The sequence below is a fragment of the Cygnus atratus genome, chromosome 6, assembly GCF_013377495.2.
Source record: "Cygnus atratus isolate AKBS03 ecotype Queensland, Australia chromosome 6, CAtr_DNAZoo_HiC_assembly, whole genome shotgun sequence".
Taxonomy (NCBI): domain Eukaryota; kingdom Metazoa; phylum Chordata; class Aves; order Anseriformes; family Anatidae; genus Cygnus; species Cygnus atratus.
The window spans coordinates 11,853,765-11,961,110 of NC_066367.1; the positions used below are offsets into that span (position 1 = coordinate 11,853,765).

Here is a 107,346-nt window from a genome sequence, read left to right on the forward strand (position 1 = left end):
CGGCTGCATGTGTTCAGGGAGAGCTCAGGGTGGAGGTGAACCCATCTGCAAAAGCATCAGCTCCATGCCCAGAAGCTGCCCAGAAGCGAAGTGAGAGCTGGCAGACTTGAGGAAGGAAGGAGCAGCACTGCAGCACTGTGTACATGCACTTCTAGGACATCCAGGAGGCAAAGCTGTCCTTGTCACAGTAAAAAGGTAATAGCTGTTCTGCATGCCAGTATTTCTGGTGAAAAGAGCCACATGTTAAGTGTAAATACAGTGAAATGCAGCATATCTGCTGGAAATGTATTCAGAAGACGGTTCCGCCAGGGGAGCAGTGGGACACATGTCTATCATGTGCACCAGCACCAGGACTCTCTGAAAGGCGTCAGAGCAGATCAAAGCCACGGAAAGTACCAGACATACCAAGGGGAGAGGGCAGCTGGAGAGCTTTCCACAGACTGCCTGCTCTCCAAAGCAGAGCCATCCTTGTGAAACACAGCCACCACAGACGCTGTGCTAACCACAGGAAATAGTTTTCCTCACCCAACGCAAATCTGAATGTAGAGCTCAAAGACCCAGGCTGCTGTTCATGTCAAGACACAAGCAAAACCCAGGAGCCACAGACTGTTGCAGAGAAGAGAGGAATAACCAGAAATGCAATAGCCAGTGCCTGAACCCAAAATGCTGTGAAGTGAGGGTGAAATCTTGCCCAGGGCCCCTCCTGGAAGACCACCACACAGCTTGTGTGGTGGTTTTACTCGGGTGGGCAGCTGAGTTCCAACACGGCTGCTCTCTCTCTCCCCCTCCTCAAAGGGAAAGGGGGAGAAAATACGATGCAAAGGGCTCAAGGGTTGAGATAAAGACGGGGAGATCGCTCAACAATTATCATGACGGGTGAAACAGATTCAGAGTAGGGAGATAGTAAGATTTATTGCCTATTACTAACAAGCTAGAGAAGTGAGGAAAAAAAAGGAAAGAAAACAAAAACGCCTTCCCCCCATCCACCTTCTTCCACCTCCTCCCCTCGAGCAGCGCAGGGGACCGGGGAATGGGGGTTGTGGCCAGTCTATAGCGCTTCTTCTCCGCCGCTCCTTCTCAGTCACTCTCTTCCCCTGCTCCACGTGGGGTCCCTCCCACAGGATGCCATCCTTCCCGAACTGATTCTGCATGGGCTTCCCACAGGCAGCAGCTCTTCAAGAACTGCTTCAGATATGGGTCCGTACCATGGGGTCCATCCATCTGGAGCACTCTGCTCCAACTTGGGTCCCCCACGGACAGCAGCTTCCCCCAGACCCCCTGCTCCTGCGTGGTCTCCTCTCCACAGGCTGCAGCTCCGGCCCGGGGCCTGCTCCGGCAGGGGTCCTCCGCAGGCCGCAGCCTCCATCAGTGCAGGTCCACCTGCTCCACCGAGGTCTCCTCCATGGGCTGCAGCATGGAACCCTGCTCCACCGTGGTACTCCATGGGCTGCAGGGGGACAGCCTGCTTCACCACGGTCCTCACCACAGGCCGCACGGGACTTCTGCTCCAGCGCCTGGAGCATCTCCTGCCCTCTTTCTTCACTGACCTTGGCGCCTGCAGGGCTGTTCCTCACTCCTCTCACTCTCCCAGCTGCTGTTGCCCAGAAGTTTTTTTCCCTTTCTTAAATAGGCTCTCACAGAGGCACAGATAGTATCGCTTACTGGCTCGGCTCTGGCCAGCAGCGGGGCCCTTATCTAACATGGGGTAGCTTCTAGATTCTTCTCACAGAAGCCACCCCTATGGCCCCCTGCTAGCAAAACCTTGCCACATAAACCCACGACAGCTTTCCAGCCAACAAAAAAAGAAACTGTTCATTAAAGCAGTTAGGATCGAAAAGGAGGGAACGTATAGCCAGAATGTGATTATACTGTATGCCTTTGAACTCTGGCTTTGTAAGTCTTTTCAGCCCTGTGCAAGCTGGTTGTTCTGTGCGTTGCCCACCTACCTGACAAGCTGGGCAAGCACTCACATAAGGAATGGGAAAGCAAAGCTGCCAGCAGCCTTACTGCAACACCTGGGTCACTGGCAATGTGCCCTGTCTCAGGGTGAAGTGTGCCCAGCTATCAGAGGAGTGTCATACAGATACCAATCAGATAAAAATGGTAAGTATTGCTGTATCAAACACCTCAATATTATTAAAACCTCTCACTAATAGCTTACTGTGCTTTCTCATCCACTTCCCTAGAGTGCTTAGGTGGCAGCACATGTATTACTGCGTTACACTGAGCAACCTTCCAGTTGCTTCACGCACATACACAGCACCAACAGCTGCTCTGCTTGTACTTGGTTTGTTCCCTGACCCCATTTGCTCATGGCAGGGTGGGGATTCATGCACGCACTCGTGGGGAGGATGAAGTGGACCAGCACAAAAGACTGTGCTGGAAACAACCTATTTTTATACTTCCTCCCTTGGAGAGAGTCCTCTGCCCTGCCTGTAAGCAGCATCGCCTGCGAGCTGCAGGCAAGCAGCTCTTGGCTGGGGAAACCTTCACATCCAGGAAACCTTCACCTCCTGTGTGCATTTCCTTATCATATTTTATTTTCAGCTCAAGGAATTTAATACTAGCTCCTATTTGAGGATTTTTTTTATTATTATTTTTTTTAAGATCATCAATGAAACTGCATTCTTCAAGTCCACCTCTGTGTCATGGGCCAGAGCAGTCTGTCCTGCCAGGAAAACAGGACCACTGCCCACCTGGAGAACTTGCACTGGGGAAACCATTACCAGGGCAGAAGCACGAGGACAAGACTGAGCATTTAGCGTCTTGTCTGGTAACACTGACAACGATGAGGATCACAGCACTCAGAAAGCAGAGTGACCATGCCCACTGATGGGCTGAAAGGGGTTGAAAAGGTGCTGGCCCTTGGCCCTCCTCCCAAAGCCAGGGACTGCCTGTAATATGTGCGCCTGTATTCCTACTGCCTTGTTTGTGTGTGATTGATTTTACACACTTACAGATGTCAATACACAATAACTCTGCTTTCCACACAATCTGTAGCATGAATTTCCGAGGCCAGTGCATGAATCAATCCAGCTTAGCAGCGCCATGCTTGTACCAAATCTTGAATGGCAGCAACACGCATATGTGATGCCCTGCACTCTATCTGCAGGTGGGATGGTGACACCGGACTGGACATGGCCACAAGCACCCAAACTGGGCGCTGGCTTCTGGCTTACATGGGTTGCCATGCCTGGCATGGCTGATTACTCCTGAAGGCAGGAGATGCATTTTGCAAGCCCAGGCACTCCCAAAACAGTGAGCTGCTCTCTTGTAGGTGCCTCTGCCTCCACCTAGCAGCGTAGCCACAGGGACGGGCGGGAAGTGGCAGGGGACACGTCAGCAGTAAACACCAAGCCCCTGCTGTGCATGGAGTGTAGCCACAGGCAGCTGCCAGGGTACAGGGACCCATTGGTACGAGGGGAGTGCTGTCAGCAGGATCACCCCCAGACAGAGGGGCTGGGAGCGGGCCTGTGGGGGGCAGAGGCAGAGCAGAGCTCACTGGGCTTGCCTCCCGGCTCACAGCCAAAGGAAAGGGGATGCAGGACTAAGGTGACTTCATACCAGCAGCAATGCTACCATCTCCTCACCCCACTGGCCAAGACGCCAAAGTGCAGAACATCCGTTGGTGGTAGTCTTAGAAGTGTCTGTCCTCAGTACTAGGCATGTGGCTGGTGGGATCACTTGAAACCAAGTCAGTTTCCTCCATGGTGAAACAGCTGAAGAGTGAAGCGTGTTGACTCAGATTTTGCTGAAACCACCCTGGTGACCATTGCAAAGCCATTTTTTAAATCATTAGAATTTAGGGAAGACCAGGCCAAGCACGCTGTCCACACCAGGCAGATCTGCACAAATCAATCTAAAGAGCAGAAACCACAAATTCAGGATTAAACATGGCACCTGGGAAGGGACACAGCTACTGGAACTCTACACATGGATAAGGGAGATCAACTGACAGAGGCTGCTTGGACTTCTATAGGTGTTCAACAGGCTTACCCACCAACACACCCAGGGGTGCCAGGCTGTAGTGGGACAAGGGGGAAAGGTCTTTGCAGGTGTAAATTGTTCATTACAAAGATAGGAAATGCAGGGTGCAAGCAACAGACAGTTTTCACAGAGGAGACCCACAAGAATCTGAGACAGCAAACCATGTTCTTCAGCACTGTCATAAATGACCTGGAGAAGGAGACAGCAGCAGGGTGACAGGGTTTATTGCCGGTACACACGTCAAGGTCATAAAGAGAAGACCAAACACAGAGAACTGCAGGAGGACTTCACAAGGCTGGCTGAGGAGGCCAGAAGAAAGCAGCAGAGGAAACGCAGTGTAGATAACTGCAGAGCAACGCACTGGACAGTGGCTCCCACAGCCCTGGGATGGCTGCTACTGCTCGGCAGCAAGGCCTTGGTGTGTGGCAGACCAAGCTGATGTTTCATGGAGCTGTGCCAGAAGGAGTGCAAAAAGGAAAATAAACACAACAACAACAAAATAAATGTTGCAAAATACAAGGAGGAAAAACTGGAAGACTAATCCAGCAAGGGTTATTAAAAACATCATCTCTGGCTTAGAAATCCCAAGACACAGGCTGCAGGAGGCTGAAAAATGTGTGAGGCCGCATTGCTTGAACTGGTTTGCCACTGCCCTTAGGCTGGCCACTGTGAGCATTACAACAGCATGCAGGAATAGCAGAACTCAGGGCTGATTCCGCATCTGCCTGTTGTGTGAAGCAGCCCGTGTTGCACGCTGAGCCATGCAGAGCCCCCAGCATTTGCCCCACGCTAATGCCTTCAGGGCAGACAAGGCACCCTTCAAAGCAGTCCTTGCTGTGCTTCTAGGCAGAAGACCTTACCAACAGGCAGGTATGTACATCATCAGAGAACAACAGCAGCTGTTTAAGAGTTAACCTCTTCTTCCATAGTAATACCTCCCAGCTCCCAAACCGCCAACAGATGAGTTCATGAGATAGGCAGTAGTTGTTTAACTGAGTGAAGTGGAAGGTGTTTAGATTACCTTTGCATTGGCGAGCAGTGATTAAATGTACCCAGCACAGCTGTAAACACACTCAGATTAAACATATCCAAAATAGCTGTAAACACAGGCACATCGTCTTGTCCCGGTGTACCGACACCTCTTCCAGAGCCAAGCTGCTGGCCACATCTCTGGGCCATGGCTCCACTGTCAGTGCAAGAGCTGAGTCTCCACGTGACCAACCAACAGAAAAAAAGCTGCATTGCTTTTGAGTCAGATTAACCCACAGGGTGGTCATTTAGCTACTCAGCAGTGTCAGAGCACTGCTCCTCCCCTTTCAGCTATGGCATTGTGGAGTTTGGCACATGCATTCACAAGGTTTTTTGCCAAAAACATGAAGTCTTCCTCCCTAAGGAGGATGCCAAACCATCAATCAGCAAATCAAGCACACAGTCTCTGTGGTTCAAGGAAGTGGCAACGTCATGGCCTCCCCTGGACATCACAAATCAGCAATAAAATAGGAGGAGCTGAGGCCAGGAGCTTCAGAGAGGGCAGACGCTGTTGGGATGTGCTGGAGCCTGGGTTTGACCAGCCAACCACCTGGGAAAGCCTGTGGAGAGCCAAGGGCTGGGAACAGCAATATCCCCCAAGTAAGCAGCTCTCTTTCTTGCCTCCCCCTTGCACTTGCTGATTCCTGCCCCTCAATACCTCAAACAGAGGTAACGTTGGACAAATGACATGTTTAAATATGGAACAAGTTTTCAGCTGCGAGAACAGTCTGTCCTCTCTTCCGCCATTCATCCATCTGTCCTGCCAGGCTGGCTGAGCATGGGAAAAAGGGGTGCGTGTGCTGGAGTTCTTATCTCTTCTTATATCTTCTTCCCCTAGGAGGATGTTCCAGCATCATCTGCTTCACCTACACAGGCCCTGACATTTGTTCCCTTTGCAGTGGCTTCCTGTTTTGGATATTTCTTTGTCTCAGCTTCCTCTTCTACTTGTGCCACTGAAATCAAGATAACTATCCCAGGAAGATCAAGTGAATGATGTGTCACACGCCACATTTCAAGCTGTCAACATCCTATGCAGTAAACTGCAGGCCGAGCATCATCAAGTGTCCCAGCGCCTTACTAGCACCGAACAAACCAGCGCTGCCTCTGGCAGCCTCTTGAACGCCACTGACCTTCCCCGCCCCGCCTGCCCCACCACACAGCTGAGTTTCCCAGCAGCCACGACAGCCTTCAGACATCTTGGCTGTATTCCTGTCTCCCAGCTGTGCCTCACTTGGTTGCAAAGAGAGCCTGTACTAGACTAAAACATCGAAATCCTCACTTGACTAAAGCTGATGGCAGCTGGCTGCACAAGGGGTCTGGACCTCCCTGCCACATCCTCACTGCCCCATGGCAGCAGAGCAAACTGAACCCGTAGGTGGCATCAGGGGATAGACGGAGCTCTACCATAGGCACAGGGACAACAAGCCACACGGAGCTGACACAAATGGACCTGTACAGCAACAGGAGTGTTTCGTGTACAAATCACAGCAAGTTCAAACAGGGTAACTGACACCATCCCAGAGCAGAGGCACACCCCTTCTGGCATGAAACACTGATCGTTAAAGCAGAGAGAAATCCTTAGATTATATTTTTATGTATCCTACTTGAAACCAGTGATCTGGAAAATCCCAGAGCATTTGGATGCAAAGGTCTAAATCTTAATGGTGCTTCTGGCAAAGCCCTGTTTTGTTTGTGCTATTTAACAACATCTTCATAGGGAAACAATTGACTTTGTTAAGAAAAAAAAGCCACCACAGAAATTCTCATGCCACTGTTCATCCAATAAACCTCCAACAGGAGAGTTGATCTTGACACCAGTCCCGGTATGAGCTGCTGGAACTCCCCCACCCACCCACCAAGGCTTATGGACCGGGCTGAGAATTAACAAGCCGTGACTCTTGCTCCTCGGGCGCCAACAAAGGACCAGCTTCAGGGAGCTGAAGACGACCATTTATTCTGCGTGTTTTTGGAAATGTTTTTTTCAGCATATAATGCATTTTACTTTCATCTGTGCATCTTATCACCTTCAAATATTTAGTGTTTTTTATTGTTGTTGTTGTTGATTTTAATCACAACTCTAACTTTGATACATAAATTTGCACTTAGGAAGTGCAACCCATTTCAAAACCTTTTTTTTTTTCTTTTTTCTTTTTTTTTCCCAAGAAACCAAAGGCGTTGGGGTTTACAGACCAGAAATTCATCTCTGTCTACCACTGGGCTCCTGGCAGCAGCATGCCAAGCCAGATACCCCTCATGCAGTGCTCCCCAGGTCTTATCCAGCCGCTGCTCTGCTTCCACCCTGAAATGCAGCTCACTAGCTGCTGGGAGGCAACACTGTCTTTTGCAGAGAAAATGTCTGAACTGGACTCTTTGTCAAAATAAAAACACAAAGCCAGCTACCAGATAAATGCCTCGCACTGAAGCAAACTGCAAGAGCAGAATCAGCAGATGCCCAAACAGTTATCATGTTGGGGAAGATTTACCATCACAGGGTATGATTTTCCCTTGCAAGGAAACAGTAAGTACAGAGATAAAGGAGATCCAATTAACAAAGCTTTACAAAGACTTCCAAATGGCACGTGGCAATGCTCTTAAGCTCTTAAAGAATGCTCAAAAGCTTTTAAAGAAACTGAGCTGCTGCAGGATAAGAGGTAGAGACCTCCTGGGATTAGAAACTGGTTAAAGGTCAGGAAGTGAAGAGCAGGAGCAGGACTTCATCCCTCAGAGAAGGAATCCCTGTGAATCTGGCTTGTTCTACCTCTCCTTGGGCACTCCGGAAAAAGGCAGGACGAGGCAAGGTGATGACATGTCTCAGCAGGACAGCCATCAAGGGCAGAAAAAGCAATGGACAAAGGATGCTGCAAAAAACTATGGTGAAACTCATGCTTCAGGGCAGGGACAAGCCACTAGCAAAGCTGTGGTCAGATGATTCACCTCCCTCCTCTCTCATGCAATGTGTGGATGAAAGGAAGATGTGCTGGTGCCAATCTTGTCTGCTTCCAAAACACTGAGCAGCTCAGTATTGCATGCAACTGTATTTCCTCAGGCTCCCTCTTGCTGCTCTTGCTACATCTGCAAGGAACCCATCTTGGGTTGGTTTCAGAAGTATTTGCACTGTAGATAATGAGCAAAATAAACACCTCCACGTGCCCAAGAGGCTTCATAAAATCTGGGAAATGTAAGGATCAGCTAGGGAAAAGGGCATCTGGAGGGAAAAATAATGCCTTGCAGAGAAAGGGTTTGCTGCACTTGCTGGAGCGTGCAAGAGGGAAGGTCACTAATGCTGGGTCTCTGCTCTGCCAGGCATACTCAGATTTTACCCCATTCTTTCTTCGCTGGAAGGGGAAAGAATCCCTGTAGCTTGAACCTCTCAGATCCTCCTGAACGCTGGGCTGGCCACACGCCCTGCAGCATGACTGGCCAGAGGCAGCTTGCTGACCGGAGCAGTCCCCGTGCTGTGCAGGCAGAGCATGCAGGGACAGGGATGGAAGAAGGAAGTTCAGCGCTACTTACTATTCAGAGGAAAAATATGTCTTTCTAGTGCCCCAAGATCTCCATTTCTGCAAGCCACTGTGCTCCCTGGGGAACTGACTTGTGGAGCTGGATGGGCGACAAGGCCCAGCCCAGGCTGCAGCACGGAAAACAACAGCTGGGCTGAGTCACAGCCTGCTTGGGTCCCAGACAGCAGAGAAGAGCAACCATGCTGAAGCAGAGGCCCAATGTTCCCATCACCAGTGCTCTGCACTGGTTGCCACTGGCACCCCAAGCACTGGGTGAGGAATGCAGCCAAGGGCCTGGAGTTGCACCAGACCAAGGCATGAGCCTGCACTGCTGCCAGGCACAGAGGAGGTAGAGAGGGTAGATGGGAAAAAGGTGGTTTTAGTTTGGTTTTAGTTTCTCACTGCTCTAGTCTGCTACTGATAGGCAGTAAATTACATTAATCTCCCTATGCTGAGTCTGTTTTGCCTGTGACGATAACTGTTGAGTGATCTCTCCGTCCTTATCTCAACCCTTGAGCCCTTTCCATCATATTTTCTCCCATTTTTTCTTTAAGGAGGAAGAGTGAGAGAGCCGTTGTGGTGGATTTCAGCTGCACAGCAAGACAAAACCACCACAGAAGGGGACCAGGTGACTCCTTGCATGAAGTGTGCTAGGAAAGCTTTCCAGGGCAGAGAAGCCATCAAGTGGAAGAAAGGAGTTTGCCATACATGCCATAGTGACTTGCTTGTGTTAAATGAATAAGGACCAGGTCCTGTGATTCACCATGCTTTCATGAGATATGCAGCTGGACTGATGCAACCTCTGGCCAGAAGAAACAAAATATGAGGTGCCATTGCTGGTACCAGGGAGAAACATAGGTGTTGCAACAGCTGCTATTAAAAAAAAATGCCTTTGCAATCTGTGAATCAAGGACAACTACCCATGAGCTGCTGGTAAAGGAGAATCTCACTCCACCCACCAACTGGATTCTTTGAGTGTAGCAGAAAATATCCACTGGCACCATCAGATGGGCAGGATACCCAGGTTTCTGCTTTCACATATAGTTTCTGTGAGCAAAATCACCAACAAGAAAGAAAAGCAGCTGCAAAAAAGAAGCCCTATTTTTTTTCCAGCCCTGAGTTTGCAGTACATTCACTGCTTACTCACATCTTGCAAAGCCTAGAGCTGCCAGGTCAGGCCCCCGCCCTTCCCTCCAGCATAACTACCCTTTACAGCTTGGAAGCTATTTTTTTCCACCCTGCTATCTTAAAGAAAACAAAACAAACAAAACCAAATAAAAATCAACCAAACAAATAAACAAACAACAACAAAACCCATCAACCAACCAAACAACCAACTAACCAACCAAAAAGAACACATGAAAGCTTTTATCATCCTGAAAACATGCCAACTGAGAAGACAACTTTGTGTCCCAGATGCCTGTTTCCTGGCAGATTGTAAGTTCTTTGCTCAACTGCAAGGATGGTGTGGGCAGGAGATGCCTGCAGCAGCAGGCTGTGAACTACGCTTTCAAACAGTCATGTTTAACTGCTGCTAAATAGGCAGGGGACCAAAATTTTCAAACACTGGGCTAAGCAATGCAAGAACTAGACAATATTAGCCCATCCAAGGTAAAGAAAAGGCAAGCCATGTGATGCACAGTGATACTGCACATGGAGATGAAAGGCCACCAGCATGAACACAGCCACCATACAGCATGGAGTGGGGTCACTCAGATCAACGCCTTCACTGCTGCTATCACCCACCTCTCCAGTCACCCCTTTGCTTCCCAGGTAATAAGACTTCAGCTGTCTTGGCTCCCAGTGATTTGAAAGGAAAGGATGAGACACAGCAACCACACTGAGTAGGGGAAAAGTGTCATGACTGAGCTGTTGGTGTCCAAATTTACAGTGACAGATCAATTCTACTTACCAGCTTTAGCCACAAACACTGCAGCTGGCAACCTGAAGGCACCAGGCTGAGACATGTGAACAGTCCCTGCTTTGATGCCAGCCTGGAAGAGCAACACAAACTACACAAACCCTTCATCCTGACGGTGCCTTTTGAGGGTCCAGACAAAGTGCTCAGGTCTGGTTTTACACACAGAAATCCCTTTTCCACTCCAGAACCAAACTTCTGGGCTTCTTCCATCACACATTACACCGGATGAAAAAAAGTATGCACTTCTGTTAGAATTTATTTTTCAGAGACAAAACAAGGCGGTCCCTTGGCATGTGACCCACAGCAACATCTACCCCAGAACCTACCTGTACCTAGCTCTTCTGCCAGCTGAGAATCTGCCCTAACACTGCAGTTCAGGCCATCCAAGCAATAATTCAACTTGAAGTTAATTGGAACTGTCTGTGAGAAGGAAACTAATCATCTGGTAAGACAGAAAATGATATCCTTTCAGATTTCTTTTCACCCCAGGGAGAAGTTATTAGGAAGAAACTGGTGTGGAGTAAATGGGCATGGGACCATCCAACTAACCCTTCAGAGGCCTTAAAGGATGGTCTTGTCAGTCAGGCACAATGCCCAGGAAATTAGTGCTTGTTGAACAAAATCACTGCTCCTGCTGGAGCACAGTCAGAATGCACAGCCTGCATCTCCGAGAGGAGGGATATAGGCAGCCAGATCATGCCCACAGCACAAAACCCAGAATGGAATTTCATAAACTTGCCCATGGCTTCTCTCCAACTATCTCACCATTTTATGACAGTGTAGAGTGGCACATTACCAGTGCTGTGAATGGAAGTGCAAGGGCACAGGTCAGCCACTCCATGATCTTGCCCTGCAAGGAGGCCAGGACTCTCTTCATGTGTTATGAAAACATGGTATCTAAAGGTATCTAAAAAAACCCAAGACAAAGAGAGCTGCAAACTCCCACATAGTACAGAAGAAAAGCAATAAAAGTCCTCCAACATGTCATTAAAGCCTTCTTACCTGCCTCCTGCCCTCCAGACATGCTGAGTGCCCTATTCACTTGCTAGTGAACAAGAAGACAAGAACAAGAGGAGCAATCTTTATATTCCTTTGTACTTGGATGTCTTCACCTTCTTCTCTTGCCTTCCCTCCTTTTAAGCACAGGATCCTGTCTTTCTCAGGAGCCAGCTAGCTACAAGACAGAGCAAATGGGTTAACAGTATGCTTATGGACAAAACGAAGCTCAAAACCTCAGCTTGGTCCGTATCTTAGTCACATCTTGTTCTGCTGGGAGCCACAACCAACAATGGCAGCCACAGGCCAGCACTTCAGAGCTGGGGCTGCAGCTCACTGGAAGGAGAGCCATTAGTGCACAGTGTCCCGGTCCCAGGGCCACCTGCTCTTCATTGTGTCCAGCCTGGCTCACAGGAGCATGAGGCACAGAGGGAGCTGCAGGAGACTTCTCTGGCACAAGTCACAGGCACCAGGAATGGAGGGCCTGGAGGGGAGGACTCAGTTTCCTTAGCTCTGCTGCTCTCAGAGCAACTGCTGGGAACAAACCCATGCTGCCTGCACAGAGCACGTACTCAAGGCACACAGGCTCCATCTTCATTTGGGGGTGACCACACATCTGCAGGCTCCTCGTGCCAGTGAACCTCTTCCAGCCCCCCTCCAATTCCCAAATGCTCTCAGGCCTGGAGCAAAGCACAGGCAGAGGGTCGCAGAGGGGAAGCAGCTTGTGTTTCTCTCCTACAGGTTGCTTTGCTTGGGAGGCAGGCAGCCATCAGGCCAAAAAAGCTCAGTGTTCACTGCTCCTGCCTGACGTGAAAATTCCTCTCAACACATTTAATTCACCTCACTTTCCACAGTCACAACCACCTTCACAAGCACATCAGATGGAAAAAAAAAATCCCTGCTCTTCCTTACTCTACAAGTACCTCCTTGGAGAAAATATCCATCAAACCCCTCTGCTCCCCTGGGCATGCACCTTTTCTACAGCTGTGCCAGTTTCTGGAGACGGACACTGAAAGATAAAGCAAGTATGGGGAGAACACTGTACTGGTAAAGTGACCAACTGACCAGTCTGCCTAGACTGTCTTGCTGACTGAGATGGAAATCAGAAGGGGGTAACAGAGAGGAGAGGAGACTGGGGAGGGGAGGGAAGGGAATGAAATGGAGAATGCAGGCAGTGTCTATTGCTAGCTCAGGGATGCAGGGCGAGAGGGCTGAAGGACTTTGGAGAAGGGGCTGCAGGTTCTCATAGTCCTAACCCCAAATTAGAGCAAGGCCTTCTTGTGGTGCCTCCTGCCTAGTGAAGTCTGGCAGCTCCCACCACTCCCACTGGTCCAAAAGCTCACCTCCCACCAGGTCCCACCCGTCCATTTCCCTCACTCCTCCCACCACAGCAAGTCACACTTTTCATTTGCTCCCAAGATTCCCAGACTCCACTCCAAGCGATCTTCTTGGGGCTTTCTCCCTACCCCTGTGTGACCATGGGCTGAAGCAAGCCTTTACTGTGAGTTAAACATAACCTGCAATGATTTCAGGTGTCTTCTGTTGCATGCTGCAGCAGCAGTCTAGTGGTTCACTACATACTTGGAAGAAAAAACATTCTTCTAAGTAATTTTTCCAGTGATGGGAATAAGCTCGTATTTCAATTAGTATTTACCAAAACAAGAGCCAGACAAACTCAGTACTGTGTGAATGCATTTATTCCAAAGCTAAATTCTTCACATAAAACAACGTCTCTGAACAGCAGCATCAGTCCTTACACAGATCTACAACAACCTTCTGGGCCTCAGGGCTTGGGTTCTTAAACAATCACGAAAGAATGGCAGTGAACTTCTTTTCATAGTTGTCAGCAAGGATTGGGAGGGAAGAAAATGCAGATACGTTGCCACTGGCACAAGTTAAGAAATTGTGCCTGCTCACAAGAAGAGAAGAGGTGTTAAGACACTTCACAGGGAGCTTAATGTCTGCACAAAGATCACACAGAACACCCTGCTCTCTGCAGGCTGCTTGCCAAGGAGCAGCCGCCACTGTCAGGAGAGAACTGCATTATTCCTGCAGACAGAAAACAGGACTGTTGGGTTTAAGAATATGCTGGACTCTTTTCTGAGGACTGACATGGCTGAGAGGTCATGTTAGTGATGTGTGCTCGTTTGTGGCCTGGAGCCCTTGCACCAGCTCCAGCTGCACATTTGGTCCCAGCTGATGCCCTAGAGGGGTTTACCTTCCTCTTCCTGCCTCAGCCTCTTGGAGAGATGCTCACTGATGGCCATGAGGGGGTTGGCTTTGTACGTGGGATTTGCAATGACCTCATGAAACCATGCCACTTCCTCCTCTCTGAGGAGAGAAAAAAAAAACACACAATTGGTTCATGCAAAAGGAACTGAGAAGGAAAAAGCTCATAAAGCAGTGGGTTTCTATACAGACAGAATTGCCCTCAGTGTAAACCTCAGAAAGAAATGATGCAAGAAATAGACATAAATTACCCAAGGACAATGCTCAAATTGCTGCTAGCTCTGTGAGAGCCAGCGGCTCAATCTCATGTCACAGTCAGAAACTATCATATTAGTGTCCCTCATCACTCGGAAATTTTTCATAGCTTTTCGCTAGTAAATCAGGAAAAAGAGATTGTGGGTATCTGGTAAATCCACACAGAATGAAAACTACTTCAGAGTGCATGAGCACAGAAGCAGATTCTGCACTTGAGAGCTCATCTACTGACTGTTTATTGCTCAACATAGAGGCTTGGTAATCCTACAAGCAACACTCCTTAGACACCATGACAGAATTACCTTTCTGTAACACTTAATCACAGCTGTTTGCTCTGAAAATGATCTTGTTTTAAAAAGTAAACAAGCAGGGAGGAAAAAGAACAAAGCAGGAGTAGTATAAAATTAAAAAAATATATATTTTCATATAAGTCACATCCATTGCGGCCTCCCCGTCTCCCCCAGACTCCATGGCTCTCCAAACCCCAGCCAGACACATTTCCGTGTTCTTTGTGGTAGTTGCAATCAGCAGAATGCTCTTCAGTTTGCAGCGTGTAGTAACTCATTTCCTCCCTACTACAGCCCCTTCCCCTTCAATGTTGGTCCTACCCCTCAAGGAGGAACACAGAGAGAAGTCAAACCTGAAGCTCGGGTTTTGGCAGCCAGGGCAATGTGGGGAGGCTTCCTCCAGTCCTAACTAAAGTCCTAGATAATAAAGCTCAAGATCTTCCTCCAAACTTTTTCCCTCCCAAGAACCACAGACTTCCCAGACCACCAAGGTAGTATACATGCCAGTACTGACTGCATCTGTCCAGTTTTGTACAGAGGGAAAGACAGAGGCAGGCAGGCAATCTCACATCAGCTTGTTGATAAGAAAGATGGTGGTGGAGTTGCCTATTTGGATCTATTCACAAGTCCCTCCCCCAAGGAGTGTTCTTTACCCATGATCTCCACCACAAAAGGATGCTGGTGGCACTCCAGGCCATGACCCTTCAGCTTCTGCAATAAGCCAATGAAGGACTCATCCAGAAAGGCAGAACTGAGCAAAAAAGGCATTGCGGCACAGATACTAGGGAGTTTCAGGCAGAAAAGGATGTTCACAGAGTGCTGAAGAGTAATGCTGGGATCTGCAGACTGACTGTTCTCAGCCCCAGTGTGAAGTGGAATGGCCCAGAACTGACGGAAACAGCAGAAGAAGGCATCACAGAAAGCAAACACTCTCAGATCACAGGGTCTAGCTCCAGGAGAGCTGCGCTGAGGGACAATGAAGTTCTTGATGCCTGGTGTTGGTATAAAATATCCAATAGATTATACAGAGGAAAAAGGAATTGCTAGACTCTTAGCAAAGTCCAGGAATTACTCAAAAGTAATTGAGTGCTTCATTTCATAAGAAACTGGCAGATGCCAATGCACAGCTGTCCCCGTAAGGGATGTAAGGCTTTTAAGTTGACATTCCAGAGGTGTTCCAGCAGAGCAGCTGTAAGCCGACTGCAGACATTCAAGAGCTCCTCACCTACACGACTGCTCAAGGCTTTCCAGAAGTGTATCAGCTAAAACTACACGGGCCTAGTGTCTTAAGAGACAGAGCCACAGCTGAGTGTTGCAGCCCCAGTTCAGCAAGCTGAGAAAAGGGATGTACCTCCTGGTTGATAACCACATTGTCTGTGCCACACAGAGGGACAGAGCATGTGCATTGTTGCTTGGTACAGCCAAAAATCAAGACAACTGTGGCCAGTAGAAACAGTTGGTGTGGGTTTGTCCTGAAAGCCCAGAGATCTTACACAGAAGGCCCAAACCAGGTCCTTCTTTTCAATACGACAGGAAAAATGAATTCTTTAAGGAGCAAGTGCAGCTTCCTGTGCTCTCTTAGATGTTATATGAAACAGAAGTGCAAATGGACTGAAACCATCCAGAACTGACTGAGTCTGGTAGAACTGAAACGGAAGGACACCTGCAAATAGCCTGCACTATGTAAAGAGGAGATTCAAAGCTGCCACCAGTTCTAGGGCCTTCAGGTGTGTTAAGACTGAAACACTGGAACTGTTTGCACAGAGAGGTTTTGTGATCTTCATCCTTGGAGATACTGAAAACCCAGTGGGACGTGGTCCTCAGCAACTGGCTGTAGGTGACCCTGCTTGAGCAGAGGGGTGGACTAGAGCACCTCCAGAGGTCCCTGCCAAACTCAACCATTCTGCGATGCTGAGCAGGAAGACTGGACATCTGATAACTGAGTACTTACAAAAGCCTGTGTTTCTGAGCTTGTTTCATCAGACAGAAGTCCACTGGTTCTGACTTTGCCTTTACGTGCCTGTGGAGAGAAGCAACACAAGTGAGTAAGTGCTACAGAGGAGAGATAATTTATCAATTGCTGAGGAGCTGGAAGGAATCCAGTGACTCTGCATCTGCCTTCCCAGAAAGTACAGGTAATTGTCCTGTATGGAAATTGTCCTGAAAGGCAATTATTTCCACAGCCAGACAGTAATGGAAATATAGACTCCTTCCGCCACACACTGATGACAGCCCTGGAGTCATGACTGAACATGCAGGAGGTAAACGAACTAAAGAAAAATCGGATTACTTAGTTCTAGAATGGGTCATTAGATGACCATGCCTGGATGCCTGATTTCTGCTTATCTGTAACTTCCAGGTCAAACCAATACTGTTGCTAAGAGAGAAGATCCCACTGAACTTCCCCTCCCCACCAGTCATACGTTACCCCTGCACATCTTGTGTTCCTTGCTAACACTGCAGAGCTCTAGCATTTGCACACGTAGTTTATAGGCAGCGCCATGGTTACTCAGCAAGAATAGGAAGCTGCCAACCTTGCTACTGACCAGTCCTGCAGTGGGACCACTGGTATATAAGGCATCAGTTATATTTTAAGAATAGCAGTCAGTATTCCTTTCTCCCTGCGAACACATACTGGCAAACCTTTGGTGAGGATATAAGTTAGCTGCAAACAGATTAGCTGAAGGGAAAGCACAACAGAGCCTTCTCTTTTGCAATCAAATATAGGCCCTATAAACCCCATAAAATTACTAGACAACCAATTCATTCTCAGGAACACAGGATGATGTGCAGCTGAGGTACAGCGGCAAGCACAGATCTGCACTCTCTGCACCCATTTCCTATTCCTGGGCAAAGTCCAAGGAGACCAGAGGTGTAATCCCATTCTGCACTGGTGCTGAAAGCATGTGATGCCTAATGCCAAGCAGCAATAGAGATTTATAATAAAGACAACTGCTGAGCCCAAGCAAGGGACGCGCAGGAAGGGCAGGGGCTGCTTTTGGGACTTGAAATGCACAAGGAAGGAAAGCTGTGGGAAAACTAGAGAGCAGGAAGAAAAAAAAAGCCACTGAACTAGAACAGCAATGGCATGGTGGCAGCTGATGAGCAGAGCTTCTGCATGCAGGTGCTCCGAGTTCAGAGAAAATCAGGACCTTGAAGGGGAAAGAGGGATCTGACTGAAGATGAGAACTAGTAAGGGACAGCACAAGGCACTGGTTGCTGCAGTATCAGAGCCCACGGCTGCTCCTACCAAAGGATCACATGACATAAAGCCTTGGGCAACACAGTGAAAATAAACCAAAAGGCAGGAGCCTGACCCCACACTAAATCTATGCGCCAGGCTCCCAGCCTGGCCACAGCAGGACTACCTGACTCTCCCTGCTGTCACCTCTGAGAGTGTGTATTGGGGAAAAAAAAAAAGTCCCCTTCTGTTTTCCCCTCTGACCTTCTACCCTCCATTCTTTTATTCTGCTATTTTCCCGTTCTCCCTTTCCTCCTCACCACCTGTCCCATGCCCCTCCATTTCATCATCCCTCCCCATCTGATCAGTTCCTGCTCCTCCTCCTCATCTTTCCCTCTCTCAATCCTGGCTCATTTCATTCTTCCTCATGGGGGATCCTGGTGCACTCAAGCTGATGAGGGCTGCTCTCACCACTGCCCCAATCACATCTGATTTCCCTCCATCCCAGGATGGTGTGCCCCAGTGCCAAACCTCTCTGACAAACCAGACAAACCCAAACATGGTTAATGCACATCAGCCAGCCTCCGCAGCACACAGCCTGCAAAGGAAACGGAAGCCAAGCAGATCAATGTCCACACACTGCTCGCATACCCTGCAGTCCCTCTCAAGGTCACCCTGGCACTGCTGGTGTTACACAACAGACCTGACAGCACATGAGGAACTGCGATCAGCAGGAGCAGACAAACAGCTCTCATCATGCTGCTGCATCCACTGGTATTGCAAGACACAGAAAAAGCAGGAAGCATCTCTGCTCTCCTCACATTCATTAACTACTTGGCACAGGAACAGTTTCCTGGTCACAGTCCCAGTTTGCCTGGCTTGCTCATGGAAGCAGAGAGAAGTCCCTTCAGAAATTGGATGGCAATCCATGGTCACCAGAGCAGGGGCTTGCAGACTCTGTATGCACCACCAATTTGCCATGGCAGGCCCTTCAAAGACGAGCAGCTCTGCAGAAAGTGAGGACGAGTGAATAAAAGCCTTTCTCAAGTACATCACAAGGCCCTTCAAGATCATGTGCCTCAGAGGGACACATGCCTCTGCAGCGTACCAGGAGAGCTGGGCCCGCATTAGGGTGCACCAGCCCACTTTTGCTTTTAGCCACTCCACTATTTTAAAGGGCTCAGTGCTTCTGAAGGCTTTTCGGTGCTGTGCAACAGCTCTGCCCCACTGGTCTGACACGTTTGAAAGGTTGTTGCCTGACCTTCCCCTACCAAACCACCAACATGCTGCCTGCTCACTTGGACTGCGAATGCTAGCCCTGTTTCACTACACTTCCTTGCCTTCATCCATTATAAAACTGAATAAAATCTCACTGTAATGCTCTCTTACCCAGCAGGAGATCAAACTCCTGGAGAATCTAATCTTTTATTAATAACGCTGACAAATCACCAGAGTATTACCCTCCATTTATGTAATGATTCAAATCCTATAAAAGCTTTCTCTGACTATTTCAAACACTTTAGTGCACACATCCTCATGCAGTACTGGAAACCACAAGCCAGCAAACAGACTGCTTCCATGGAAAAAGAGCACCGTAGATCCTTCATGCCTCTACCAAGGGGGACTGCTTTTTGGCTAACACATCACAGGCAATCTGCATGACACCAGTCGAAGCCGAGCTCCCACATCTGCTGTGCCACCTGCGGATAGTGCTGACCAATTCCAAATTCTCAGCCAAAGCAGGACTTCTCTACCCTCCTGTGCCACAGCCCCACTGGGCTTTCTAGGTATCACAGCAGTGTAGCATGAGCTCAGGCTTCCAACAAGAGAGGGGGCTGCCATGCTCACACAATAAGATCTGGGTTTGGAGAGAAACATAACCATCAGTGCTTCTCCGAGGACATCGAGCTACAGATCTGTGCAAGGCAACAGAAATCTTCCATGAGTACCACACATCTTTTGCCACAAAATGTATTACAGAACAGAGGAGTGATTGTAGTGAGTCAGCTGAAAGGACTGTTTTGGCCAGTACTCTGCCTTGAATTCTGCAGCAGATGGCCAGGGAGGGGTAAGAACAGGGAAAGTGTATGGCCACATCCTCACCAGCATTCACAGCTCAGAGACTTTGAGCCAGTTGCTGTGTATATACATGCAGTAACCCTCCACAGCACTCTCTGACTGGATTTGTAGGTTTCACCTGAACCCACAGGTTTCCCATAGTCACAATATCCCTCAGCTAGGAACGGTGCAGCACAAGAGAGCCTCCTTCTGTTTGCACTGAATCTGCAATTTGCTAGCTTTGTTTGATGTCCTTTATTTCTCATAACGGAGAAGACAAACTATTTCCTAACCACATAACACTTGATTTTATAGACTATTACATTCCCAAGCCTTTTTGTCTCCAACTCCTGTCCAGGCTGAGGACTCCCAGCTCACTAAGTGACCCCTTGGTGCAAAAGCTGTGCCAGACCCTTCATAACCATCCTTGTCAGCCTTCTCTGAGCCTTTTTGAGTTCTACTCTATCTTTTGAGATTAAAGTAGTAAATTATATATACAGTAGACTATACATATATATATTTGTAATGGGAAAAGCAATCCTCAGAGGAAGTAACCTACCTGTTTTACTTCCCCTGTACATAGTTTCCGCAAGCCATTTCCCCAGATAGCTGGGACTCAGCCTCCAAGAGGGCTGGGAGGCAATGATGAGGGCGAATAGCTCCTGAACACAACCTGGAGTAAGATGCTACATATGGTTGTGGCACATTATCACAGAAAGAGGGCAAACCCACCTGCTTATGCTCAGATTAAGCCCTGGCCCAGAACTCCACTCAACCAACTCTCAGTGCTTTGAGGTACTGTGTGTGTACTTCTGCTACTTATTCCCACTGAAAGAGAGGACAGACTGACTAAAGGGCTGTTTAAAAAAAAAAAAAAGTTATTCAAACAATTAGGAGCCAAGTTAAGGAAGAAAATATTTTCCCATGCTTAGATGCAAGGTACTTAGTTGCTGTTTGTCTGAGGGGTAACTTTCCAGAAGAACAGAGAACTGCCAACTCAGCCATGCTCTGTAGCTGGGCATCCCATCTGGGTCAGAGTTCATTTCTGGGGAATCCAGCAAATCACACGAGGTTTCATGGTAGTTCCAGCCTTGATCTTCAACCAAATAAGAGGGTGCTCTGCCAGGCAGCTTTATACTTGGCTGTTCTCTAATCCAAATGCTTGCTTATTATGGTCAAAACAAGTCTCTAGTTCCAACCCATAGCGAGCAACTGGAGAAGAGGTGTGAGCAGTTGTGCATCATGTAGAGCTTTTATTCTGCACTGGGGGTTGCAAAAGTAGTTGCAGCACAGACTGAAGAGCCAGGCAGAGCACTGCGTTTCCTTTGAAAAGGAAAAAACACAAGGGCAATCAGAATGTACCCTAAGCCTGGCTGGGATGGTTGAAGTATTATTGTCAGAGGGTCAGAAACAGCTCTTCACTTTCAGTACAGCAAAGGGAAAAGAAAAAACATCTTTCTGCTCTCACCCAAAATCACATTCCAAGCCAACAGGGTGAACAGAGTCTGGCCAGGGAGTAAAGCTCTGCTCAGAGGGCTTGAACTGCTTCAGGAGGAAGCCTGAAGGTCTGAAAGGACAGAATGCCAGGCTGCCACACAGCCAGAGGCTCAGGCAGGAAGGAAGCCAACAAACCTAGCAGGCAGCATTGTGCTTTGAATCCTAACCCTCCAGATCTGCTCTCCTCTGTCACACCACAGCTCTGTGAATTTGGGTAAGCCATCATCCCCATCTTCACCACTTGCAAAACAAGAATTAATCCCCTTTGAACGGTACAGATATAACCTCCTAGATGATGAAGCATCACACACCATTTGCTGAAAGTGATCTTGGGAACAATTTTCATTACAAAAAACACACCTCAAGTGCAAATTCACAGGTGGGCTAAGCAGCATTACATTCTTGACACTTGTGTGTCAGTCCTGCAACTCCCAGAACATCCCACTTCTCCCAGCCTGTCTCACGCCAAGTCTCATCTGAGCAATACAGGTCCTCTCTTAACTGTGGATTTAGAAGTGTAGTGGGTTTACATGGCAAGGTTTTGGTAGTGGGGAGCTATAGGGGGTGGCTTCTGCGAGAAGAATCCAGAAGCTGCGCCATGTCAGATAAAGGCCCCGCCGCTGGCCAGAGCCAGGCCAATAAGCGATGTTGTTTGCACCTCTGTGAGAGCATATTCTTGAAGAGCTGCTGCCTGTGGAAAGCCCATGCAGAATCGGTTCGGGAAGGACGGCATCCTGTGGGAGGGACCCCACATTGGAGCAGGGGAAGTGAGTGACCGAGAAGGAGCAGCAGAGAAGAAGCGCTATAGACTGACCGCAACCCCCATTCCCTGGTCCCCTGCGCCACTCGAGGGGAGGAAGTGGAAGAGGGTGGATGGGGGGAAGGCGTTTTCGGTTTCTTTCCTTTGTTTCTCACTTCTCTAGCTTGTTAGTTAATAGGCAATAAATCTTACTATCTCCCTACTCTGATTCTGTTTTGCCTGTCATGATAATTGTTGAGCGATCTCCCCATCTTTATCTGTACCCTTGAGCCCTTTGCATCATATTTTCTCCCCCTTTCCCTTTGAGGAGGGGGAGAGAGAGAGCGGCCGTGTTGGAACTCAGCTGCCTACCCGAATAAAACCACAGACACATTTAAGCTTCTTGTAGAAAATGATTTCATGGAAAAGGGTGAAACGTAGTTGAGAACGAGCTCCTGTTCTCCTAACTGGACATCAAGCTTGCAGTGCCAATAGCTACAAGCTGAGCTGAAGGCCACTTTATCCTGGAGGAAAAAGAGAAATACACAGCCCATTCCAAGACACATACCTCTTGGGTGGCTTCCTGTCCCTGACACCTGCGGTCAGGTCAGAGAGCTCAGGTAGGGCTTCCATCAATGGCTGCATGTCTCCCACAACAGGTGTTGCCTTCCGTTTTGCTTCAGCTTTTTGCTTCTGCTTGGCTAGCTTCACACTTTCTATTTCTGAATCAGAAATAAGACGTTATTCAGGTAAGCAGAAATGTTTTTCAAACCACGATCTCCTCACACAGGCATACAGTAGACAAGGGAGAAGTATTTAATTTCAGTTGTTCATTTAGGATTGGGCAAGTCAAGGTCTCACCTTCTTGGCTCATGGTAGAGCTTAAGCAGGCATACACTGGATAAACTGGGCCCTTGGAAAAGCATGGTACCCAGGGGTAGGCACAGAGGCAACTGGCTTTTCCTTGTAACCACGCTTACTAATCTCCTTGCAGCAGCTCTGATCAAGGCTGTGTGCACATAAGGATCCAGCATGTTACAGATGTCTCCCTTCTGAACCAAGGGAGCTGGGCACAGAAGGCTGCAGGCTCCTGCCCCAGTCCTTCAGGCTCCCTGGTGTAGAAATTGGTCCTGCAGCTGCACAAGCCTTATGGAACCAGCAGTCCTCCTTGCAAGCCCCAGCAGAACATGTTCTCCTCCAAGAAAGCCCACAGAAGCCCAGCACTGTGACAAACCTCCAGCTGAGCTGCAGGATGTCCCCATCTGTCCCCAACTCCCCTTGGCAGCATCACCAAAACCAGCCAGAGTTCAGCAGGATGCACAACCTCCTTTTCCTCATGCCACTGGAACTGGAAACCCACTGCACTGCCTTGACAACCATGTGGCTGGTGCTGTGGGGGACACAATGGAGAAATCCTACTTCCTTCATGTGCACCCAAGGGAGGCCACACCAGAAGCACAGGCCTCTGCTTATGGCCTTGGACAAACACACACTGCACTGCTCACAGCAAACCATACCCTTCTGACTCAAGGCAGCCAGTTTGTCAGCACTGTTCTTCCTTTACCACATCCATCTTCCTCTGAATCAGACAAACACAACAGGAACATATTGCAAGGATGAGCCTCTACGCTAAGCTGCAAACTCCTCATTTGGACAAGATGGAGTGCAGTAACAGCAGTTACACAGCCAAGCACAGACACAGGAAGGCCAAGGGCTTCGAACACAATGTGGCCACAGAAGCAGGACTAAATCAGCAGAAGTATTTTTGGTGGAAACATGAAAGCAGCCAGTCTACAGAGCACAGGCAAGATGCCACTTAGGATTCTGGGTCTAACCCAGCTGCCTACATTCAAGAAAGATGAACTCAAATTCACTCGCTAGCTGCTTGTTCCTTCAGTATTTTTGTCTCATTTGCCCCCCAGCTAAGCTGTTTCAGTTGAAGAACAACAGTTTTTGATGAACTGCAATTTTTGCTGTACATGGATGTTTGTGACAAATCTGGATTGTAAATGCTTCTCTTCACAGCAATCCCTGCCAAGAACACAGCTTTCTGTTCTGCATCACTTCTTTTTTTGGTCTGGCTTTATGAAGCTGACTACTTCAGTGCTTTCATAAACAGTATGTGCTCAAAATTTTCAGACACCTGATTCTGCACAAACATCCCAAATTCTTTTCCTATGAAATCTTCTGTGTCTGAGGAGCCATACGATATATGTATTCTGAAATGTGCATACTTCTAATCTCTGAAGCATTGCATAATTTTTTTCCCTCTCTAGTCTCTCCTATGATGATTTATTGAAATGAAAAATTTCCAAGTTTTCCATTTGCACTAATGGACTGAAATTTAGTTCTCAGGGTCCTGGCATCCAATGTCAAGAAAGCAGCCCTGGGTTAAGAAGAGACAAACTCTTGGAAAGATTTACGACAGGAATTTAATCATAACAACTTCAACTGTCAAAGCTGTATTCCCTTTTGAGGATAAGGGGAGCAGGCCAAGCAAATATGGCAAAATCAACAATAAGTATTAAGTTATCTGCATCAAATAAAAATCAATGAGTTTCTGTTTCAGTTGATCGAAGCTCCTTAAAGTCAGTTGTGACAATGTTAGAATGCCAAGCTTCATTAAAGAATCACCATCCCTAGAAATATAATTTCATTTTGTTCTGCCAGCTAATAACAACAGTTTTTCTTACTGATGTTTATATAAGCTCTTTCCAGCTGTTCTCAGTTTTTCCTCAATAAAAAGCTGCACACCTGGTACTAAAATTTGCCTTTTTTAAAAAAAAATCTCAGGGATTTCTTACCCTCAGTAAACCATTTGCTAGAGAACACTGGCCACAGATTTAGCGAGGAAGTGAAGTCAGACAACAATTTAGGCACTTCTGTATCTCTGAAGCACTGCTAATAACTAGTATCTTCTTAGACAGAGGTAGTTTGACCTGAAATTTTCTATCTTAGTGTTCTTTGAAAAGCAAAGCCAGCGCATTTCAGTTGTTTTCCCTCAGTTTAGTAATTTTAGAGCCAAGAGAGGAGAAAAGGGGCCATTGCAGGGCCAAAGCATCATACATAATCTTGAGAAAGACTTATGCAAGACAGACATATAAGCAGGAGGGCATGATTAAAAGAATGTAGAAAGTGTGCTTTTAGGCTCTCCTCACCTCCAAAGTGACTGACCTGAACTATGGGAGCAGTGCTGTCACCTAGCTCCAGGAGCATGCCCTCTTTCTTGCAGAAGACATGAGTCCCATGTACCCCCTTCTACTGTTGATTCTGTGTCACAGAAAACTGCTGAGGGCTTACTTTTCTCCACAATATCTGGTACTGGTCACGGTTAGAGACAGGATATCAGGCCAGGAACATCTCAGCTGTGCTCCAGCAGTCCCTTCCAATGTTTCCCCAACAGTATCAGATATACACACAAACAGAGAACTTTAAGAGCACCAAAACAAAGTGGCAGTCCAGCTGTTAGGACTGCCACAGCCATCTATGTTTTTTGCTCAACAGGGACAATGGTGGTTGTAGTTGTGAACGGAATTTGTTGTTTAATGATAGGGAAGAAGCTTCCTTAGCAGTCATGGTGTTAAATTACCATCTTTTAATGTAAGGGGAGACACCTCCACTGTGACTGGTGCAATGACAGGTTGATGGACTCAAGCTCAAAGCACAGTGAGAGCTCAGGAGCAGAGAGCATATGGTGCAGCAGAAAGCCACATTGCTCAACACCAAACACAGTCTGTCAGCAATTCTGTTGGGCAGAAAGGTGTTAAGGGAAAAGCCTGTCCCAGGAACAGCTCCAGGTGGCAAGAGGAATCCCTCTGCTACTCCCCATCCCATCAGCAGTACCTCAGAAGCTGACATGGAGAGGCTGCTTCTGCTGCCAGCAGAGAGATGCCAGTGAGAGAAGAGCTGTGATGTTCCCTGCTCCACCAGGTGAGGAATAGCAAGCCTCTTCCACACCCTCTCAAAAGGTCCCCAAACAAGGCCACCTCCAACTTGCAGGATGAGGTTCCCTGACTCCTGGCTCCCACTGGCACCTGCAAGTGGGTCCCATACACAGCTGCACAGAGAAGGTAAGACCTGACCTTTAAAGATGATTCACCTTGGTGAAGCCATGCTGGCTGTCTTAGATCACCTCTTTGTCTTGTATGTGCCTTGATATTGCTTCCAGGAGGATCTTTTCCATGATCTTGCCAGGCACAGAGGGGAGGCTCACTGGTCTGTAGTTGCCCAGGCCCTCCTTTCTACCCTTTTTTAAAATGGGAGTGATATTTCCCTTTTTCTAGTCACCAGGGATTTTGCCTGACTGCCAGGACTTTTCAAACATGATGGAGAGAGGGCTTTTCAGCTATATCAGACAGTTCCTTCAGGACCCTGGGATGTGTGTCATCAGGCCTTGTAAACTCGTTCAGTTTCATCAGGTGGTCTTGAACATGTTCTTCACTTACAGCAGGAGGGACTTTGCTCCCTCAGCCCTCACCTACAGGTTCAGGGAAACAAGAGTTGTGGAAAGCCTGACTGGCAGTGAAGACTGAGGCAAAGAAGTTGTTGAGTACCTCAGCCTTCTCCATGTCTGTTGTTACCAGTTCTCCCTTCTTGTTTATCAGAGGGGTTACACTCTCCTTGGCCTTTCTTTTCTGAGCAAAGTACTTATAAGAATCTCTTCTTATTTTTTCCATCCCTTGCCAAGCTCAGTTCCATCTGTGCCTTGGCTTTCCTGATCCCATCCCTGCACATCCGGACAGCATCCCTGTACCACATGTTCCCAGGCCACATGTCCCTGCTTCCACTGCCTGTGCATTTCCTTCTTGTCCCTCAGTCTGACCAGCAGGTCCTTGCACACCCATCCTGTTTTTCTGCCCTTCCTGCTTGCTTTCTTACACAGGGGAATTGAGAGTTCTTGTGCTCTATGAAAAACATCCTTAAAGAGTTGCCAGCTCTGTTCAGCTCCTTTGTCCCTAAGGACACTGTTCCAGGGGATCCCATCCACTAAGTCTTCTTTAAATAGCTGAAGGCTTTTAAGTAGTCACATTGCACATGGAGAAAGATCAAAAACAAGGACACAGACTGAATTTCAGTGTAAATGCCCTTTGGAGAGCGGGAAAAACAAAAAAAAGGACTTTTATCCCACATTCTGGGAAGCGGACTTGAAGGTTTCTGAGAAGTGTTCAGACTCCCTGACCCCCAACCCTCGTCTTGCCACAACCCAACACTTTCACCCACACCCCATCTACAGAAAAATACATCAGGGTTACCCAGGATTACCCTGTGAGATGTCCCCGCATACAGCTGTGCTTTGGAGGAGTACTTACTCTGTAGCCATCTTTCCTTCCTCAGCTTCATTTTTTCTTTTTTTGAAAGAATTGGTTTTTCTTCTAAACCTAGAAAAAAAGAGATATGAGATGGAGCTTGGCTTCTGCACACTAATTCTCTGCTGGACACTTCACAAAGACAGTACTGCAGAGTCTGTAATCTTTTGCTCAACCTTTGTCGCCTTTGGATGTGTCAACATGTTGGACAGGCTGCCCACAGACTTACATCACATCTCAACTCAGAGCTGAACAAATCAAAATTGGCTCCCTGTCAATTACGAAACAAGAAGGCAACAAGATCAGAAGCATTGGCCCTGCTTTTTGGTAGCTCAAGGCTTTTCATGAGAATTTTGCACCTCATGTTCTGCATTCCCACAGGAACCTGGCCTGAGTAGCTGGCATCTCCTTCTGAAAGCTAGCCACAACCGTTCATCACTCCACAGGCATCCATGTACCAAGACAAGTTGCCACAGATCTCTGTTAGGTCTGGGTTTATTTCCTTTTTGAGGCTGCATGAGCAACAGATTGCTAAACCAAGATAAATCTAATAAACCAGTGAGGACAGACTCAGAGCGCTTACAGTTTCCAGAAGTGGAAGCAAAAAGCAAGTTTCAGTCTGAAAATATGTATACTGATAAAACTAGGAAGACAAGTAATACAGACTGCAGGCATGCAGGGACAGAAGGAAAGGCCTTCTGACACAGCTGCTGGGCATCCACGTAAGCAATTGGCCCATCCTCAGCTTCTGCCCAGACTGCAAGTGGCAGGCAGACAGAGGTCTGGAAATGGTCTGAAAAATGCAGATCTGTGGAATCCCTAAGTAGCAGCCCGTTATTAATAGCTTAGAAAAAGGCTAACACGTACTACACATTAAATTTGCTATTTGGAAAACGGCAGTTAATTGCTGATATTCAATACCAAGTCCCAAATGTTCTTAATAGAGATGCACTTCAGACACTACAAATTTTTATCTTACCTTCCTATTTTTTTGTTTTGAAGGGAAAAAAAAAAAGGACTTTATTCAACTTTTCTCATGAAACATCCTGTGAATATTGCTACAGGAATGCCAATAGAGGAATAAGCTCCCCAAACACTACTCCTCTCAGCTTAGGCTATTCTTAAGCCTAGAAAAGAAAAAAGTGTCCTTTCTCTCCCCCTTCAAACAGAATTCAAAAAGAATAAAGGAATTTAATACAACTCTGAAAACAATTCACTGAAGACAACAACTCTGAAGTTTCAAATCTTTCAGGATGATTTAAACAAAAGCAGGATCAGAACTTAATAATTTCAATGTGTGAAAATCAGAACAAGCCTGATGAGGTTGGGGGGACTTTTACATAAAGACAGCAACAAAAGCAACAAGTTGAATTTGAGTTTCTAAAGGACACAGAGAATGAAGCTGTTGCTTTCATTGCCTCTTGTCCCAGAAAAATGTTACTGCAATTAATATACCAAAGAAGCAAGAAACAAACCATATCTAGAAGTGATCAGTTATTTAAAAAGCTCATCTAATAATTTTAAGGGTAAATTTCATAAATCCATTTACTGTGGCTTCAAAGCAGATGCTACGACAACTGACTTATGTAAGTTTAAATCACGATTAACTGCCCACCTCTCGTGATTTAGTGGTGTCTGGGACCCCCCTGAGCCTACCCTCCCACTGCATTGTCTGAACTGGGAATGCAGCCCACCAGGCTCCCTATCCAGACAAGGGACAGACAAACGTCAACAATCCCACTGCAGTCTGCTGCTCATCTTCTCGAAAGGACAAGATTCCAGATGATGCCTGAAGCAGCTGTTCTCCTGACTTCTTGCCCCAGCCAGGATCCATGCTGTGCACAGTGGCAGAGATTCAGGCAAATGAGAGCACATGGCACCAGTCTCCTGGCATAATCGCATGTCCCCGGTAACCAACTTCCAGCTGTCATTCCCCCACACCATCACCACAAATTCCTGTGATTTCACTGCCAGGGAAACAATAATGGATCACAAGAAACCAAAATGTAAATAGCAAAACACATCCCAATGATGTCTGAGCGGGTGCTCAGACTGGAAGCCTTCTCCCCGCATTTCTAGCGGATCCCAACTATATGAGCAGTTTCAGATTTCAGAAGCAAAAGCAGGGGGGAGATTTGCCCCCTTGTCTGAAAACATGCTCCTTACTTCATTGGGAAAACAGCGCCCAGTGGGATTTGTTAATGAAAAAAATTCAGCCAGCTGGCCAATTCTAGTAATAACATCAATTCAGATATTTATTTATTTTTTTTTCCCAAACAGCAGCAGAATATTTAAGGAAACACAAAAGCTGTTTTCTTGGCAGGAGCCCAACCTCTACAAGCAGAATGACAAGCACTCAGCACTGGGGCCTTGAGCTGCAGATTTCCAGGGCAGTGCCAGGGAAGGGGAGCATCCCTCCACAGTCCGTGGGATGTGGACTAGGTGAGCAGCCTAATATATCTGCGTTTTGGGGCTAATTTTAAGGGAGTATGGGGGACAAATCTTACGGACCAGTGTTAGTCTTGACAGAATGGTGTTCGGGTGTTTATTACGACAGAGTTTTTGGATGCTGTCTGACACATTAAAAACCACATCAGCCATGACAGCTAGGCCGTATTAACTGTCAGAGAGCAATTAAGGTCCCACAGGCCAAGACAGCTCCACAAATTCAAAGGCCTTACCATTGGTGATTATTCCCAAGGAAGCACACATGTCTAGCAGCTCTCTGGCTGGAAGGCGCTGCTTGTGAACACTTGTCAGGGTTTCAGCCTCCCATATGCCACAAAGGCATCCAGCCCCCACCTGGGGAGGTGACAAGAGTGAGGTGCCACTTCATCAATTCATCCCATGTATCTGCAGAGGTCACCAGCACTACTCCTCCTGCAGCGCATGGAGTGGCCAACCCCTACCCTTCCGCACCAAGCCCACAAAGAATAGCACTGCATATTCCAGATATTTACACTTTGTATATCCCTCCCCACCCATCAAAAAGGGGTTTTTCTGTTGTTGCAAGTTGCCAAGTTGTGTTTGGCAACTTCCAGTTGCAGTGGTGAATGCCAAAGCCGCTGAAAATTTACTGGAGAACTTTTCCGTCAGAAGAGGCAGAATTCAGTTAGTTAACTAACAGCACAGGCTCTCCCCAGGTAGTCTTTATTTTTATTTAGCTTGCAAGCACCTCTGAGATCAAAAGTCAGACTGCAGCTCCATTTTAATTATTTTTCCATGAAATACAAGGGGCTTGGGTTCTCTCCCTCCCACCAGCCCATTCTACATCTAATTTAACAACGCTTGGCTTTGAATTTTTTTTCACAGGAAAAGAAGGTTACCAAAACCATTTACATTAGCTGAGGGTAATTCACGGACTGTAACTTGACAATTATTCCTTTTAGTGAGGATGTGCTTTTCTTCCCTCCCATCTGTACAGTACAAAACATCTTAAATAAAAACAAATTATCAAAATAGCAACATCTTTCTGCCTCCTACATCAAACGTTTGATACTATCCCTGGCAATTCTCAGGATCCTGCTTTCATGGCAGAGAAGCAGGTTATTTCAGCACAACTTCATTTCAGGAACAGTTATGGGTTGTTTTTGTTCGTTTGTTTCCATTTTGTTTCTCAAGGACTGCTGTCAAGGTATTTACACGAAAAATATATACATCTCCTACCTTAAAAACTCCCAGTTTACCATTGCTAGGCATTCAGAAACAAACCTGCAACAAGCACAGACACAAGACTGGGTTTAAGGCATGATACCACAGGTTTCTCTAAGCCATAGGGTCTCACTTTCCAAGTTTCAGTCCACAACAAAGAAGATGAAAACAGGGGCTTCACAGGCATATTGAAACAGTTCCTGGAAATCACATCGGTTCAAGGATTCAGTTGTGAGCAGAAATATCAGACAAAATTGCACCTGTGCTACACCACACTATAACAGAGGGTTCTGCAACACAAGCATCTGCTCCTTCCTCACAAAGCTACAGCAAAGCACCAACTCCCCTTCTGGTAAGTTATTAAAAAATAGCATGTAGTATTAAGCAGTATTCCCAGAACTCTGGTGATATGTAACAGTGAGGCAGCTGCTGCTTGAAACATAATATTTTGGCAAAACAGGGTACAGTATAAATTGAAGTTAAACAACAACAGATGTGTTAATTTCAGCCCCAGTTGTTTAACAGCAGCAAAAATGAGCATATGCCTACAGCTGTTGAATAAATTCACTGAAGAAATTTTGTAAAGAGTACATCCAAAAGCGGAAGACTGGGTGGGTTTTCTGTTGTTGGGTTTTTGATGGGTTGGTTGTTTAAAATTACATAGTGTCACTTGTGAATTGTCTGTTATTCTTTTTCACTGAAAGAGCCTGAGAAACAGCAAAACACTTGCATTTCTCCCAGTTTCCTGGTGGAAAGCAACCGTGGTGTGACCTGACAGAAGTCCAAGCAGAAGCCTGAAGGTGTTCAATTTTTTCCTGCAAGAAAACTGACAGACAGCACAAGCCAGGAAGAAAGTCAGCCAAAATGTTCCCCAGCAGTGAGGCAGCACTCCCTGGGCATCCTCATCCCATTCAGCAGCTCAGCTCCCAACAAGGCGACTTCAAGTTCTGCTTCTCCTCCAGAAAGCACTGCTCCAGAAGCGTCTGAGGAGACCAGGGTACATGGGACTACTGAGACCTAGACGTGAGGTGGTATGGGGACATGGTTTAGTGTGTGACAATGGCAGTAGGAGGATGGTTGGACCAGATGATCTTGGAGGTCTTTTCCAATCTTAATGATTCTGTGAAGGCCAGGGGCAGGGGGCTGATATTCTGGCTATTTGCCCCCTTGCTCTTAGAGAAGCCCCCAGAGACAGCTTAGTAGCCTGCACAAAATGCACAGAGACCATGGCAGGGAGTGCTTGGGTTTTACTGACTCCAAGTCCTGGCACCCTCAGTAGTCTTGGAAAACAATACTGAAAAGCATATGATAGCCCTCAATGGGACAGGACAGGTTTCACCATGGATACAGTGTCTGCTTTTTATATTCCAGAACAAGCTACATTATTTTTGATCATGTTTTATCATTACACCAGCACACAAGCTTTCCTTCTTCCCCCAATGAGAAAGGCATCCTATTTCAAATACTATCTGCATTCCCAATCCTTCCAGAACCCCGTGGTTATTTAAAGAGCCTAGTTCCAAACCCCGCTTCGCACCCCAAGCAAGGGTGACTAATGTCCTCATATTGATGTCACGCCTCCAAAAGGCCTAGTAAACATTCCCAGACTCCAACCAGCTACAGCAAGGACGCCAAACCTCCCTCTGAAAAGATTCATCTCCAGTTAGCAATACAAGTGACGTCACTCTGGTCTTCAAAAAGGGCAAGGAGGACACAGGTAACTATAGACAGGTCAGCCTCACCTCCATCCCTGGTAAGGTGATGGACAACTTATCCTTGGCCTTGTCTCTAGCCACATCAAGGATAAAAGGGTCATTAGGGGCAGTCAACATGGCTTCAGCAATGGGAAGTCGTGCTTGACCAACCTGATTGCCTTTTATGAAGACATAGCCAGGTGGATAGATGATGGAAAGGCAGTGGACGTGGTCTATCTTGATTTCAGTAAAGCATTTGACACCATCTCCCACAGCATCTCCACAGCTAAACTGAGGAAGGGTGGTCTGGACGTTTCGGTAGTGAGGTGGACTGTAAACTGAAGGAAAAGGCTGAAGGAAAGAAGCCAGAGAGTTGTGGATAATGGGACGGAGTCGAGTTGGAGGCCTGTATCTAGTGGAGCCCCCCAAGGGTCTGTCCTGGGACCAGTACTGTTCAATGTATTCATCCACTACTTGGATGAGGGAATGGACTGCACCATCAGCAAGTTTGCTGATGACACACAACTGGGAGGAGTGGCTGACACGCCAGAAGGCTGTGCTGCCATCCAGCGAGACCTCGACAGGTTGGAGAATGGGGTGGGGAGAAACTTAATGGAATATAATGAGGGCAAGTGTAGAGTCCTGCAGCTGGGCAAGAACACCCCCAGACACTAGTATAAGCTGGGGACTGAACTACTGGAGAGCAGTGAAAGGGAGAGGAACCTGGGGGTCCTGGTGGACAGCAGGATGACCATGAGCCAGCACTGTGCCCTTGTGGCCAAGACCAATGGCATCCTGGGGTGTATCAGAAGGGGTGTGCTTAGTAGGCCGAGAGAGGTTCTCCTCCCCCTCTACTCTGCCCTGGTGAGACCACATCTAGAATACTGCGTCCAGTCCTGGGTCCCTCAGTTCAAGAAGGACAGGGAACTGCTTAAGAGAGTCCAGCACAGTGCCTACTACCGATGTCACCCACTAAACCATGTCCCTAAGCACCACGTCCAACCTTTCCTTAAACACCCCCAGGGACAGTGACTCCACCACTTCCCTGGGCAACCCGCTTTCCAGAAGTCCCCGGTCTGCTCCCATTTCAGCAGTCCTTCCCACCACTAAGGCTAGGTCTCAGACCACACACACGAGGAGTCAAAGGTGTGCAGCAGAGCCTCTGCTTTTCTACACTTAGCCAAGAAACCTCCTTCAACCTCCTGCCTGCTACAACAAGCAGAGAAAACTCACCGGCCTGCCTCTGAGGGCAACTTAATGGTCCCAGCCACCACAGAGAGAAGCAGCAGCTGGGCTTTGTTCACTTTCTTTATCACCACTGAAGCTTAAGAGTCAAGTCTTCATGAAGTGCAAGACTGGAGCTGAGGCCAAAGGCTGCTTCAGACAGCACCAGGGGGGCCACCATACATTTCCTTCCCTCTCCTTCAGGAGAGTCTGATCTGCTCAAGATACTCCATAAGAAACAAACCAGCACAACTCTGCCAACTCCAGGTTATAAAGCTGATGAACTTGTACAGCAGTATTGAACATTACGATAGAGGTAAAGCAACTTCCTCTGTTGTAATTCAGACATAGGGGACAATGGAGTTATGCAAAGCCCTTAAGTCCTGACTCTAAGTGGGGAGATGTCACTGAGCGCATGGGCGGTCCTCCCTTCTCAAGGATGCCAGCCTTCTCAGTGTAACTGCACCCAGCCCTAGTGCAAGTTTTGCAAACAAGCTGCACGTATACCCCCTTGGGAGAATACCAATATCCCTGCTTCCTGGTCCTGCTTGGAAAGACACTGGCCTAAGATCTGCGGTGCCTATTCCACTGCCAATTCCCAGCCTTGTCTGTGGAAGCCTATCAAGTTGCTCCTCCTCTCCTCTGGCACACGTTATTTCTGTGAAATAGCACAGGTGCTTGGGGCATGAAACACTACACCAGTGCATGCATTTGTAGCCTGGGTCACACATAGTGGAAACTAGGGCTCATAACTGCCACACTACTATCCTCATCTCTGCCACAGACACTTCTGGCCTATTTCTTTCTCAAGTTTTGTACAAGCTGACATTTCTTCAAATGCAGCAGAAAAATAAAATTCTGTTCCCTTCAGCAAGGCAGCTGGCACTTTTTCTCTGCAGAGATGGTTTCTAAGAACATCCCTAGAGATCCAAGAGTTCAAGCCCTTAGCTCTTATTAGCATGCATTCTCAAATGCCATGCTTCTAGTTGAATAAATTCAAAATATCTGTATCATTTTCCAGATTGCATATAGGGGAACAAAGAAACTTATACTGGGGCCTCTGTTTTTACACTTTCATTGTGCAAAGGTGACTGACAAACATAGTACCTTCAATGTGAAAAGACTACAGAGACAAGGAGGTCAGCCCTAGGAAGAGGTAGTGATGAACACTGCAAGTGTTATGTCATATGTAGAAGGTCTAGGGAAAAGACAGAGAGAATACATCCCCATTTATGAACACTGACCTTTGAGAAAGGCTTGCAGCAAGGGCAGACCACGCAGTGCTACAAGGTACTGGGAATCTCTCTGTTGAACTCTACGTGGAATCATAAAACAGTTAAAAGATTCATGGAAAACTAGTAAGAAAGATCAAAAACAAACCAAGGAGGTTAGACCTGACCACCTCCTTAACACCTGATCATGCAGAGTATCAGGGTTTTGTTTTCCAGTTAGTTTTCCAGACAGAAAGAGCATTAGAAGAACCTAGAGCCAGAGCCTCTCAGCTCTGCTGCAGAACATGACCCTCCTTCCCTGGTCGGTGTGATCTAGACAGGTCCAGTCTCTTGTGAGCCCATCCTCAGTTTGTGTAGGAAGGAAAGAGCACAGATCTGTGGCTCCCTTCTCAGAAAAGACCTGCCCTTGCAAAAATAGTATTTGAAAAGTCACCTTGGCAACAGAATTCCTTCAAGCATGCATACATAAGGCAATGACTCATAGGTTTGCCATCACAACCTGAAAACAAGGTACCAGGAACACAGGGAGGTGTCATTCTCAGCTGCCTACCTCCCGCAGCCAAGTATTTTTAAGATTTGTAAAAAACCATGGGCACCCCCAACATGAACGACCAAAGCAAACTCCAGGGAGTCCACAGTCTGGACAGTCCAACAAGTCCCCATCCACAGAGGACAAAAGCTTATATAACTACAAAGAAAGATATAAAGACATTTGCGTTGGTACTGTACTTTGAATAGGGAGCAGTAGGAGGAACAGCAGGATCAAATAAAATGCATTTTCTATAAAAGCTTAGACAGCAATAAATATCTGGAATGAGGTTTGCTTCAAGACCAAAATTGATTCATGTTTACCAATGGAGAAATTCCATCCTTAGGGCTTACTAAGGAAGACAGAATAGTGAAATATTGCTAAGCTTTTTGACAATGCCTCGCAGGTTGGTATTTTAAAGAGATTTTCCTCAAAAAATCATTTCCATTCCCACTGAAAAGATTATGTTTTACTATATTCTCCTTTGAGGAGTTTGAGAAATTAGTAGTTCAATACCTTCTGCAGTATTAGATCTTGTAAGATCTCAATTTGAAAGCAGTACACTATTTTATTTTACCCAGTGCTTGTAATTTATGCAAAATGTAAGAAAAAAAGTTAATTTACCTTAATTTGCTTGTCTTTTAACAGTATATTAGCTACTAGATAACTAAATGGACATTGTCTAGGGGAGTCTGCAATCAAAAGCAAAGAAGAAAAATCCACATGAAAGTTTGGTGCATTGGAAACACTTGAACCTTCAGCTCACACAGACCTGCTCCATCTTTGCGGCCTACAGCTTCCTCACGAGGGGGAGTGGAGGGGCAGGCGCCGATCCATTCTCTTTAGTGACCAGCGATAGGACCTGAAGGTATGGTGTCAGGCTGCGACAGGGGAGGTTCAGGCTGGATATCAGGAAGAGGTTCTTCACTGAGAGGGTTGTCGTGCACTGGAACAGGCTCCCCAGGGAAGTAGTCATGGCACGTAGCCTGTCAGAGTTTAAGAAGCGTTTGGACTGTGCACAGCTAAATACACAAAACTTGATTCAAGGCTGCACCTTCAATCCTCCCTTTGCATCTATTTCTACATAACTACACATAAAGGTGTACAAAGAGATGCTGTTTCTCCAGTAACATGCAGCTTAAGATTTCCATACAGGCCAAAAGAGCTGCTCTGTCCTTTCCCCACAAGGAATTTACCAGAGGAGTGCACAGCAATCCAAGACTGTCAGAACAAGCCATACATTTAAATGTGGCAAAGAGTAACAGCGACAGCACGGGTATCCCTGGGCTGTGAGAGTTTGCATCCAGTCGGCAGCATTTTCTGTAAAGCACAATGTCCTTTGGCTGGCTGCTGAATGCTGTCTGCTCTCCATGCAGAAGCATACTGCAACTCAGCATGGGTTTTGCAAAAAAACCCATAAAATGATAGGCAGCAAATTCTCTCCATGGCTTGGGAAAACCCATGGATAGAGTACACATTCCAAATTACCACATTCCAAATTCAAACAAACTCAGAACTTAAGGAAACATGAACTGAGATTCCAAAACTGTCTTCATCAAAATCCTTTTGTTTTGATGCTTTCTACTTTAGCTCATTTGTTTTGGAAATGCAATGTTGCAAAACAAAACAATTTCAAGGCTTTTTCCTCATTTTCTTTGACTATTCCTCACAAACAATTCAGGCTTGCAAATGAAGTTTTAGGCATTTTTTTTCCCCAATAGAAATGCAGATCAGGAACAACTCTATTAAGAAAAAAAAAACATCCTTAAGATTCTCCTACAGTAACCGGACATCCTGCAGCACAACTCTGTCAGGCATCTTAAACAGACAGAAGATGCTATATCTACACTACTAGACTAAAAAAAAAAACACATTGTACAAAGTTCTGTGCTCTAACAGACATCAACAGCATTTCTCCAAAGGGGGAAAATTACACAGCAAACCATTGTGTAAATGGTATTTCTAATGACAAACCCTTTCACACTTTTCCATGCAGCATACAAGCTTGGTTTCATGTATGGCTACTTCCAAGCTTTGAATCTAAATGTTCTCCTAACATTCATGCCCTACAAGTCAAGTCACAGGTCAGCCCCCTCCATACAGGGCGGGATATACCATGAGTACAGTGGTTTACAACTCTACAGCCCACCCACTCTATTCTAGGAAAGCTTAACTTAAGTATTTGAAAATACTTCTGGCCGGTTTGTTCAGATGGCCAAGACTGGTTACTCTCTGTACCCAGAGAGGGAGACGGACCAGTTATAATAACTGAATATTCGCAGCTCATCATCAAGCACTTGCTATACCACAACTGTGCTGATTTAAACAGCCACATAATAGGCTAACCTCACATTTAAGCCCCCTAACATTTTAAAACCTTCATAATAAAACTGGGTTGAGCTCATGAGAGATCACAGTAATTAAAAGGGAGGGACACAAAAGGGAAAGCTCTGTACCTCCCACCATGTTCACTAAACTCAGGCTACATGATATTTTTATATGCTGCTTGTAGCACTTGCTAAGCCAGCACAGGGACACAGTTTCACATTAAGCACATGGCTCATATTAAAGAAGTTCTCCGACCAGAGGTTTTGAAAGATTTTTCATGGGCAGAATCCAGTGTGATCTGGTACCAAGACATCAGAGTAGAGAAACTTTTTACCCCCCATTTGTGCTTCTTGAGTCCTGTATCCACAATGTCTGTCTGTAATCTCTCTGTAGGTCTAATGGAGGCACAGGACTCTGAGCAGAGTGGAGGCCACCAGGGGGCAAAGAAGACAAGTTCCATCTATCTGCACACTCTGTAACAAAAGACCTGGCAGAGGAAGATACCTTACAGCAAACAACTGATCAGCTCCCCAGTCAGGTCAGTCCCTGAAAGCTACTCACTCCATCCAAGTAAAGGAGATGTTGGCATTTACCAGGTCTCCAAAAGGTGGGATATTAACTACAAGTATTTCAGCTTGGCTTCCAGCAAATGAGAAGATTTAGCAGTAACCAGTGGGGTGGCATAGGGCTTCTCCTGGAAATTTATGGCCAGGAGAAAACAACAAGCAAGAACATGTCAAGAAATGACAGCACCAGCAAGTTATCAATGCTCAGACCATCACTGACAAAAGGACTCAGAACTGTTAAAGACTAAGATGAAAGCAAACAGAACATGCACACTACTACTTAAATTGTTAGGTACCAAGCATTATTGGAATGGCACATTGTTATACATAATTAATATATTAATTAATTTGTCTGCTGAGTGCACACTGATCAATACTTAATTTCATTCCTAGGCAACACAACAACGTCAGCCAGAAATTGAATTGAGTAGACAATGCAGATACATAACTTCAGGGTAAAAACAAAATCATCACAAGAGCAACAGTAAGTGGGACCTGTACAGAAGTCTCAGCAGTATACGCAGAGTAGAGAGATCGTATCACAGACATCTTTCACAGTGAGGGAGGAAATAGAGCTTAGCTGCAAAGGTCAGAAGAATGTCATAACTGGCTGAAAGTTCAGGTTCAAGTGACAGAAAGATCTTGTGCAGAGGGGAGGAGGAGAAAGGCAAGAACAGATAGGGAAAGGGCAGAAACAGGGACATTAAGTGTAGTGAGACATGCACAAGGCACTATTAAATATACAATGAGGTTTGTCTTCTGACAGATCAGTCCAGGGCTGCCAGGCAATGGATGACCTGGTAAATCCAAAGCACACAGAAAGCCCACCTGGGCAGAAGCAGGGAGCCATGCTTTCAGGAAGGCAGGGGAACCATTCTGTTCTCAGCCTGGCAATTCAAAGAGGTTATCCATTCAGATTACTCCTGCCCACAGGACACATGAGGGGCAGATAAGCCAAATTTTATCCCCTTTCATTAATGGTTAGCGAATATGTATTCAGAGGCAAAACAGATGACAGAGAAGAGCTGGGAGAAAAGTGTTTTTTTGGTTTTTTTTTTTAACCCCTCCATTATTTCCTCAGTTTCCAGTTTGCTCAAGAGGCACCAAATACCTTACCCAAACATCTTCCCTTTCAGAAATAGCTGTGATCGTGTCAATCAGTGCTTTTCGTAAAAATCCAAACCTATTACTTTTCAAACAGGACAGCCGTCCCAGAAGTAACATCCAAGTCTGATCTCTGCATCCCAGCCATTCCCCGTGACAGCCACTGATCCAATGGCAGTGAGGACTACAGATCTGAACTTGCCCAAACTAGGAGAGGGCTACCTAAAATTAATTTCTGCAGTCCTCCCTGTTTCACAAATATCCAGAAATACAAGCTCACAATGAAGATCTCTGTCATTAAGCAAGAAAGAAAGCATGTGTGTGAAACTGCGGGAAATCCTATGATAACTCTTAAAGATCCACACAAGTGTTTGTTTTCCCTCTCTTTTCTTGGGAGATTCATGAAATCAGCACCTGAAGTCTGCACAGGTTTCAGTTGTGAGAACCATAAGCCCTGTCCCAAATGTTGCAATCTTGTCCTAAGAAAAAAGGATTTGCCAGGTGGCCCTGACTGAACATACTCCTTTAATACCATCACCGCAAGTAACCATCTCAGAAAGCCTTTTCAGCAAGGCTGTGCTCTCAGAAGGCAAAAGACAAGTGTCTTGATCTGTAGGAATGACCACCTTGTCTCCATGGTCCTGAGAACTATATGGCCTTTGGCTCAGTATGCCACTAAGCTCCAAGCACAGTGGCAGAGATGTGGCAAGGAAGCTGAAACGAGACCTCTCTTCTTCTCCGCTCCCCCACACCTTCCATTAAACCTCTGTCAAGCTGGGATTCCAACAGCCAACACATTGTTCCAGGAAAACACATCAGGCAAGAGACAAAAAGCCTGCGGTGTAGGCAGCCACACCTAAGGTATGCAGTCCTCAGCCTCTGATAGGCTCGTGCATCAGAGAAGTAGCCTTGATTTAACAAACTCTCCATTCAGTAAATCTCATTTCTTGGCACACTAGCAGCCCCTTCCACTACATGTTTGTACAGGCCATGTTTCCAGCATGCCACTCAGTATGCTAGTGCCCCACCTACCGTTAAAGAGATTGCTCCCTTCAAGCAGCAAATGCTCAAGCACAGCAAGATCAGTTGCTCCTGCACAAAACTCAGGGACCCAACATTCACATTAAAAATCAGAATAACCTACCTGCAACGCAACTGGGAGAGAAGTAATTTATGTCTCCAGCATGGCTTTCTGCCAGGATGCAATTCTAATATAAAAATGGGACTGCCAATACAGGCACACTCCTCAAACTCTGCTGAGAGGTTCAGTGGGAGTCTGGGGAGCAGGGAAGAGGCCTGCAAGGTGCCGACCTGCCCCAGGGGACACAGAATGCCATATTGTATTGCTCATCTCTAATGGAACTAGAGAAAAAAAAAAATCAACTGTGATCGACTGCTCTGTTATTAACAACAGAGAGACAGGGCTCTTTCCTCTGGAAAGATCGACATGGAATGTGCAGCCATATCAATACCAGCGGCATTATCAGCACATGACACTAGGAAACTTGGCATGGAGACAGGAACAGGCAGGCTCCAAGAGAGAGCAGCTTTGGGTGTAGGGAAATGAGAGCTTAGCTTGCCTAAGAGCTTGCTGTAGCACCAGAACAGCAGTCCTGACCCCCTTCCACCATGCCTTCCCCACAGCCTCCTTCCCCAGCTCCGACGTGCATCTGCAATGTGCAGATGTAGCTTACTTCCACCTGGGTTAGTTCTCTGCTAGTTTAGTAGGCTGAACCAAATCAAGTCAGCATCAGGCCAGGAAGACCACATGGTCAGGAGCAAGCCACCTCATTTCAGGAGCAGAAAGTTGTTCTGAGACAGCTGAACTGCTCATTCAGACTTCATCCCAGAGACGTGAAGCATCTTTAATGTGTTATAGACAGAACTTGAAATAGATGAGTAGCAACACATCTCCAGGCCAACTGTTTCCTTTATTCTGGCCTGACATGAAAGAGCACAGGAGCACTCCACATGAACTCACAAGGCAGGACAGAGGGAACTTCTGAAGAAACGCTTGGGGCTGCAGGAACAGAGGGGCTCAAAGGATTTGGCACTGGCAGTATCTACTGCCTTCTGCTTCTTCAAGCTCACAGGTTTGTTTTTCATAATGGTTATTAAGCACTAAAAGATGCAAGTTCCCAGCCGCAATGGAGTATTACACATGATAAATAATTCATTGAAATGTCTTTCAATACATATCTGCTAGGGTTCTTTAAGGAAATATTCCTTGTGACAATTCAGCCACTGTCACCATCCCCAGTGTTACCACTGCACTTCTGAGAAGATGCAGCACACAACCACAGCACCAGGCATTACAACTTGGCAAATGAGGGCGGCATAGGATCAGCATCAGTTTCTCATCATCTCTTCCAATACAAAACTAGGGGAAACCAAATGAATCATTTCCTCCAGGATTTAATTTTGATCTTATCCCCCACTGGTTTCTTCACAGAACGTGGAGTACTGCTGTGGAGCACCTTCTTCACTTCTAGGATATTGTGAATGCCAATTATTTCTATTCTACTTACAGAGGTTCAAGAAAAGCAATTGGACAACTCTGCAAAAGAACAGAAGCAATACTGTACTGAGATGATGTCTTGGTTCACAAAAATCTTAAAACCACAAGTTGCTCAAGAATGAAAAGTATTTTGAGGAAAGTACTGCTTCTGGGAAGTACTGCAACTTTCCACTGCTGATTGCTGCCAAAAGATACGATTACCCAGCTTGGCTATCCTTTTGTTCTGACCCAGCACACCCAGTTGTGTAGGAAGGTGGGTAAGATCTTGTCACAGTCAGAGGTTCAGCAGTGACAGTACGAGGTCCAGCGTTGACCAAGCCCTGATAAACAAGAGAAGCATGGAAATCATTGCTTCGTGTCTCTGGCCTAGAAATCTAGCTTGGTATTACCAGCAATGGGCATGACACTGGAAATTAAGTACAATTTCAGCAGTTTGACTAGTGAGGATCATTATCATTGGTTGTTGTTACAGTTTCTTTCACAGACGTCTCTAGACCAGAAAGCCCTCAATGATCTACTAAAATCATGCTAAAAAATAATGAGGGGATGAACGACTGCAATCTGGGAATACTATTGCCTTACACCTAAATTACTCTAGGAAGATCAGCTGAACTGTCATGGCATGCGATAAATTTATTCTAAGTGCAGAGAGAAGTCCTGCCCTCTGCTTTTTGCATGCCATCAAGAGCCCAGGTGTGAACCTGCTATTTGTATTTTCGGACAGAAGCAGAAAGGCTGACCTGGATCCTGAAACGCATCCTGATTTCAAGGTTCTAGATTCATTCAAATCAAGCCATAAAAATCCACAGCTGTGCTATTTTGATGGCCAAGACCGTGTTTAGGCTCCGCATTGCTGAAAGCAAATGACATAGCCAATTGCCCACAGGCCTGGCTGACCTACCCCATCCCTCGCCTTGTAGACACAGCTTCCCCAAAGCAACCAAAGAAACACCCAATTCTCACCATCAGACAAGGAGCTGAAGAAACTAAGCTCCTAAAACATCCCAGTACTTTCTACTCTGAACAGCAGCCTGAAAGTGCAAAACAGAAGCAGCATCAGAAACAGCTCAGAAGGTCAACATCAAACCAGCAGTTTTTGACCTGCATTAATACCAGCCCATCCAAAGCCTGAAAATAATTTTTCATCCTCCCCCATTTCATATTTTCCTTTAATGTTTCCAGCTACAGATTTCTCAGTTGGGTTCTGCCTCTTCCTGAGGACCTAATTAGAAGAACAGACAGCCAAAAGGCAGCTGCCACTATAGGGAATAAGGCAACATGTGGCATGGGAGAAGGAAGGCAATCAGAGGTATAGAGTTGGTTGGAGCTGACTTGACACCATGGCTTCCTTTCCCAGCCAGACTTGGACTCTTCCATTTTTACTCCACAAGAGCCACGTTGTTAGACCATGGAGAGAGTTAAGGAGGGGGAAACAGCTGGCAGAGGAATCTTAACTGGAAAACTTGAATGCATGCTCTGAACAGACAGCTTTTTGGTATGAGCCCTGAACATATTTCCCAGATACATGTGTTGAAAGAGTTATGATAATAAACACACCCTAAGATCTCTTCCCTCTCTTCTTCCTCACTGCTTACTTGGGAAGCAGCTGAATAGTTTAGTCTCTTGTGGCAGAAATGCCCCTCCTCTTGTCCTACAATCCTGTTAACTGTCCAATGAATGAGCCACCTCCACAGTACTCTCTTGCTTTCCTACTCACTCTCTAGGGGTACTGGAACATCAAGACTTTCCTCTCAATACAAAGAAAGAAGATTTTGGTAAAAGATCAGGCCACCAAGACTAACAAAACACAAACAGAATATCAGCTCAAAATTGTGCCAGGAATCTGGTGGTAAGAGGCTATGCAAACACACCAAGGATACAGGAGCTTTCAGGTACAGATGAAAGGGCACCGAAGAAAGTGTCCAAACGGGCTCTTTCAGTCCAGTTGAAGCAAAGAAAGCCAGAGAGAGTTCTTTCCCTTTGCAAGACTAGGTATACTCTATGCACACTTACTGCATGCTATCTGAGCATCTCAAATGCAAAGGTTTCAAAGGTGCACGCAGAGGTGAAGACCCTCTGCCCTGCAAATGGAGGAGATACATAGGAGAGGACTGAAAGCCTTAGCCTGTTTTAGAAATGGACATAAGGTGAGAAGGATGGTTAGGGAAGGTGGCCACATGATCTAAGACTTTGCAGTGTGCAGAGAATGACCATCAGAACTGCATTTGCCAGAGTCATCGCGTGGACAACAGCTCTGTTAGCTAGGTCAGGCAGCTTCCTATTCATTTCAATCCTCTGTAGGATGGGCTGAAATCTAGTCCTACATAACCTCACAGAAAACAGATAAGATGGAGGTTTGTGATTAATTAAGCTAGCAGAGAATAAGAGTAGAGAAACAGTGAAACTGAAAGGCATATCCTGCCTGCAGCTTGATGGTACAGCAAGACTGAGCTACATGACTAGCTACATGAGTACGTTAAACCATGACAAAATGGACATAACATTTAACCTGAACTGTTGCAGAAATCCTGCCATGTATTATAGGGTAGAAATCTATCATCGCTGCAGCTCCACAGTGCTGCAGACACACCATGGCAGGGCTGGGGAAGAAGGGAGGATGTGGCAAGAGAGCTCTCTTCCTTCAGGTCAAAGCTTGCCACACGACAGCTCACCTCAAAAAAAAGGAAACACCACTTCCTGCAAGTCAGCAGTATATGCAGGCAGGACAAGTTTTATCATATTGACACAGATGTGTAAACACCTTCATCTCTAAAAAACACAAGTTATCATGAGAAATGTTATCTTTATTGAAGATCATTGTGTTTTTTTGTAAACATTTAAGTCTTAATTCAGTGGACCAGTGCCTGCAATTTGTTAATGCTGTTCGTAATCTTTACCTTGAATTACAGATGCCATCTCCTGGGCATTTCAAATCCAGTGTAAGAGTCTGATTTTTTTTCTACCATATATGGCTTTGTAATAATGGAAGCTAGAAATAGCTATTTTGTATTTGTCATGATGAAGCAATCACAGAAATAAAAATTGTCACCCAGCAGAACCAAGAGCATGTGAAGGAAATTACTAACTGCAGAATGAACTACCAAGCTTTTTGACAGGACAAGAGGCATAAAATGAAGCACAGGAAGTTCCATCTGAACATCAGGAAATGCTTTTTTGCCCCCCCCTCCTCTTTTTTTTTTTTTTAAAAAAACTGTGCATGTGACCAAGCACCAGCAGAGGTTGCCCAGAGATGCTGGGGAGTCTCACTCATTGCAGATACTCAAAAGCTGTCTGATCTAAGCATGGCAGTAAGTTCATCTCACCCTAAAGTAATGAACAAGCTACTCCGTCTTCCCTGAGTCACATTCCCAAAGCTCCAGGAAGGGTCATACTCAGACATTTACCAGGCTCGTCCTTTGCTGGGACACAGGGACAGGAAGCATGTGTCTTGGGTTTATGTGGCAAGGTTTTGGAAGCAGAGGGGCTGCAGGGGTGGCCTCTGTTAGAAGAGTCCGGAAGCTGTCCCATGTTAGATAAGGGCCAGTTTCAGCCAGCTCCAAAGGGACTCACCACTGCCTAAAGCCGAGCCAATAAGCAATGTTTTGTGTGCCTCTGTGAGAACAGATCTAAGAAAGGGGAAAAAAAACTGTGGTACAACAGCAGCTGGGAGAGTGAGGAGTGAGAAACAGCCATGCAGACACCATGGGCAGCACAGGAGGAGGGCAGGAGGTGCTCCAGGCGCAGGTTAAAAAACTTACAGGTTTTTCACAGCACACACAACATAAGAGCACCAATGTTGTGACGCATGTGGCTACACACCTCCTACTGCTGCAAGGACAGATATTACTGCAGTGTAAAAATATTAACTCGCAGAAAGGATGAAAACAAGAAGTCTTGTACATCCTCTTGTACACAGCTCTTGGGATCTTTGCGTGTCCTGAACCCAGCATCTAGTTTCACTTCATTTCTTGCATGTATTGCATTGGAAGAAACTAGGAACAAATCTGATTTCTGTACACCTCTGTGACAACCACGTTTTACTAAACTTCATCAGCTCCTCTGTTCTCAGACAGTCATCTTTTGCAGGCAAAAAAGCTCTGATCCTTTTAATCACCACTCATATTCCATGCCTCAGCATCAGTGCTGAAAAACTGAACTACAGATAAACATGGATGCTCTGAAAAGACTGCACTTGACTGCAAATGCTGTTTTTAGTTCAGATCTCCAGGTTGGCTAATAGCTTTTCCCTTTAATGTGAGACACGTGTGCCATTTCTGTCCCTGTGCTAAAGATGTTCAAGTGATCCCTGGCATCACCTTCTACACATTTACAGTCAGGCAATGCCTGTACACCATTGTAAATAAAAGCAGAAGCAGGAGTTACTAGAGATGTTTCCTTAACTGCTCTGATCAGTCTTCATGAAGTAATTGCTCTGAACCTTACTTAGAGCTCATTAAGACCACAGCAAAATTTCCACTAGGTTATTTTAACTCTTGATTAATTCTCATTTCCTGGCAGATTTTCTTAGACTCTTTAACATGTCTGTTCTTAGGTTTCCTGTATTATGGATTCTTTTCCCCACTCCTAACATGCCACACATTGACAGGGAAATGAAAAAAGTAATCACATGTCAGAGCTTGCCCTTGATTTTTAAGTCTTTGTAGTAGATTAGTGTACTGCACTCTTCCCACCCCCATGCTGTCCTATCTATTGCACAACCGCACGTCAAGGAGTTAATCCAGCCATCTGCAGCTGTCAGAGTGCCTGCACACCAAGAACCCAAACACTTAACAGTTTGAGAACAACAAGGGAACAGAAAGGCCAACCGTATCTTCTGTCATTTAACACCCATACGTTAAATGTCATCATATTTACTTCTTCTACCTGACAGCCTGCTCAGTCAACATAAACAAGATGACTTTGACTCCACACATGGAGAAGAGCTCGACAACTCAGCCTGTATAATGCCTGCAGTCTTTCATTATTTATGTAATCTGAGAATTGTTAGCTAGATATTTGTCACATTTTGATCAGCTGGTTCCCACATCACTTGCGCTGTAAGTGGCTTTATAAACTGCCACACACAGAAGAGTGACTGCAACACTGACATAAATGTAAAGTAGGAAGGAGGGTGAAAGCATCTGAGAAAGCTTTCCAAATTGTTTGTGACAGGCACATCTTTGACCTCCAGCTCGCAACTCACTGCTCACCTTTGCCTACATGCAGTTTGGCAACAAGCAACACAGAGCAATGCCCTTGCACAACGTTGCTGGCACCTCATTACCCATTCTTCCCCTCTCCTGTTTATCGAAGCGTGTATAACAGATCTTAAAACTAAAAAGTATTCAAAGAATGGAGCTAAAGAAATAATCACTTGGGGAAGTATGGGGCAAGTAATCCAGGCTGTTCTGATCTGTCATAGGGTGAAGAGGTAACTCAATCCCAAACCTGAGCAGCTACTCTGCAGGCGAGCACCTGCTGCATCCGGGTATCCTTTCCCGGACGACATATGCATGTGGCCATGCATATGTGTAAACTGAAATTCATAATGAAAGCACTCATTCCAGGAGGTACCCAACACCTCAGGTTTCTCTCCCTCCTTATGGGTACAGGCTGCCCCACAAGTGGAACTGGTCCAAATGCTGCTTCACCACCTCTTACAGCCTCCAACATTTCCAATTGCTGCTGTTTTTGTGCTGTCTCAACTGCTCTTCTGCTTCAGCAAACAATTTAGAGCTCCCGAAACCCCTGAGGCACTAATATGATCACCAGCTCTGCCATCTTATGCAACAGACTACAGTCTGACATCTCGCTCTCTGGACAGCCCAATGTTCCCACCCCCACTTCTGCATGGCTCCAGGAGACACACAGACGCAGCCCCACAGCTCAACCAAGCCCCTAGACAGACCTCACTGGACACCTCCTAAAGCATTCCTCACCTCCTGCCAAAGCTAAACTTTATGACCCTGCTGGGTACCCTTATCTTTTCCGTAACAATTTTCATATAAGACAATTTCCTTTTTTCAAACAAATCTTAAATTAGAGCAAGCATCTCTAATCAAGTATGCCCACTTGGCTCACTAAATGAAGATAAAATCTTAAAAAAAAAGAAAAATGAAGATCAGGGCCCTCTAGGAGAGGAGCAACCTATTGTTTTCTCCATACTATTACCTCTCCCCCTTTCCTTTGTTTGAAGCTTGCAAGACAGGATCCATCACCAACTCTGGAATGACATTCTGATGTTAGAATCTATTTCAAAGCAAGGAAGTTTTACAGGATGTCAGGACTCCACTACGTTGTACTTCACGCTGCCAGCAGCATGCACAGACAGTAACAGGCCTCAGCAGATGGCACGCACAACTGCACGGCATTCGTAACATTAGCAGAAATGGGAACTCTCACCACAGCTCCATCTACCCAACACATCGATGAGATCAGCAACCGCCAGAAGCAAGCTGTTGTAAGGACAACCATGTTATGAACGGAAGGCAGGGGCTGAGGAAGAACAGAGTAGGTGTGAAAACAGAGTAGGTACTTACGTGACACACCCTGCTCTGCTCTCAGCTTTCAGGGCTGCCAGACATCTGGCATTCCTTGATCTTAGCACCAAAACAGAGAGCCCCATGTTCCTCAAACAAACAACAATAAAAAAAAGACTACACACACTTTCCCAAATAACAGTCTTTCAGTATTTAAGTTTACTATACTCAAAATACACCTATCCAGAACACAAGCATTCCCATCAAAATACCTGGTTAGTTCTCAGAAGAGAGGGACTTTCACTGGAGGGGGGAGCAGCAAATTCTTCTACACTGCACTGGAGACAGTGCAGGAAGAGCACTTCTTTATGGTGATGAAGACTGCTGGCACAAGCCCTGTGTCTGCTCATTTCCTGATACGTACTAAACAGTCAAACAGGTTTAGACACCATGCACCTACAGTCTCATCACTGGTCTTATCACTGTAGCATAAGGCTGAGTTTAATCTCTTTATCCTACTGACAGGATATTAATTTTTAACTCATATGCCAAGAGCTGCCCAGTGCTATGCCATATTTTTCACATTTTTCTGGCTTTGTTCAGCATCTCTTTCCTGGCAAGGAACTACCCACTAGTCCTACCTTTGCTGAGGTGTCACAATTAAGACATGAAGAAATGCCAGCTTCTTGGTGGATCCCAAACCCAGAATGGAAAGCATAATTTGGACTTCTCCAGGATGTAAGAGCAATCCAAGCTGCTATGCCAGAAATAAAGCTTGCCAGTATCAAGAAGGCTGTTCCACTTGAGAGGTTCGTGAGCTTGAATATTGCCACCCTATAAAATATCATAGGACAAAACAGGGCAGCCAAATGCTGTGCTAGAGCCCCCCACCCATGTGACCTGCGGCTCAAGTCTCAGCAGAACATGTGAAGATGTGTCCCTTAGGGTGATGGAGAGGGAGGGATGGAAATCTGCAAGACCATGTGCAGACACACAATACATTATGGGAAAGACAGAACAGAGTCGTGTCCCCCCAGACAACCCTCACGCACCGGCTACCATTCTAGGCCAAGGAGCTTCAGAAAGATGAAGATTCAGCAAAGGTTCTCAAAACACAAAACCTATTTGTACATCTTCTGAAATATTGATTTTCTTCTAGTTAACATAGTTTGATTCTACTGAGCACCTTGCAAAATCAGAGCCATCTGCTGGAAACCAACAGCCAATGATGCTAAAACTGAAAGTGCTAAAAACTACTAAAACTGCTAAAACTGCTATTCCAGCTGCTTTGAACCAGCTTACATATCCCAGAGAGGTCACCAGTGTGCAAAATATTGCTCATAAACAAAACATGCACTGATGATTTTCACTCCTAGCCAGGATTTCTACACAGCTCTTTCTGAAGGCAGAAATACACTAGCTGCCAAAGCGAAAACAGGGCTATAGCCTTCTTCCATGGATGTTACATAATAAATAAGGCATTTAAGTATGGTGATGTTGGGCTCCAATTCAAATCCTCACTTACCCTTTAAAGACTATGCCATAATTATTTATAGTATTTATATATTATGGAGTATGCGGGGGGGGGGGGGTTACTATCAGATCTCATTTAAAGATTATATTTAGATGAAAAAGCCTGGTTCTTTAAGATTTTCTTCAAGCAGAAAAAGGTAGCAGCAGCAGCTGGGGTACAGCAAACAAATCAATAGATCCATATTGACATATAGGTCATATAAGAATTAGGATGAGCAAAAAACCCGTTAGCTGTGAAACATTCCTTTGAATGCTTTTTCTTATAGGATGTTAGCCGCTTGTGGTTTAATGCTCAGAAGCTCCATCTCCTTAAAGCCTGCAACATTTACAAGCTCCCGAGAAGCAGGTTTTACTATAATTGCTCTATTCAGCTTTATACTGGGTGGCATTTTCATATGAACATCATTGATTTATATACCTATTGCACTAGGAAAAGCTGAAGGAAGAACTGGAAAATTTTGTTTTGCATCCTGTAGAGCAGAAAAATATCATTCAAAAACACAGAGCTGACCTAGAAAAAGGAGGAGTTATTCTACTGCCCTCTAATGAGCACATCTAACATCTAAAAAAGAGCACTCTCAGAGAGACGTTCTGTTCTGCCACTGGCACGTCCTCTCCTGCTACAGAGCTGTTAGCAACGTGGTCACTGCTGAAGCAATACAGCACATCTTACAGACGTGCAGGAGAAATACCTGGATGGATCTAAGACCTATTCTGTTTTTTTGTTTGTTTTGTTTTTGAGCTTTAACTAAAGTATATGACCATGTACTGTTCTGTTCCCCTTTCCTTCTCCAAATACAGGGAAGAGGAGATAAGCTCCTAATTCCAGTCAGGATACAAGCAAATATACCAGCTCACCTCTGCAGCTTCCATGAGGATCATACTCCCACCAAAGTTCTCTCCAAAGTACATTTGCTGTATTCACCTTTTGTGTTCCTTCCTTGGGTCCATCTGGATGCTACTAATACGTTAGATCTCTTCATTCAAATGAGCAAAGAAAATACCATACCTTAAGGTTTGAAGTTAGACTATACATTCCACTTCCAGAGAGAGACAAGATGTTGCTAAGAACAAATGGTCAACAAGAATCAAGAGGAGAAAGGAACAATAACTAATTCTGGAGCGTGTTGATATGACAAGACAGTTGCCTTACAGCTTCAGCTAGCCCCTGAAGAGGTAACGAGTAACTAACTTGGGGGGCAACATCTGCCAGCCCCAAGGTTCTTACTTTCTGTGGTTCTCTCTTGGACTGGAATTAATCAGTCTGCGTGTCTAAGCCAAACAGACCAATGTACCAAGCCTGTACAATGGTTTGTGCACTGGATAGCAAAGGCAATCTGTCCTGTCCTTTCAGTTCCAACCTGCTTTTGAAGGCTGTAATGTGGCACATGAGATGCCAAGGCTTTCAAAGAACACATCACCAAGTAGGTCACAGCTGCAAGCATCTGTAACCTGACAAAATCATTAAGTTCAGGTATAACACAAACATGGAGGAATGACCTTCTTCAACAGCTGTCTGCACTAATGAAAAGTGAGTCACAGGAAAGGAATTCAGTTCTCTCGTGCAAAGGTTTCTCTGAATCTGGCCAATATTCAGAGGACATTCAGTCCTACGATTCTTTAACTTTCAGTTAAAAGAGACGGCAAGGAAGGCAGAGGAACAGCCACAGAGCAACAATTCTACCTGGTAATGAATTTAATCACAACTTTTACAGAGCTACAGTAATGTGGTGGGTTGACCTTGGCCAGCTGTCAGATGGCTACCCAGCTGCTTTTGTACTCCCCCACCTCAACAGGGCAGAGGAAGAAAATAAGATGGAAGAATTCATGAGTTGTGATAAAGACAAGGAGGTCACTTATCAGCCATGAGTAAAACAGACATTGGGAAAAATTAAGTTAATGTATTGCCAATTAAGAACAGCTGGATGGTGAGAAACAAAGACAAACACTTGAACACTTTCTCCCACCCCTCTCCTGGGGAAAGGGTGAAGCGTGGGGAAAAGCAGGTTTGACTTCAGTCCTTCATCCGTGACTCCTCTACCTCCTCTCCCAAAATCCAGTGGCACAGGGGAGTGGGAAATGGGGGTTGCTATCAGTCTGTAACACTTCATCTTTGCTGTTTCTTCCTCCTTCCAAACTTCCCCTACTCTACCATGGTCTCTCCATGGGCTGCAGGGAAACCTCTGCTCTAGCACATGGAGCACCCCCTTCCCTCCTTCTTAGCTGATCTTGGTGTTCACAGGTCTGTTTCTAACTTTTCTTTCCTACGCCTCTGCTTGTCCAGCATTTTACCCTTTCCTCATTATATGTTTTCCAAGAGGCGTCACTGCAGCGGTGCCCTGCAGCGGGTCCGTTGGAGCTGGCTGTGTCCAGCATGGGGCAACCCTGCTATTTTCCCACAGAGGCCCCCTGCAGCCTACAGCTAGCAAAACCTTGCCACCTACCTATCCAACACAGGTAAGTAGGCCAACACCCTCTTTTTTGGGGGAAAAAAAGACATGAAGTTTTCATAATCCCATATAAACAGTATCTACAAATTTGTATGCTATTTCCATAAATAAAAACAATACAGGTATAGGCACTAAAGCATCACATGTACCTGCGGTGGCAGAGAAGTACATGTAAGCCCAGCCTTGGGGTCAAGAACAACAGACAAGGACCAAAGCGATAGCCAGATACTTCACCAAGAACCATCTTAAAGATAAAAGTGCTACTGAATGAAGCAACTTAAACTCAAAATCATGGTTTCTGCCAGCAGATTTCCTGCAGTCTGGAACATCCTTCATATACCTCACTGTAAACAGGCATGCCATGTTATTTCAAATCAAAGCACATTACAACACAGCTCCTATGTGTATAGACACAGCCTGTATTCATAGCAGCTAGCAATGTCTCACCTATGTAAAAGAAGCCCTTTCTCAGTTATATAAGAACACCCAGTGTCCTGAATTTACAAATCATCTTTATTTTGAAAGGAATGATCGGAAAACAGGTGTAATTAAGTAAAAATAAGCCACGTAACTAGGAAATGCACTAGAAACAATTCAGTGCAACGCACACACATACACAGCTATGCAAGGCATGAGTGTCCGCGATATCCTCGGAAGCCAAAATTCTTGACGCAGACCTGTCGATTACCTGTGTGCTTCTCATGCACAATCAAGCAAGAAGCACTAGTGGGCCAGGAAGCAAGTTTGCCTCTCCCATTTTCACTGAGATATCCTGTCAGACCCTCGGAAACAACGTTTCATTGTAGTTCGTTGTCAATATCACGTACTACATATAATGTTTTAAGCTACCTTCATGCTGACAGTCACTCTTTGCCCGAACATCTGCTGGACAGTCTGTTCTTTTGGAGGATCCAGGATGTGTTCTGTGGTTAGCTTCACTGCATATTTATAACACTTAGTTCAATATAAACCTGTCCAAATTACCATTTCCAGCTACCCAGAATATTCCAGAACCCACTGTATTTAATCCTTCTATATTCTCAGTTCCTACATTCAGCAAAGATAAAGTCTGTCAAGATTTACAGTGTAAAAAACTCCCTCTATCAAAAAACAAGCAAAATAAACCTTACTTTCCATAAGCCACTTGACCAAAAAGCTAAACCCAGATTACGTGCCGTTACCAATTATGCCACGTATGAGCATCAGTAATGCTACTTTTGGAACAATTCAGTAGACAAACAGACTTTAAGTTTGTGCACAAAGTTCTACGTAAGTGTAAAGAAAATCTTGTCCACAAGTTGTTCACAAAGACTCTTTTAATACCTCTGTATCTCAAGGATCCCCTGAACAGAATGGATCTCAGCACAGAAAACAGCATTATATACTATTTCTTAAGTATGCATTGTGATTTTGGTGGACTGAGAGAGAAAGATGGCTCCAGGAGAGGACCAAGTTTTCCCGTGATTACAACCTATGGGCCATCCTCACTGTAACTGAAGGATTACAGGTTATCTGCGAGTGAGGGCCCCTATCAACTGATGCTATAATAAAAACAATTAAAGAAAAAAAAAAAAAACCAACCACCCCTCTGGCAAGCTACTATAGTATAGTATAGCTACTACAGTAACTAATACTAGTTACTATTCCATTAAAGGATAAGGATAACTTACATGCAATAATACTGTAAATCCCACTTAGTCTGAATTATAGACATCGACTCTTGAGAGATCTACCATTAAATACACAATCTATAATTCAGATAAAACCCACATTAGCAGGGCAGAGATTTCTCTCTCAGTAGATCAGCAACCTGATTTAATATAGATGGCAATCTTAGTGTAGTTGCCCATTAAAAGAATACCCAGGTAAAATAAGCTTCCTCACATGGACATTTTCCAGTGGTATTATCAGAGGAAAGAAGAAACGGACTTATTCTTGCACCCCAAAAGCATGTTAAGGCAAGCCAGAAGGGGCAACCAGGAAGAGACAGAGACCTTTCTTCTCATCCACTTTTACCAGTCTCCAACAGTATTCTAAATAGAGTATATATTAAATATTAAACTTCCAGGGTGCATATTTTAAAAAATATGTTTGACAGCTTGACATCCGTTCTGGTGAGAAGGGAAAGGCTCTAACTTCCAGAGCTGTCATCCTGGCCCTCTCCACAAGCACTTCTTCATCCCTCATGGGATTCTCTTTTCTCAATTCACTTGGTATTTAACTGTGTTTCCTGGGGCATGGAAGGAAGTTTCATTTCTGAGACTTGGGTGATATCTTTGCCACCAGTGCAGAACTATGCCTCCTCTCTTTTGAAGCATTTGTAATTGTATAACTCAATTATGCCAGAGCTGTAACATTAGAACATCAAAGACATGGATTTTAGTTTATAATGCTCTTTTGTAACACCGCAGCTCCAGTATTCTCCTAAGTAGGGCCGACTTATTTTTGTGTAAGTAAGGATGTCTGAACATATTAAACTGATTTAGCAGGAGAAAATCATGATGGATTAGTATCCTTTTAAAGCTTTGGGAATCACAATCACACAGAGCAAGACACTGCATCACACACAGGCTGCTGTGCCCCATCTGGTCTCAGTGCTGCAGAGCCCTTCAGCAGCACAAGGGACTGCCACATTTGACCTAAAAGCACATGCTTGAGCACTCAAGTCTTACAAAGGCCAGAGGACATGGCATCACAGCAGCACAGAAAAGTGCCCCAGAACACTAGCCTCACCACGGGAGTCCCAAACCCACTGTTCATTGAGCCCTGCCCTCCTCACAGCCCAAGAAGCAGCAGGCAAAGGCTGCTTCCCCAGCAGCACAGCGCTCTGCCCCGTGAGGATGACTCCAGCAGCTAGTCTGGGACTCTCTCACATCCAGGTGAGCGCACACACTTCTCTCCATCAATGGTGGCAAATGTCACGCAGCAGACACAGCCACAGGAATCAAACAAGAATATGAAATAAAAAGGATCTGACACATCTTGCAAACTCCCAAGATTCTTTCCATGCTCTTCCTACTACTGATGGCCTCCTCTCCCTTAAAGCAGGCTGCAAACATTGTGGCAGCTCCAAGCACTCTGGAAAATGTTACTGTTTGTGTAGTGCTGAGTACCATGACCACCAGCTAATTGTAGGTTTCTATTTTAAAACATTAAGAATAAGGACTTAGCCACAGCTAGAGGGAGAGGAAGGAAAAAAAAGTTAATTACTTCCATAAATATTAACACAACTGATTTCTGTGATCTGGCAGAAGGCACTCACAACATGGAAACAGTCTGTCTCCAGAAGAGAAGGCAAAGCACTTGAAGCAGTGCAGATTTCAGGCACTCATTTAGCTCTTTTCATTTAATTGCAGTGACTCTAATTAAGTTGGTGTTTCACACAGCTATTCTCACAGCAGGCACCACACTGCACAGGCAATTAATTGCTAAACCGATTTTAAGCAACATGGATTTTTCTTTTTCTTTTTTCGAGGCGGGGGGGGGGGGGGGGGTGGATAGTGTGTGTAAGACACCAGTGTCTTCAGCTTACAATAGTATTCTCACTCCAAATTCTCCCTGAAATTCTCCCTGAAGGTAACCATCCACAACAGTTCACTGTTTTCCATTTTGAGCAGTCCCCACAGCAGTTTTGGATTTGGACAACTTGATTCTTGAAGTAAGGCTCCACTGATACTCATCCTTTAGACCTAAGCAGCAGAAGAGCCCTCTGGCATTGTGGTGATTTGTTGCAGCCTACAGGCTTCTGTTAGAGGGTTATGCAGACTGAGATTATCTGACCTCACCAGAGAGGCCTCCCATACCATCAACCACTGCCAGAGTTCCTCTCAAACACTATTCAGTTCTATAAAGGCCTGTTTATTAGTCAGACACCAAAATTTCCCTTACAAGGTCATCTAGCTCTGTCAATGTAAGAGCAGCTCCGAAGGACGCAGCTGAAGACCAAAAGAATTTTAGCCAAAAAGCAATGAAGTAGGAAAGTATGGTAAATTGCCACCTTGAGAAATTTACCCACGCATGGTAAATTGCCACATGTTGCCTTACAAAGCTATCCTGGACACAACCTCGTTCTGCCATCCTGATCAGCACAGACTGTTCCCAACTCTGCATACACTCTCTCCATTTTAATTCAAGCTATGGCAGTCTCCTCACAGCTCTCATCCACAGTCAAAAGCAGCTTGCCAGTACTCCTACGGCCTATAATGAAATTATTTTCAGCTACCATCAAGCCTATAAACATATTAATAAGTTGTATACTGGGTATACTGGGTTTAGATATAGATATACATATATTTAGACATAGATACACAGGCAACGTCATTCACAGCCATTTCTAGATAACATGCCATTAGTCTTGGGGCTGGGGGAAGAGATACAGAGTATCATTTTTCCTGCTTAATCCCCATCCAGCACTTCCCCTTTTCAAGGAATTTTTGCTTTCTTGGAATTTTTTTTATTAAGGTTTCTAGCATTTTCACAGAAAATGTCAGAGGAAACATCAGCTTATGTTACACACATGAATGTTGTCAATTGCCAGATGCACGTCTGCACTCTTTTCTGTCCTCCACCCTCTCTCCAGCTCCTGCAAAAGCTGCCAGCCTCTGCATATTTCTTTCCCACTGTAGACTCTGGTCTTGCAAGACAATTCAATTTATCCCTCCCGGAGAAAAAAAAAACAAAAAAACAAAAAAACAGATGCACAGGAACAACTATTTCCTACTGTTTGAGCAAGATTCACATTTGTATGAAAGACAAGAATAGCTGAAGAAGGGGAAGGGAAAGCCAGCAGCCTGAGGGTCTGCCAGTTCTCTGCAGAGGCCCAACCAGCCCACATGCCAGTTTAAGGTCTACGGCTCTACGTGGTACATGTTTATTATATGCATCTTAATTATATGTGTTCAATAGGAAAAAGCTCCTCCATAGTGCTGGCCAGCACTAGGTGAGAAGAAAGGAATGAGGCAGCATGGTCAGGGAAGAGAGCACTGCAATCTGTTCTGACACCTGCACATTGAAGAACACAAACTGAAGTCCTGGGACACATTCTTGACCTGTACTGGCTTCATGAAAAGCACAGACAGCTTACACAAAACACGTGGATGGGAAGGAGAAAGGCATGCAAAGGAGGGGGATGCAGCACATGCCTGTGCGGGGAGACAGCACTCTAGGGCTGAGGGGAGGAAGAAGGGGGCTGTGCTTTGACCATTCCTGTCTGCTGTTTGGCTAAAGGTACGGTAGACAGAAGAATACGAAAAAGAACTGAGGAACTGCCAAATCATTTGCTGGCTGTCCAGAGCCTTTCTTTCCCTAACGTCTCCCAAGCCTGCGCAGGGAAGGGGAGCTGCTCTCTACTACAGGCTGGAAACCCACAGGCATCTGTCACAGTCTTTTAGGGCAGGAGGCGAGGGATACTGCAGAATTCCTCTGCCTGTCCTGAGACCACAACAAACAGCAGCAGCAGCAACAGCCACTCACATCTAGGGCAACAGCTGGCAGCTTCTCCCCCCACGCAGGGGCTGCCTGTGCTGCTGGGAAGCATTGCATAATGCAGCCTTCACAATTCCATGGGAGTGAGTGGCATCCCCTCCCACAAGCCAACCCCCCTGCTCTGCTGAAATGGTAGGTACAATCATAGAATCATAGCATGGTTTGGACTGGAAGGGACCTTAAAGATCACCTAATTCCAGCCCCCCTGCCATGGACAGACACCACCCACCAGACCAGGTTGCCCAAAGCCCCATCCAACCTGGCCTTGGGCACTGCCAGGGATGGGGCATCCACAGCTTCTCTGGGCAGCCTGGGCCAGGGCCTCACCACCCTCAAAGCAAAGAATTTCTTCCTAATATCTAATGTAAATCTACCCTTTTTTTAGTTTAAAGCCATTACCTTTACCTTGTCCTATCACTATACACCGTGACAAAAAGTCCCCCTCCTGCTTTCCAGCAGCCCCCTTTTGGTACTGGAAGGCCACAGTGAGGTCGCCCCAGAGCCTTCTCTTCTCCAAGCTGAGCAACCCCAGCTCCCTCTGCCTGTCCTCATAGGAGAGGTGCTCTGGACCTTTGATCATCTTCACAGCTCTCCTCTGGACTTGTTCTAATAGGTCCATATTCTTTTTGTGCTGGGAGCCTCAGAGTCAAAACGCAGTACTCTAGGTGGGGTCTCACTTTAAGCCCACAAGAAAACCCACAACAAAGCCACGTTTTATTTGTATGGGTTCTGCACAAGTTCTGGCAGTACAGCTTCAAGTGACTGTGGTGGAGCTTTATTCAAACTCCAAGAGTTCCTTTAACTGGAACCAGCTACACTCTGGGTACCCAGTTTCATCTTGATATCCAGTCCGCAACCATAAAAACAAGAAATCCCAGCTCAAATGCTACTCAAATAGCAGTTTCTCATAGGGCAGTGTCCACATGACAAGTAGAGATTTTCAAAGATATTAAAAATCATTTCAGTGCAACACAACCAAAAGCATCGTGAATAAGCTACCTCTGATGCCAGCGTAAGGGAGAGCATCTCAACACCCCCAGATAACACACAGACTAAAACCTGGGCAGTTAATAACAAAGACAGATGGAGCAGGAACATCCTGTCATTTTGGACTATCACAGCACATCACATTTTACACACACGTTGGAGACGCTACATGAACTTCTCATGGGCCACTTGCTGTCATCCTCAATTTGCAGAGCAAACCACTTTCACCTCTTCCCGTCTGCAAAGTGCTACAGTGGGGAACAATTTAGGAAGGTAGCTCCCCACAAAACAAACAGAGGACAGACATGACAGCTACCGGTACAGAATTAAAAGCTGAGGAAAGCTGACAGCAGCAGAATCACGAGATCATAGAACATCTGGATTGGAAAGGATCCACACAGATCACTGAGTCCAATTCCTGGGTTGCCAAAGGAACACCCATAAATAAATAAATAAATAAATCCAGCAGCTTTCTGTGACAAACACCCAAAGCTTGCATTAAGAAAAAGCAGCAAAGGCTTAAAACTGATGTCCACAAAGGATGCGATCATGAAAACAGAACAGGATTAAGATGCTTTTAGTCGTTCAATTCCTAAATACTCCAACATGCCAGGAAAGAAACAACCTGGAAACCCAGCTGCAAAAGGCCAGCACTGTACAATACACAGGAAGGCAGAGCTGCTTCCAGGAGGCTACATGACATGGCAGGCAGCACACTGTACAGAAGTTGAAGAAGCCCAAAAGCTCTGCAGTGGTAATACTGCCAACATCTCTGGCCTGTTCTGACATCATTATCACATCTCCAAAAATCTGCCTAAAGAAGGCACACAGTGCTAGCGTTAGACACAGCAGGAAGGGCAAACTCACACCATGCTCTGCAGGGTAACACAGCAAACACCTTACCAACAGAACAGACCTGCTCCTACTAACAGCACAACTCTGATTCATGCAGAAACATTTCATGCAGAAACATGATCAGAGGTGAGGACAGAAGAGAAAGAACTGCAACATTTAAAGGCCACAAACAACCAGCCAACCCAACGCTTTTCTACTTCTTGCTTGAGGCTACAAAAGGAGAACAGAATTGGACAAGTAGCTGCAGAGCCCATGTAGAAGGAAGCAGTTATCTGATATACACAGCAAATCTGGAATGCCAGAGCAGAAGTTGAGGTGCAAACAGAGGGGGATAGTCAGTAACTTTGCAGAGGCAGGCTCGCTAAGAAAAGGAATTCACAGATTCTCCATGAAAGGGGAAAAGTAAGGCTACGACCCAGTCTGAAGATTTCAGCAACTCCAAGACATCCAAGTCTTGCTTGGCCCAATTTTATTCTCTCCTATTGTCACATTTCTTCAGGGGGAAAGGGACTTCCTTCTTTGTCAGGTGCTCAGTCATCTCACTCCTCTGATCCACTGATGCAGGAACCTATACTGCTGAAGTGCACTGGTCAGCAGAGGACCAAACCTCTCAAGATACAATGAGTATGGCAGAGATACTAGGCAGCAAACATGCCTGAAATGCACCTAGAGCATCATGTTGTGCAGATCCTGGCTTCAACAACAGCACAACCTTTGTTCAGTCTAATGTCAGTCTGTGTCCCCCACCTTAGTAACTCCTGCCATGCTCCCTTACTATCTCCTTAAGGATCCTTAACTGGTGCAGGATGAGACATAACAAACAGTTTCAATTTGTATTTCACATTTCCCTGTCTCACTAGTGGCACAGAAGAAGCTAGCGCAATCTGCAGGAAAAGCTACTCTTGCCACAACCTCAGAAATCAAGGTGACAAACTAAGGTTTTGCAAGCAATTCTAAGCTGACAGTACTTGCTGCCACTGTACTGTTACATTCCCAATAACACATCTTGTCACAATTCTGTTCTGGAGAAGCTGAATACAAAGCAGAAAGCTGCCAGTCCAGTTGTTCAGATCATTCCAGAACTGGTTCATTATCCATTCAAGAAAAAAAAAAAAAAAAAAGACATTCCCATGCCTGTACTCTGCCAGAGTCAGAGTTGAAGAGACCCCGGCTTCAAGGAGTAAATGCTGAGGAAAAGCTAAAGCAACTGATCAAAATAATAAATGTAAGAAAATGTTTTGGGCGGCACAATATAAGAACAACATAAAAGTATTTGAGAGCACCCAACAGAGGGCAACAAAGATGGGGAAGGGTCTAGAGGACAAGACATACGAGGAGCAGCTGAGGTCCCCTGGTTTGTTCAGCCCAGAGCAGGCTGAGGGGAGGCCTCATGGCGGCCTGCAGCTCCCTCACGAGGGGAGCGGAGGGGCAGGCGCTGAGCTCTGCTCTCTGGGGACAGCGACAGCACCCAAGGGAATGGCATGGAGCTGGGACAGGGGAGGGTCAAGCTGGGTGTTAGGGAAAGGTTCTTCTCTGAGAGGGTGGTTGGGTGCTAGAACAGGTTCCCCAGGGCAGTGGTCAAGGCACTGACCTGCCGGAGTTCCAGAAATGTTTGAACAACACTCTCAGACAGATTGTCTGATTTTTGGGTGGTCCTGTGTGGAGCCAGGAGTTGGACTCAAAGATCCTTGTGGGTCCCTTCCCACTCGGGTTATCCTATGGTTCTGTGATCCTACCATTAAGAAGCAACTCCCACTCCACATGACAGGCCATTATTTCTGAGTTAGCTGGAAACATCGAATTCCCACGCTACAGAGGCTTACCCAGATGAGATTTATTCACTCGTACTAGTAACAGAGGTCCTTGCATGGATTAGATTATGGCAAAGCATTTAATTTACATTACGTCAGTGGCTAAGTAAACTACACTGATAGGAAGCAATCATTCAGCAAGCAAGTAACTCATGGACTTAACTCCCAGTGTTCACAGTAATGTTGCTGGCTTTTGTCACCGACAAGCATGTGGAATCCAGTGTTAAGATGAGCCAATGAATGAAGACAAGGAGCGGAGCAGGAAAAGTAGTTGCAGTAGGTCTGCTTCACATCAGGGCATGGGTTAGAGCTCCTTCTATTAAAATACTTTTTGCTTTAGACCACTGGCTTTCTACCATCACAGATGCAAGAGTCATCTCAAATGAATGCCACTTTGGTGACGTTTTTTTATTACAATTCCACCTTCTCCTTCTCATGCTGCATGAACTACTGATTTCCAAACAAATTAAACCAATACCTTTCAGCAAACACAACAGGCATTCTGAATCAGCCTTGTGTCTAAGGAAAGCAACGTGATGATTGCCACAAGAATAACAGACATTCTGAGAGGGAGCCTGGCCTCCACCAGAGGCACCAGAAATCCTCATAAAAACAGGACCTTCAGCCAACGAGAAAGAACACCAGTTTATCCTCCCAAAACAAGAGGAAATACAGTGTAGAAATTCAGTACACAAGAGATTTTTTTTTTGCCACTACCACCTGATTTTACAAATACGCCAGATAATTCAGTGAATTCAAAATGTTATCTCTGCCTCCTGTGCAAGCCGACTGCCCATGTCATAAGGGAAAGAGGAAGGAATCACACAAACATGTCAAATGGACAAAGGATGGACAGAGTGAAAGAGGGGAACCATGAAACACATCCTGTATGTGAAAGGTTAAGACAGAGGTCAAGGAACCTGAGTAAAGTATCCAGCCAAAGATTGTGGACCTGATGGTACCCACCATAGTAACCTGCTCATTTGAGGTAGAGAAGGACAAACAGACAAGAAAGGGAGCTCCACAACTCTCCAAGCCTCCCAAGCAGCCCCACAGAAGCAGGCCTAGCAGCCTCTTCCCCGTATACCCACACTTTAAACTGTCTGAGGAGACCAGGCTTTCCAGGTCTCTTCTGCTGATTCAGCCAGCCACCACCTTCTCTTAAAGAAGTGAAGGTGTGCACTGACAAGTTGCAAGCCAGCATCACCATCTCTTCTTCCTTACTTTTCCAGCAACAAGCAAGATCTCAACCCCACACATCCTTCTGGCCGCTCCCCGTCTTGCACCTTCAGAAGCACAAGAGAACATTCCAGCACACAGAGCCTTTCTACTCAGGCTCTGCCAAGACAACAGCTGGGTCCCATACTTCAAGCCCAGAGACAAAATGTAGAAGTCCAAGCGGAGAAAGGAACAGGGGCAGGACAGAAGTAGGAAGGTTGAATGCATTACCAGGAAACATCTTATGCAGACACCTTTAATAAAGTTGAAGTGCCGTGGAAGCACAGCTTCTCTTGGGCAAATTAAAGTGCTGGTTTTCTGTCAACTGTAACGACTCCCTTGCTGCATTCAAGCCTTGCAGGCCTCTTTAAGCCCACACTGAAGTCTTCCTGGCTGTCCCTAAAAATGTCCCACAGTACAAGGCCAGATTGTAACAAAACACAGATACCAGCAATGTCGAGTAGTGTTAAGCTTCCAGAGGCATGCACACACACATGCAAGGACAAATATACGAGACTTCTCAACTGCCACATTAGCATCTTTGGCAGAGGAAAAAAAATCTTCAGCTCTGAAAAGCACAGAAGATAAAGAGAGTACCTACAGTCTGCCAACTTGACCTTCTCAGAGCTTGAAAAGCGAGTGGGAGAGCAACACTTCTTTGTCTTGCTATTAAATCTTAAAATAACAGTACGTGGGAGAATCCTACCCTCCTGCCCTGTGCAGCAAGCTAAGAGGAAGATAGGAGAAGCTCAAGTTGAATTTTCTGCTGAACAGGCTCACAGTTGACCAGAGACCCCAGGAGACACAATGCATCTGCGTAGAATCTCTTTTCTAAGCCTAGGATGTCTGTCACTGTATGAACAGCCAAATCACAGTTCACTGCATTAACACAAAAAAAATGTATTGATTTCCATAATGGAAAAGCCTCCGTATGCCTCCAGACGATAAGATACAAGAAAAAAAGCACACAGCAGCTTGGAAAGGTTGAAAAAAATAAATCACTTTTTGCCTCACTGAATTACAGTTTTGAGTGTTCAGGCAAACAACTATTTTTAGCTGATTGTTCGGAAAGCATGATGGAGCACAAAGGATTGGGTCAGCATCGCTATCTGCAGGAAGCCAGCGTGCAGCCTCAGGAGAGGGTTAAACATTGCCAGGCATTGCACATCTGCATCATCAGCACTGCACAGGGACCAGCAGCACAGATCTATTTATAAACCAGATGAGTGCAGCTGCAGCTGGCAATGAAAGACTGGGATTGCAGGCTGTCAACCTTCAACAACGTGTTGTCTAATTTAATTAAAAAGATGGCCATGTTCACATGCACATGTCCTTTTCCCGAGAGACTTATGAACAATAACCTCACAGTTTTGAGAGCAATACACTTCATAAGGGTTTCTGTGCAGACAGCAAGCATCCTCACACAATCTTCCCATTCCCTCATTCTGTGACCAAAACGTGACTGACAGGCTATAGCTGCCACAGCTCACCATCACTTGGGTAACCACAGCCCTCGGGTAATTGCTGAGTTTGTTTAGAGCGCCGACTATGTGGTACATGCAAACAAACTCACTGCAGCAGTATTAATCTGCATGGAGACAGAAAATTGATTTAGCTTGTAAATGAGGTATTTGGGAGTCACACACCCTTTCAAGATTTCTGCACCAGGTCAGATCGCAGGTGCTATCAGTTTTCATTTAGGGAGGGAAAAAGTTTCAGATATACAAAGCTCTGCCTGCCACTAAGCAGCTAGAGGGAGCATTTTCTCACCGTGGAACAGGAAACAAAAGCCTCTGTCATCTCCTCGTTACCTCTCTCACTCAAGACACTCCCTGCTGAGCTGGACTCTCCTGCCCAAGAATCCTTGAGCAGGGGACCTAGCAACAGCACAGGACAGGAGAAGAGAACTGGCTGCTCTCAGGTTGCCATGGTTAAAGCACTGCTGAGGAACAACAAGCAAGATTAGCCTGGTCAGGACAAAGAAAGCCCCTGAGATTTGCTGACAAAATATGGGGGCCTGAATTGCACCTGCTGGGGTAGAGGAAGCCTGGAGATCAGATGACAGCCTGGACACTGCTGTCCCTTCAGACCCTGGGGTCCAAGAGCCTTTGGCTGTGTGAGGACAGCCCACACATGGGGGCTCCAGCTGCACAGTTGATCCCAGCAGCAGCCACTTAGCTAGTGGCTCCCCACTCGGAACATTAAGGACAGATGGTGCATGTGCCTTTCTGCCTCCTCCAGCCCCAAGCTGAAGCCACTTTTAAAAGTCCCTAAGGGAACACAGGAAGCTGGGCCAATATTCATCAAGCTACTGCCAGGCCAAATGCTGCAAATGCAGTCCCAAGTGAGCCAAATGGGTGTTTGCTCACAACCTAAACATGGCATTCGAAATACAGCACCTCAGCCCCATGTTAATACAGAACAAAAATATACGTTTTCCACCCTGATGGCCACCAAACAGAAGTACAAAGGCAGGACCAAAACCTGATGGCTTTCTGAGCCATCCCTGGTTATTCTGCTCAGGCACCAGATGGTCCAAGCCAAGCGCACAGCATGGAGGGTACCCCATTACCACAGACTTAATCCTGGCCAAATAACCACAGTACCAGTCCACCCACCCAGCTGGACTTGCACAGCCTCTTTCTTTGGCTAATCAAGCCCTGTGGGTACCTGCAGACCAACATGCTGCTTCTCACCTGTTCTAGATGAAATGATGCTTCTGGAGTCCAAGTCAAGTTTCTTCACCAGTGTATCGGGGTCAATATTCAGCCCAGAAAAGATGTCAGATGAAGAGAAGTCCCAGTCCTTATCCAAAAGGAAATATTAAACAGGAGTCAGTACCAACACCACCAAACAACATTTAAAAGAATAAATTAATTAATTAAACCCAGTACCATCCCACCAGGAACATGTCATATACTCCAGCACTAATGTGCAGGTGCCTCTCCTGAGCATATACTGAGTCACCTTGCTGGCCTGGTACCCCAGGGCTCTGCCACCCAGGAGGAAGTCTCACAAAGTCAAGCACTCCCATTTTCATGTTTTGGAACCTGGCTCTCATTGGCTTCCTAACAGATTTCTACCTCAATCCCATCTCACCTCACTTATTTGAATGCAGGTGTTACTCCTAGGAGAATTATGAACTGCACCCCTAGGAAAAGCCAGATTTAAAACACATATGTAAATAGAGAATGATACAAAAAGGATTTGCCCAGTTGTTGCCTATGTCTGTGGACATTAAGCAGGTTCAGTGACTATTAGCAACTTACCAGATCTTCAGTATCAAGGTCCTTTAAGCATAAAGTACTTCCATAAGTCCTAAGCTTTGCATTAGCCTCTCTGGTTTGCTTAGAAGAACTTACTGTTTTAACCAGGAGCATCTCTCAGTACAGGCACACAATTTTATGGAGGTATAAAAACATATAGACATGGTGCAACCTATTCCTCCCTCCCCAAAGGAGGGCTGTAGATGCATAAAAATCATTTACTGCTGTTCCTGCATTCTTACTGCAAGGGTGGAAAGTATCCAGCTTTAACCTGAACAGCATATTAATAATATAGCTGCTGAAACTTGACATGATGTAAGTCTCCTAAATGCTTATGCATAAAATGACAGCTCCTCTCCACCTGCCACAACCAGAAATCAACAGAGACGCTGCAAAGTGAGCCAGGCGGTGTCTTACTCCTCCGGTCCTGACACTCACTGGTAACAACGCCCGCCGCTGCACTCAAGTTACCTGCTACAAGGCAGTGCAGGCACACAGGTACTCCCACCCTCAAGCAGTAGCATAAAGCCTAGCAGATGTTTGTCACTGCCACCTCCCTCGGCAGCCTCTCCTTTCCACACAGCCTGGTGCTGTAGGTGCACAGACGCTGCATGCCAACTAAGAATATTTTGGAGTGGCTGTAACAACCACCTCATGGCACACATGCCAGCGCCTCTCGTCTCGTCTCCCTGCCTCTTTTGGTAAGCCACTACCCACATCAGCTCACCTATGCTAGTGACGACATGGGCAGGCACCCAGCAAAGGACAGTGCTACAGCAGCTTCAAGGGCATCACACAGCTTTTCTAAGAATGAAATGGAGGCCCACATTTAGGAAATTTTACTCAGTCTTCAGCTGTTCTGACATCCTGCCAGTGGGCACTAGGCCTGTATCGCAGCAGTTCACCACGTCAAGGACCGCTTCCTTTGACATCTCTGCTAAGCCACACCTGGAGCTGCAGAATAGCGCCTCCCAGAGCCTGCCCCTTGCATAAAGAAGCAGGGGAGATATGCCAACCCCAGCAAGACATCACACCGCCGCGGGGACAACCTCCAAAGGTAGCATGGCAACAGCCACTAAATGAGATTTCACAGCTCCCCAGAAACTTCAGAGATCTGCACAGAGACGAAGCAGCACCACCAACAGATACCAAACGTCAATCCTTTGCGTTCACAGCTCGGATAAGAGGAATCACCTCCACGACAGAAGAAGGACTTAGCTACACCCGTCTGGAGAAGCTTTTAAAAGCCAGGCCCATGACCACCAGCAGCAAACTATCTCTTTACTCAGGTTCCTTCCCCAGGCTATGCCTAGACACCAGCACAGCCACCCCCCTCAGGAGGGGGCACACCCCCCTCTCCCATGGTTTATTGAACTGGCCGCAGCCGCGCACGCGCACAGAGCGCCGCATGGCGTGCTGCTGCTGCTGCTGCTGCTGCTGCTGCCGCCGCCCCCGTTCCGCTCCCCTCCCCTCCGCCCCGCTCCGCGCCCCCGCTACCTTCCCGGCGGGCGCGCTCCAGCCGCCGGGGCCGGGGCCGGGGCCCGCCGGGTGTGCCAGGCGGGGCGCGGTGCGGTGCAGCCGCTGGCGCCGGGCTTTCCCCACCATGGCCGAGCGCGGCGCGGGCCGGAAGGGGGCGGTGGCCGAGCCGTGCCGCGCCGACAGCGCTCCCCCGGGGCCGCCGCCCGCCGCGCCGAGGTTAAACGTGGAGCCCGGCTCTGTACCGCAGGGGAAGGGTCGAGGCCTCTCGGCACAGGCGGCGCTGTCCTCTCCGACGTGCCGGAGCGGCTGAAGGCACGATGGGCTTATTGCCCAAGAGCGGGGCCAGCGCCTCTGGCTGCCCCAGGGGCACCGCCTGGCAGCACACCCCGACACATACGCAGGCGTGTGGTCACAGGCGTTACCTGAATGGCCTCTCCTGCCCCAAAAATCCCCAGGCCCTGTGGTGCCCCCCCATGTCTGGCACCCCAGGATGGGTGGGCACATGCTCTGCTTCTGCAGGGCATCAGGTTTTGTTTGTTTGTTCCCACCCTCCCTTTTTTTTTTTTAATCTGCTTTTTCGAAATCGCAGAAAACACCATGACAAATACTGTGCTCATCAGTGATGGGTTTCTCAACGAGAAACCTCTCCCACTGGCAAAGGAGAGGTTCCTGTTTCCTTCTGCGAGATCCTTGCTCAGCCCTGGCAGGCAGGCAGAGGAGCAACGACTTGCTGAGAGGCAGCTTGGAGTACAACAGCAGTTGCTACTTATCACCTACACTTTCCAAAGCAATGTCTACAAGGTTTTGCTCTGCAGGAGAATGAGGAGGAGACTGTGAGCCAGGGAAAGCCAAGACTAGCATCAAGGCATCCGTCTCCCACCACAGTGGCAGGCAAGGATTGATCCACTTGCCGAGGCGACCGGCTCCGGGGCAGACGCGTGCTGCAGCGGAGCGCGGGATCGGGACAGGCAGGGCTATTTTTCGGGCATCGAGCCTACGTGAGGGAGCCGCCAGGCACCGGCAGCCCTCGTGAGGGAGGCTGACGAGGCGTAGGCGGAGCCAGCAGCGTCAGCGACAGCTCCTCCCCCCGGCCGTTCAAAGGCAGCCCTTAGGGAGCGCGAGCGACCAGGAGCGCGGCGACCAGGGCCGGCAAACAGGGAGTGACGCGGCAGTTAGCGAGGCAGTTAGCGCGGGCAGGGCGGGCGGAGCGCTCACACCCGCCCATAGGGACACCTCCTCTAAGGGCACTCTCCCGTCAGCTGGGCTGCAATGGTCTCCACCAGGCACGGTGCTTTCTCTAGGAAGTCAGTACACACCCAGACCGACTGCCCGTCCAAACATGCGGCAGTTCAGGTCTCCGGATGCGGGGAGCGTCTGAGCCTCTTGCTGCCATCGGCGGGAGGCAGAGGGACTGCTTGCGTGAGGTGCGAGCAGGTGGACGACCTGGTCCGCATGGTGGCGGAACTCAAGGAGGAGGTGCAGAGGTTGAGGGATATCAGGGAGTGCGAGCGGGAGATAGACTGGTGGAGCGACTCCCTGCAGGACCGGAGGGAGAGGGACCGGGGTGAGACGCCCCAAAGGGGGGTGGACCCCCTGCCCTGTTGCCATCGGGCAGAGGGAGGGGACCTGCGAGTTGAGGAGGAATGGAGACAGGTCCCTGCTCGACCTCGCAGGAGATGCCCTCCCCTTCCGGCGCTGCCTTCCCAGGTGCCCTTGAACAATAGGTTTGAGGCCCTGGAGCTAGAGAGACCGGTGGGTGAGGACGAGATAGGAAGCCTACCCAGGAGGATGCCTGAGGTGAGGAAGTTGACTCCACGCCTCAGGACTGCCTCCACCAAGAAAGAAAGAAGGGTGATTGTTGTGGGCGACTCCCTCCTCAGGGGAACGGAGGGCCCTATTTGTCGGCCTGACCCCACACATAGGGAAGTCTGCTGCCTCCCTGGGGCCAGGGTCAGAGATGTTACCAGGAAGCTTCCAAACCTGGTTCGCCCCTCTGACTATTACCCGCTTTTGATAGTCCAGGCTGGCAGTGATGATCTTGAAAAGAGAAGCCTGAAGGCTATCAAACAGGACTATAGGGGGCTGGGACGATTGGTGGAGGGAGCGGGAGTGCAGGTGGTGTTTTCGTCTATCCCTACGGGGGAAGGGAGAGGCACGGAGAGGCCATGGAAAGCTCACGTGGTTAATAGGTGGCTCAGAGGCTGGTGCCAGCACAGAAATTTTGGGTTTTTTCACCATGGGGAGCTTTACTCGGCACCCGGCCTGATGGCCCCAGACGGGTCCCTATCTCCAAGGGGAAAACGGATCCTAGGCCAGGAGCTGGCGGGGCTCATAGAGAGAGCTTTAAACTAGGCAAGAAGGGGGACAGGGCTCAAACAAGGCTTGTTGGAGCCATGCCGGGGGAAACAATGGCTAGGCTGGGGAAGAACGCGATGGCCCAGCTGAAGTGCATCTACACTAATGCACGCAGCATGGGTAACAAACAGGAGGAGCTGGAAGCCATCGTGCAGCAGGAAGGCTACGACTTGGTTGCCATCACGGAGACGTGGTGGGACCGCTCCCACGACTGGAGTGCTGCAATGCCTGGCTATCGGCTCCTCAGGAGGGACAGACAGCACAGAGGGGGTGGTGGTGTGGCTCTTTGCATTAGAGAATCTTTTGATGTTGTGGAACTCCAGGCTGGGAATGATAAGGTTGAATCCCTGTGGGTTAGGATCCGCGGGAAGGCCGGCAAGGCTAGCGTCCTGGTCGGGGTCTGTTATAGACCGCCGAACCAGGATGAGGAGACGGATGAGGAGTTTTATAGGCAACTGACAGAAGTTGCAAAATCGTTGGCGCTTGTCCTCGTGGGGGACTTCAACTTCCCGGATATATCCTGGAAACACAACACGGCACGGAGAAAGCAGTCTAGGAGGTTTCTGGAGAGTGTGGGAGATAGCTTCCTGACGCAGCTGGTCAGTGAACCTACCAGGGGTGGTGCCCCGCTAGACCTTCTCTTCACATACAGAGAAGGACTGGTGGGAGATGTGGTGGTCGGAAACTGTCTTGGACAGAGTGACCACGAAATGGTAGAGTTCTCTATTCTTGGCGAGGCCAGGAAGGGGACCAGTAAAACTGCTGTCTTGGACTTCCGGAGGGCTGACTTTGAGCTGCTCAGGACGCTGGTTGGCCGAGTCCCTTGGGAGGCGGTTCTGAAGGGCAGAGGAGTCCAGGAAGGCTGGGCGCTCCTCAAGAAGGAAATCTTAATGGCACAGGAGCGGTCCGTCCCCACGTGCCCAAAGACGAGCCGGCGTGGAAGAAGACCGGCCTGGCTCAACAGAGAGTTGCGGCTTGTGCTTAGCAGAAAAAAGAGGGTTTATAATCTTTGGAAAAAAGGGCGGGCTGCTGAGGAGGACTACAAGGATGTAGCGAGGCTGTGCAGGGAGAAAATTAGAAAGGCCAAAGCTCATCTGGAGCTCAACCTGGCTACTGCCGTTAAAGACAACAAAAAATCCTTTTACAAATATATCAACGCGAAACGGAGGACTAAGGAGAATCTCCATCCTTTACTGGATGCGAGGGGAAACCTAGTTACTAAGGATGAGGAAAAGGCTGAGGTGCTTAATGCCGCCTTTGCCTCAGTCTTTAGCGGCAATACCGGTTGTTCTCTGGATACCCAGTACCCTGAGCTGGCGGAAGGGGATGGGGAGCAGGATGTGGCCTTCGCTATTCATGAGGAAATGGTTGGCGACCTGCTAAGGAGCTTGGATGTGCGCAAGTCGATGGGGCCGGATGGGATGCACCCGAGGGTACTGAAAGAACTGGCGGAGGAGCTGGCCGAGCCGCTTTCCATCATTTATCGGCAGTCCTGGCTATCGGGGGAGGTCCCAGTTGACTGGCGGCTAGCCAATGTGACGCCCATCTATAAGAAGGGCCGGAGGGCAGACCCGGGGAACTATAGGCCTGTCAGTTTGACCTCAGTGCCAGGAAAGCTCATGGAGCAGATTATCTTGAGGGTCATCACGCGGCACTTGCAGGGCAAGCAGGCGATCAGGCCCAGTCAGCATGGGTTTATGAAAGGCAGGTCCTGCTTGACGAACCTGATCTCCTTCTATGACAAAGTGACGCGCTTGGTGGATGAGGGAAGGGCTGTGGATGTGGTTTACCTTGACCTCAGTAAGGCTTTTGACACCGTTCCCCACAACATTCTCCTCAAGAAACTGGCTGCTCGGGGCTTGGACTGGCGTACGCTTCGCTGGGTTAGAAACTGGCTGGATAGCCGGGCCCAGAGAGTCGTGGTGAATGGAGTCAAATCTGGTTGGAGGCTGGTCACAAGTGGTGTCCCCCAGGGCTCGGTACTGGGGCCGGTCCTCTTTAATATCTTTATCGATGATCTGGATGAGGGCGTCCAGTGCACCCTCAGTAAGTTTGCAGATGACACCAAGCTAAGTGCGTGTGTCGATCTGCTCGAGGGCAGGAAGGCTCTGCAGGAGGATCTGGATAGGCTGGAGCGATGGGCTGAGGTCAACTGTATGAAGTTCAACAAGGCCAAGTGCCAGGTCCTGCACCTGGGGCGCAACAACCCCAAGCAGAGCTACAGGCTGGGAGATGAGTGGCTGGAAAGCTGCCTGGCAGAGAAGGACCTGGGAGTATTGGTTGATAGTCGGCTGAATATGAGCCAGCAGTGTGCTCAGGTGGCCAAGAAGGCCAACAGCATCCTGGCCTGTATAAGAAGCAGTGTGGCCAGCAGGTCTAGGGAAGTGATTGTCCCCCTGTACTCGGCTCTGGTGAGGCCGCACCTTGAGTACTGTGTTCAGTTTTGGGCCCCTCGCTACAGGAAGGACATGGACGTGCTCGAGCGAGTCCAGAGAAGGGCGACCAAGCTGGTGAGGGGTCTGGAGAACAAGTCTTACGAGGAGCGGCTGAGGGAGCTGGGCTTGTTCAGCCTGGAGAAGAGGAGGCTCAGGGGTGACCTTATCGCTCTCTACAGTTACCTTAAAGGAGGCTGTAGTGAGGTGGGGGTTGGTCTGTTCTCCCACGTGCCTGGTGACAGGACGAGGGGGAATGGGCGAAAGTTGCGACGGGAGTTTTAGGTTGGATGTTAGGAAGTACTTCTTTACTGAAAGGGTTATTAAGCATTGGAACGGGCTGCCCAGGGAGGTGGCGGAGTCACCATCCCTGGAGGTCTTTAAAAGATGTTTAGATGTAGAGCTTAGCGATATGGTTTAGTGGAGTACTTAGTGTTAGGTCGGAGGTTGGACTCGATGATCTTGAGGTCTCTTCCAACCTAGAAATCTGTGTCTGTGTCTGTCTGTCTGGGGTCTGATCAGTCTGTGGTGGCGGGTACATGAGGTCTGTGTGTGTAGCAAATGATGCACCAAGCCAGTGGGATGCAGCAGGGAGGAGCTGGCAACCTCTTCATGGGGACAAAGGATGTGGGCAGAGCAGGAGGAAGTTCCCAGCAAGGTGATGCTGCTTGGGGTAATGGCAAGTCCAGTGTAGACACATGCTCACAGCCAAGGATTCCCCCACATAAACATGCCAGGGAAGAATTAACATTCATCGGGAGCAGAGAATAACAACAGGAAGAGTTCAGTTGCCCTGCCATAGGCTGGGGAGCACTATTCAGGAGCACAGCAACAGCACTGACACCTCTGATCACCAGAACCAGCAACTTGTGGCAAGTACTGACCAGAGACCACCCGCCAGCCAACTCTTGGTCGAGTCCCCAGCACAGGCTGGCCACAACTGCTCAAGAGACATCCTGCAAGGAGGGAGGAGAAGCAGTTATCCATGCTAGTTCCAAATAGAACTAGTAAAAATAAAGGCAGTTGTTGAAAGAAAATAACAAGAAATAGTTAAAACCTTGAAACAGTCAGTCTGGAGAGCATTCAGTGACCCTGTGGTGACAGACTGTGATCAAACATACAGGCCTCTAAGGGATGCCTACCTGCAGCAGGATTAAACAGCAGCAGCAAGGAAAAATAAAATGTTGAAATAAAAAGACAACCTTTAAAAAGTGGAAGTTGTGCCCAAATCAGGAAGTGTGAGAGATTAAAACTTCAAGCAGATGAAAACTGCAGTGATAGAGCTGCCTTCTTCAGCCCTGGCCCAATCCTGCTTGTGTCTCTTTTCCCCATCAGCATAAGATCACAGAATAGATCATAGAATATCCCGAGTTGGAAGAGACCCACAAGGATCATCGAGTCCAACTCCTGGCTCCACAAAGGTCTACCCAAAAATTCAGACCATATGACTAAGAGCACAGTCCAAATGCTTCTTAAACTCCAACAGGCTTGGTGTAGTGACTACTTCCCTGGGGAGCCTGTTCCAGTGCATGACAACCCTCTCAGTGAAGAACCTCATCCTGATATCCATCCTGAACCTCCCCTATTGCAGCTTGACACCGTTCCCTCAGGTCCTATCACTGGTCACTAAAGAGAACAGGTCGGCGCCTGCCCCACTGCTCCCCCTCATGAGGAAGCTGTAGACCACGATGAGGTCTCCCCTCAGCCTCCTCTTTTGCAGGCAGAACAGACCAAGTGACCTCAGCCACTCCTCGTACGACTTCCCCTCTAGGCCCTTCACCATCTTCATAGCCCTCCTCTGGACACTCTCCAACAGTTTAATGTCTTTTTTGTACTGTGGTGCCCAGAACTGCACACAGTACTCGAGGTGAGGCCACATCAGCGCAGAGTAGAGCGGGATAATCCCTTCCCTCGACCGACTAGCAATGCCGTGCTTGCTGCACCCCAGGATATGGTTGGCCCTCCTGGCTGCCAGGGCGCACTGCTGGCTCATATTCAACTTGCTGTCAACCACAACCCCCAGATCCCTCTCTACGGGGCTGCTCTCCAGCGTCTCATCACCCAGTCTGTACGTATAGCCAGAGTTGCCCCATCCCAGGTGCAGGACCCAGCACTTGCTCTTGTTAAACTTCATACGGTCGGTGATTGCCCAGCTCTCCAATCTGTCCAGATCTCCCTGCAAGGCCTTTCCACCCTCAACAGAGTCAACAACTCCTCCAAGTTTAGTGTCATCAGCAAATTTGCTCAGAACACCTAGTCCTACATCCAAATCATTTATGAAAACATTGAAAAGAACTGTCCCTAAAATGGAGCCTTGGGGGACCCCAGTGGTGACTGGCCGCCAGCCTGATGTAACCCTATTTACAATAACCCTTGGAGCCCTATCCATCAGCCAATTGTTCACCCATCAGTATGATGTTTTAATCTATCTGTATGCTGGATATTTTGTCCAGTAGGATCTTATGAGAAACTGTATCAAAAGCTTTACTGAAATCCAGAAAGATTACATCAACTGGCTTTCCTTGATCGATTAGGTGGGTGGTCTTATCATAAAAGGAAATTAAGTTTGTTAAACAGGACCTTCCCCTTGCGAACCCATGTTGGCTGTGACCTGTGACTGCATTGTCCCCCAGCTGCATTTCAATAACTCATTAACTATGAGATTAACTATGGGTTGGCTAATGCACACAATAAATAGCCTGGACTAATGAGCTACCAGCACTGATGTGCCTGGTGGGGGGGGGGAGGGGAGGGGGAAGGAGGTTAAGGTTCCTTGGGAAGTGTTCTGGACAATGCTTTGCTGTGGATATCAACCCAGGCCAGGCTGCAAGAGAGCATGAGGAGCAGCCCAGCAGGATGGGGGAAACACCAGCAAGCTCCAGCTCTGTGCTACAGGGACTCATCATGTGCCCACATCTGGAGCTCCCCACTGCCCTGGCAATCCTACACCCTTCACTTGACCCTTTGTCAGCAGGGCAGAAAGAGTTGGCAAAGCCAATGAAGGAATGGAAGAGAAAACAGCAGCCCAGTAAGGAGTTACACAGGATGCAAGGTCAAAGTAAGAATTACAACAGTTCCTCTCACTTGCCCACACTTCCTCTTCCAGGTCCACAGCACAATCAGAAGCTCTGCCAGCTTTCCCAGCTCCATCCATGCCGTTCCACTGCACCAGCGAGGCTACAGCCATGCTGATGCTCCTGAATGTGGGGCATTGCAGCTATCCCTGGTGCCTGGCCATGAGGAAACTAGCCCAGAGCCCTGCAGTTGTCTTCCTTAATAAAAACGTAACATGTAGAACATTTGTCAGAGCTCTGAAATTTGCTGCTGGCTTTGTGGTTCTGCACACTTGCTGCAGGAGCTTCAGGGAAAGTAAGCCAAGCTCCATAACTGTAGGGCATGCATAGATGACCCAAAATGCATCAAAGTCACTTAACATGACCTTGCTGGAACTGAGACGGCAGCGTGCTGCAGTATACTGCCACTATTCATAATGAGCACACCTTGCGCACACTTTATACCAGCTTTTGAAACCAGTCCTCACTAAAGCTGTGAAAGGCCAACAGATGCAACCCCTGCAGCCAAAACCTACAAAGCAGATAACAAGAGTCCCACATTAATTATCTAAAAAAATTAAGACACCATGTATTTTTTCCTTTAGCACCCTGAAGAGGTTAAGAGATAGTTGCTTGGTGTCAGTTCCTCTCTGCTTAGGGAAATTCAGCTGTGGGTGTGCTGGGAGGAGTAACTGCAGCCTGTATGTCAAAATCTGAAGGCTGCTCAAAAAAAACACGTCATAAACTGAGCTTTGCCATGGTGAGAGCAGCACTGGCATCCTCCTTCAAACAGGAAGGACCTGTCCAGCCCTGCCACACCAGCAGCTCGCCTGTGAGGCAAAAAACACCAGAGCCAGGCTGGGGCTGAAGGGGAGACCTCGCTCCCCTGCCTCCCAAGCCAAGGGTACCAGCAGCTCCCCATGGGACCAGTTTTCCAGTTTCCCCAATACCAGCCTTGCTTGCCCACTGCACTGTTTCTGGTGATCTGTGCAAAACCAGAAATGGGCATTTTTGGAAGGTCCCTTCACCAGGCGGGCTGGGGCATGGGGTCCAGGGGTGGGGCTCGGCCTTAACCGGGGTGCGCAGGGCAAGTTGGGTTTCGGGAAGGCACCCGCCCACAGCCACCACTCTGACTTCCTCCTTTCTCCCCTAGCCAGCAACAAGACAGAAGGAGGAAAGATCTGCACAGTGCAGAGCTCCCAATGACCAGCTGCTGCTCCCAGCCAAGCTAGAGAGCTTGAGGACCACCAGCCTCACTTCAGTCCCAGCAGAGGAGCCGCAGAGAGGGCTTGATGCAAGGCAAGTATTGCATTTTGGTTTTGTACACCTCCTTTCTTGGGGGAGGCAGATGGGTGACAAAGCAGTTTCGTAGCCAAGGAGTTTCCAGTGAATTTGTTTCATAATTCTTAATCCAACCTCCTGTCAGGCAAGTGCTTGGGTGTGCTGCAGCTTGATGTACAGCCACGGGGCTCATCGCTCCCTCTGGTCAAGCGCAGCCTTGCCAAAGGCAGACTTGCCTGGTCTGCAACATATCTGCTTTCAGAGGTAGGAGTGAGCCTGGAAGTACAGGTGATTATTATGGGCAGGTGTCGGACCCACAACAGCTCCTTCCTCACCTGCCTGTGGGCCTGGAAAGCAGAAGGGAGTTGGTGCAGTACAGCATGCTCCTGCTCTGACCCGGGGTGATCCCATTGCACTCTTCCAAATAACTGCCGGGGGCCGCACCAGCTCCTGTGTGGGAGCCACCCAGAGCAGCCCCCATCCGCTGGTCACTCCTGTGTGGCTGCAGGACGTGATCGCTCAGATGGGGAGAGGGAGCCGGCATGTGATGGGATGGTGTGGCACAAGGATGACAGGAGGCTTGGTGCAGTGCCATTGCTGGCACACAGGCACAGAGGAACTTTCCCTGAGTGCAGGTCACACCTTGCACCTATGAACAACCTTGACTTTATTGTGAGTAGGGGTTGGTGGCAAAACAGTTGCAAATGGTCTGTCCCATCAGGGCTTGCTAAATGAGGATGCCTTTGCCAGGGAAGGTCAGGAAAAAGAGCCAGGAGGGGGTGAGATCCTTGCTCTTCTCCTTCATCTCTCTCTGTATGCATCACCTTCTGCAAATGGCCACTGAAAATGCATGGCAGAGGCAGGGAAAGCAGCAGAGGCTGCAGGTGAGCTTTCCCTGGGCAGAGCAAGTCCTTCGCCAAGTCTCAGATACACAGGCAGAAGCTTGCTCGCTAATGCAGCAAAAGGAAAATGTAGGGCATACGAAGTACACCCCACGTGTTATGGAGAGGCCAGACAGACCGCCACTGTTCAGTTTTGAATCAGACTAAAGCAGACAAACTTCCATTTTTGATGATTTTTAAAAGGCTGTCTCCCAGCCTCACAGGGAGATCAAAAGCAAACTCACAAACGTTCACAGAGATACTGCGCCATGCGGCTGACACGGGTGCTGGTACATAGCTGCTGAAAAGTATGAGAGTTATAAATGTTGCATTTTTCTACCACGGTTTTCACATCCTGCTTTACTTGGTGGTTTTACACTCTGCCGACCATTACTCATCCCAGGGCTATTTCAACTGCAAGTGACCTCAGTGGGCTAGTGATCATGATGCCTGACTTATTTTCTCAGAGAAGGACCCATCGCTTGAAACATGAGACAGTAGAAGTCTTCCACATCTGCGGCCTGTCTCCTGTGTCTCTCAGCACAGCCCCTTGTGCCAGGATTGGAGGTGGCTGGGCAGGTGCCCCAGTCTGGGTCACCACAGGCAGGAGGCAAACTACTTCTCCATGCCACTGCCAAAGGGTGGGATGCTCGCCAGGAGGCTTGCAGTCAGAAAGCACCAAGGACACAAGAAACAGCTTGTCTGTTCCTAAACAGTGTGTGGGTAAACATGTCCCTGGTTAGTCTAGGACAAGCGCAACAGGACATTGGCACTGGTGACAGCAGGAGGCTCTGATCAGTGATCCAGGCAGACCCTGAAAGGCTGTTTTATATATCCATATTTACCTATCTCTATATAAGCAATGATAGATAGATAGATAGATAGATAGATAGATAGAGATAGATGATGCAGGCAGACCCTTCAAGGCTACTTTTATTTATATATATACACATACATACATAGAGATAGATGTGTGTGTATATATATATATATAAATAAAAGTAGCCTTGCAGGGTCTGCAAGGCTACTTTTGTATGTGTATATATACACATACATACATAGAAATAGATGTGTGTATATATATACATACACATATGCACACACATATTTTGCACGGAGGGGATGCATCTGTCTCAGCCAGAGATTAGCCCTGTGTATGTCTGTCTGCCTTGATGGAAACTATCCATCTTGCCCAAACTAAGCAAAAGAAGTGACATCTACCTCCCCACCTTGCTGCGCCCCACACCACTCATTATCACACATGCATGGCAGCCTCACTGTCACAGGCAGATGGTGCAAATGTTCTAAGAGTCCTTCCAGGATACTGCACGTGGGAGACCATCCTCCTATTTCACAAGAAAACGTAGACAATTAGCGACGGAGATTTACAGACAAAGGACCGCAACACCCATCTCTGCTGTTGAACGCCTGTCTTATTTATAGCAATGAGACTGCAGCTAGCTTTGACACTTCCCCTTCAGCCCTATTTATAAATCCCAGCTTGCTACCCAGTGCTGCTCTCCAGCCTGCTCCATCCCAGCAGCACCCCAGCACCCGCCAGGTGCCCCATGAGGCTGCCTTGCTCAGGTTTGCTCCTGCCAACATGTGGGATAACAGCACCTGGGGCTGTCCTTGCACATGTCCCCTGGGGCTGCCTTCACACTGCCTGTCTCGCAGAACCTGCCAAGCAGGAGGATGAGCTGTGTGCATCCCTCTGCTTGCTGTAACTTTTGAGAGAGAGGGGAGAAACAAACCTGTCCCCAGCAAAGGACAGGCAAGAGCAATGCACGTGGGACCAGCCATGGCAATGCAAGTCCGGGGCTGAGCCACATGGATGGCAAATGCAGATGGAGAACATGCTGCAGGGGCCTCTGCCTGTGGCCTCCTAACACAGTCAGACAGAAACCCTTCTCTGAGTGCTGTGAAGAGGCAGACAAAAGCAGAAGCCCCATTTGTTCCCTTTGAAGGACACCCTACGTCACATACACACTCATCCACCCACATAGCAGTGAATAACTTCCCACCGCAGCAGAAGAAAAGGAAGCAATACACTTTCTGCTGCTGTTCTCCCCTTTACACCCCTGCTGTGGGGAAAGAAACAACTGTTAACGTTATAAAGGCATCCAAATCCAGTCCAGAAAATTAACCCTACAGTATAAAATTCATTAGCAAACAGAGCTGGGTTTACATTGAGGTTCCCAATCTATTTCTGCAGACTGGGAGGATTTTTTTAATCCCGTTGTAATTGGAGACCCACTCCCTTTTATGGGGTGAACCTGTAAGTATGAACCTACTAGTTCCAGCAAGACAAGCGCAAGATGCTCACAGAGCCTCAGTCCACAGCTGAGGCTTATACAAGCTCCCCTCACCCCGGCTTAAGTTAAGTCACACACAATCAAAGGCTTTTTCTTCCACAAGAGGGAGAAAGCTGGCATGAGGAGTCATTCTAAGAGGCAGACAAGAGGTGCACCAGCTGTGAAACCCAGCAGGAGCCAGCTTGTGAGAACATGAAGAGTTTATCCTTCTGCACCTACTCCTGCAGAGCAACCTGACTGCAAGCATCACCATCCTGAGCTCACAAGGCCAAATCCCTTCTGACCCCACAACAAGGGAGGCCCCCAGGCTCTCTGCCTTTCTAAGGCAGCTCCCAGCACCACTGTCCCCCTCAAATGCCCTCCTGCACCTCCCCCTCACAGCTGCCTCCCCAGACCTAAGCCAACTTTAGTAGTAGCAGGAAAAACATCTACAGCTCTTTGCTTTACCTTTAAAAATAGAGCTTAACAGAGAGAAGGACCAGCCTTGTGGCTTGTAGAAGCACTGGAGACAAGTTAGACACATTTGGGTGTCAGTCAGGGGAGTGTTGCAAGAAACGAGGGTGGGAGAGGCTCTTCCCTCCTGACAGCACCATAGCTATTGCGGGGGCACAGTCTGTCTCCGTTGTCCCTGTTTCTCCTCTTGCAACAAAGGCTTTGCAGAAATATGAGCTCATGCATTTTCTTCACCCCTGGGCACCACCAGAGCGCACTGTGACCTTCTGAGCATTGGGCACACCTTGTCCCAGGTTACCTCACTGCACTCCCACCAGAACAAGGATCTCTGCCAGTAATAAATCTGCCTTTAACAGTGCAAGAAGGAGCAGGGAGATGAATATGTTTTCTTACAGACCTGGAGAGAGGCAGCTGTAGGTTACTGCAGGGCTGGGAAGACCCTTTACCTTTCATGACTTTAACAACTTTTACCTGTTACCTGCAAGCCTAAGAAGTGCTGACAGAATTTGGAGGTGACAAAAATGTGTTCTTTGGCCAGCTAAGCAATGTGCAAGTGGCAAGTGTGTTTCACGCCTGTGGTCTGGTGGAGACCAGGCCATCACGTGGGCTCAATTCATACCTTACCATGACATTTAAAGCAGCTAAAAATGAGTTGATCCATTAGGAACTAGAAAAATAATAGATGTGGGAATGTTTGGGAAATGCTTACACGGCCCAGGCACTCTTTGCCCCTGGCTTGTTACCTGTGGAATGCCCACAGAGACACAAGGGGCACAGTCACAGGCAAGGATGGGGCTGCAGTGTGCATGTTTGCTTGACAAAATAGCACAGCAGAATAGAGTCCCGTGCTGTGTCACCACAGGGGTTTGACCTGGTATGTGCAGGTGTGAGGTGACACTGCTGTTGGAGTGCTGCTGGGGAGGTTGGCTCCAACATGGGTCTCCCAAGGCTGCAGATCTTCACATCCAGATGACTTCCACTATAAGCCATGGTGGCAGCCAGCCGTTGCAATCCAGTCACATCTCTGAGTCCATAGGACAGCGAGGCACCAAACCTCACTGCGCAATTGTCACAGAATGACACCCATCTATCTCCCTCAGCAGCCTCATAGAGCTAATAGGGTGCATCTGGTCTTTCTGTGCCCAGGAGAAGACCAGACCTTTATTCAAGGCTGACCAGCGTCATCCTTGACTTCTCTGGTGCCCTACAGCACCTGAGAAGCTAAACAGAGACATTCTCACGCTTCAGCAGCAGATCTGAGCAGCTGTATTTACCAGTCTGGCCTCAGCACCTTTTGAAAGTTTATCTCGCCTCTCGTTTCCTTTTCACTCAGAGCTGCTCAGTTTGGCAGGTTCACAGGAGAAGCTGATGGCGCTTTACAGCACTTGCAGGAACCAGGGAGGGGCTATTTGGTTGCTCAGGGCAGTGTAAGAGCTATTACAAAACCAATGAACTGTCTTTCTGATGCTGTGTCTAATACTGTAAAAAAGGGAAATGTTTATTGTTTCCCTGTGCTTTTTTTTTTCCTGTTTCCTTTTTTAACAAATTTCTCTTTTCTCATTCACCCAAATATGTCCATGTTGTAAGGCCGCAACTCTGTTGGGTTTTGCTCTAGAACTGTGCTGGGGGAAAGCTGTTATGAGAAACAATGGTGATAATGACCATGACTTTATCAACAGCATGGTAAAACCACTGCTCCTGGTGCAGTCCAGAGTGGCGACACTAAGAAGCATGCAGGCTCATGTCAACTTATTCCTGCCCTGCTTCAGCACACTGCAAGTGGGTGGTGGCAGTACACCTCCACTGTGTCCTCCACAGCAGCCCAGGGTGCTGCATGCTCGTTGCTTACCAGCTCACATTTCTGCTGATTCCTGAGAACAATTTAGCCACTGGATGGCTAGCATTAGTTTCTGGAATCAGGAGATGTACTTTGGAACAAGAAACAAGTAGTGTGAGCAGCTAGAACAACTTGCACCTGGAAAACAAGTTTGAGAACAGGGATTTCAATCATGCTATGAACTGCTGGTGTTACAGCACAAGTTGTGCCTTGAGGACAGCAAGCACCTGGGGGCTTGCAGGAGCCCTGGACGATGTGCTGGGTGTCCTTCCCTGCACACTGGTCAGAGATGTGCAATCTCTGTGCACAGAGATGTGCAAAACCTCCACCCATGGTGTCACCCCCCCAGCCCCCTCCCTGCTGCTCTAGAACAGCATGGATCTGATGCCAGCATCCTGCCCTTCCTCTTCATCCTGCACACTTGCACAAGAGCTAGTCCAGTGGTTGCCACACTGGCAGACTGGACGCCACCAGGCAGCTGGAGTGAGTCTCTCCCCTTCAGTGGCCTCGCCCACGAGATGGGACATGGCCCCCATGGGCGTGTGACCCATCTTGTACAGCACATGTGCCACAGGGCTCACAGGCATGCGGGTGGGAAGGTGCCACCAGCCTCTCTCATCCAGCATGGATGAAAAACGCGAGCCAGGGAAGGAAACGCTGTGTAAAGTTTCTCAGTCTCTCTTCGAAATAGCATCAGTTTCTCCCTGTGGAGAAGGAGAAGCATTTGCTCTTTCCCTTCCGCTCTCCCCTCATCAGAGCTGCCTGGTCCCTAGTCCTAGTAGGGTGGTGCATGCTGTGGGAGCCTTTCTGTGGCGTAAGAGAGCATTTTTCTGTTATTTTGGCCAGTTGGACTAGTTCAGCTCATTTAAAGTTAAAGCCGGCAGTAATGAGAAAGGGGGTTAGAAGTTTTCTTTTCCAGCACTTATCCCAAAATTGCATTTAAGGTTTGTACTGCTTGTTGGAAACCCTCAGCAGGAAAACTTATATTAATTCACTACATGAAATATTTAATTTCCTTGATGTATTAGTTAAATGTATAGAAAGTACAAACAGACTTCTTTTCTGTGCTGTTAGTTAATTCATCAAAAGGCTTCTTTTGTTTATTTTATCTCCAATTTCCATCCAAATGTAGCTTAACACAGAAGCTGAAAACTTCACATCTAGTAAAAACTAAATGTAGTGCTTGAGATTTTCCAGTATTGCATATATGTGTAAACACAGATGTAAAAGAGTCTGGATAAATACCACCTCAAGCTATGTAGCAGTTTAGCTGAATGCGTACTGACACAGTGCAAGTTCCCGCCCTGCTGACTTTTGCATTTAGTCAAAAAGATGTATTTAATTGCTGACCGACTTATTTTTCTAAGAGCATGTGAGCTCTCATAGAGGGCACTCTCTCAGGACCTACTCTGCAGTGGGAAAGAGACATCCACCTGGTGCCACCATCCTTTGCAGCCACTTTCTATCGGGTTTGACGTCTCCCTTCCCTGTGGCATCTGTGTGCCAGGCTGTCACAGGGGTGCCTTTTGTCTTGCAGAAAATGACACGTGACTGCTGCTTCTGGCTTCCAGCAGTGACCTGGGTGCTGCTGCTGGTGACGATGGGTGAGTCCCACCTGTCCTTCCTCCCTGCCTTATCCTGGCACCTAACATGGGAAATGAGACAGTGCTGGAGGCAACTGGAGGCAGGCACCAACATGGCACTAAACATGGCACCGAGAGCCATGCAAGGGTCAGCCCTGCGTTTCCCAGGATCTGGTGTTAACTCAAGCCTGCCTGGCCAAGGGACAGCAAGGCAGGGCCTCCAGCATAGGTCTTCTAGGCTAAGTGGGCTCAAGGCGGTTAGACAGTGTGGGTGCCCACTGCTGGGAGTCTGAGCACCCCACAGCTGCTGCTGGGGCAGACTGGCTTCTCCTGGGTGTCCCACCATATCAAACTCATCTTCTCCCTGTTTCAGCCTTCACCATGGAGTGCCCCAAGATCAAGGTGGGGACATGCAAGGACTGCATCCAATCTGGCCCTGGCTGTGCCTGGTGCAAGAAGCCGGTAGGTCCATGTAGCCCCCCGTACTGTCAGTGAATGGAGAGCCACCCTGCGTGCTGTACTAGTGCGGGCCTACTCCATGGCGGAGCAGGTGGACAGCATCCTGGGAGAGTTTCATGCCCTACCTGCTCGATGAGGTCAGGAGGGCTTCAGCCTTCCTTTCTCCACCAATATCCCAGAGACCCAACAGACATGGTTCGGGAGCTGGGTAGTGTGGTAGTGTGCCTACTTATCTCCCACTCCTCTGATTTTTCCTGTTGATGTTGCAACACACAGAATTTCACCAAAGCTGGTGAGCCGGACTCCATCCGCTGCGACACCACAGAGCAACTGCAGCAGAAGGGATGCCCACAGAGCGAGATTGAGTCTCCAGTCAGTGAAGTTAGAAGGACACAAGACAACGCATTGAGCAATGATATACAGCTGACTCCCCAGGAGGTGCACCTGAAGCTGAGGATAGGTATGGTTTCTGCAGTGTTGGTAATAATCTTCTGCTCACCTCCAGGCTCAGCTGGGTAGCAACTAGAGCTGGCCAGCATTTGTTACACATGCTTTTTGCCCACCCACCCCGCTTCAAAACTGAATGGGCTGTTGGCAAGAGATCGCTCCTGCAGGGAAACTGAGGGCCCTCCTGGAGAGAAGGGAATTACAGAAGCTGAGGAGTCCCAGAGGAAAAGCCCCAGTGAAGATGTGAAGACAGGTGACAGCTCAGAGAGGGCAAGGATGGAGCATGTAGCTATGCTGATGCATGTTGTAGGTCACGTTTCCTCCACATTTCCTCCCAAAGAGAGAAGGATCCCAGCACGGGGTGGGTGATGAGGCAAGATATGACCCTGCACAGCACAGCTGCTGATCCTGCTGTCCCCGTCCCACAGGGCAGCCCGCTGTATTTGATGTGAAGTTTCGCCGTGCCTTGGGGTACCCCATTGATCTCTACTACCTCATGGACCTCTCCTACTCTATGCTGGATGACTTAGAGAAGGTGAAGAAGCTGGGAGGGGAACTGCTCAGAGCACTGGAGAGTACCACACCCTCTCGACGCATAGGTGAGCCTGTCTGGCACAGGGCCCCCACACAGCTCTTTGCTGCTGGGAAGAGCCATGCTCTGCTGGAGGGCAGAGCACAATGCGGGATGCAGGAAGTGTGAGCCATCCTCTGCCAAGCTGGAGAGCATGCCAGGGCAAGGGATGTGTATGCATACTTGGCACCCCACATGGGAGCCAGGAGGTTGTCCATGCCCAGTGCCATGGGGACAACCACTAGCCCCTACCTGCTTTTGCCCCTAATACTGCGGTCCTGGGCACCCTAGGTTTTGGCTCCTTCGTGGACAAGACAGTTCTGCCCTTCGTCAACACACACCCTGAGAAGCTGCAGAACCCTTGCCCCAACAAGGACAAGCAGTGCCAGCCTCCCTTCGCCTTCAAGCACATCCTCTCACTGACCGACAATGCTAAGAAGTTTGAGAGCGAAGTGGGGAAGCAGTTCATCTCGGGGAACCTGGATGCCCCAGAGGGGGGGCTGGATGCCATGATGCAGGCAGCAGTGTGTGGGGTGAGTCCCTAATGGGCTAGCCCCATGTCCTTCCTGCTCGCTGCAGCTGTGGGCAGGTGTGAGGTCTGCTGCCTCTGCTTACGGTTCCTTCATCAAGAGCTGGCTCTGTCCCTCTCCAGGCAGGCTGCAGATACACATTGTGTAATTTCAGGCCTGCAGTCCATGTGAAAGTACTAATTTGGCAGCCGGGCAGGTTATGCCCAGGCTGGGTACAAGAGAGCATTTCAATCCAGAGCCTCCTGAATCTGATCCCCGTAATCCTCCTCCATACCCTCCACCCCTTGCCATGGCTGACGCGTCCCATTCTTTGGCAACGGCAGTGCCATGCCCAGGCACCATGGCCCCAGCCCTGCTCAGGGACAGGTCTCAGTGCTGTCCATGCCACTTGCAGGACTTGATTGGCTGGCGCAATGTGACCCGCTTGCTGGTGTACGCTACCGATGACGGCTTCCACTTCGCTGGTGATGGCAAGCTCGGGGCCATTCTGACCCCCAACGACGGCCAGTGCCACTTGGAGGACAACATGTATAAAAAGAGCAATGAGTTTGTAAGTACTCCAGGCTGTGTTTCCGGGTTTGCTCAGTGGCTCCGCACCCTCAGCCCATGGGGCCAGCTCCTGTTACCTCTGCAGTGGAAGCTGGCAGCCCCTGCGGGGCCCCAGGAGCCTGCCCCAGTGTGGCAGGGTGATGGATACAGTGCACCCTGGGAGCAGAGGCAATTCTGCCTTGGGTGCCCCAGCTCACGCCTCTGTTTCACCACTCAGCATCAGGCAGTGAATTGCTGTTTGGGGTTCTCTGTGTGACCTTCCTCACAGCAACTGTATCAGCAAAAGCCAGGCACTGACCTCCGAGGTAGCATGGAGGTAACCGGAGACATCACTATTCAGGTGGCAGTCTCCCTGTGTTTTACCTCAACTTCATTCCCACAAGCAGAAAAGAATGTCACTTAAAAGCATATCGCTGAGACCACAAGATCATTGTAACCTAAAAACTGAAGAGAGCTGCGCTGGAGCCTAGGCTTCCTTGTGGCCACACTGCCACAAGCTGCTGGTGGTGCCGGGACTGGATGGGGGCTGCACAACCCTGGTGGCCCACCTGCCTACTGGTGGGGGAGGTCACGCTCAGTGCAGCCCCCTCTCCTCACACAGGACTACCCCTCTGTTGGCCAGCTGGTACAGAAACTTGCCGAAAACAACATTCAGCCCATTTTTGCTGTCACGAGTAAGATGGTAGACGTTTACAAAGTAAGTAGACTTCAGTTGGTTCAGGTGCTTCCTGCCCTTCCCTGTGAGGACAGATGTGCATCCGTCCTCCTGCTATTGCTGTTGTATGGGGGAAACTGCTCACTCCTTTGCTCTCCATTGGCAGAAGCTCAGTGAAATGATCCCAAAGTCAGCAGTGGGGGAGCTGAATGAGGATTCCAGCAACATAATTGAACTCATTCAGGTGGCCTACAATGTAAGTGATGGATGAGGATGTATTTTACCTATCTGGCAGGACTTAAGCAAGGAAAAGTTCCCGTCGTGTATCCTCATCATCAGAGAGCTGGTGGAACTGGGGTTTAGGGGATGGGACACACTGAGCCACTCTGCCCACGGCAAGCAAGAAGCTTTCACCTTTCTGATGCCATTGCCTGCCATTCCCACCCCACTGCAGGAGCTGAGACTCTGGCCTGGAGTGCTCCCTGCCCTTGTCCCCTGGGCTGGGGGAAGCAAGCCCCCATCCTCTTGCTTCTATCTCTTCTTGGGCTGACTGCACTCTCTCCACCATTTCCTCACAGAACCTCTCCTCACGGATCATCCTGGACCACTCCACCCTGCCAGATGTCCTGGATGTCAAATATGACTCCATCTGCAATACAAAGAAGGTAGCCTCGGATGAAGCAAGAGGGCAGTGTGACAACGTAAAGATCAATGATGAGGTATGTTCTCCTGTATTAGGAATGCCATGCAGCTCGCGAGTTCCTGCTGCCATTCCTGTCTAACTGCAGGAACCCAGCCTGTTGTTCCAGAGTTTTTGTTCTCATGAATTTAAGGTCCAAAGTGTCCGAAATACAGTGGGAGAGGGGTGGATCCTCCATTGTGCTGGATGTGTGTGTGTGCGCTCAGCCTAGGGCTGATACCACCCTCTTATTACTGAAGCTATCTGATGGTCTCCAGCCCTTCCCTTCCCTTCCCTTTCTCACTCTGCACCTTCTAGGTGACTTTCAAAGTGAAGGTCACGGCAAAGGAGTGTATCAAAAGCCAGTCCTTCACCATCCGGCCGCTGGGCTTCACAGACACACTCACCGTCCACCTAGACAGCAACTGTGACTGCAACTGCAGAGAGCAGCCTGACCAAACTGCCTGCAGTGGAAAAGGCAACATCGTCTGTGGGATCTGCAGGTGAGTGCTGTTCCACCCAAAATATTATTTCAAATGTGGCCAGAACTGGGGAGCTGCTAGGAGAGGGCTGTTGGGCCAAGCCAAGGGCAGCTGTGTGCTGTGCTTGGTTCCTCACAGCAACTTTGTGCCTGCAGGATGTGGGGCCTGGTGAGGGCTCAGCAGAGAGATTTACACTGGGCAGTCAGTCATGGGCTTGCCCTGAAGCTTTGAACCAATTTTCTTATTTGGAGCAGCAGTTAAAGCTCGTGGCGACAAGGGACACAGTGAGGTCTCTTCTGTTTGTGGAGTCTCTGCTGCTTTCCAAAGGGCATCCATGCATCCGCCCAACCAAACATCCAACCACCCTTCTATCTATCCAACTATCCACCCATCCAACCATCTACCAGCCCATCTGTCAAGCAGATGCAACTTTCTGTAGAAAGCTCTTTAAAATCTCACTTCTGAGCTGCAGTTCATGTATATCTTTAAGCATAATTGTTGCTTTATGGCCCTTCAGTGAGTGGGAGAGGAAAAGACTGGGTTTCCTCAGGAAACACTCAGATCTCCTTGCAAGGGTTTGGAAATTATAAATATAAAAATGATTTCCGGGCAACCGTTTGGTGTTGTAAATATAACCAGCACAGAGAGCAGCATTTCTGAGGTCTCCCACTGACATGCTGCCCAGAATTAGCACCAACACGTGGTGGTGCGGACGCCTGGTGACATGTTTGTTTCCGGTGAGGCTGTCCCAGATTTGCTCCACTTTGGCTGAGGTCTGAGCCCAGCCCTGCACATGCTCTGCAGCATTTCTTGCAGCTGATGACCCAGACTTGCTCCTCTCCTCTCACGGCAGCTGCAATTCAGGCTACACGGGGAAGAACTGCGAGTGCGAAACCAAGGGCAAGACCAGCAAAGAGCTGGAGGGCAGCTGCCGGAAGGACAACAGCTCAGTCATCTGCTCAGGACTAGGGGACTGCGTGTGCGGGCAGTGCGTCTGCCACACCAGCGACGTGCCCAACAAGCAGATCTACGGCACCTTCTGCGAGTGTGACAACATGAATTGCGAGTTCCACAATGGCTCCCTGTGTGGCGGCACAGGTGAGCAGCTGGGCTGCCTGAGCGTGGGCAGAGGGAGGGTCATCTCGGTGCATGAGCTGCACAAGCACATTTTCATGCTGCCCTCACAAAACCCCTCCTGGAAAGGCAGCCCTAGTCCCAGCGCAGTGGCTTCTTCCAAGCAAGGATGTGGCCAGAGCTGGCAGAAAGTGACCAGCTCCCACTTTTCACTCTTCCCCCATACCCATCCTCTGTGTACCAGGGAAGATACCTCTGGATAACATGTGGGTAGAGTAGACAAGTTGCATTGTCAGGGCAGCTCCCTGCAGCCCCCTCCTCTGTAGGCAGCCCTGAGCCTTGCAGGACCATGAACAGAGAGGTTTCCTCCCACAGAGCGCGGGCACTGCGACTGTGGCAAGTGCAGGTGCACGTCTGACTACCAGGGCAGCGCCTGCCAGTGCAAGAAGTCGACAGAAGGCTGTTTGAACATCCGGGGGAAGGAGTGCAGCCTCCGTGGCTCCTGCCACTGCAACCGCTGCCAGTGCCGGGGGGGCTATCAGCCCCCGTTCTGTGAGGAGTGCCCCGGCTGCCCCTCGCCCTGCAGCAAATACGTGTGAGTGATGGGGCTTAGTGGTGGGGCAGGTGTGGGGACAGCCACTGCTGGGCTGAGGGGCTCTGCCACTGCTGTGGAGATAAGTCACAGCCACCTGTGTTGCAGCTCCTGTGTGGAGTGCAAGGCCTTCCAGAGCGGGCCACTGGAGAAGAACTGCTCTGAGGCCTGCAGCAACATCCAGTATGTTGAAGGGTCACAGGCAGGGAGCCGGCAGTGCAGGGAGAAGGACTCCAAGAACTGCTGGATCTCCTTCCGCATGTCCCAGGATGATGGAGAGGAGATGTACACTGTCACTGTTGACCCTAAGAAAGGTACCCCCGCCCCAGTCCTTGTGCCCCTGCCCTACCAGCTCTCCCAGGGGCTGCAGATGAATTGTCTATGTTTGCTCTACAGAGTGCCCGGAGCCTCCCAACATCGCGCTGATTGTAGGTGGGACCATTGCCGGTGTGGCTCTCATCGGCCTGGTGCTCCTGCTGATCTGGCGGCTCTTGACAGAGCTGTTTGACCGCCGGGAATACCGCAGGTTCGAGAAGGAGAAGTCCAAGGCCAAGTGGAACGACGTAAGAGAATCTGTCTGCAGTAGTGGGGCACACCGGGCCTTGGGACACCTGCATGCAGGGAGCATGCAGGGAAGATGGGCATGGGAGGGACATCTTTTGCAGAGGCAGCCACGGCTGGCAGTGCCTGGAGTGTTGCAGACCTGGATCTTCCCACTGCTTGACCTTGGGGCTGCCAGTGCTGTCTGCATCATTCAAAGTCAGGGAGGGGTGGGTAACACACTGCTGAAAATCCAATACTGTACAACACTGAGGGACATTCACCTTTTTCCCTCCAGGCTGATAATCCCCTATTCAAGAGTGCCACCACCACCGTTGTGAACCCCAGATTCGATGGGCAATGAAGTGGAGCAACACCTGTCAGCACTGGGCCTCACCATTAAATAAGGAATTGCCAAGCTAAGGAAATCTCAAACTAAGGCTCCCACCTCTTCTTTATTCTGCTGGTTTGTTCCCTTCTTCCAAGAGGCCACCAGCACATCATGTGCTGACTGAGGGTCTGCATGGCACCTGTCTCTCTGCATGGCGCTCGCTGGTTGTGTTTTGGGAGGAGAGAACAGCAGCAGCTTTGCCATGGACAGGGCTGCAGAGCATGTCTCACCAGCAGGGAAATACTATAGCTCCCATATCAGTTACCGTCTGTCTCAGCTAACTTTGCCTTGTGGCATGACCTTCAGACATCAAGGTCCAAAAACAGCGTAGTGCACATAGTGCTTCCAGCTGTGGTTTCAAAACTGCTATTTCCTTTCTGCTCTAGCAGGCTCCGCTCCAAGGCTCCTCCATGCCCAGCCTTCCCCTGCTTCACTGCTCTCCACTGTTGCATTTGCAGCTCGTTTCCAAAGTACTCACTTCTGAGAAGGATGTGGAGGGCCCCAGGCTGGGGGGTCTGCTCTGGATGTTGCTGTACCTGGAGGTGATGGGCAGCAAGGGAACGTGCACTGATTTTTTTTCTAAATCACCAGCTGCTCCTCAGTGTTGATCCCTTCTCAGAGCTACTGCGGGCTCCTCCACATTTCTACCTGGGCTCCTGCAAGCTTGGCTTACCTCCAGCAGGCCTTCAGACTGCTGCATGACAAGGAAGCAAAGGAGCAGCAATCTGAACCATAGAACATCAGCACCAGAGGTAATGAACATGTGAAACATCGCCTGCAGCTCAGACCTCAGCAACAGCTTCTTCTACCATCTTCCAGGTCTAGATCTACATCAGATATGCTCAGGACCAGGAATGCAAAAGACCTGGCATTACACAGAGCATCTCCAGCTCAGTGCTTTTTCAAATTCTGCACAGCAGCTAGTTCCTCTTATGCCATCACCATTATTTTGAAATATGTGTACAGTTTGTATTTGCTTCAAGTTTGGGAATAATTTGCATATAGCTATATTATATCAAATCTCTGTTTGCCCTATGAATATGTTTAAAGTTAATAAAAATTAATATATAAATACATCTGTCCTACTAAGAATCAGGTGCTAGGGCAGCAGCTGAAGCACATATCAAAAAAACTTCAGCCAAGTCCCATCACGGATGCCAGCATCTCCCACAGATGAAGTGCTTGGGAAAGATACTGGCTAGAGAAACACGCTATCTTTATGCTGATTTGGCAGCTATGTCCTGAAAGGTGCTCCCTTGCAAGTCCAAAACAGCTTACAGAATGATGCAAACCAGTTCTTGTCCTTGCCTATGAGCAGCTACACGTAAACCACCTTAAACAAGAGTGGCTGTACAATATCAGATGAAAGGTTAATTTGGGGCATTTAGCTGTTCTCCAGCAATGACTGTCAAGGTCTGTGGCAGAGTAAGAAGGAAAGCACATCTGATACTTCCCCCAGACTTTCCCAGTTTGCAGCTATTTTTGGCTCAAGGACCCTGATTCAGTGCAGCTCTCATGCACCCCACACCTGGCTGTGTGAAGACTCCAGAGGCACCACTCTAGGGCTCTGGGTCTTTGATGCAATGCCCATTGCCAAGTACCCAGACAGAGGCTTTTATTACTTGAACATGAAGAGAGAATCTCCCTTATCAGTAGTTGCAGGTCTTACTGCTGGCGTACGCTGTGCAGTACAAGTACAAATGTGAACAAGTTTGGCGGAACAGATATAGAAACTCAATGGGGGATGCAAGCACAGAGAGCCAGACCTTTTCAAAAAGAAATATGACCAGTTATTGCATTAGACAGAAGTATATCCTAGGGTATGTACAAAAGCCAAGAGGAAAAACAGCGAGCTAAGAGGGTCCTTCATGCCCCTTGGTCTTGCTTTAGCCCAAAGACTTGGTGGTGGAGCCTGTGGAGACCTGCCTGCAACAGTCATAAGTATTTCACAGGCAGGTGTGAAGTGGCCCTTCCTCCAGACTTCAAGCAGTGACACAGAACATCCTTTCTTAAGGTTTATTTCTATTAAAAATAAATTAGCTGTATTTTCCTTGACTTGGCGAAAGAAAGCTAGCTGATTTTCAGCCAAGAACCTTCCAAACGCTGTTTCAAAATCACAAATTAGCTCATGTTCCCAAGTTCACATGAAATATAGCACATCTAAGCAGGGCACACCTTTTGAGCACACTGGCCAGTGCATACACATGGAAGCTGAGACAATGCTGTTTTCAATGTCTTGGTGACTGCTACTTGTGAGGGGCACAGGAGGTAAGGAAGCCAGGATGGAGGCACTTACCCAGATAGCACACAGACAGCAGTGGAGTTAAAAGAAATGTGTCTTGATGGAAAAGCAATAAAGAAAAAGGGTTGCAAATTTTAAATAGCATTTTCAAGTGCAAGAATTGCAGGCCAATTACATGTGTATTTTCAGTACTTAAAGGAGGCTTATAGAAAAGAGAGATAACAACTTTTTGCTCAATCAGATAATGACAGGACAAAGAGGAATGGTTTTAAACTAAAAGAGGGGAGATTTAGATTAGAGGTTAGGAGGTAATTCTTCACTCAGAGGGTGGTAAGGCACTGGAACAAGTTGCCCAGAGAGGCTGTGGATGCCCTATCCCTGGAGGTGTTCAAGACCAGGTTGGATGAGGCCCTGGGCAACCTGATCTAGTGGGTGGTGTCCCTGCCCTTGGCAGGGGGGGATGGAACTAGATGATCTTTAAGGTCCCTTCCAACCCAAGCCATTCTATGATTCTATGATCTATTTTTCAAACTATGTGGTAGCTTTTGAATTATTTATGTGAAAATACCAGCAATATGACAGGGATATGTTTCTTTCACAGACACGGATTACTAAGGTGTTTCAGAAGGAGAAATGTGACTCTGCCTGCAGAGTGCCTCAAAATGGGTGCTGCATGAGCCTGCTCAGCTCTAGACCCATGGGTGCAATAGGCATCCTCATGCCTGCAAGCAAAGCCTTCTAAATATGAAGCTGAGATACCTGGAGATATCTCTCATCCAACTGGAAAAGGATGGAGGGGAGGATAAAAGATGGGGAAAGACCAGATTTTGGTAAGAGTTGACTTCTGAGCCAGCAATATTGGGACAGTTCCAGTATGGACTGAGACACCCTGACAAATTCAAGTGTCTGGCTGGCTGGGAGGGTGTGTGCTCCCCACACTACTGCACACAAAACCCATGCCCAGCCCGTGACATGCAGCATTGCTCAAGAGGCAATGCTACTGAGATTAGGCAGAGAGACATATGAGCCCTTGCAGAGGCTCCGTAGGCTCTCTGTAACCCAGTGAGTTCCTCTGACCTGGGGAGAGGAAGAGGGACCACTGCTTCCCTTGGGGAGCAGCAGACAGAAGGTCTGCAGGAGTTGCCAGGCTACATCCCAAGAAAAAAAAATAATACATCATCAAGCTGAAACAGACACCTGTGCCTTTGCTTTTATTACATCTGGGACCACCCCTTACATTTGAGCCACTTGGGTGCTGAAGGGAAATTTTCCAGTACTCCTGATGTAACGGCACCAGCCCCACAAGTTCTGTATGCAGATGTCTGAGTTCCATGCCAGTCTTTTTATGAGCAGGTAGGTGCCGCCTAGTCCTGCTGCCCCCATGATGAAGAGCCCTCGATTAATTATCTGCAAGTACAAAGAGAAATCCTGGCATTGTCAGGAGCTTGCTCCCACCCTGCAGTACAAAGCAAAGCACCTGCAAATCACCTGCAGCAAGCACACACAGCTGCTCACTGGCACTCAGTGCCTGAAGCCAGCCCTCACTGCACTGCAGGCACATGAGAAGGGCTACAGACCTTTAGTCCTCAGAAGCAGGACCATAGGTCACCACACAGCTAATCACAGCACAGGGAGCTCAGAACAAGCCGCCTCCTGCTGCTTTCAACATGTACTGCCTTCTGCTGCAAGCACATCCTGACACAGTGACCAGCGAAGCCCCTTGGCCAAACAGCCCAGATGCCTGGTGCCAGCCAAAAGAGCAGCCCTCGTCCAGCACGTGCCAGGAAGATGTCAGCTGTAAGGATTATCCAGGCCGAAGGAGCAGCTTCAAGCAGGGAGCTCCCAGCACTGGTTAATGAGGGAAACACATGCTGGGAAAACACAGGACCCTGCACGTGCATGGCCCCCTAGGCTCTCTCCTGTGCCACCCTCCTGCAAGTGGGCTGTCTCAACACCTTCACCCACCTGGCAATATCCCACCACCAAAGCTCTCTCTACTGCAGCTGGGCAGTGCCAGTATACAGGATGTGGGGCTCACAGCAAGGGGAGGACGGGCACAAACTCTTACCTTTTTCTGCCATTTCCAGTGCTGAAGTGCCTTGTGGTAGCGAATTCTGCTGAAGGTCACCTGCGGGGATTGCATGATCAGGTCACCACCTCTGAGCCAGGTGGGAGCAGCTCACAGAGAGCTAGGATAGTGGGGAGCAAGCTTTGGCCTTACCATTGTGTAGAGTGGGATGATGGTAGAAGGCATGAGGGCATGGAGGAAGTTGTCTACCCGCTTCCGGAAAATGAACCATGTTGAATTGACATGCTCTCGCATCTGTAAGAGAGCAATCCACCACCAGCTTGCAGGATGTCTTGGAAGAGCCCCATGCTCTTTGGTAGCTCTTCCCCAAGCTCTCACTGCATGTCTCAGGCAGGCACCATGGGGAGCAGAGCCTGCCTGGCCTGAGCATTCCCAGCACAGAGTAAGCAAACAGACAAATATGGGTGACCCCTGACAAGGCCCAAAGGCAGCACTGCGAGAGCTGCCATCTCCCTGTCCAATTGTGGGTTCTTCACTGGGTAACAAGGCAGGACACCGCTGCATGGATAGTCCCCAGGACCACAGCCTGTGTGCTGTTTGCTTACCTCTATGTAGTTGTACATGGCTAAATCTGAGATTGCATGGTCATCTGGCACCCTCAGCCTAGAGAACTCAGGGAGGCAGGCACCTGGGAAAAGAAAGCAGCTGCTCACAGGCAGCTCCTTAGCAGGGCCTGCAGCTGCTTTCAGCTCCAGAGAGCTTCCCTTCAGCCATCTCACTCACCAAGGTCATTGTGGAACTGGTCCATTAATTCATCAAAGACCAGACAATCCTCAAAGCCCTGGGAGGAAGATGGGAGGGTAAATAGGCAGCAGGAGTCACACATTCACAAGAAACGCCCTCATATACTCTTAGTTAATGTAGCTGTTGGCAAGCATAGTGTCTCACTGACCACAGCTTCTGAGCAGGAGGCTTCCTGCCAGGGATCTTGCAGAGCAATGGTAGTGGGTGGCCTTTCCAGGCATCCTGGGTCTCCTACTGGACCACCCATCTCCACCCACCCCCAAGCAGTCCTCTGCCTCGTGGAAAGGTGGCACCACCGCCCTGTCCCTTGTCTGCTCCCCAGAATGCAGCCAGGTCCAATCAAGCAGACAGGTATCTGGAAGGAGTTCAACACCTGCCCATGCAGAGGACATCAAACTATGGAATGGGTCAGCCCTTGAGTTCTGTGGAGCTACACTCTAAAAATGGGCATTTCTGGGTGAAAAGAGTGGGGACCTGACTGACACAGTCCAGGCCAAGCTGTGAACTTACTGCATTCATGCCCTGTCCATAGAAGGGCACAACAGCATGAGCAGCATCTCCCATCAGCACACACCGGGAAGCAAGGTGGTAGGAGGAGCACTTCACAGATATCATGGCCTGGGCTGGCAGCAAAAAGTAATCGTGCTTCAGCTCTCGCCTTCAGGCAAAACAACAGATACTTCACTTGGTGGGACTGCAAGAGACAGCAAGAGCAAACCATGCCACGTCCAAGCTTAGGAAGCTAAGGCCACAGGCACTGTCTGCCTTGGTATGCAAAAATCACATCTGTTCACTGTTATATTTGTGCTGGGAAAAACAAGTGGAAGACCTATTTCATGAACTTCCCACTACACATTAAGCAAGCGTGATGTATGTACATTGAATAACATGATTTCACAAAGGCAGATAGCTTTGCTTCCCATAGCCGTGGCACAATATATTCAGACCAGTCTTGCTCGGGGTCCTACTGACACCAGTCAGTATGTGTGCTGGAAAGGCTGGTTCTGGTCCCCACCACCACCAGGACCCTCAAGGGCAGTGAGATGCTCCAGCTCCATGCTGCTGCCCTGGTGCCATTTGCCCAGTAGTGAGAGCCAGCCAGGGTCCCATTGCACAGGGAACATCATGCTTCTGGGAACTGCCTGCTCTTGTCTCACAGACCTGACTCTCGTTTTAGATACAGTTAAGTGCCAAACTTTGCATAGTCAGCACAGTTTGGATTTTTTTTCCAAGAATGACATCTGCCAGCCTAGCTTTTCTCAGTCTGTTAGCTGAGTTACACAAATGCTGAGATTTTAGATATTTCAACAGTGGGACTAGCTTCATACTGCTGTTTTCTGTGCACAAACCTCACCTTAGCTCTAGTGGAGCCACTTTACTCACTCAACCCTAATATAAAAAAGACCCACAGGTTATTATCTGCTAATCCATCTCCTGAGTTCGAGATCTTCAACAGCAATACAGAAGCAGTAGGAGGTGACCCACTTTTCACTTCCCACAGTGGCAGGGCCTGGACTGTACCTCCAAGGTACAGAACAGTGCTCAACTGTGACTTAGAGATTACTGCAGGATGGGACTGTGTCTTGCTGCTGAGCCTGTTACTCCACTGAAGAAGCAATGTGGACCCAAGACTCTCTGTTCCCCCTCTCCCACAGACCATGAAGAGCCACTCTAGCAGTGTTCACATGATGCTGGCCCACCAGCTTCAGCAGAGTCCGTGTCACAGCGAGCACATCCCCTGGTGTGGTGGTACTGTGCTGAGGAGCAACAAGGGGCAATGGGGACACTTACTCTCCAATGAGGGGGATAGAGTCTGGAAAGTAGGTCTGGAAAAAATCCAGTACTTGCTTGCCGGTCGTTAGCTTCTCAAATTCCTCGAAGGGCATGAAGAGTGTGCAGGTGAAGGACTTGTCCTGTCAGCAGGGGAGGAAGTTTGGAAAGAAGCCCAGAGGCCACAAAAAGTACCTGATGCATGGGACAGCAGCTCAATGCCCAGCCTGTTGGTCACCCAGCTGTTGCAGTGGCCAGTCTACCCAGTGGGGACCAGCGCCTAGTCACCCCATGTCCCATGGGTGTTTACATGTGCTGGGCATTGCTGGGGTGAAAGGGGTGGCAGACAAGGGCAGTGCAGGATTTGCTAAAGCAGGCCTGGCAGGCTGCATTTGTACTCCAATATCTGGTGGATATCATCCAGCTGCAGATAGGGAGGCAGCTGAGGTACCTGCTCAGCTCTGTGGAACAAAGCTAGCTCTGGGGGTGCTGCCCTGCACCCCCCAGGTGGGGGAAACACCTGGCTTAGGCTGGGGGTACCTCCAGGCACCTCTCCAAGCAGACATCAGCCCTCCCAGCCCACGCCACGTGTCTGCCACCACAGCCAGTTCCTTCCCACAAGCTCCATTCCCATTCCCCAAAGGAGGGTGCCTATGGGTTATCACCATGTTGGGCAGTGCAATCATCATGAAGGTGTTTCTCGGCCAGATGTGGAGGTAGTTTGGTTCCATGGCAAACTGAAAGAGAAATAAAATCACCGTGTATCCCCGATCTGCTGTGCCTGGCTTCTCCAGCCTAGCCTCAAGTTCCCTCCACACCAGTACACTAGTTCCTGTCCCTTGTACCTCAGGAAGAAACAATGACCTCAGGGCCCCTTTCCACTTCCTATAGTGTCTAGTGAGACACAGAGCAAGAGCAAGTGCAGGGCAAACCGGGGAGAGATCTGCTGGTTTGTGCTTGCTGTTGTCCACACAGGAACATTTGCATAGCCCCAAGAAATCTCAGAGCTAGGATGAACTCCATAGCTCTGGGGCAGGCCTCTTGGGATTTCCAGAGCCTAGCACTAAGACATTGGCCCCACCAATGAAAAAGAAACTCTGAAAACAGAAAGAGATGCCTGCCTTCTCCTAGGAAAGCTTTAAGCCCTTGGGAGGCTGACTGAACCCCAAGTGAGAAGTGAGTTCCTCTAACACTGCTGTAGCAGAACCATTATGAGAGGCAATGGGTGTCATACCTGAAGGGGCTGCAGCAACCCTGGGACAGGCACACTTACGTCTCCATCCCTTGGGGGGATTGTCAGCTCCATGTAGCCATGAGGAATGTACTCGTGACTGTAGTTGAAGCGCGTTTGCCTCATGAACTGCTTTCTGACAGTTGAGAAGGCTCCATCACATCCCACAATGAGATCGTAGGTGACTTCCAAGGGCGGCTGGTCAGATCTGGAGGCAGGAGAGTCCCTTGGAACAACCCCGCCATAAACCCCAGGCCAGCTCATCATCCCAGGGCACAGAAGACCCGCCTTTTGCAATTTGCTGCAGAAACGCCTGGGTCACCTGCAGCATTATTAATCTTCCAGGATATGGGGAGAATGCCTTTCACTGAAAACATCAGAATAAATAGTTATTCTGCAGACTGTCAAATGTGTAATTCTGCCAGATCTATCCAAGTACACAGCAGGCACTGTTGGTATAATGCTGCTGTTGCGTAGACCCTCCATCCCCAGATAAACGGGATGACATGACCAAAACTTAACACAACTGTGAAACAAGGTCATTACCTGCCCTTTCTGGTGAGCAATCTGACCCTGAAAGCCAGCACTACCGAGACTGGCATGTTTACTTCTTGCACAGGTCAGCAAGCATGTGTCTCACCTGTTACAAGTCTGCTGGGGGAGGTACTTAAGCGTTTTCAGCCTCTCTGTGAACTCTGCTTTGATATCTCTGCTTTCCAAAGCTGATGCCAAGTTTTGTCCACTCAAGAGTAACACAGTAGTTTTGAACAGAAATTGCTCAATTGTTTGAGGTTTTATGAATTATTAAGCAGAAATGACCGAACACAGCACTTTATCCCAGGCTTGTACAGGACTTACCTGTTTATGGTTAACATCCCCAGCTTTGCATTGCACTCCATGAGCTTGTGTCCAAAGTACAGTCTGGTGTTGGAGTATTTCTCAGCAGCTGTGAAAAGACAACTACAAGTAGAGGCTTGTACTGACCCCAAAAATATTTCCAAGGGATCCCTAAATTACAGGGATTTTTTGCTGTTACTGCAAGTCAGACCGTTGTGCTGAGCAGTGGCAGGCAGGTGGGGCACACTAGGATGTGTTTAGTTAACTCTGGTAAAAACTATTTAAAAACTGCAAGGAAACCTAAAAAGATTTCTTTCTTCCCTGCAGCGACATGGGTATTCACCTTTCTCCACCATCACTATGTAGTATTTCAGGACAGGACACAGTGCCTGCAGCCAATGGGAAGTTCAGGGAAATGTCACAGTCCCTAGGGGTGTTTAAGGAAAGGTTGGATGTGGTGCTGAGGGACATGGTTTAGTGGGTGACGTTGGTAGTAGGGGGATGGTTGGACCAGATGATCTTGAAGGTCTTTTCCAACCTTAATGATTCTATGATTCAACCTGGACAGCACACAGATTACATACTTTGCCGCAGTTTCTATTTGGCTAATACTATCGTGGGCCACAGAAAATGCCACAAGATGTAGCAAGGCTGAGGAGATACCTCCTGTTTTGGCTGGCAAAGCCCCAGTCAAGAGCAAACATGGGGAGAGCTGCTCCTCGGCGGTTTCTGCACCTGCAGAAAGGCCTCAGGGGGACTTGTCTGAATATGCTTTTGCTGCAGAGGAACAGCAGAGAAACAGCACAGGAGGAGAAAGGGAAGACAACGCAGAAGCACCAGCTGCAGCAATGTAGCCAGCGCAGCTCTGCGACAAGCATGTGGCCACAAAGACAGGACTTTGTACATTTTTGTAAACAGAGAGGACTGTACCCAAGTTAGCAAACTGCAGACTGCTCCTGCAAACAAAAACTCTCCCAGACTCCATGTCTTATCTAACCACAAGGGATAAAACATTGTTCTTTCTGAATTCCTCAAGTGAGTCTGAATTCTGCAAATTGCTCAGCTGGCACTTCCCACACTCAGCAGATGATGTGTTGTTCCTACCCACCTCAACCCTCTGTGGAGAGGGTAAATAACTACAGAGCAAACAACCTCACCAGACCTTCACCTCTGTAACGTGCAACGCAGCTCCTGCCTTGTGTTTCTGTTCATTTCTTACCTACAGCTTGCTCTTCCATGGATGCTAGAAGATGGTGTTGAGCACTCGAATCTCAGATCTACAGTGCAGGCAGAGGATTTCATTTCAAGTGCTACTGCTGAATTCTTCTTAGTAATGCAGCTGGTTTGCATATGTGCAAGAAAAGCCTGGGGCTCAAAGGCACTCAGCTGCAGTCTCCCGTTCATCAGGCAAACCCTAAATTTTTGGTGACTAGGATATAAAAGTGTTTGCAAATGGACCTGGAAACTTACCTGTTAACAGCTCTCTGTTTAAGTTTGCTCTGTCCACAGAGAGAATGTACTGCAAAACAAACAAACAGAGAGTGCAGAAAGCATTTCTGAAGGCCATTTTTCACAGGAAGATGACACATGCCACCTCCTCAAAATCCCCTAGTAATGGCCCTACTGAAACTGGGGTGCTTCCTTCATACAATCCCATCCTCACTCACAGCATTAAGACCATAAGCCCAGGCTGGGCAGACGTTCAAGCAGGAAACCAAAATGAGACTGACCCAGGCGCACTGCAATGAATGTACTCAAGACGAGCTGCACAGAGAAGCAAGGGAATCAAAACCTGTACATTGTGTTTGCCAGAAAATGGAAGATCTTTACAGAATGATTGGGATGCATAAACAGCTACATCGGACTAAGTATGGCAAGTCTAACGACGCATAAAATTAACGTTGTGTATTTTTGCAGGATGGGGAGAGAGGAAATCCTGAGATGAGGGTAACCTAATTTCTTCCAGAATGCTGTTGTCTCCATTTTGGCAGGTGCATCTCACTCCCCTCCCACCATCCATCACAGAGACCCCTTGTACTCTATGAAGCACCTCCAAAGGGAGAGCATGAGACAAGTACCTGGTTCTTCTTGCCATATGGAATGGAGTATTTCTTCCCAGATGGCGTGTGTATTCTCCGTGCATGCATGGGGATGCCTTTGGACACAATCTGAAATAGAAGGGAGGAGAACCCAGTTTTCCCACCAAAGCTAAGCCGTCAAGGGGCAGGACACAACCCACCAAGTGCCATCCCCCAAACACCACTCTCCAGGCAGAATGGAGCAATCTCTGCTCATAGGGTTTCTGCAGCCAGCCAAATTGCTGGGAAAAAAATTGCAAGGTAAATGCAGCAGGATGGAGTTGGGGGTCAGCATCAAACAACACCCAGGTGCAGGGGTATGAGCTGATGAAGCCTGAGCTCCCCTTTGCAGACAGACAAGGACCAGACTTGGAGAGCAGTGCAAACACCTGGATGTTACATGGCAGTGGGCACTCCAGGACAGTGCTGGGTCCTGATCACAGAAGTCAGCATGCAGGGGGACCAAGAGTCAGTCCAAAACTTGCTGAGGAAGCTAGAGAGAAGAGCAGGCCTAAAGGTCAAGATCTGGGGGGAAAATACAGAATTTGGCATGTCAGAGGGGAAACTTGCCCCTTCATCACACCCTTCTGTCACTCCAGCTCTTTTGGGAGGCCACTTGCTTCTGCCCTTTCTAGGAGGGAGTAGAGGTGGGCACTGGCAGGAGTTGCCTGAGTGGTGGCCACCCAGCGAAGCTCCCTCTGCCATGCACAGAGCCCAGCTGCCTGGGGCTGGGGATCCCCAGCAGTGGCAGCTGTACCGTGACGTGGCAGGGAGCCAGGCTGGAGGCATGCTGCCAGGGTGCTTGGCCTCAGCTTCCCTGAAAGCAGAGCTGCCCCTGCAGTGGCACCTGTCCATCACCAGCTGAAGTCAACAGCATCTCGACCCCAGAGACCCTGCATCTATAGAAGCAGTGAGGGTACCTGCTCTTCCATCCCCACAGCCTGGAGGGCCTGGCGTCCTCTGTGGGACAGGGCCAAGTTAATGCTTCTGCCACGGGCAAAGCTGGACATCCGAATATCTGCACAGAGAGAGCAGTTGGTTACACAGACACCTCCTGCATGGCTGCACCACCTGAAATCCCTGCAGCGGCATCAGGTGGATGGTGGGGAGTCTCCCACCTTCCCCCATCCCTCCACTACGACCAGCTCTGCAGCATCCTGCTGAGAAACCTGGTCCTGAGATGCTCCTTCCTCATATGGGATGCTGTTTCACATGCCATCCACACAGCAAAGTGGGCAGGTCACGTTCAGTTGCTGGGAAAGTATCTGAGCCACTGGAGAAGGGAATGGGCAGCTGAGTGTCCCTTCCTCTGTGCCTTCTCCAGTCTCAGAGAAGCTGCTGCAGCTGAGTGCAGCAAAGGAGCCACAGGGTCCTGACACCTCTGTGTAGCACCAAAGGACGTATTATCAAAGAGAGATGCTTCCCACCTAAGCAGAGGGAGCTGAGCAATTAATGTCTGGCAGCTTCTCATCCTCTGCTGAGTGCCACTGATGCTTTTCAGGACACTGGCAAGTCATGCTCTCAGATTTCCCTGGCTGTCCAGACAGTGTGTGTCACAGAGCCTCATCCCAATCCTGATACAGATGCCATCTTAGCAAGAGCCACAGGTCCAAAGATTGGGCAGAGGGGTAGGATTCATCCTCCTTGGAAGGCAGGCGAGAACATCCATCCTCCTGGCAGCAGCCAACTTATGGTGTTTCAGTAGCAACAGAAGTGGATGGACATGTAGTGCTGCTTCCAGCACCTCAGTCACTTCAGGAATGATGAGTGTTATCCTCACAGTAACAGCTGAATGCAGCTTGCTTCAGTTAATTTAACCACAGGGTTTTTTAACCCAAGAAACTTCTAGCACATAGAACATCCGGCAAAGAGTTTAACAGTTCAACAGCTGTGAAGAACCATTTCCTTTTTGTTCTGAACTTGCAACCTACTGGCTTCACGTGAGGCTGGCTGCTGTTCCTGCCAGAGTGAGCTGCAAACAGCTGCTCATGATGCAGGTCTTCACCATGCCCTGCTGTAGTTGTGCTTCTTCTGGTCTTAGGAGTCTCGGCTGGGCTGGTCCTCCCTGATGAGAAAGCTGCTCCCCACCTCTGGCTACCCACACCGCCCATCCTGAGACCTTGTCTGTAACTGCTTCCTGCTGCAGGGGCTCAGAGCTGTGCATGGTGCTCAGGATGGATGCCTGGGAGTTCTGGCCTGCTCCAACAACTTCCCAAGCAAGATGCTATCAGAGACCACATTTCACACAGGGCTTCTCCTACTCTCACTGCACATTTCAGTTGAGTTTCACCCTCCACAAGTGTCATTCTCATCTTCCATTTTGCTGCAGAGGTAGTGAAGGCAGACAATTTCTCTTCCTTTCAACAAGCACCTGGGCACTGGGCTGTGCCAGAGCTACAGCCAGTTCAGGCAGGAGCGAGAGCATCTCTCTGCCATGGAAGCCACAAGCTGCACACTCATGTCACCCTCTCTGACCTGCTTGTCTGGGACACTTCAGAGCATGCCCACACATACTACTGCAGCAGTGCCATGCTGCTGCTCATCCCTCCAGTACCTGTAGTACCAGGTACCCCCCAGTACCTCCACACCTGTTTGCCAAGTCCTACTTCTGCTACAGCTGGAGCTCAGAGTAAGGGCATGTGCAGCTCACTTTTTTCCCCATGACTAAAGGTCTTCATAACCTTCAGCGTGCCCCATACATCACTCCTCAACTCACAGGCACAAGCAGAAATGAGGAGAATGAGGAAATAACCTGACAAGAACCTTGCTTTTCTGACAGCTTAAGAACTCATTTCTGCAAACACCCATGGCTAACACATAGTGCTTGCTGTTGCATGCTGTGCCAGAGATGTGCCCACTCATTCTGTGCATCATTTGGAGCCTTTTCAATGTGGCACCCAAGTTTCAGAGCATGGGCTGTGATGTTCCAGCTCCTTTGACAGCATAATGTAACTAGTAAATACAAACACTTCTGCATTTTGACAGAGGCAGACAGCTCTGCAGTAGTCATGCTTCTGTGTGCCAGGGAAGATTACACTGAGAAATTGAAATACTCCACTGAGGGCCTCTTGTGAACTGTCACACTTACCAAAATGTTTCTTTCCACCCTAATAGTTTCTGAACTTGTAGCTTTCTTCCAGTGCTTCCAGACTTTGCTACTAGCCTTCCTTGAAGGCAAGGACAACCCTCTTACTGAACATGGATTCACTACACTTAGTGACAGGAGACCCTCCTCACCACTATTTATGCTGTTTAGGAGTCAAGTCAGTGCTTTTAGCCCTATGAGCAATGCTGCAGTATTAACAATAGCAATTGCTCCCAAAGTGCTGACAGTTCAATGGCACCGTGCTATATTTCTTAATGCAGAAACTAATTTTTGAAAAATAAGGATTTGAATCAGTATTTAAACCAAGGCCACAAAAAAGGCATAATATTAATATCTGAAGGGCTGGTTCTCTCCACACAAGGCAGTGTATTTCAAATAAATGCTTCCCCCAACCACCACAGAAGCTAAAGGAAAGAGTGAAAAGGACATCCACAACGTGACACTTTCAGATTCTGTTTTCTCCCTGCAGCTTCAGTGAGGTCATGCAGTTCCTCTTTTGTTTCTTAAAGGGCTGCCAGGAGTAAAGGGACACAAATATATTATTAAAGCAGTAATGTTCAAGCTGCACTTACCTTCTCTGGCTTCATAAACATCAACATGGAAACCTCGTCTAGCAAAGAAACAGGCATTTAATGCACCCACCTACAAGAGAAGGATCGGGAATGATGGATGAAGTGTTTCACTATTAGCTATATCACAGATCAATACTGAACTGCATCTCCTTCACAAGGGAAAACAGCAGTCGGAGGATGCAGTCCAGCAGAGATGAAGAGACCCTTTGATCAAGAACCATAGAGGACTTCTTCCTGGAGAGAGGGACTCTGGCATCCCTGATGGGTCTGCAGAGCCTCCAAGATCATCATTACAAAAGTTAGCCATCACAGCTCATTACATAAAGTAATATCAAGTTCAGGACTTGCTTACTTGTCAGTAACTGTGCAGGACTAACCTATTCAGCCAGAAACGACAGGAGCTGGTGCAGGCAAGCTCCCTCCTCCTCTCTGAGCTATACATATGACACTAAGGGACGTGGTGTAGTGATGGGACTCAGCAAGTTGGGCTGACGGATGGACTTGATCTTGAAGGTCTTTTCCAACTTAAATGATTCTATGATTTTATATTTATATTTCTTGGTGGAATTCAGGCTACTACAGCATTCTCCTGGGAACTGGAGGAAAAAAGGTAGACCTCTGAAAAAGCAAGATACTACCTTAAAAAGGACAGCACACATCCCACTTTTCATTTAAATGGATGCCTTTTTCTTCTTTAACTTCCATCATTAATCACTGTCAGAATGAACAGAACTACAGACTCTTCCCACTCTTTTTTCCAGCAACATAGGGACCAAGAAGCTAACAGCCAAAAAGTAAAAATGGAACTTCAGGTGCTGTAAAGCTACACGCTGTCTTTTAAAGTCAGACAACTCTGCAGCTAGCAATGGAAGAAAAATGGTCCCAAACAAAAATGGAAGAGGAAGGCATTTTCTGTTAGCTTAGCATTTACCAAGTCTCAGTCCTTGCAAAACATTTCACATTAGGGACTTAGTTAAAGCCAGGAACAGCCAATGCCATGGAAGATCTGGCAGTTGACTCTGCTTTAGGTGCCCTGAAAGGACCAAAGTGCAACTTGTTCATTCCCCGTCCCCCTACTCCCATCCCCCCGCGACTTACACTACTGTGCAGGAAAGAAAAGAGGAGTACCTGTCCTGGTACATGTACAATACCCAAACAAGGGCTGTATTAAGTGTACCTTTAAGTCTCTGCGATATCTCAGCAGCAAAGCTTTCCCTCAAAGAAGATCCCTTCTCTTAGTAAAAAGTCCTAGCTGCACTAACAATCCTTGCTGCCTCCTGCCATGAGACCCCAACCAGCTCCCTGATAATACCCTGCTCTCTGGCAGAAAAAAATAATTTTAAGAAAAATAGGATTAAAAGGAGCATTGAGATTTGAACTCGAGAGAGACGATATTATTCCCTTAATTTGCAAAACAAATCGGTTATTGAACTATGCTTCAAAAAAGTGAACATCATACAAAGGTGAAAGATAATATGGGCAAGAGATTTGACAACATTTTTCCTTGCCCATGCCAACCTGCCTGGTTACATTTGCTGTGTGTGCAGAGCAGCTCACTTGTGCTGGAGCTGCTTTTCCAGAGACCTTCATGTTCAAGCTCAGCTAGGAGCTTGGAGCTAGGAGCTCACCTTCATGTTCAAGCCGAGCAGTCACCCACTCTACTTCCCAGCAATGCTTGCATAGCCCCAGCTCCCTGGGGAGCACAGACAAATAGCAGACAAGTTGCATTTCCTACCAGACCACCTCCAACAATGGCAACTCTTTTCCCACGTGTGTTGCTGGACTCCATTGCTGTAACAGCCTCTCAACAGTGAGCTCTGAGCACTGCTGTCCCTGGGGAGGCTGCTGTCTCCTCTGACCCTGCTGCCTGCTCCCTCCTCACCAGAGGGAGGAGAATGGAGAGGATGTGGGTGGCTGAGTCATGCCTGGGTTCATTCCCTAGTTAATGTTAAAGCTCAACTCCCACCTCAGGCTGCCAGCACACCACGCTGAGCCTTAGGTAGAGACGTTTACCTACCTTGGTGTGAATGTGGTGTCCTTCAACACAGGCTTTTTTGAAAATGGCAAAGCAGTTCTGCAATCTTCAAGCACATAATGAAATGTAGCCTCCCTGCATGTGGAACAA

General features: G+C 48.1%; 3 protein-coding genes across 7 annotated transcripts; 1 reads left to right on the forward strand and 2 right to left on the reverse strand.

The window, feature by feature from the left end:
• Positions 1–13,112: 13,112 nt before the first annotated feature.
• On the reverse strand, positions 13,113–67,923 carry SLX9 (SLX9 ribosome biogenesis factor). 3 transcript variants are annotated; one of them, XM_035570565.1, is made up of 6 exons: positions 67,816–67,923; positions 65,345–65,453; positions 26,989–27,057; positions 22,248–22,401; positions 16,156–16,224; positions 13,113–13,764 (listed from the first exon to the last, which is right to left on the reverse strand). In XM_035570565.1, the coding sequence occupies exons 1-6, from the start codon at positions 67,915–67,917 to the stop codon at positions 13,638–13,640; spliced, it is 630 nt and encodes a 209-aa protein (XP_035426458.1). In that variant the 5' UTR covers positions 67,918–67,923; the 3' UTR covers positions 13,113–13,637. The 3 variants fall into 3 exon arrangements, with proteins under 3 accessions (XP_035426458.1, XP_035426449.1, XP_035426441.1); XM_035570556.2 differs by lacking the exon at positions 67,816–67,923 and adding an exon at positions 67,412–67,550; XM_035570548.1 differs by lacking the exon at positions 67,816–67,923 and adding an exon at positions 65,918–67,050.
• Positions 67,924–83,540: 15,617 nt separating this feature from the next.
• On the forward strand, positions 83,541–91,401 carry ITGB2 (integrin subunit beta 2). Of its 2 annotated transcripts, none has more exons than XM_050711427.1 (15): positions 83,541–83,604; positions 83,957–84,045; positions 84,319–84,502; positions 84,918–85,088; positions 85,352–85,593; positions 85,985–86,140; positions 86,741–86,836; positions 86,961–87,050; positions 87,373–87,513; positions 87,792–87,976; positions 88,809–89,053; positions 89,405–89,624; positions 89,715–89,935; positions 90,018–90,184; positions 90,460–91,401. In XM_050711427.1, the coding sequence occupies exons 1-15, from the start codon at positions 83,541–83,543 to the stop codon at positions 90,523–90,525; spliced, it is 2,337 nt and encodes a 778-aa protein (XP_050567384.1). In that variant the 3' UTR covers positions 90,526–91,401. The 2 variants fall into 2 exon arrangements, with proteins under 2 accessions (XP_050567384.1, XP_035426486.1); XM_035570593.1 differs by having other exon boundaries at positions 89,730–89,935.
• Positions 91,402–93,973: 2,572 nt separating this feature from the next.
• On the reverse strand, positions 93,974–107,079 carry KMO (kynurenine 3-monooxygenase). 2 transcript variants are annotated; one of them, XM_035570613.2, is made up of 15 exons: positions 106,850–107,079; positions 105,222–105,291; positions 102,464–102,561; positions 101,544–101,633; positions 100,936–100,984; positions 99,487–99,574; positions 98,671–98,836; positions 98,063–98,134; positions 97,419–97,540; positions 96,138–96,285; positions 95,607–95,664; positions 95,429–95,511; positions 95,016–95,117; positions 94,863–94,922; positions 93,974–94,201 (listed from the first exon to the last, which is right to left on the reverse strand). In XM_035570613.2, exons 1-15 carry the CDS (start codon positions 106,853–106,855, stop codon positions 94,028–94,030), a joined length of 1,386 nt encoding a protein of 461 aa, XP_035426506.1. In that variant the 5' UTR covers positions 106,856–107,079; the 3' UTR covers positions 93,974–94,027. The 2 variants fall into 2 exon arrangements, with proteins under 2 accessions (XP_035426506.1, XP_035426500.1); XM_035570607.1 differs by having other exon boundaries at positions 106,957–107,077.
• Between the last annotated feature and the right edge of the window lie 267 nt (positions 107,080–107,346).

What these genes read in the sequence shown, in the direction of transcription:
- KMO (XM_035570607.1), bottom strand. Translation starts at nt 107,010, where the DNA reads ATGGAGTCCAGCAACACACGTGGGAAAAGAGTTGCCATTGTTGGAGGT. An exon ending in TCCCCCCAAGGGATGGAGAC is followed by an intron (nt 98,135 to 98,670) that starts GTAAGTGTGCCT and finishes TTTCTCTTTCAG; the next exon opens with TTTGCCATGGAACCAAACTA. An exon ending in TCTATCCCCCTCATTGGAGA is followed by an intron (nt 96,286 to 97,418) that starts GTAAGTGTCCCC and finishes TTTTGCCTGAAG; the next exon opens with GCGAGAGCTGAAGCACGATT.
- SLX9 (XM_035570548.1), bottom strand. Translation starts at nt 66,028, where the DNA reads ATGCTCCTGGTTAAAACAGTAAGTTCTTCTAAGCAAACCAGAGAGGCT. An exon ending in CATCATTTCATCTAGAACAG is followed by an intron (nt 27,058 to 65,344) that starts GTGAGAAGCAGC and finishes CTTTTTTTCTAG; the next exon opens with GTTTAGAAGAAAAACCAATT. An exon ending in GACAGGAAGCCACCCAAGAG is followed by an intron (nt 16,225 to 22,247) that starts GTATGTGTCTTG and finishes TTCTCTCCACAG; the next exon opens with GCACGTAAAGGCAAAGTCAG.
- ITGB2 (XM_050711427.1), top strand. Translation starts at nt 83,541, where the DNA reads ATGACACGTGACTGCTGCTTCTGGCTTCCAGCAGTGACCTGGGTGCTG. An exon ending in GTGCCTGGTGCAAGAAGCCG is followed by an intron (nt 84,046 to 84,318) that starts GTAGGTCCATGT and finishes TGCAACACACAG; the next exon opens with AATTTCACCAAAGCTGGTGA. An exon ending in TGCAGGCAGCAGTGTGTGGG is followed by an intron (nt 85,594 to 85,984) that starts GTGAGTCCCTAA and finishes TGCCACTTGCAG; the next exon opens with GACTTGATTGGCTGGCGCAA.